Below are 144,179 nucleotides of genomic sequence, written 5' to 3' on the forward strand. Positions count from 1 at the left end.
GCTGACACTTCGTGTGTACTCCCCACAGCGGGGAGACTCAGAACTAACACCAAAAACGTGAAAAAGATGATTTTGATTCTCTATCCCCTTTAAAGATCTCATTGTAAGATATTTTCCTAACAGAGCACTTTGTTCCCAAACTGCAGGTTTACTTGAGGTTCCCAGAGTTTCTAAAAGTAGAATGAGAGGCAGAGCCTTCAGTTATCAGGCCCCTCTCTGTGGAACCAGCTGCCAGTTTGGGTTCAGGAAGCAGACACCCTTTCCACTTCTAAGACTAGGTTTAAAACTTTCCTTTTTGATAAAGCTTATAGTTAGGGATGGCTTAGGTGATCCTGAAACATCCCATAGTTAAGCTGCTATAGGCCCAGACTGCTGGGGGGCCTCATCTGTCACACCTTTCCTCACTTTACTCTCTTTTTCCGCTGTTTGATTTTTCAAATGACATTATGTACATGTGACATTATTGTGGTCATTAACTCGTGTTTTCCTGTTCCAACAGGCATCCTTTCAATGGTGTTTGTTGTCCCCTCTTTTCTGTCTTCTCAAACCCCAGCTGGTCGAGGCGGATGGCCACCCTTCCTGAGTCTGGTTCTGTCAGAGGTTTCTTCCTGTTCAAAGGGAGTCGTTTCTCTCCACAGTCACCTCAGGCACGCTCAGGACGGGAGATTGGACTGAAGACAAGTTTCTGTGCAATCTGTTGGTTTCCTTAGCTAGGAAATTGTTTTTGAATTGGTTCTATTTGAAGTAATTTGATTATTTTGAAATTAATTATGATTACAAAGAATTGAACTCTAATTGACAGGCAGCCTTACCAAGGTGTGCCCGCCTCTCGCCCGATGACTGCTGGGATAGGCTCCAGCCCCCCCGTGACCCGACTGATGGATTCAGTGGGTATAGAAAATGGATGGATGGATGAACTCCAATTGGCCTGAATTAGACTATATTATTTAAGTGCCTTGAGATGACATTTGTGGTCATTTGGCGCTATATAAATAAACTGAATTAAATTGAATTGATGGCCTTCACAGAGTCCTGACCTCAACCCGATAGAACACCTTTGGAATGAATCGGAGCGGAGACTGCGGGAGCCAGGCCTTCTTGTCCAACATCAGTGTCTGACCTCACAAATGTGCTTCTGGAAGAATGGTAAAAAATTCCCATAAACACACTCCTAAACCTTGTGGAAAGCTTGCCATAAGAGCTGAAGATGTTATAGCTGCAAAGGATAGGACAACGTCATATTAAACCATATGAATTAAGAATGGGATGTCACTTAAGTTCATAAAAGGCAGATTAGCCAATACTTTTGGCAATATAGTGTATGTTGTCCTACATGAAGTTCACAACCATCAGAGAACTTTTGGGTCCGAATGCCCTTAATAAAGCCAGACACCAAAATGTGATCAGATTAAATTCGCAGATGTGTAAAGTGTGAATTATCATTGATAATCTCATCACTTTTATGCTATAATGTTTTCATGTACCAGCCACCTAAACACTGTTGCACACCAACCACACCCCTCATGGCAACAGCACTACCCCCGTCCCATCAGGAAATGGTTCTCAAGCTTCGCTGTGTGCTGGAACAGCTTAAGTAAAAGGAAGCAAAGAGCTCAGAACTCAGAACTCTTAAAGATTAACTGGAACAAATATGATCCACTGAGAACCAGTACAATACCCACAGGATCCAGGGGTTCCAGTTTCCCAGTGCCCAAATACACAAGATATCAGGAGAGGTCTCATCTTTAAGCCCCGACGGATCAGAGCATGTTTTACAACATGGAGAAGGCTACACAATAAAGTTATATGTATTCAAGGAAGTTGGTTTTAATGGTGTAGCCAGGCATTATAATTATAAGCCATCACCTGTTTGGAAACTGAAGAAGGACATTGTTAGCTCTTAGTTTCATAAGATTACAATCTAAAAAGGCCACTTTCCCACATTGCAAGAATCTTTTTAAAAAGCTTTCTATGTCGTTTCTCTGGGGCACATTAAAAATTGCTTTCAGTGTTCAATTCAATTCAATTCATTTTTATTTATATAGCACCAAATACAACAAATGTCATCTCAAGGCACTTAGATTATAAAGTCCAATTCAAACCAATTGGAATTCAATTGGTGTTGTCACCTGTTAAAAAGAAAACCTTTAATGGCAGTCAAATTGGCCTTCAAGGACATAAAAGATCTATAGTCTATAACAAAAATTGACTTTTTTTTTTATCAATGTGTTAGGTTCCGCTTTATTCTTAAATGATTGGTTACACAGACTTTGAACTTAGTGTCTTCATGAAACAGAAGAAAGTGTCCATTAGCCCATAGAAAAACAATAAATCAAAATTATTACAACCCTATAAAAGCTCTTTTTTTATGGCCTTTCAAGCCATAAAGAGCTGTGTTTTTTGGTAAACCATTATTGCACGGAGTGGTGTTTTAACATAAATTCTATTAAAATGGAGACGAATAATGGCACCACTGGCTTTCCATACTCTGATGAGTCATAAGATTCATGATGAGCCACAAATTATGGCAACAATTCACATTCGCCTCCTCAAAACTTTATATATCCATTTATTATTTTCAATAGTTTCACTCTAATCTGAAGTGCTTTAGTATTCGTCTTGAGGACACTTTGACATCTCGTAATGATCAGTGAATCTTGTTTCTCTGCACTTGCTGCATTTAAGACATTTTCTCATCTTTTTATTGTTTTTCTAAAACTGCCGTGTGTCCCTGGGTCAGACTTTGTGAGAGAACTGGAAGAGAATGTGTAAATATCAAGGTGAAAATGGCCCTTTAAACGTGATCTTTTCCATGGTTTGTATGACTGGAAGTTGTCGTCTTGGCCTTGACTTGGTAAGCAAACAGATCATTTTGTATTGTGAGGCTTTGCACTCTATTTTACTATACATTTTTATTTTGTTTTTGACAGTTATTGTATTGTTTAAGTTGTGACTTAAAAGTACTTTGGTTAATTTTTTTGTTTAATATTTCCTCTATAAATAAATTTGACCTTGACCAAAGTGAATCCATTGGTTTATAAGTGTCTGTGTTCGAATTTATGATTGGGCCTTAGTTTTTAATCCCACATGTGAGGGTGGAGCCTGGCTGAGAGGGACTGAAAAGCTCTTTAACGGCAACCTTTCATCAGAAGGCAACAGCTTTCTTTCAGGTACTGTACCCTCTTTTCTTATTTATCTTACATAAAGCCTTCATCAGCTTCTTGTTGTGCAAGTTTAAAGATAAAGGCGGTATATGTCCTGACTTTTCAACAAGGTGTGCATTTTTTTGACAGGTACAGTCAGTGTAACAGGGTTATTCTGTAAGCGCATGTTTAAAGAATTTAAATGTTTTAGCAAAGGAAGTTGGATGGAAGCTAGAGCCAGGATGTGATGGTTATTTCGTTGTGATGCATGGCTGGACAAATACAAAGCCAAAAGAAAATTAAAAAAGGACTTGGTAAGGATTTAAAAAAAGTTGCTACTCTTAAAAAAACCCACCTTAAAATCTTTGATATTGTACTTTAAATACTGTCATGTGTCCACTGGAAAGCCTCCCCTCCCCTGAACAGAGGGGAGGGGAGGCTGATCCCAGGTCTGTAGTGCTTTTGGTGTAATCTCGACCTTAAGACTACATGATCAGCAGTGTCAGTTGACAAGGACTGATTTATTTGAGTATTTTTCTGCTGTGCCCTCTAATTTACCTGTTTCCATTGCTCTGTCATGTCGCCCTCGTGAAATTCTGATCTTGTCACCCTGTTCAGAATGACATTGCGTATGTGAGTCAGAAGTGTTTTTGGCACTGAATCTTGGCACCAACCTGCCCTCCACTGAACTATAAATAATACCATCACTGACCCAAAGAGTGCACACTCTAAAACCTGCGCAGCAAAAGGAAAGAAATAGCCATAGAGTGAGATAAATGCAGAAGAGGAAACTCATGTGACAGACTGTGTGACTCCTCAGGTATCAGTTCAGTGTAAAGCTAATCAGATATCATTCACCTCCGACCTGGATTAACAGGAGTAATGATGTCCTCACAGCTTTCCTCTATATTAAGACACAGTCTCAGGACAGTGAATGGGAGACTCTTTGACCTTCCATAACAGTTTAATTAAGCTAAATAACACACTTTTAATGGAAATCTGGGATATGTTACCAACAATGATTGTTATTTTAATTTCTTCCAGAGCAGGTCTCACTTTTTCCTTAAAGCTAAGGGCAGACTGTTTTGCTTAAATGGCCATTACCAACGCATTAGTGGTCATATAAAACTGGCCACTCTATGGGTGAAGAGTGCTAAGAGGCTAAGAGCATCTGCTGCTCTAAGCTTGTTACTGTACTGAACAGTATCCTACATGTGTAACAGGATCGTCACGCCAACTGGTTTGAGTTCAGTTAAGAAAAAATAAGAATAAAGAAATCATTCTTAACCAAAAACTTGGTTCTGATTGGGACCTAGAAATGACCTGGACCTGCCATTAGATGTTTCAGTGATCATGTTTGAAAGGGGAAAAAAATCTTTTTCCCTATGTCGACTTTAATTTAAAGACTTAAAGATTCTAAACACCAAAAAAAAATAATAAGCTGATTAATATCAAAACTTAAGTGCATGATTTAAAAAAAAAAAAATCACAGAATTTCTAAGACAGTAAAATGGTAGAAACACCTGTGATGCCAAGCTAGGCTAGTTAGCTTTCAGCAGGATTTCTTTATCAGTTATTACCATTTTCTACATTATAATTTGAGATTATTTGTATAGTTTAATGCTATAAAATTCTAAATTCCAACAACTAGGTTTACTGGGCAAAAGTTTAATAATTTTTTACCAAACTGTTTCCACCCAAATTTATTTTGAAAAATCCGTGCCATTGTATGTGGAAAATATATTTATAAATTGTTGAATACATGGAAAAGGGATAACAGTAACATATTATTCTGGAGTTATTGAAAATCTGAAATGTTCTTCTTTTTTACAGCATGTAAAAACAAACAAAAAAAAAACAGTCACTGCACTTTAGTTAGTTATAACCAGAGCCCGTCTAAGTTGGCTAGGGCAGAGCTATGGAAAGAAGTATCTATATATAGCTCTGAGCTAGGGTACATAGCGATAACCAGCCGACAGCTAGCCGATAGCTAGAAATCAACGTCACTATCGATACCATAGTTTATGGATAACATTGCTTTATCGCTGACGCGAGTGGAACAAAAAAGACCATCTGCCAGTAATATACATACATAAAATTTGAGTATTTAGGTTTTAACATAAGCTAACGCGAACTCTGATTAGCCGATAGTCTTACCTCTAAAAGCTACTGCCATGTGCCCGACCGTGCTGAATTGCCAGTGACTCAGAACTTGCCGTAAAGCAGAACGTACGCAATCTGTGACGTCATCAGCATTTTTGAACGGCTTTTTAGAACAGATAAGTGAACTTCAAAAATGCAATATTCAGCCGAGTGTATTTTTTTAGTCCCCCCTTTTGAATGCAACTTTCAAATTACTTGACAAAAAATTATATCCTGAGAAAAGTGGATTTTTAGGGTGCAACCCCCATAGACCCCCATTCATTCTGGACTCGCCCGCGAGCGCCCTCACATGGACAGAGACACCAGTTCAGAAACCGGAAGTTACCAAGAGTGACAGTTCTCTTCCATTAGACATTCTCTGTTATAACTTACTATAGAGCGATAGCATTAGCTAAAGCTAATATCAGCATATGTTCTTCTTTCTCAAACATTTAAAAAAAAAATCCATTTTGACTTTAATTTAGTCAAACAGATTATACAGTAGGCTACTTTAGTCTGAACACCGGAATAAAAGAGAAACATGACAAATTTATGGTACGAAAAGCTAACTCCTAGTTTAGCTACTGTTAACTAGCTAAATAATCTGTATTTTTAAATGTGTAAGGATTAAATTATTTATTCAGCTGTCTCATTAGTTGGAATAAGTATAATATCTTCAAAATTCGAAATTATGGCTAAATCACAATCACAGAAATTTGTACGTGTAAAAAAACAACAACTATTTTTTGTGTATGTAGAAGAGGGTAACATACACATAACCAGCCAGATGCACAAGTTATTGAAACTCAGTTAGCTTGTTCATTTTTTCAGTTTGCTTGTTCATTTTTTTTTCACATCATATTTTCAGATGGAAATTTAGTCTTTTTTTTTAAATCTTGTAAAAAAGAAATGTCATGGCACTTTAGTTACAGCTCATTATTGTGAGTAACTTTTTCTGTGGCTAATTTTAGCATATTTGGCTGTTTCTTTAAAAAAAAAACTAAACTATTTTTACTGTTGACTGTAACTTTAGAATGTAATAATTATACAATACAGAAAATGCAGCACCTGAAAATGAAAAAAGTAAAAGTGAAACATTATAAACTTGCGGTACAAGTAAGCTAATTCTCCCAGTTTTTCATAGGTAGAGCAGCTTTAGCTGAATAGCTTTCAAATGCATATGATTACATTTATTTAACTGTGTCATTTGTACAAATAAGTACAACGCCTGTAAAACTCTTTTCTTTTGTTTGCTTTCTCTGCTTAGGATTAAGTTTATTGGTATTCAGATTTGTTTGTAGCTCTTTGCAGGGGACAGCTTTCAGTCCCTCAGAGGTCGACACTGTCATGAGAGTTGGCTGTTGGTCAAGTTTCCTGTCAAAAATAGCCAACGCTGAACTTGTAAAGAAAATTTAGATGTTCCTCCCCCCTCAAAATGTGCACATGTGGCGTTGGTTTATAAAGCCACGTATGGCAAACAGTCCTGTTCAAATAATATGGGACTTCTAGTGGTCGTGATGAACTGGATGTGTAGTAAATGACGACTCTAGTAGTTTTAATTTCTAACCATAACCAAGTAATGTTCTCTTCTAAAGCTAACCAGAAAAGAATGTTTCATTGTAACAAGTTGTGTCTACATGTAATAAAAGCAACCAGCAAAATGGCGTCCATTAGCATGATGCTGGCGTTATGAAAAGATATTAATTTAGCCTCGACCGTGATCGTTTTCTAACCTGCCAAGCAATGTTATTTCCTAAATCTGACCAGGAAATGACAAAGGTGTTTAAGTAACGTGTTAGCCCTTAGCCCTTAGCCCTTAACATCAAGACTTTGTGGCTTCCTAAACAAAAGACTTGAAAATGCTCTGATGTGAAAATGCTCAAATCAGTCATATTTCTGCTCTAACGTTTTTCCAACATTTTTCCAGTTTTTCCAGAACATTTTGTTTAGAAGTATTAAAACGTTATACCGGCAATGTAACCAGCTTGGTTCATTAAGACTGATTAAGAACAGTTAGAATTAAACATGAATGAAACAGCTGCTCTGGTACGACTGTAGTATTTCTACTCCGTTATATGCAAAGTATGAATAAAACTTTTTCTTTTCTATTTTTTCATGTCCAGTTCTTTTTCTACTGAGATACACGAGTTACCCATCAAGAAGAAAGATGGCAAGCTCTTTCAGACGAATGATCTCTGGCCGCAACACGGCTGTGCTGCTGGCCAGCTTGGGAGCAGGAACAATGGCGACCGGCTTATTGATGAGTGAGAATGGCTCCCTGGCTGCTGAGACGAGGAAGAAGCTCTACCCTCCCAGGTAAGACAGGGCAACACCAACGCCACCATGTGGAGTGCAGTGGACGGATGACCTTGATGAGTCAGTGAATGCTCTGGAATGATCTGCTTTGACCATACAGAAAGTGACTACGTGCGACACATCAGTTGCACATTTCAGAGGAGTGACGCATGTGTTTCCACAACTGAAAGGTGACATCTGTGGACCCTTTCTGAACTCATTCACTAAGGGTGAAGTAGTAATACACTTTGAGGATTAGCCTGACTGTGTGGATTCCATCAGCTGACTGCAAGTGAATATCTGACAGTATGAATTAGTGCAGGGAGTCATGGTGGGTACACTGGCAACGTCCTGCATGATTGTGACACTCAAGTTTCATCTATGTCACCTTTGACTCACTTTCCCTGAGACGCTGATTTAGCCCTTGCCTTTTCTCCCTGCCTTTACTGCACTTTTTATACACAAATGGAGGGTAAAAATGAAAGGGAAAGCTAGAAACTGTTGGCACAATTCCGGTTCGGTTCCAAAGATGTAACTTTTATATCCTGCTGGAAGAAGTGTCTACCGGGATACCCTCATCCAAAGGGTATGAAGGGTCACTAGATGGTCTCATATGAGTATGAAAAAGTTAAAATCAGATGTTATGGCCTTTGCGGTCAACAGATTTCAACCCTTATTAAGAGCTAAGGAAGATTTTGGACCCACCTGTTGGTCTCAACTACCATCATCAAAACACCAAATGGGAATATCTTTTGAAGGAAAGTTGTTCTGCCATTTAAAGGCAGGGTAGGGGATCTTTTTCTGGAGCATTTTTTTACAAATTGCTTGAAATACTCTTCACACCCCCATTGCAACCAATTAATTAAAAGTTTTGACATTAATATGAAAAGTTTTAGTGGCCTCTAGAACGTACAATCTAGGAAAAACTGTATCCAATCATTGTGAACGGTCCGTTCACAATGATTGGATTCTGATGCCGTCTATCAAACTGCAATCTGCTCCTCCCTCCCCCTCCTTCCCCCTGTGCGCGTACCCTGCTCCGTGAACGAATTACGCGTCCAGAAGCTTGGCAGGAAGCTAAACTAGAGCCAGCTTGGCTAGCACCTAGCATTATTAAACGTATAGTTAGCATAAACTAAATACTAAATACTAAATACGGCAACGATCGATGCTTGCTGTCAGAACAGCGCTCGTACACCTTCGTGCTCGTGCACGTTCATGTACTCTCGAGGCGTGGCTTCGGGGGGAAAGTGAAGAAAAGGGTTGGGACTTTTGACCTGTGTATTTTCAAAATGCAGCTTCGCTGGACTCAAAATCCAGGATCTCCTACCCTACCTTTAAGAGGAATTCCAGACACTTGTACGATCAATGCCAAGGCACACTGGAGCTGTTCTGGCAGCACATGGAGACCCAACAACCTCGATAGGTTACCATAAATACTGTGAAGATTATTTGCTGAAATACATGTTTTGATGGAATTTGTTGGTTTCTTTATCTTTTTAACTTTTTAAAGAAACGGCATTGCATGAATTGGAGTTGGACTAATTTGGATTTTAATTAGTTTGATTTGACTTGATCAGGAGTTGGCTTGAATTGAACTGTATATTTGAAATGCCTTTTGATATGAATAGAGGATAGCATACCCCACAGCATGTTGGTATTTAAGCTTGTCCTCTTTTCTTGTGTGAAATCCTCTAAAAGTGAATTAAAATGTTATCTGTTTGAATTTAAAATAATATCATGAATAACTCACAGTAACTTATGTGACATCTTACATAAGCCTTCTTCCTCCTTCCCCAATCTTTGACTGACTTCCAGCATCCCTTATAGTGCACTGCCCCCGGGTGGCCAAATTAATCACTGCAGCTTTAAATCACTCACATCAGGACCTGATTGTTGCCAAACACTGAACTCCCGAAACTAAAGAGTGGACTGAAAATATTAAAGTGACAATTTCTGACTTGTTAAAATCAATCAATTGATGACAGGCTTTATGATCTGCATTATTTTCTGGTAGTTTTACGTATTATTGATATAAAATGACCAAATTAAAAATTAGAATATCACTGTAGTGCCTTTTATAGTTTAAAATAAATCTTCCTCTCTTGTAGTTCTGACTTTCCTGACCTGAGGAAACACAACAACTGCATGGCCAAAATCCTGACTCCAGCTATTTACGCCAAACTGAGGGACAAGCTGACCCCCAACAACTGGACCCTGGACCAGTGCATCCAAACCGGAGTCGACAACCCAGGCCATCCTTTTATTAAGACTGTGGGCTGCGTGGCCGGTGACGAGGAGAGCTATGAGGTATCACAATTCAAAGCCCATTTGTTAATAACAGGCCAATAAAGGTGACTTTGTAACATAAACATAGAACCAATTATCTGCATCTCTCAGATACTGTAAGTAGAAATAAGTCAAATAGAAATGGTGAGTTGATTGGAAAAACAATCCTAACTTTTTGTATATCAGTTTGTGCATCAATCATTAAAATATCTCCTGGTTCCATCCGCTCAAACATTTCAGCAAAAGGAAATTAATTAGTTGATGAAAGAATTACTAATAACACAAACTAATGAAATAATAAAAAGTCCCAATCAGCACAGAGTTAAAGTCACTAATGATGTCTTATCTGCCCTTCTCACCATCTTCATTCTCTTAGACCTCGGGTCTCCTTCAGTGTTACTGGAACATCTGGCGAATATTCGAGTCAACATTATCACATTCCTCTGGTTTTAATTTCACAAGGTGGACAGAAAAGTGTGTGTTTAAAGAAATTATCCACTTTATTTAGCAAAGGTGTTCCTCAGGGATCTGTGCTAAGACCACTTTTTAAAATATCTCCTGCCAACTCTTGAATACACTTTCACTGCTCAGCTGATGACCACCATATTCATCTCCTCTGGAGTCACAAACTTCAGATCATGAACGTTTTTCAAAATGTCCTTTCAATGGCTCAAAGAGCGACTCATTTATTTCCAAAAAAATACTCTTTACTTCACATTATTTCCACATTAAACATCTTGATTGTACGGTAATAAAGCTGAATATTTTCCATTCGTCTGTACATCAATACAAGAAAAATCTTGCCCACTCAAACTGAAACAGTTTTACTTGCCTGCACTGCATGTGTGGATGTTGATGGAGTTTTATTTGGTTGTATCATCAGATGTTGATTTTTCAACCCTCACCCTTGACTTCTTTTTATGTTTATGCATTTAGCAGATGCTTTTATCCAAAGCGACTTACAAATGAGGATATACATTTTTGTCTCCAGGTGTTTGCTGAGCTCTTTGACCCTGTCATTAAAGACAGGCACAACGGCTATGACCCCAGAACCATGAAACATCCCACTGACCTGGATGCCTCCAAGGTTGCACCACTGCTCTCATCACCTGTCTTACTACCTTCTGTTCTTACATCAGTCAGAAAATGGATAAACTCGTACCTCTCTCCTCTGTGTGCCTGTAGATAACTCATGGCATGTTTGATGAGAAATACGTTCTGTCATCCCGTGTCCGGACCGGCCGCAGTATCCGTGGGCTGAGCCTCCCCCCAGCCTGTACAAGGGCTGAGCGTCGTGAGGTGGAACGGGTCACAGTGACGGCCCTGGCCGGCCTCAAGGGGGACCTGGCTGGACGCTACTACAGCCTGGGAGATATGACGGAGAAGGAGCAGCAGCAGCTCATTGATGTGAGTTGCTTATGGCCTGGAGACACAACGAGGCCTCACTTTCTGTCTCTTATTCCCTACTATTTTTGGAAAAACTTTTGGTCTAAATGTCTAAATGTCTAAATGGTCTAAATTTTGGTCTACATTTGGTGAGCACATAGTCCTCTACCTTTTAAAAATCCTTACCTTTTACAAACTACTCTGCACAATATGTTTATATTTTAATGAATTGTGAAGATAAAGTTGACTTTAATGCCCCGATCAGAACTGAGAAACACCACATCTGTCTTTCTATAAAGCATTAAACTGTTCATAAACCTGAGGAATATTTTGATTTAACACCACAGAGAAGATTAAATCCAATCAAATTATTATTTTCTAAAATGACTATAACTAAAAAGCAGCAAGACCATAAAATGTGAACCACCATTATAACAAAGATATAAGTTTGAAACGTCTTTTTGTACCATCCTATATGTGTTACAGATAACTTAAGTTGTGTAAAATTAAATGCTCCTGTTTATTTGACTTAACGAGTAAGTTTGATATAAGGTTTAAGGTACTTAAATCAAACAGGATAGTGTGAATTTAATTATATGGGACACCAAAAACATTTGAGTTAACACATTTGGGGTCTCCTTGGAAACAAAACTAGCTGGTCCTCAGAAGGGTATCCCAGCCCAAATATTAGCCCTGATGCTACTCATCTCTACACTGTCACCACTGTCACCTCTGACAGAGTCTGACTAGTGGTTTCCTTCCATGTAGCTGATTGTTAGCTTTGATGTTATATCCTCATTTGTAAGTCGCTTTGGATAAAAGCGTCTGCTAAATGCATGAACATAAACATAAACATCTGGGCCCCACATATATGTATTAGCTGGGATCAGTCATCAGGCTGCAATTGCAAATTTAGCTAAGATAGGTTAACTAGCTTTTAGCTGCACTTCTTTATGAATATCTTCTCCTAAACAACTAGACCTATATGTATAATGAAAAACAGCTGTAAACATGTTAATTAAATTAAAATTTTATTTGTAAATTAAGTTCAATTCAATTCAATTCATTTTTATTTATATAGCGCCAAATACAACAAATGTCATCTCAAGGCACTTAGATAGTAAGTCCAATTCAAGCCAATTGGAATTCAATTAATTAATAATAATCATAATTCATAACATAATCCAATTCGTTCATATAGAGCCAATTCAAAAACAATTTCCTAGCTAAGAAAACCAACAGATTGCACTGAAAACTTTTTTTTTTTTTCGGTCCAATCTCCCGGCCTGAGCGTGCCTGAGGCGACTGTGGAGAGAAACGACTCCCTTTTAACAGGAAGAAACCTCTGGCAGAACCAGACTCAGGAAGGGTGGCCATCCGCCTCGACCAGCTGGGGTTTGAGAAGACAGAAAGGGGGGGAGGGGGGTAGGGCCGCAGCGGCGGCGGCACTGTAACACCATTCAAAGGATATCTGTTGGAACAGGGAAACACGAGTTAATGACCACAATAATATCACATATACATAAAGAGAGTAAAGTGAGGAAAGGTGTGACAGATGAGGCCCCCCAGCAGTCTAGGCCTATAGCAGCTTAACTATGGGATGTTTCAGGATTACCTGAGCCATCCCTATTCAAGGTAAACACAAGAAACTTGTGCTAACGAAAAAATAAATAATAAAATAAAGGACCAGACTCAGTGAGTAATTCCCTATACTCCCTATATAGATCTGCTCCTCACACCACAACAACCATCTTTTTACAGCCACAAGCTACCTCAGCCTCTCACCAACTGCACACCAGTCACAGCGGGGTGGGGATGCAAACCCTGGTTCGGGTAGGGGGAGAAATAAAAGAGGTAAGATAAGCGGGAATGGGATTCAAACCCTGGTTCGAGTAGGGGGTAATGAAAGTATAGAGGGTGCCAGAGGTGGAGGCAGAACAAGACACACTAGCAGATACACTATCAGATTCAACAGACCTAACTATAAGCTTTATAAAAAAGGAAAGTTTTAAGCCTGGTCTTAAAAGTGGAAAGGGTGTCTGCTTCCCGGACATTTACTGGCAGCTTATTCCACAAGAGAGGGGCCTGATAACTGAAGGCTCTGCCTCCCATTCTACTTTTAGAAACTCTGGGAACCTCAAGTAAACCTGCAGTTTGGGAACGAAGTGCTCTGTTAGGAAAATATCGTACAATGAGATCTTTAAGATATGATGGAGCTCGGTCATTAAGAGCTTTATATGTAAGGAGAAGAATCTTAAATTCTATTCTGAATTTAACAGGGAGCCAATGAAGAGAAGCTAAAACTGGAGAAATATGATCTCTCCTGTTAGTTCTCATCAAAACTCTGGCTGCAGCATTTTGGATCAACTGAAGGCTTTTCAGAGAATCTGTGGAACAGCCCAATAATAAAGAATTACAGTAGTCCAATCTTGAAGTAACAAATGCATGGAGCAGTTTTTCTGCATCACTCTGAGACAAGATGTTCCTGATTTTAACAATATTACGAAGATGAAAGAAGGCAGTCCTAGAAACCTGTTTTATATGCGAGTCAAATGATAAGTTCTGGTCAAAAATAACTCCAAGGTTCCTCACTGTAGAACTAGAAGCCAAGGAAATACCATCTAGAGTAACTATATAGCTAGACGATTTCTCCCTGAAACGCTCAGGTCCAAAGATAAGAGTACGGAGTACGTGCAGAAGCGTAAATAGCAAATAACAGCAAATAACAAATAACATCCATAATTTGGAACCACCTCCAAGCTTCTTCAGCTTAATGCCACACTGGCTCGCGGTCTAGTTGAAACCACTCTCAATCAGCTGGAAAACTTTTTCATTTCGCACAGCGCCATCGAGCCCCCACTGCACAGCCTCCTCACCAACAACGGAGAGCAGAGCCTGGAACCGGTCCTGTGTGCTAGGTACCCCAAGCAGAAGGGTTACAAAAATGGGAACGGGTTCCATGGGACCGGTACGCTTTCGTGGTAGTGAAAAACACTGAAATAAGCGAACCGTCCTGAACCGACCTGTACTGGACTGCATAGTGGAAACAAGGCTTATTTCATAGAGCTGACTATTCCTTGGGAGCAATTAATAGCAGAAGCATATGAAAGGAAAAAGTTTAGGTATGTGGAATTGGGGGCAGATCAGAGCAGCGAGGATGGAAAGTTAGGATATTTCCAGTGGAATTAGGATGTAGAGGATTTGTTGCAAAGTCTGCTGTCTCATTGTTGAGGGAGCTGGGTGTAAGTGGACAGAGTGTGAGGAAAATAGTGAAGGAAGTGTCAGATGAAGCAGTAAATTCCAGTCAGTGGATTTGGATTAGAAGAAGCAATAGTAGCTGGGGGCCCAGCAGGGGGAGCACTTAGGGTAAACAGACTCTTGGAAGAAGCAAGGAAGAAATCCAGGATATTTAAGTGAAACCAGGCGGCCATTTTAGGTTAGTTGGCCTGTATGGCCTTGTTTTTGCTGGCATTTTTAGTGATTGTAGGACTGTTTAGGTGAGTTTGTCTGCTGAATCTGCTAGTGTGTCTTGTCATGCCTCCACCTCTGGCACCCTCTATACTTTCATTACCCCCTACCCGAACCAGGGTTTAAATCCCATTCCTACTTATCTTTACCTCTTCTATTTCTACCCCCTACCCGAACCAGGGTTTGTATCCCCACCCCGCTGTTACTGGTGTGCAGTTGGTGAGAGGCTGGGGTGGCTTGTGGTTGTGAAAAAAAGAAAAAGATGGTTGTTGTGGTGTGAGGAGCAGTGATAGCTGGCATTAGGGGAGTGACTCTGGTGATCACTGTCTAGCCTCCTGGAGGTGTAGTGGGCCCAACTAGATGAAACGCTGATGAAAGGAAGTTCCCACCTGATGACCCCAATGACATGTTGGTCAGCACTGCTCACTGATTTATCTAGGGATTATAGGGAATTATTCACTGAGTCTGGTCCATTTTTTTTTTCTTTAGCACAAGTTTCTTGTCTTTATCTTAAGTGAACTGTAGTGTCATCAAACGCTTCAAGAGGCAGCAGTTAGCCGTTCTGCTAAGCCAGGCTTTTAATAGCACTAAACTTGCAGTTTAATGTCTCCATCATAATCACATTTAGCTGTGGGATTTATGTGATAAAAAAAGACGGTAACATATTAAGTTAATTTCTTTTAATCAAAAAATGAGAATAATTTTAAATTAACTAAAATAATTAGGCTAATTTCGCTGACTAGCAAGAGATAGTCACTGCAGTTTTTGTTTGAATGAAATCATAATTATTTTAAAACAATGAAATACACTTTTGTGGCACAATTACATATTTATGTGGAGGTATAATAAAAGTTAATCAACATTTATGTTGTGATTCAAATGTAAATTAAATCTAATAAAATCTAAGGTCATCAGAAGTTGCAGAGGCTGCAGGTAGTCCCATGAACCTCAGTCAGTTTTGACCGTTCTGCTCTGATTATTTCACGCTGCGTCACATTAAGGATCACTTCCTCTTCGACAAGCCAGTTTCTCCATTACTCACTTCCGCTTTCATGGCCCGAGACTGGCCTGATGCCAGGGGGATCTGGTAAGGCCAACACCATTTGGTTCAATCCCAACCCAGAGAAAGAAAATTGTTATATTTATCCCTTCATGTTCACACCATCCTATCAGTCTGTGAATTCCTCTTTCTCCAAACTATAGATAACTCCTTGTTCACCTTTGTTTTCTCCTTCAACCTTCCTTTACCCTCCCCACCTGTAGGACCACTTCCTGTTTGACAAGCCCGTCTCTCCACTATTGACATGTGCATTTATGGCCAGAGACTGGCCCGATGGCAGGGGCATCTGGTAAGGTGGATTCAGCTCTCTGGATGTCTGCCGCTTTGTTACAACCCTTAAGTTATTATTTTATATGTATGTAGTAGAAAAAACTGCTCTCTAGCAGCTAAAATAGCAAGAAATGTGATTTTCTGTTTCCGTATTAATGTTTGTCTGTTACAACCGCATGTTCAAATAAATTCTGCGCAGATTAGCAGCATGGATATCAAAGTGCTGAAGTCACCAGTGGTGATGAAAGCTGACTTTTATTAGGGGAGCTCGTTATTGAGTTTCTGCAGCTGTTTCTCCTCAGGCACAACAACGAGAAGACCTTCCTGATCTGGGTGAATGAGGAAGACCACACCAGAGTCATCTCCATGGAGAAGGGCGGCAACATGAAGCGGGTGTTTGAGAGATTCTGCAGAGGACTAAAACAGGTATGTTGGAGTCTGTGAAATGATTGTAATGCAGAAGTTTTCCATTTTTAAGGATGTATGGGGAAAATGTTGCTCAGTTGTTCTTTTTCGACACTCTCGGTACGAAACAGACAAAAAAAGAGAAAATATCACAAAACACAACAATAATTAATTTTTACAAAATTGTAGGGACATCAGCAGCTGCTTGTGATTGGACAGAACCCATGTTCATTGCAACTGGTGGATCTACTAATCTGTTTCTAGTGGTAAACACTAGAAACAGATTATCCCTTAAAGGGATAGTTCGCCTCTTTTGACATGAAGCTGTATGACATCCCATATTAGCAATATCATTTATGAACATTGACTTACCCCCCTCTGCGTCCTGTGAGCCGAGTTCCAGCCTCGTTTTGGCGTCTATGAAGGTAGTCCGGCTAGTTGGCTGGGCTAGAAAAATGAAGCGTTTTGCTTCTCAAAACAATATGCGTTCAAAAGAGTAATACATTTGCATCACAAAATCGTTGTGCACCAAAAAGTCAGACCTCACATCGCTTGGTGCTATTTTTGCCTCCCTTGATATCAATGCATCCAGCCACCTAGCGATAGCCACACCTGTTACGGTGTTTGCTGCTCGGAAGCAGGGGACTGCTCGGTCTACTCTTCGGTCTGCACAGTTTACATTGGACGCATTGATATCAAGGGAAGCAAAAATAGCGCCAAGCAATTGTGAGGTCTGACTTTTTCTGGACGAACGATTTTGTGATGCGAATGTATTACTCTTTTGAACGCATATTGTTTTGAGAAGCAAGACGCTTTATTTTCGGGACCCCAGCCAACTAGCCGGACTACCTTCGTCAGCGCCAAAACTCGCCTGGAACTCGGCTCACAGGACGCAGCGGGGGTAAGTCAATGTTCATAAATGATTTTGCTAATATGGGATGTCATACAGCTTCATGTCAAAAGAGGCGAACTATCCCTTTAAGCTGAGAACACCTGCTGCTTTTCTTGCTTTTTCTTTTCTTTCTTACACAGTTTATAGTTCCTTAAAGGTCATTAAGTTGAAATAAAGTGGTTTTTCAACTGGACCTGGTCCAAAATGCTCTATATACCCCAAAAAAGCAATGATTATGGCCCCCCCTTTTTTTTTTTTTTGCATTTTCACAAATAGTTGGATTGTTTCACGAATCACAAAGTGCATTTCGATGAGTTTTTAGTGTCTCTAGGATCATCTTGTGCAGATTAGACAAGTCTTGAGATTTTTTTTTTTTTAACTGGAGCTGGTCTAGATCCTCAAACTGTTCTCTCTGCCTTTTCCTTTATAATAAAACATAAAACAAATCAACAACTATTGCACAAAATAGTCAAACTCAGTCCCTGCTTCTTGCATAAAAAAGATTAGATGTCTCTTCCATATGTGTTAATTGTTTATTTTAATGCATAACTGTTTAATTCTTAGGTGGAGCATCTGATCCAGGAGAGAGGCTGGGAGTTCATGTGGAACGAACGTCTAGGCTACATCCTCACATGTCCCTCCAACCTGGGCACCGGTCTCAGGGCAGGCGTCCATGTACGCCTGCCAAATCTCAGCAAGGTGACGCCTGGGACACCTTCAGACACACACAGCTTTTAGCTTATTCAGAACAGATAGAATTTAGTTTTTCATAAAGCTTCAAGCATCATTTAATGGTGCTTTACATTTTTTAAATCCGTATCATTCCTCTGTGACAGTGAGCTTTGAGCTTCATTTTTTTTCTTTTGACTGAGTTCCACTCCACTTTCTTTAAAACATGTTTTTAATTGTCTTACATGGCAAAAATTGCAGGACGCACGTTTCTCCACAATACTTAACAACTTGCAGCTGCAGAAGCGAGGCACAGGCGGAGTCGACACTGCGGCTACCGGAGACACCTTTGACATTTCCAACAACGACCGTCTGGGAAAATCTGAGGTGAGGAACACGCAGCTGTCAGCGTTAGGCTCGGTCTGAGCCTGAACTCTGCTGCTGAAATGACCTTTGGTGTGTGTTCAGGTGGAGCTGGTTCAGCTGCTGATCGACGGGGTCAACTATCTGATCGAATGCGAGAAGAGGCTGGAGAAGGGCCAGGACTTCAAAGTCCCAGCTCCCATCGCTCAGATCAGGAAGTGAAATCTGGACTGATGCCGGTTAGCAGGAGGTCAGCGGTCGGTTTGGTGCTCCCTCCCACAGCGAGCCTGACGGAGAACCACAGAGTGCCGCCCGTCCACCACCACAGAGCAGGTTGATGCAACTCACATATTGTAAATCTTCAGGGTAAAGTGACTAGTCTACTGTTAGGGGGAAAGTTCTACCTCAACTTAACTGTTACCCTGACTTTAATAAATAACCAGAATTAAACATTTTGACTCTTTGGTTTTATTTTCTTTGTCGCTTTTAATGAATCTGAAATGAACAAGTGTAAGAAAGACATATTTATTTCTCATTTTAAACGCCTCCTCACTGCTTTTCTTACCTGGGATATTTTTATTTTCAATGAATTTAAATTCATTGGCTGTATTTACTTCCTTCTGCTGGTCAGGCTCATCTCAAACCATCTCAGGTGTGTAATTGTGCTCTCCACCAATCAGCCTTGCAGATCCTGGAAGTTCCATTCGTTGTTTTCTTGGTTGTGGTTTCAGTGGTGGTTTCTTTTTAGGCCTGATTCAAAAAGTCTGCTTCAACTCTGGAAAACACTGATTTAAAAAATATATATATATTCTCTACAGCACGAGGAACTCTTTGTCTTCCTTTACCCTGTTGTTTTTTGGAGAGGGGATTTCATCCATTTTTCCTTTTTGTGTCAATGTTACACCACAAGAACAGTTCAGGAATAGACCAGGCGGTATTAATGAAAAAATATAAATGAAAATTAAAGAATGAATAAATAAAGATTAAAACAAAACTATGAGTACACATTCCAAAATCAACATGAGACAAAAGAAGGGTGTTTTGGTGGTTTATACATGTTCCACCTCTCCTTAAATTTCTTTAATTTCTTAAAGCTGCAGTCTGCAGGATTTGTTGTTGTCATACGTAAAGACCTACTTTTTGGCATTTTAAGAGTTTACATGATCTATCAGAACGCTTGAAGTTGAAAACGGTGACCTCCGTAGTCGCAAAATGCAAGAAATGCTTATTTTTTAACCGAAAAACAAAAAGTTATTCAACTTCCTGTCCCGCCCCATCAAAACACATGAGAACTCGTGCACGTAGACGTGCACGCCAGATGCGCTTACACGACTCCTCATTCATCAACTCACCTGTCATTTGCGATCATGGAAGACACAGTAAGTAGACAAGCCCGTGATAAATAAGCGTGGGGACGAGCCTACCTTGTATCGCGCGTGCACAATCGGTGATTGACAGGCAGCAGAGCCCAGCTCGTAACCTGATTGGTTACCTTTTACCGGTCCGGTCTGCAATTTTGTAAACAAACCTGCTGGCTTTGTAGGGACCTAGCGGGACATATAGGGGACCTAGGGAACTCATTTTTTTTTGTATTGGGGTATTTAATGTACTACTTTCAGAATCCCCGGACAGTTCCAGGCATTATGCTTGAAAAAGAGTTGCAGACTGCAGCTTTAAAGCCTCAAAGAAAAGGTGACTCTTTCCATAATAAAAGCATCTGATTTGGGCCTTTACTATGAAATCGTTTTCCGAGCTGCAATGTTCAATATCCTAAATAAGTATTTTGTTTTATGGCAGGGATACCCACATCAGGTAATGGAGGGCCGCTGTCCTGCAGGTTTTAGATGTTTGGTCCACACCAGAGTTCAGATGAGCCCAATGAGGCGGACTATCCAATGAAACTAACTCTGGTCGGTTTAAAGTGGACCAGAGTTCGTATAATGATGGAACGTTCTTGTGATCGTCCTTTTAAAGCAACACTAGAAAAATTTGTGAACCTCGAAACTTTACTTGTTTGAAAAAATAGTAACATTGAAATAATGTTACTATTTTACACATGTAGACCGGTTGGTCTACATGTGTTTTGTGGACTTGGAGAAGGCGTTCGACCGTGTCCCTCGGGGACTCTTGTGGGGGGTGCTCCGGGAGTATGGAGTGCCGGACTCCTTGATATGGGCTGTTCGGTCTCTGTATGACCGGTGTCAGAGTTTGGTCCGCATTGCCGGCAGTAAGTCGGACATGTTTCCTGTGAGGGTTGGACTCCGTCAGGGCTGCCCTTTGTCACCGATTCTGTTCAGAATTTTTATGGACAGAATTTCTAGGCGCAGCCAGGGCGTTGAGGGGGTCCGTTTTGGCGACCTCAGAATCGGGTCTCTGCTTTTTGCGGATGATGTGGTTCTGTTGGCGTTGTCGGGCCGTGACCTTCAGCTCTCACTGGAGCGTTTCGCAGCCGAGTGTGAAGCGGCTGGGATGAGAATCAGCACCTCCAAATCTGAGACCATGGTCCTCAGGCGGAAAAGGGTGGAATGCCCTCTCCGGGTCGGGAATGAGATCCTTCCCCAAGTGGAGGAATTCAAGTATCTCGGGGTCTTGTTCACGAGTGAGGGACGAAGGGAACAGGAGATTGACAGGCGGATCGGTGCGGCGTCTGCAGTGATGCGGGCTCTGCACCGGCCCGTCGTGGTGAAGAAGGAGCTGAGCCAGAAGGCGAAGCTCTCGATTTACCGGTCAATCTATGTTCCTACCCTCACCTATGGTCACGAGCTGCGGGTAGTGACCGAAAGAACGAGATCGCGAATACAAGCGGCCGAAATGAGTTTCCTCCGCAGGGTGTCTGGGCTCTCCCTTAGAGATAGGGTGAGAACCTCGGTCATCCGGGAGGGGCTCGGAGTAGAACCGCTGCTCCTCCGCATCGAGAGGAGTCAGATGAGGTGGCTCGGGCATCTGGTGAGAATGCCTCCTGGACGCCTCCCCGGTGAGGTGTTCCGGGCCCGTCCCACTGGGAAGAGGCCCCGGGGAAGACCCAGGACACGTTGGAGGGACTATGTTTCTCGGCTGGCCTGGGAACGCCTCGGAGTCCCCCCAGAAGAGCTGGAGGAAGTGGCCGGGGACAGGGACGTCTGGGCTTCTCTGCTTAGGCTGCTGCCCCCGCGACCCGATCCCCGGAAAAGCGGCAGATAATGGATGGATGGATGGATGGATGGATGGATGGATGGAAATAATGCATTACATTCAATGTATATACGTACTTTGAAGGGCAAAATCTGCTTGTTTAATGCGTTGCTCATCTTAAATATAGTTGATAAAACACTTATTGTCCAACACTTTCTTTCTATAAATGTCCCAAATTTCAGCTTAAAATGTAAAAGTACAGCAACTTTACAGCAGACAATAAACTGCCAATAATTTTGATATCCACGTAGTTATAGATATAGAGGTATAGATATATAATGTACAGTACTGTAATTTGGGTCTTTTGGACATGTACACCTAAACTCTAAGCTCTCTGAAGGTCCCCACCACAGCATCTCAGTCAGGCTGAGGTCTGGACTCTGACTGGACCATTGCAACACCTTGATTATTTTCGTCTTCACACATTCTGTTGTAGATCTGCTGCTGTGTTTGGGATCTTTGTCCTGTTGATGAGCCAGTTTCAGTCGAGCTTTAGCTCACATCTGACTCTAGAACACTTTGGTATCCAGAGGAGTTCATGTGGGACTCAATGACTGCAAGGTGCCCAGGTCCTGTGGCTGCAGAACAAGCCCAGATCATCAGCCCTCCACCACCGTGCTTGACAGCTGGTGTGAGGTGTTTGTGCTGATATGCTGTGTTTGGTTTCCTCCAAACGTGCTGCTGTGCATTATGAGCAAACTTCTCCACTTTGGTCTGCTCTGTCCAAAGGACATTGTTCCAGAAGTCTTGTGGTTTGTTCAGATGCAGCTTTGCAAACCTAAGCTGTGCTGCCATGTTCTTTTTAGAGACAGGCATGCAAACTGGTCAGGGGTGAAAAAGGTGACAAGGGTACACGGACACACGGCACGCGCGGAAAAGCGGAAACAAGAGACGCATTAAGTTGTAAATTATACAAAATATATATTATAAAATATACAGTATGTCCCATTTGCATTAAGTAGAGAACAGCTGTGCAGCATAAAAGATGAATTTATAGGTACAGTAGGCCTATCAATTGCATTTACTGTACTATTATGTGTTTGATATATAACATCACAGGTCTTCAAAAGCATTTAACTGTAGTATCATACATTTAATTACATTAAATTTAACGAAAAAGTTAGTCCCATGGTCCTTAAAGGGATACTACAAGTATGTAGGATTAAACGTTTAATTAAAGCTGCAGTCTGCAAGATTTGTTGTTGTCATACGTAAAGTCCTACTTTTTGGCATTTTAAGAGTTTACATGATCTATCAGAACGCTTGAAGTTGAAAACGGTGACCTCCGTAGTCGCAAAATGCAAGAAATGCTTATTTTTTAACCGAAAAATAAAAAGTTATTCAACTTCCTGTCCCGCCCCTTCAAAACACATGAGAACTCGTGCACGTCTACGTGCACGCCAGATGCGCCTACACGACTCCTCATTCATCAACTCACCTGTCATTTGCGATCATGGAAGACACAGTAAGTAGACTAGCCCGAAATGAAGTTCAATAGTCTAGATAAATAAGCGTGGGGACGAGCCTACCTTGTATCGCGCGTGCACAATCGGTGATTGACAGGCAGCAGAGCCCAGCTCGTAACCTGATTGGTTACCTTTTACCGGTCCGGTCTGCAATTTTGTAAACAAACCTGCTGGCTTTGGAGGGACCTAGCGGGACATATAGGGGACCTAGAGAACTCTTTTTTTTTTGTATTGGGGTATTTAATGTACTACTTTCAGAATCCCCGGACAGTTCCAGGCATTATGCTTGAAAAAGAGTTGCAGACTGCAGCTTTAATTACTGCCCCAAGACAGCCTATGCTTAGCCTGAACGATGACTCTCCCGACCACTTTCACGGTCCGCTGTCATTAAACCACGAAAGTGAACTTTTGGCATGCTGAGCCAAACGAGCTCCACGGGAAAAACTTATATCAGCAATTCACTTGACGTACCGCCAGAGACAAATTTGTATCGACAGCTGGCACTCTAACATGAAAAACATTCTCGCGGCAAGCTTAGTTAAACGGCATTTTTTCATGACAGTGTAAGTTTTGAGACATGCATGCCACGAGCACTACGTAATCCTACATTGTGCCCCTTTTAACTTCGATTGATGGTGCATCATACTGGATGAACACGAGTGCACCTGTAGGCTGTCATCATCAACGGGGGTGTGGGCGAACAGCGAGGGGATGGGGGTCGCACTCTCAAATACGACCTGTGGCAGAGCTCTCCGGACTCTGCATTGATAAACTCACGACGAATGAAACGACCTCCTCAAATGGGCAAAATGTTCGCCCTCCTCACTTCTGATTGGTGATAGTGCTTCTCTCACACGCCACTCTTGTCAGTCATTTGTTGTCAAGAGAAGAGAGCGGTGATAGGTCTAGTGTAGTTTTGAGGTTCACAGTTGCACTCGCTAGTTGACATGCTCACCCCCCCCCCCCCCCCATTTTTTTTTTCTCCTCGGATCTACGCGATTCAGAAGAATGACCCATTTTGATTTCAAAACGGCGAATTTCGCCGAAAGGTGGCAAGTTTGCATGCCTGTAGAGAGAAGAGGCTTTCTCCTGCAGCCCTTCCAAACAAGCCACACTTGTTCAGTCTTTTTCTAATTCAATTCAATTTTCAATTTCAATTCATTTTTATTTATATAGCGCCAAATACAACAAATGTCATCTCAAGGCACTTAATAATAATAATAATAATAATTTTGCTGTCATGAACTTTAACCTTTAACATGCTAACTGAGGCCTGCAGAGTCTGAGATGTAGCTCTTGGGTTTCTGACCTTGGGGTGACCTTGCTGAGACGTCCACTCCTGGGAAGATTGACAGCTGTCCTGAATGTTTTCCACTTGTGAATAATCTTTCTCTCTGTAGAATGATGGACTCCAGATAGTTTGGAAAAGGCCTTATAACCCTTCCCAGATTGATGGGCAGCAACAACTGCTTCTCTAAGATCATTGCTGATGTCTTTCCTCCTTGGCATTGTGTTAACACACACCTGAATGCTGCAGAGCAGCAAACTGACAGAACTTCTGCTTTAATAGAGGTGCTCACACTTACTGATGATCAATTGATCAGAGCATTGATCAGCAGCAGCTGGCTGCTACAGACCCTCTTAGTTCCTGTGGAAGCAGTAAGGGTTCACTTAGTTTTTCAGTCAGTTTCTTCATTTAGCCTTTGTTTTAAGTAAATAATGACTCGGTGTAGTATGTCATGACTTGTTTATTTGAGTTTATAATCTTAAGACCTGTTCTGATATGTAAAACCTTGAAATAATAAGAGGAACTATATATATATAACCACTTAATGCTTTATGTATTTCGCTCTCACTATGGAAATATTTCACTTTAAAGACCAGTAGTTGATAAAAACCAAAAACACTTTTTAAAATAAAATTGCGAAGCATGTGGAAAAACTAGCTCAAACATACTGTTGCATCAGTGTAAAGGTTAAAGTTCACCGACAGTACGCACTGTTGGAGGAGGCCAAAAGAAGTTGCAGAATTTTAATTAAAAGGAATAGATTTATCTCAAAATACAAAAAAAAGTAGTCAAAATGATGCTTGAATGTTGCATTTTGATTAATTTGTGTTTACATGTGGGTTAATCAGCAACCAACTTTAATTGTACTGAACATGTGGTTTGACAGAGAACAGTGTGTCATAAGGGCAAAAGCAAAAGGGAGAACACAGAAACAGCATCACATGCTGCTAATGTTTCAAACAAAGCTTAAAAATCTGTAAACAGGTCTGCATAAGCTAATGATTAATCTGAGATAACATTCAACATTTAAGTAAGCAGAACAGCACTTTCTATAATCTGATTAGACTTTCCAGGATGCCACCTATGACAATTTTCTTATTTTTTTCTAAAAAGAAATCAGTAGAAAGAAGTCAAAAACAACCAAAAGGTGACACCTAGAGGCCAGAGCCTGCCTTTTCACCAAAAAGTCCTGCTTTTTTTTTGGCAAAGTGAAACAGAAAGCCTCTATTAAGGATTGTTTGGATAGTGCTAAATAACGCAGGTACATGAGAAAAGGGTATCTCTGTGAATAAGAACGGAGTCAGGCTGGATTCTCTGAACAGGAAACAGAAAAGAGGCCCAAACAGGCGTACAAGTGTCGAGCTGTCAGTCCACAGGTCGCTTTTCACTGTGTTTCTTTGTGAACTCCTCTGCGTTTTTCATGAATTTTGCGCGGTCTTTAGTGTATTCCTCCGCCAGGTCCGCCCTCAGCGGGTGCTCCGGCTGAGGGATGTTCACCAGAGCGATGAGACACTGAATCACTGCGGGACAGAACACACCGTCAGTTAAAAACGTAGTAAACATCCGCACTGAAACGCCGACTCATCACCTTCCCCTGCACTCACCTTGGCAGGTTCTTGTGGCGGGCTTCCAGTTTTCCACGCTGATGATGGGCAGGCACACCTGACCCTTCTCGTCGATGTTGGGATGGTAGATCTTCGTCTTGAAGGTGATCTTGGGGGGCTTGAAGGGGTACTCCGCAGGAAAGATGATCTCGATCCGAAAGGCTCCTTTGTCATACGGAGCGCAGTCCTTGAAGTGAACGACAGCCATTATGCACCAATTTTGATTAGATAATTAACTACATTTTCCTGGCGTTCTTTTCTCATCTTTAATCATTCATTTGGCTTTTCAGTCTGATAGAATTAGACTGTGATTGGTCAACAAACTACAACCTGGGTTGGCTGACCGAAATGATAACCAGCATCGTGGTGGTGCTTAGCTGTAAAGACTGATCACCTAAAGAAGTGTTTCCTAACCCTGGTCCTCAGGCACGCTGCCCGCATGTTTACCTGCTCCAACGCACCCGATTCAAATCAATGGGTGAGCTCTTGAAACTCTGCAGAAGGCTGATGAAGACCCATTCATTTGAATTCATATTAGGGAGTAAAACTAGCAGCAGCCTCAGAGGATATCAGAGCCCAGTGGATAAACTCTATCTGAGGCTAATGTTCCAGCAGAGTTAGCTAAAGACTGTGGATAAACTCTATCTGAGGCTAATGTTCCAGCAGAGTTAGCTAAAGACTGTGGATAAACTCTATCTGAGGCTAATGTTCCAGCAGAGTTAGCTAAAGACTGTGGATAAACTCTATCTGAGGCTAATGTTCCAGCAGAGTTAGCTAAAGACTGTGGATAAACTCTATCTGAGGCTAATGTTCCAGCAGAGTTAGCTAAAGACTGTGGATGTGCAGCAGCCACTTTTCATCCCACTGTTTTAACAACTTGGTCCAGTTCAACGCTGGACTGAAGAAACTGAGCCACAAAGAGGGATCAGTTCCAACTCTCAGAGCCTGAACTTCAGAGCAGGGAAATGGAAGTATCTGAGAGATAATTCCTCATGGTTTATTTATTGATTTATTTTCTCCTTTAGCAGTAGCTAACGCTAACAGCTTAGCTAATGAAGATGACGTACAGCAACTTCTAAGGAGTTATTGCTGTTCCTTTCTGAAAGATGAACATTATTGTTCCCACATTACTTTGTTAGCTGAAGCTTTCTAGCTGAACGGTTAGGTTCAGTAACTCATCAACCTGCAGCTGTGTGGATAAGGTGTGTTTTCAACACAACACCGGTCCTCTCCTCACTCTCGCTGCTACATTGAACGCCGTGTACCTCTCTGTGTGTTAACATTACATTATCTGCATGTTTCTATGTTAAAGCTGCAGTCTGCAGGATTTGTTGTTGTCATACATAAAGTCCTAATTTTTGGCATTTTAAGAGTTTACATGATCTATCAGAACGCTTGAAGTTGAAAACGGTGACCTCCGTAGTCGCAAAATGCAAGAAATGTTTATTTTTTAACCGAAAAATAAAAAGTTATTCAACTTCCTGTCCCGCCCCATCAAAACACATGAGAACTCGTGCACGTCTACGTGCACGCCAGATGCGCGTACACGACTCCTCATTCATCAACTCACCTGTCATTTGCGATCATGGAAGACGCAGTAAGTAGACTAGCCCGTAATGAAGTTCAATAGTCTAGATAAATAAGCGTGGGGACGAGCCTACCTTGTATCGCGCGTGCACAATCGGTGATTGACAGGCAGCAGAGCCCAGCTCGTAAACCTGATTGGTTACCTTTTACCGGTCCGGTCTGCAATTTTGTAAACAAACCTGCTGGCTTTGGAGGGACCTAGCGGGACATATAGGGGACCTAGAGAACTCATTTTTTTTTTGTATTGGGGTATTTAATGTACTACTTTCAGAATCCCCAGACAGTTCCAGGCATTATGCTTGAAAAAGAGTTGCAGACTGCAGTTTTAAAGATGTAGGTCTCCAAGTACAATTGTTTAATGAGGTTAATATATACTAAATGTTTAAATGCAGTAATTAACGCTACACATGCATTTACTACGAGTTACTCTGTGTACATCTCCGGCTTGGTCCAATACTGTTGATGAGAAAGCATTGTTTGCTAGCATCTGCTGCTAACAGGTAGATTTTAAATGTTGCTGAACAGGCCAGACGCCCTCTGGGAAAGTTCCCCCTTTGTGAAGGTGACTGAGAAAGATCCAAGTGTTTATGGTGTTTGTGGTTTGGATGTGTTTGTCAAATATTATGGCCGTGGTTCAAGGACAGTAACTTCACAGCTGTATGGAGGAACCAAAAATGCAATTTAACCTCTTGGTGTATCAGTCATAAACCTTCTCCCTGTTTACTGATCATCAATCGGTAAAGAATAAAGTGGCTTAAACCAATTTAAAGCTTTTTCAGGGTAAACAGAAGCAGAAACGTGGCCGTTAAGGGTTGAAGTTCAGTACTCACTGGAACAATGAGTCCTTGCCAGGTCAAAATATTTGTTTCATCCACTTGAATGTTGCGGAAATGCTTCATCCCAGATTTGCGAATGTCATCAAGTTCCTGAAACAAAATACAGAGGACATTTCAATTTAAACAAAAACATGTGTTGATTATTATGTTGATATCAGACGATTAACAGTTACATCTTCTTCTCCACAGGAAGTCAAATCCACTCTGGTCACTAGATGTGTTTCTTCTTCTGTGGAATACCGTGGGGATGTTTCAGTTAGCCGCTAATAAGATATATCAATGTTTTTATACCATGAGAGTCGGTTCTTTTCTGTGTTCTACGGTTAAATCAGCACCGGAAAAGACAGCTTAAAGATGTCCTATATATTTCTTAATCATCCAAATCTTTATTTACCCAGGAATAAAAACTCATGAGCTCAAAAATCTCTTTTCCAAGATTGTCCTGGCCAACGATATGCAAATTTTCTCCACCTAAAGTAGTAAGTAGAACCATAAAAGTAGTGGAAACAAGTTTCTTCTTGGTCTCAAAGGAGAGATGACATTTGATTCTAAAGAATAAGCCAGTTTTAACTTCAGGCTTTTCACCAGTTGTTGGGCATGAGGTGTGAAGGACAGAGATTCATCTATTTGGATTCTTAGGTGTCTCTGTTGGGATAATAACCCCATTCTCATTGTTCTGAGTGGTGACAAAAGGCAGAAGATTCAAGTTTTAACTCATACAAAGTAGAGCGGCTCATTAGATGAAGATAAAGAACGATACATCACTGTATCATCAGCATCAAACTGGAATTTGGCATCTTTTTTTCCTTTGTTGTGGTCAGAAGTTCACAGACAGTTATCAGGGGCATGAATGTTGTTAATATGGGCTTGTAATGATTCACTTGAGACATCCTTTTCCAGGGTGGAATTATCACAAATCAGACATCTTCAATTATTCCTTTTTGGGATTTTCTGCAATCCACACAGACTCAAATCTATACTTCTAAATCTGTGGTGCTGAATGTCGACGTTTCACAGTTAAACAGGTTGATAGAAGAGTTGGAGTTTTAGAGTGAGAAAAAGATAAATGCTCAAATTCCCCAGCAACGTCATAGTAAATCATTAGTTATGTGTTTTCTTGTTTAAAAGCTACAACTACCTTTGTTTTTTTGTCTGAAAATATGTCTGCTGTAGATTCCCCGATCAACAGAAAAAAATGAAATGCTGATTTCATCTGACACATTTACTGACTGTTAGAGACTGAAGTCTGATTAACAGATAAATCCTGCTAAAGTAAATAAAGTAAATCCTTTCCAGGAAGTTTCCTGGAATATTTTCTACTTCACTGTAAACTGGATATTTGGGGGAATTCAGATGCAAATTCTGAGAGCTAATGGTGGGGGAATTCCTGCCCCAACGTCAGATGCAGTAAATCGAAACCAAATGTATCCAGATGAAAGTGAAAGCAGCCTGTAAACTCACGAAACAGATTTTTATCTGTACTCCGATTTAAATGAGGAGCCTCTGGACTGAACGACATAAATGGGAAGTTAAAACTGGCTGAATCTCCTGCAGCTTCCATTCAACAACATATCATTTCTTTATAAAAACCTCTTGTAAAAACACTTGTAAGAGAGACTTGCTATTTTTTCATGATTCTAATCAACTCTAAAGGCCTCTTGACTTTATTTTCTACCAAACAGAAAGTATAAATGTCCCACTGAGCTCAGGTTCAGTGGCAAATGGCTGCTTTTATGTTTCCTAAATATTAACATAAAGCTGTAAAAACATGGCGCCTGCCGGCTTAAGGTCTGACCATTTGATTATTAGGCATAGCAGATTCTTTCTATTTTACATCAGTCTTCCCATACAGAGGTTATGAATAAATAATACAAAAAAAACATGTGACTGTTAAAAGAATGAATATAAAAAGCATCTCATCAACGTAATTAATCAACTAGAACAGGTAAGTATTTTTTATATTCTTTACTTTGTATTCAGGTTTAATTAATATGTAATAACATTTCTCAGAAATGTTTACACGATAAAACATTTTTTTCTTCTCTTTTCAGTCTTTTTCTTTTTAAATCAACACGCCTCATGTTTCAGTTTCATTTTATGTCACCAACATGCTTCAAAGTCACTAAAGACATTATTCGTCTTTATTTCTCTGGGTTTTTTTTGCATTTTTCCTGAATTTACTTTAGAAAAAACTTCACTCATAAGCTCTGACATAGCTGCTCTACATATTCTTCATTATTAACTGATTGGGTTTGTTTTGCACGTAGCCTGCACTTCCAGAATGTGTTTAAATTAATTTAAAAAGCTGATTTTTATCCCACCTATTCCAGTGACTTATAATTGACAAAATATGGAATTAACAGTGTAATCGGCTCCCTGATCAAAAACGTTTGTTTACACTGACGTCACTGAGGTATTAATGAGATGATTAGGTTTCACACGACTGAACCTGGATGTTCTGTCTCTGTGACTCGGCTGATCGGCTCATTAATGCGGATATTGATCATCAGTCCAACAGTTTGCGGCTCAGCTGAGGTGTGACGTCACGCCACAGCCCCGGTCTCCATGTTTGCTGCTCAGCTGAGCGTCTTCACTCGGAAACGGCGGCTAAACCGACTCTGCGGTTTGCCCCAACTCGGTCTAGAAGCACCGACACGCTGCTGACAGACGTCTCAAAGAGCTGAATCATGGCCTGCCGGCCTCCCAGCCTCCCTAACCGCCTCCCTGTCCGTCTCCGTCTGCCGGACGTCATTATCCTTTCATTTTGTCGTACACCTGAACAACAAACTCGGCGTTTATTCCCCCTGTTGAGTTTGTAGCTACGCACTTAAAACCGAATCAAGTTTTTTAAACTCTCTGGAGGTGTTAAAACTCAGTAAATCTATCATTTTCTTTTACCTTGCCCAATCTCCTGGTCGAAGTCATTGTGGTGCCGATTTAGCCGTCTTCTTCCTGTTTCTTTCCGCGACTCCCTTCTCGACTTCTTTTGGGTTTGGTTAAAAGCGGCTGGAAGGTGGAATCCTGACTCAGTACCGCCCCCTGTCGGAGGGAAGGCCCCTGTGTCCTAAGGGCGAAACTACAAGAGCAAACCGAGTAAAACAGCATCAAAAAGAAAAACATAATAAACATAAACACAGCATTTAAAAACGCAACTAAACATGAATAGAGAAGCAGAAAACATAAAGGAACAAAACATTTCAGAAAACATAACAAAACGCAGTTCAAGAACATAACAAAAAAGTAAAAAATATTCGAACAAAAAGGCAAATATATTTATATTTGCCTATATAGAGAGACATCTATCTCTATCTCTATAGCGATAGATACCTTTATATATCTATGTTTATGTAATTTGCAGCTCATTTCGGGTTTTTCTGTACCTTTTTTTGGTCATTTTAAGTCTCCAAAGGTGAATTTAATCCTATTTCTTTGTTATATTGATAATTTTCTGTTCTATTTTTGTCATTTTGCGCAGTAAATAAGTAATTTTGTGGTTGTTCTGTATTTGATATAGTTGTGGTAATTTTGAACCTCTTTGTGTCTATTTGTTGATGATCTATATGTTTGATTTCTTGTCAATTTTTTTTATTTTTTTAGGTCGTTTTCAACCTTTGTCTGGCAGTTTTTTTCATGTATTTGTCATTCATCTATGCCTCTTTTTTGCTTTCTGTATTTTTATTAAGCTTATTAAGTGTTTCTTGCAACTTTTGTGGTTATTTCTCAAATGATTTAGCGCTCTGTTATAACTTTTTTTGTATTTAATTTAAGTTTTCTTGTCTTTTAATGGTCAGTTTCAGCTTCACATAGGGGAACTTAATTCCATTTTCTTTCTTATATTGATTATTTTGTGATCGTTTGTTATAATTTTTCGTTTCTCTGTATATAGTGAAGTTTTTAATATTTCTTTTTATTTTTTTGTTGATAATTTGTTTGTTTGAAGTTAATTTGTTTGCTTTTTGTGTCACTTTGCTTATTGTTGAGGCCTTTTAAAACGTCTTCCTGGCAGTTTTTAAATGATTTTGTAGTTAATATGTGCGTCTTTTTAAATTTTGGGCTTATTCAGTTTTTTATGACTTTTATGGTAATTTTTCTTCAGGTTTTGGCCTTTGCTACACTTATTTTGTATTTGTTTTAGGTTTTTATATATTCCTTCTTTCTTATAATGGTTAATAAGTTATCTTTTGGCTGCTCTGCATCTGATGTAGTTTTGAATCTTCTCATTATCATTTTGAACCTCACTGTTTTTTTGTGTTGATGATTTGTATATTTGTTGTTATTTTGAGTCTATAATAAACTATTGTTATTATATCATTATTAGAAACGCTTAGAAAGTGCACTATATGTAACTTTAAAAAGTGTCCCACCGGTTAATAAAGGCAGTTTTATCCCCCCAGGACCGTCATGCGGAGCGGCTTTCAGGCTGAAGACTTACCGGATCCTGTGACCTCAGCCCAGACAGTTTGTCCAAGATGGCCGCCTGAGTGCAGAATTTACACCTCTCCGGTTAAACTAATCCAACAGCTTGCTGTTTGAACACCTACCCTTAAGTGATCAGAGAATGACATGACAACAAAGGCGACGTTTTCTCCTGTTTTAAGTTGGAACTGCTGAGGCCATGGAGTAAAACCGTCCGGGTAAGAAATACACAAACAATCCAGGTTGTTAGCAACATTAGCCGGCTAGCACGTCCACTTACCTTTAACAAGCTAACTTTAGCCTCACCTGGTTTAAGCGCGTTAAATCCGGCTCACAAACAACACACAATTAATTAATAACCGGCATTTAAGACGTTTGAATAGTAAGCTGTATACACTTGTATTAGTTTTACTCCAGATGATTGAGAACTGGATTTATTATGGTTTAATTTATGCTAATGTTACTTGGTGATGGTTCTGTTTCTGTCAGTTTGGTTAGCTTGTTTGCTAATCTTGTAAAAGGGGAACGCTAAGTTGCCTCCACAGTAACTGACAAAAGGTTTCCAAGCTGCTTTCTCAACATTTTTAATTGATTTGGAATAACCAGAAGCTGTAAAATGTGGTTGTCATGGATGTTAGAACGACTTATGTGACCTGTTAGATTCAGTGACAGAACTATAACAACCTCACATTTTTACGGTGGCCCAGAGGAGCGAAATCCACACCAAAATCACCACAACATTCATACAACCAACCAAACATTTTAGGAAATTTTTCAAAATCCAAAACAATACAAGGATAGACTGAAATATTACTTCAGAAAACAGAAAATGTGACGTATTTTTGGCCTTTGGGATGTTTTGTAGCTCTAACCTTTAACTGTAACCTTCTTAGTGGTTCTTAGGTTTCAGAACAAAGCGAAGACCCTTAATAACACATCCTCTGCTGATGATTAACCTTAAGACTTGCTTCCTCTTTCACATAAATATTGAGCCTCCATGGTAACTGGTTACTCAGTGACACATTGGTCACTGGTCATTGGTCATTGGTTTTCAGATAAAGCACACTGTGGAAAAAGGAGGAATTTCTGCTATCTTGGTGTTCTCAGAATAACTTCTTGTTTGTTGTTAGACCTGTTTTAGTCACTTTATCCTACATTGATGAAGACACAGGTTATAAATATAACCTGACATAAAAGGTGTTTTTAATCAGGTTTATGACATTGCACTGCCACGTCAGCTACGGCTACAGTCCTGTTGTGTTTTTAAGAAGAGTTGCAAGAAGATGTGTTTTCCTATAATACTAACCCCTTTGAATCTACGGCCCTTTTTTGTATTTTTGAGTGTCATTTTATGCTGCTTATTTTGAGGAAATTACATCCTGGCCTGTACTTTTGCCTTAAATCTAACCATTTCACAGTACATTGTGTCATTTTAATGGTATGTAGTGTGATAGGAGGACATCCTAACCTAAACATGTTATATGAACGACGTAAAATGATACGCTAAAAGCTTAAATGAGTATAAATGACACATGAAAAGTTTGTGTTATTCACATGACGTTTGCAGGCTGCTGTGATTGTCATTATTAATCTGAACGACTGTGAGTTTGTTTTGGAGCTGTGTGACTTTTTTTTTTTTTTTTTCTCAGAATTTGCTGTAAAGATATTTATGATTGCTTCATTATTTTTTTTAAAATGATGTTTCCGGGCTGTAAAAGTCAGCTCAGTCTTTGTTGAATCCTGCTGAAGAGTTTCAGGCTTTTTTTTTTAAGGTGTTATTGAGATGTGTTAGACTTAAGCCTGGTTTATAGTCGGTAACGCAAGACGCAACGCAAGCCCTTGCGCGGTTGCAAGCCCCCCCTTGCGTGCTTGTGTGTGTCACCTCAATTTTCTAAACTTCACGCAAGACGCAAGCGCAAGCCACTGGCTGTGGTCGAAACCGCCTACTACTTGATCGATCTGACAGTATGCAGAGCGTTTACACACAGTGCACTTCACTCCTGCCCGAGCCGAAATCAGCCGGCCTGAAAAGCTGATTTCCCTTAAGCTATAAACTCTGTAAATATATAACTTTAGCAACATTTGAAACATTTTCAGGCGAGAAAGTAGTCGTTTAGACCCCCAAGGTGTTGAAAATCTGACAAAATACCGGCTATTTACAAGAAGAAGAAGCATGAATCCACTCGAAGAGATCTATGGAAGAGAGACTTGCTGAAGAGGTCCTGGCGGTGAATTTCCTTTCATCGTAGTAGGCTTGTCATTGAAAAAACCCGCTACTCCACCTACTGTCCTGGCGGTGAATCGCCACGCAGCACACGCAAGCGCCGACAAAGCAAAATGAAGTATAAACGTCTCGAGCCATTAACATACGCGCAAGACGCAAGCGCAAGGGCAGTTAAAAGAAGTATAACTCAGCCTTTAAACGTATCCTCTGATTGTGAAGTCTGATCATGTTTCCTGTGTTGTTGCAACCTTTTAAAGGTTACAAGAGTAAACTTTGAGTATAAACGTCACAGCGGGTTCATGAGGAGATTCTTTTTCCCTGGCAACCCAAGAGCTGATAGAGATGAAACCACTTTAGAAATAATTGACCTTTATTCAGCCATCCATCAAAGCTTTTTGTCACTTTGCAGGTGTTGGAGGGACAAAGGGCCCTTTGTCTTTGCCCAGCATGGACAGCTTCTTCAAGGCAGCTGTTTGTGATCTGGACAAACTGCTCGATGACTTTGAGCTCAATTCTGGTGAGATCACATCACATGACACATTTTATTTGGAAAAGGCATTTTCCTACAAATACGTCAACTTCCCAGTGTTTATACACACAGGTGGACAAACGGGAGTCTGCTAGAGTTCCAGTTGTCCTCCGGGTGCTTCATGATCCTCCATATTCAGCTCCCTGTAAACATGAGTTTCCACACAGACACAACTAAACTCTCTTCTACCCACACACAAACAAGCTGCTTCAATGCAGTTTTCTACCTCATCTGTATCACATAATTAAAAAAACATTTTTTTTAAAAGAATTTAAATGAATTTAAAAACAAGCAACAGTCCAGATAAATTAAAATATACCGTGCAGATTTCATGCATAGACACATGAGAAAATATTTTAACCTGGATTTAAAAATGTCTCCATTTGGTGAAAGTTTAATCTCCACTGGCAGTTTGTTCCACTTGTTTGCAGCATAACAGCTAAATGCTGCTTCTCCATGTTTAGTCTGGACTCTGGACTGGACCAGCTGACCTGAGTCCTTGGATCTCAGAGCTCTGCTGGCTTTATATTCTCTGAACATATCACAGATGTAAACCATCAGCAGGCTTTTAAAATCTATTCTGTGACTTGAAAACTTGAATAAATCAATAGATAAATCATCAGAGACTGTTCAGATCTGCAAATACCTGGGGGTGATGCTGGATAATAAACTGGATTGGTCTGCCAACATAGAAGCAGAGTACAGGAGGGGCCAGAGCCATCTTTTCTTCCTGAGACTCGTACTCGGTACAGTTAAAATCCCAAAAATAAAAAATCCTCCAGGCCACAGCAATTCAATTTAGTATTTACTCTTTCTAGAAAGCTCCTCCTCTCTGTACTGTTGGTTGGAGCATAGATATTGATAAAAAAACCAAAGTGTGATGTTCAAACTGTGCTTTGGCTAAAAGACACCTCCCCTTTACTACATGCTCGACCTCCAGTGAAGATGGAGTGAACGTTCTGGAGAACAAGATGCCCACTCCACCACTGAGTGTGTTGCTGTGGCTTAAAGCCACCTGTCCTTCCCACTCTTTATTCCAGTCTACCTCATTACTTTCATCACTGTGCACTTCTTGTAAAAACAATACATCAATATGTCTCATCCATGCCGTGTCAAAGACCAGTGCCCTTTTCTTCGCCTCTCTGGCCTCATTTACATTCAACGTCATCTACGTACATCCTACTCTAAAAGATTCCGTTATGAGGGAGATGTTCAAGACAAGCACACTAAAGGATAAAAAATAAAACCAACAGCTTCATCATCATTAAAAATGAAGTTGTTTTCTCACTTTAACCCTCTGTTTAAAGAAAAACTAAGGAGAAGACAGTGTTGTCAGAGTAGTCCTTACTGCGGCTATAAGTAAAAGTTAGTTCATAATGTAAATCTTTTCTCTTTTTAAATAGTTATTATTTCAGTTGATTAGATCATCAATTGAAAACTCGATTACCTGAAGAACTGCAGCCTTAAATAGTTTTGTGTCCTGAGGATTCCTGCTCTGTGCCCCTAAATGTCCATTCACTTCTACTGAAGATGAAACGGCTCAGACAACAGTTCCTTTTGAGACATTTTACTTTGTTTTCTTTTAGCAAACTTGGAGAAAGTTGTGCCTTCAGAGGGATTAGTGTGGATTTATTGACCAAAAGATGTCAAATCTTCAATGAAAGGTGGTGAAATGCCTCCTTTCAGAGGAGCATGAACAGAGCATGTCGGCCAGTTTGAGTCCAATCCAACAGGAGAAGTTCCACTTCCAACCACATTATCCTTTTGTGTAAGCCTGAGTTTGAGGAGTCTGAGTGACAGTAGTTCAACTTCTGTTGTATTAACATGTTTATGTCTGTTTTAAAAGTCTGGTTAGGGCAGTCTAGCACAATATCCACCATCCTCTCCTGTAAATTTATGTTCTTTTTGCACATTTTCATGTTTTCAGTAAATATTAAAGATTCCCTGGAAAGCTGCAGCTGATCTGTTTGTATCAGATTCTCTGTGGTTAAACATTTAATATATTAAATTTACTTTAGTGATCAGGAAATAATTCAAGTTTTTGTTGTTTTTCGTTGCAGAGGAGCTAGAGTGCAAACCAGTTTTCCTCAAGTCCTCGGCGTACCCCTTCTCCTCTCAGTGTTTACCCTCAGAGGCCCCCTCACCGAGTCTCCCGGACCTTAATTCTCTCCATTATGGTTCCGCCACCAGCTGTCCCGACGGCTCTGGCGGTCAAGGGCGCGGCGCCGATGACAGAGAGGTCGGAGGTCAGCCTCTCACCGGAGTGGACCTGCTCTCCTCTGTGGACCGCAGGCTGGCGAAAAGCTCGGCCCCTCCCTGCCCGGACAGAGCGCTGAAGCCGGTGTGCGACCTGGTGAACGACACCAGCTCCGCCATCCTGGTCCGGACCAACAGCCACGATGCCTTCAGTGAGCTGGACGTGGTGGAGAAGCAGATGGAGGAGGAGGAGGCGCTGCTTGTGGACTTTAACAGTCCGGTGGAGGAGAGGGCAGCAGGGGAGGAGCAAAGCTCTGCTGGGACGGACCCTCTGCCGGGCCTGGACTCCCACCAGCAGAGCGGAGGATACTCCGCCTCTCTGAGTCTGCTGGACATCATCCTTCCTGCGGCGGCGGAGCGAGACGGCGAGCCCACAGACGGTGGAGATGACCCGGTCTGCTCGGACCAGGTGGAGAACTCTTTGGAACTGGAGCCTGTGAATGACATAAAAGAAAAGGAGGAGGAGGCTGTGGGTGAAGATGAAGCGGAGTCTCCCACAGGTGTAACATGTGAGGCGCTCAGCCTGTCGTGTCTGCCCATAGCCGTGTCCATGTGTGGCGCTCTGGTGAAGGCGAAGGCCGCGGGGGAGGAGTCGGGGGAGGCTTCAGAGCAGCGGGACGAGGTCGCTGAAGCACATTCCCCGCCATCTTTGGACGTGGCCACAGAGGAACATCTACAGGAAACTGGCGGCTGTAACCTGGACGCGGAGGCCCGGTTGTCTCAAGAGGGGCAGCAGGATCCCCCAGAACCAGCTGCTGCTGCTGCTGATCGCCCAGAGCCCAGCCCAGTAGATCCTCCAGAGTTCGGTTTTGAGTATCTTCCAGAGAGCGACCAGGCTGAGCTGCTGGTCACCGACGAGGAGCTGGATGCATTCCTGCAGACGCACGCCGAAGCAGAGCGGGTCACGGCTGTTTCCTACTGCAGCGGTCCTGGAGAATGTGCTCGGTCTGAATCTCTGTCAGAGTACGATAACGTTCAGGAGGAGCAGGAAGTGAGGCGCTGTGGCCAAGGGAGGCGGGAGGACTTGGATCTGGCGTCTCCAGAAAGCGACAGAGCGCTTTGTGGAAGTTTGGGCCTCTGTGCTCCGTCTGCGTCGCAGGACTCCAGCCGACCGGGCCAAGAAGACTCCTCTGGGTCGAGCGATTCTTTAACCAGCAACACTTTCCAGTCCCAGCACATCAGTAGCTCAGATTTACAGACCTCCTATGGAGGTGCAAGACCTAAACAGCTGCACTGCCAAACTGCAAGACCTCCACCAGCAGGAGGAGGAGAAGAAGAAGAAGAAGAAGAAGAAGAGCCGGCTCAGGCGCTCTGTGATTCCCCGACAGCAGAGGATGACGAGAGTTCCACCATCAGCCCGAGTCCAACGGAGGAGCCCTCCAACTTCAGGGATTCCACCTCTCAGGAGCATCCGGATTATTCCCCGGGGTGCGACGAGTTCTCAGAGCCGCCGCCGTACCCCGGGGAGCCCCCCTCAGACGTCGCCAGGCCTGCGAGCTGGAAGAGGGACGGGGCGGAGGAGCTGGGGTGCAGACAGCCTGCGTGGGTGCCTGACGCTGACGCCCCCAACTGTATGAACTGCTACCAGAAGTTCACTTTCACTAAGAGGCGGCATCACTGTCGAGCCTGCGGGAAGGTACGCCAGTTCTTCTTCACTAATACGGCTTCGTCTCATCACATTCCGCTGATATTCTTAAATTATTCGATAAACACACACGGCTGCTTGTTTATTAGTTAATACAAGCAGGCGTATCAGTTTGAACTTAAAAAACTGCATCAACTGAGTTCACGTTTCTGCCTTAAATGTGAGTGAAAATATTTATCCTTTTTTCAACAAAAACATCTGTTTTAGGAAAGTAAAAAAACGGGCTTTCTGTGCAGGACTTTAAACCACGGCTTTAAAAGGACGCAGGTTAAAGGTCACGTATGAATGAAAACTTAAGGCCAGTTTGGCTGTTGGTGAATAATGTGAATCGTTTTGGTTATTCGTCGTGGGTGCGGTGCTTATTTTGGCGTGCATTGTGGTGTTTACATGCTGAGATCTGCAGTCGAGGAGCAAAATTCAAACGCAGTGACGTGTAGAGCGAAAAACAAAAGTGCGGCAAAGAGCGAGGCTGGTTACAGGAAAAGAAGGCAGGCAGGGAAGTTTGTTGGCGCCGGTGTAGCTGCGTCTTCGCCGTTGCCACCGGGACTCTTTGTTGCGTGAACCGACTCCTGTTTAGCTCCGCCTCCTGGTTCTACGTTACGCCGTAACTGGGGGAAAGGGGTCAGAGAAGTGGTCGAGCTGTAGGAGTTAAAAGTTTGTGGGAAATGCACGTGCACGTGAATCGACTGCAGTCACAGCTGCTTCTGTAAAGTGAAGTTGGAGCTTAAAGGTCTTCAACATCTGGTGAAACTGAGGTTCTGTAAAGTCGGGCTTACCTTCACAATCTGATGCCATTTTTTTATTTTTTTTTTAAATCGCCAACATACAAAAAGTGAATCCGACACTTCCATTGACGTGTTTGAAGCGAATTAACTGGACTACACATAACCACCAGACAGGGGCAGTGCAGGCTACATTTATGATGGTTTTAATTCGGTGAAAGAAGTCGTTGTCTTACCAGAAACAAACCTTGGGTCCGGTTGAGGTTTGGGGGCTTTCTAATGGAATAGAAAGAATTCCACAGCTCTACTGTGAAATTTATTTATTATTAATTATTTATTTATTTATTTCCTGTTTGAATAATTAACCAAGTGTTTTACTAACTGCAGCTTTCTTTGAAATGTTTGGTTGTATTATTGCTAATTAAGTTTTATTCAAGAGTACAAACAGACAGAGCAGTAGAAATGTCTGAATATGATAAATGTGATAAATATTCAGTTTGATGAGTTCTGTTACCTCTGACTGTGTAATTGTATTGATGAATGAATAAAACATGATATGCATGTGTTGCAGAAATGGTGAAAAAGCAGGACTAAAAATATCCCAGAGTATTCATGGGAGCAGAAAGCATGAGTCAGCAGTTCTTTTTCCAGCTCTTGTTTAGCTCTCCTCTGAGCCGTGCGTCCTAAAGCTGCAGCTAAGTCCTTTAAGGACTGCCGATTAACGCAGAATTAGAGTCGACTGATCGGGATGTTTTTGAGGCACCACACAGACCAACATGTCAGGACAGACTCTTCTGATATTTTGTGGGTTTTTTCTGGTGTTTATGGATCGGTGCCATCATCCTCTGTCCTCTGTGGCAGGTGTACTGCGCTGTGTGCTGCAGTAAGAAGTGTAAGCTGAAGTACATGGACCGAGAGGCTCGTGTGTGCGTCCTCTGCTTTGATGCCATACAAAAAGGTAAGACCTTTGATTCTCTCTGTGGGCTCAGATTAAAGTCAAAGAGGTTTGATGTAAACTCAGTGAGAAATAGGAAAAGAATTCAAGTCTGTGCATGTGTCGAAGATCCTTTGAAACAAATAAATAAAAAGAGACACAAAGTAATAGTGCAGGTGTAAAACTTAGTGCTTAAAATTCCCACACGTGTGTGATTGTGAAGCAGCAAGTGTGACTTTTGATCCTGTTTTCGTACCCCAACCTTTTAGCATTTAGCAGCGCCGCTTAAACTGGTTTAAATGCAGCAGTTGATGAGATGGTTCTGGTACCTACTCGGTTTAGATTTTCCCGAAAGTCCCGTGATGTCATTTGTATGCAACATAGGTCATTCCGTCTCGCTCCAACTGTTGTTTTTTTTTTTTTTATCAGCCACCAAACACGGAAACATCTGCACCTCGTCATTGGACGAGGTGTAGACCTTTAACTCGCTGACGATCACAGAAATGATACAACTGCAGGGTCGTTGTTGCCGGATTTTTAAAAATTGAGTTGGTTTTGTGAAGGACTCATCCAGTGACATCACTCCCTGACCAATCAGTGGCCTTCGGTCTGCAGACGTCACATTTTTGGCCCGACTCGGCTCGATTAGGTGCTAAAAACGTACCTGATACCAGGTGCTACGACCTGTTGGAAAAGCCTAAAAAGTAAGTCGAGTCAAGCTGAGTCGGTACGAGTGGAAAAGGGCTGTATGGTAATAGTAAACTACCTTTTAACTCCTCTGAGTTTTATTGATTTTTCATCAATTGAATCACTCACGTATATTGATGTAAAAAATTATTTCTATCATTTTTGTGTGTAAAAAAACCAATCCAAACAAACAAAAAACAAACAAAACCCCCCTGTCGTGTATACGGTGGAGATTTACCAAGCTTATTATCAGTCCACAAAGGCCGACTGGATCGCTGGTTAGTGCTTTCCCTGTGAATTCACCCATTGGTGGGTTCAACTGTCTATCGTTCTTTGAACTAATGGGTATCCACGATATTCACCACTCTATCAAGATCGAATTTTAGAAATTGATTCTGCATTTATTTGGCTATTTTTCATATTTTACGCTGCTTCTATACCAATCTGTAATCTTTTTTTCAAAACTGAATTTCTATATTTTCAGGGATTCTTCATTCAACTGATATCTGAGATTATTCTGCACAATAAGTGTTATAATCAGATGTCGCATCTATGTTACACGCTCCTAAGGGTTAAATTGAACTTGGCAGATGTGTTTGCTCTTTGGCTCCCCCTACAGGTGTTGGATGTAACTGCCATACACATGATTTTGTTGTTATGTTAAAGAGGCCACAAGATGTCATGTGACCATCAAGTAAAACGTTGTGGTGCAGGGTGGGAAACCAAAGTCGTGAATTGCTGTATCTCAGGTGTTCCAGGGCAGTTCCAGGTCATTGTACTCAAAAACAAAGCAGAAGCAGGTAGTTTTAAGGTTCACAAACTTCTCTATTGCTGCTTTAATCCTCACTTTTTACAGAATGATGCTGCCAACACACACATAATAGTTGTTTCTTTATCATTTGTTTGGTACTTTTTATTGTCAAATTGAATTTTTCTTAAAGGTACCCTTTAAATTGGTCATAATTGTAATCATGTTCCTCATTAATCTGTTTTACTGGTTGCTTTTTTTGTCTCTTTAACTATAAACGTGAGATCTTTAAGATATGATGGAGGCGTTTGATCTCTGCTGTTAGTTCTCATCAGAACTCTGGCTGCAGAAAAAGGAAATAAACCTGAAAACTGACCAGCCGCGTGAATAAATAGCAGCATTAACACTTAAATGAGTAATTTCCCATTCTTCATAGTTAATATTTTAATCAATTAATAAAAACTTAATTTAGTAGCATTTACCATCATTTAAACCCTCATTCCTTGGGTCACTTTAGAATCACCAATCAGTCTAGCATGTATGATTTTTGCCTGGAAAACCTGGATCAAACCCCCCCATGATTCACACCAGGACCCTTTCTGCTGTGAGGCATCAAATAAAATAAAATCTAACTTGATATGTTGGTGCTTGACCTTCAACATATCAACGTTTTGTGTTTCTAGTTTGTTCAGTTTCCCCAATAAACCAAAACAAATCTCTATCAGCTGGTTGGTTTTGAGTTTTTTTGTCATTTCTATCCCTGAATAGACTGAATTCTCAGTTTAATGTTGCAGCTGATGAATATTTAAGACATGAAAGATTAAAAAAAAAGATATCCCTAAAGTGGCTTAGGGGCTTCCATCTGAGCATCTGTTAAAGATTCAAGCTTTTCGTAGGATAATGAACTGTCTCTGAGTGTAAAATGATACAAAACCAGGTGTTTCTGTGGCGTCTTTGATGTTCAGAGGTGCGTTTTTATATTTAAGGACTGCAGCACAGATGGGAGGAAGTGATGGATTGGGAGGACGTGGAAGAGGGAGGAGAGTTATAGCAGGACACTGGCTTTTGTCCTTGATTTTATGTGTGTGTGTGTGTGTGTGTGTGTGTGTGTGTGTGTGTGTGTGTGTGTGTGTGTGTGGCCTTACGCAGTGAGCATGTGATGCTCGGACGCTGTATAAATTAAAAACAAAGCAGTGATCCACTTTTGTGGCTTGCTGGAGCGCAGTGTGTTGTGACCTCCTCTCTGCAGCTAACAGCCTTTTCCTGCTAACTCCTCAAAAAAGCTGCGGGATAAACTTGTGATCATGTGGACCGATTGAGTTTTAGCAGAGAGGATGACGACGATAATGATGATGAGGTAAGACGAGGCTGTTTGTAACTTTGTGCAGATGAATTTTGTTGGGTCTTTTTCCTCATTATTGGAGCAATCAGCCTCAAACAGCTGATTACTATTTATTGCAGTGTCATTGTTTGCTGCACAGCAAGGTGAACCAACTCTGCTTCGGAGTTTATCACTTCTGTTAAAAGGAGGCTGAATTATTGCTGTTGTTGTTGTCAGAACACACCTGATCGATAAAGCTCTATGATGCTCGATCAATATAATGTAGACGAGTGCTGCTTCAGCGTTTCCTGTAGGTGCAATCAGGAGGCACTGAGAAAACTTCTTAGTCATAAAGAGATTTCCTGTAAAACCGCTCATGTTTGTCCTTCTTTTAACTGTGCAGGAGAAATGAAATGATGGAGGGCAGCAGTGTCTGTCCTAAAAAGCTGCTTCTGTAGCAGATGCCGCTGTGTGGATGTGTAGTAACATTTCAATACATGAGCAAAGCCAACATAAACAAATCGATTGATCCTTCCGAAGGGTAATGACACCTTTATATTCCTGATATCTCACTATTTCTGCTGATCAATGGAAAGTGGGATTAACTGGATGCCAGTAAAGTGTAACATCAGGGCTGAATTAGCATTCAGAGCTGCAAGTTGGGTAAAAATACTTGTTCTCTCCCAACCAAAGAGCACAAGTTTGACTTCACAACAACCTCACGTCGTCCAGCTCTGATATAAACTATCCAAGTTTCAAGTTGTCACAGTTAAATGTTGGTCTGATATTACTCATATACACCCAGGAATGTGTAGTAGTTTACAAACTGGTTGTAAAGGATAACCTGAACCTTTCTCATACAGTGATGGGATCAGGTGGCTCTACTAGCCTGATTTCAGCCCCTTCATCCAGTTTGAAGGCGGCATAACTCCTGAACTTTCTGTCCTGATGGTGGTGGTGGATCACTTGATACTGATAAATGTGAACAAAACTCACTTTTAGGGACATTTCCTCTCACTTGTATGCAGATGACATTCAGTTTTATATGTATTTTAAGCCCAGAGATGTTTCTAAGCTACAGATCTTTCATAGGTGCTCAGACTTGTTCTTATTTGTGCCCCAACAGATTTGTGTCTAAGGTCATGGAAACTGGTCCTCTTTCTTCTTTAGTTAAATCTTCTATCAGGAACTTTGGAGTAACTTCCCCCTCAGCTTTCACTTTGGATGCTCATGTCAAACCTCTGGTTTGTGTGTCTCGCTCGACTTTTATCAAAAACAGGTGGTAGAAACAAAAGAGAGAATTTAATAGGAATTCTCAGGAAAGAGGGTTAAAAACCGTATGACGTGTCTCATGTTTAATCAGAGACCTCAGATTCAGAGGTCCAGGTTGTGATTAATAGATTTATATCATCAGTATCCAGAGTTCGTGCAGAGTTTGGAGCAGAAAGGTGGTCAAACAAATCCGTGGTCCTCGTTCCTTTTGTGGCGATGGATTGAAGGTTTATTTTTCAGAGAAATCGCCTCGTGTTTGACGTCTTTGCTGTGAAATGTTACTTCAGAACCGAGTCGTCCCTCCTGTCTTCGGTTACCGTCCTCCCTCCCAGAGTTTTTCTGTCTGACACATGGAGACACATCGAGTATATTTGACACACCTCGAATTTAAATGCGCACATTTTTAAGGACCTCTCTCTTGTAGCTCAGGCCCTGGAGCGGATGATGAGTCCTACGGGTCCCAGCCCAAACCCCAACGTCCCATCTGAGTATTGCAGCACCATCCCCCCTCTGCAGCAGGCCCGAGCCGCTGGCACCCTGAACTCGCCGCCGCCCACCGTCATGGTGCCTGTGTCTGTTCTCAAACACCCAAACAGCGACGGTACGGTTCACCTGATGTTCTGGCTTGTTTTCCTGAGCTGCTCGCATGCTTGACGTCCTTTTTCCGTGTGTTTTCAGGTTGTCCTCGTGAACAGAAGCGAGTTTGGTTCGCTGATGGCATCTTGCCCAACGGCGAGGTGGCAGACACAACCAGGCTGTCGGTGACGAGCCGCAGGAGCTCGCAGGACTCCGGTTCAGACCCAACAACGGTAAGATAAACACTGGAAAATAACGGGGAGTTTGTCTGAGTAGACTGGGACCACAAAAAGTGACCGTGTCATTTCAGCCTGGATCAGCCGGGTCGGAGGCTGAAGTCGGTGGCTCGTCCATCCCTGAAGCCCCGGGAGCCGTGGAGATGGAGCGACCTCCGGCGTCCGGACCCTGGGATTACACGCTGCTCTCTGGAATCGGCTCTGCGGTCACAAGAATTCCAAGTCTGCTGCCGGACGGAGATGTCGAGCTGCCGCCTCTGCTCATCGCCACCGGGGAGGACGACGGAGGAGGTGGGAGGGTCACATTCACCTTCTAACTCAGTTTTCGATTACGAGGAGATAAATCGAGTTTTCTCCTCTTGATCTTCTCTGCTCTCCGGTGGATTGTTGTGAATCAACATTTCAGCCAATAGAGAGCCAGATTTGATGCTGATGTCACTTCCGCGAGCCGAGTCCTTCTCAGGAGGAGGCTTCTCCCTAAAGAAAGCTCCTTCATTCTGAGCTGAAAAGTGTATAAAGCAAAGCTAATATGAACGTACCCGAGATTCTGAATAAATTAATCATTAATCATGTTGCCTTTAAAATCCTTTTGGTGGAAACTTTCAGACTTTGGTTTTGTGACCACTGGTTCAACTTCAGAACCTTCCACCAACCATAAAGCCATCCCAGAACCACATCAGAACCACTCTGTAAACGTCTGTTCCAGGACCAGTTGTACATCGTTTTTCCCCCACGGATCATTTATAAACACGCCTTTTAATCACGCCGTTTATAAGCAAAGACCCGAGCAAACATGGTTTAGCAAGTTTATAAACGCTGCTAATGATTTGGATGGATTAGATGCTACACGTGCTGTTTTCCAACATGGCCGACACCATGTTTAGCCTCTGTGACTTCTGGCTTCAGACTGGTTGAAAAGTGAGACTCAAACCATATTTCATTAAACAAACTGATGATCTTGACTCTTTTGTGTTTAGATGTTTTGGTGGAGGAAAGTCCGGCCCCCTGTCAGATTCTGCACCTCCTGGAGGAGGGAGGACCCCGTCCTCTGACATTCGTTCTTAACGCCAACCTACTAGTCAACGTCAAGCTGGTGACATGTGAGTAGAACTGACCTTCAGCTGTTTTTGACGCCTTTGAAGCGCACGTTGTTTTGACTCTGGTCGTGCCTCCTTTGGGGGCGGAGTTTCTTAATCTTGTGTTTGTGTTGAACCCGGCAGACTCCAGCAGGCAGTGCTGGTGCTTCGGCTCCAATGGGCTTCAGGCTTTGGGACAGAGGGAATTGGTGTTCCTGTTGGAGTGTTTGCTGGAAGAAAAAACCCTTCCAAGAGACCTCTTCACACTCTATCTCAGCGTTTACGAAGACGCTCTAAAAGGTAGAAACTTCACGCACGTTTCTGCATCTTTAAGTCAAGGAAAACGCGAACGACAGCATCGCCGTCTGTTGCAGGGAAGTTCGTAGAGGAGCTGGATAACGTGACGTTCACGAGCAGTTTCCTTGGCAGTAAGGATCACGCTGGGATGGTATTCTTCCCTCCAACCTGTCAGCCTCTGGACGGCCTCACGCTCCCCTCGCAGCCTTTCCTGTTCGGCATCCTCATCCAGAAACTGGAGGTTCCCTGGGCCAAAGTGTTCCCACTCAGACTGCTTCTGCGGCTCGGAGCCGAATACGACGGTGCGTAGCCTCCTCTTCACATCCTCAGTAATGAATCAAAACCACCAAAGATTACGCTCAATTAGCTGCATTTTAAAACTAAATTTCTTCACTTCAGTGACTTCAGCCCTTTTTAACAGACTTGAAACTCAATTTCAGGATAGAAAAACTATTTACACTCCATTAAAAAATAGAACCTGCCTTTCAAAGCTGCAAATGGTTTTAAATGATCTGAAGGTTAATTTCCTTTTTGCGTCATATATGATCATGAATATTTTGGGGGTTTTGACTGTTGATCAAACAAAGAAATGAATATAATCAAAAGAAATATCTGTCTTTACCTTATTCTCTGTAAATGATTAAAAAGATGTGTGTAATTCAGCCAAATAGGATTATTAATTTGTACAATAAAACCCTTTTCTGTTCTCCAGTGTATCCTACTACGCTGATAAGTGTCCGTTTTCGGGACTCTGTGTATCGAGAGACGGGACACACCATTATGAATTTACTGGCTGTAAGTACCACAACAGTTTCTACTCATCCTCCAGATCTTTGTGATATATTCTCAGAAATAAAGCCACATAACTGTTCTCCTAAACCAACTGAAGCCACATTTGAGTATTCCTTTTGATAAGGTGGAATTGGAGACTGTTGAGGTTAATTTGAGGAAAATAAAACACTACTATGTAACCATATAGCTCTGATAAAGCTGTTTTTAGCTATTTTTTTTCTGAGATGTATGAGACAGGATTTGATCAAAATACCTGTTGGTTTAAGCACAGTGACCCACCAGTACTTTACCTGCCATCAAAACCCGGACATCTGCTGTGTAATTTAATGCAGTAACACAGACATAATGAAGCTATTCTTCCAGTGAGACCAAAAACCCTCCAGCTCTATATATAGATACAGATAGTTACTCTATTGATCCCAGAGGGAAATATTTTAGCAGTGTAGCTGTAAGTTAGCAGCAGATGCTAGCAAACAATGCTTTTTCATCAACAGTTATGGACCAAGCCGGAGATGTACACAGCGTAACTCGTAGTAATGCATGTGTACCGTTAATTACTGCGTTTATACATTTTGTATATATTAACCTACATCTTTATCAGAAACATGCCGATAATGTAATGTTAACACACCGAGAGGTAGTGCTGTAGCGATATACGAATCTCACGATCCACAATATTCAGCCAACGATTCGATACGATTCGATACACTTACATCATTAGCTGAAAAAAAAGGGACAGTGTGATTTGACATGAATCGTTGCTGATTGGACTGGTGGTCCGTCCTTTATAGCGGAAGGACAACACCGCCAGACGAACAGAAACAAATGTGAGAGCTGTGCACTTTATGTAACATTTTTATGAACTAATTCATCACCGTTTTGTAGAATGTGACCCCCTGGCATTGTATTATATTATATTAATGTTCTGTGTTTTCACCAATTGGAATGTCTGACTTTTCAATAAAGTTTGCTTTAAAATAAATAAAACTATATATAAAAAAATCGATACTTGTCGATATATATCGCAGTATCGATAAAATTGCTCAGCCCTACCGAGAGCAGTACACAGCGTTCAATGTAGCAACGAGAGTGAGGAGCTGAAACTGAGCTGGAACTGATCCCTCTTTGTGGCTCAGTCTCTTCAGCCCAGCGTTGAACTGGACCAAGTTGTTAAAACAGTGGGATGAAAAGTGGCTGCTGCACATCCACAGTCTTTAGCTAACTCTGCTGGAACATTAGCCTCAGATAGAGTTTATCCACTGGACTCTTATGTCCTCTGCTGGTAGATGGAAGATGCATGCTCCTCAGTTCAGCTGACAGCAGAACATTTCCACCAGAAGCTGGCTTCATCCATCAAGCAGGGTGGGTGTGAGTGGGGAGGGCTTAGCAGAGGAGGTGGAGTCAACTTAAGGCGTGATGTATTTTTGTAATGAAAATCTGAACGGCTCGTTAAATGAGGAACTTTCAAACAAAGGGGAACTAAAAAAAAATTAAATACCAGGGTTGTGTTTTGGGGGAGTTTTTTTTATACCCTAATATCTGCTCCCTGGAACAGGAAAGGGATTTTTACACAATATGTCTCCTTTAATATGTTTTTTAAGATGTTTCAGCACTGAAGAATTAAGTTTTTAAATCCACAACATCTTTGATTTCTGATAAGAACTGAAAGCATCTGAGCTGTATAAACTTATAAAGCAGCTGATCACAGGACTTCCGGTGTGCATGTAGACAAGATGGCAGGCTGACCTTACGCCCTCCCCAAACCACAGATTATTTTCCCAGATTCAAGGTAATATAGCTGTTATACTAAGGAAAGGGACAAACCCAGTACAGCTAAAAGAAAAATTCTTACAAGATCTGTAAAATGGACGGTGCTAACGCGAGAACACCTAGGCCGGTTGGACTTTGCTCGGCTGAAGCTAGCCTGCTAGCTAGTATTCACACTGAGGCCCCATCCACACGTAACCGGGTATCTGCTAAAACGAATATATTTTTCAACGTTTGGACCTGTCATCCACATGAAAACGCATCGTAAACGAATATTTTTAAAAACTCCGGGCAAAGTGAAGATTTTTGAAAACTCCGTTTATGCAGCTGCGTGTAGACAGAGATAACCAAAGTTTTGCGTTTTCGAACGTCACAATATGCGCTAAAACAACAAATCTGCTTTAAAGTCTAAAGTGCGACCTTTGTTTACTGAAGAAGCATGGATGCCCTGAGAACTGTGGTGCTTATTATTGTGCAGGCGCTGTTTACTGCCTTGATTTTACACGCCCAAGTCGTACTCCCAGAGGAATGGCGTGACAATTTCGCATGTCCCGGTCCTCACTCCTGTCGCTGTCGGAATTATTACGTCCTCATATCGAGGGGCAGTCCACTGTCATGCGATCACCTGTCAGTGTGCTCAAAAAAGTTGCGTGCACACTTTATTATTTAGCTGACGAGGGCAGATTGCGCAAAACAGCAAATGCATTTGGGTTGTCAAGACAGGTGAAAACGCAGATGTTCAGTTATGTGTGGAAGGTGTTTTTTTTTTTCAAAAACGAGGTAATGTGGATACAAATTATTTTATAAACGGAGGGGGGGAAACATCCGTTTTTAAAAATACCCGGCTACGTGTGTACATAGCCTGAGATCAAGGCGATGCGCTCCGATGTAAAGAACGAGCTGCACTCATTCCGATCAATGTTGAGAAAGGACGTGAAGGAGGAGCGGACTGAACTTTGAGACGAGATTAATCAGGCCCTCGGAGATGTAAGGGGGGACCTGAAAAAGTCAAGGAAGCTGAACGGTGTGTGATCGAGCTGGAGGAGCGCCTCGTCCTCGGGGATTTGCTACGACAGATGCAGCGGATACAAGAATCTATGCAAACAAAAATGACAGACTTGGAGGCTCGGTCACGGCGAAACAATATCCGTATCTATGGAATACCTGAAGGTGAGGAAGAAAATAATATGATGGACTTTGTGGTCAAATTACCGAAGTCGGAGATGGCCACCCCTGGCGAGCTCGACTTGAAAATACAGCGCTGCCACAGAGCAGTGGGTCCGCGACCACCACGGGAAGCACCGCCGTGCTCCATAATAATCAACTTTCAGGAGAATAAAACTGAAGAACTGATTCTGTCGTCTGCTTGGAGGAAAAAGGAGGTCTTTTACAAAGACACGAGTGTATTATGACCACGACTACCCGACGGAGACGGTTAAGAAAAGAAGAGAGTATGCAGGAATAAGGAGAGTGCTTAAGGAGAAGGGTGTGTGGTTCCAGACCCCCCTCCGCCTGCCAAGCTCAAGGTGTTTTTGGACGGTGGACCCAGAATCTCCAGTGACGCAAGAGAAGCCGCTGACGACCGGCGGAAAAGGGCGTTCCCCATCGACCATAACGACCCCGGTCCAGCCCCAGTACCTCACACTACAGCGAGGGAGAAGGTCGGGGAGAAGAGCCGCCGCCGAACATCTCAACCGGAGCAGATACGAGAGAAGCTGCGCGCTGTCCGCCACACCCCCAGGAGACCGGATCCCAACACCAGAATCTGAACGTGTCTGAGCCCCCACCCCCCTGCTCCGTCAGGTGAATTGATAAGTAGCATTCCTGTATAGTACTGCGGTAATACGACTACCATGAGTGCTCATCATGTGCGCCACCACCCAGAAATGAAAACGGAGCAAGCCAAACGACCGGCAGCAGCAAGCCAGCAGACACTGGATGGATCACTGAACAAACTCCCAAGCACCTCAGATAAAGCTAAACGAATAGCAACGTCAATGGCCCATTTTATGTGCAAAGACCTCCGCCCATATGGTCAACAATTTGGAGCCGCGCTACATTATACCGTCAAGGAAGTTTTTTCCAGAGACTGCGTTTCCTAAACTCTACCATGAGGTGAAGTCGGGTGTCAAAGAAAAGCTGAGCAGAGCTGAACGAGTTGCTCTTAGCTGCGACGCCTGGAGCTCACGAGCAACAGAGTCGTACGTCACCTTGGTCATTGGTCAAGATTGGTCATTGTCCTCCAAACAAGGGCCATGTCAGAGTGTCCCACAGGGGCAAACGTTGCTGAGCTTCTTCGTAACGCAGCAGCCGAGTGGGAGATCTCAGAGAAAGATGCTGCCTTAGTCACAACGCAGCTAATATGGCTGCTGCTGCACAGTTAGCTGGCTTTCTCCACATCAAGTGCTACGCGCACACCCTCAACCCTCAACACCCCAGCGTGCACTGAAGCTGCCGACTGTAAGGCTCACATTGTGCTGTTTTTTTAAATTTTATTTTAGAGGCTCTATTTTGGCCAAGTGTTTTATTTTATTACCTTATAGCACTACTTCAGAGAGCACTGAGTAGTCAGAGCACTTAACTTATTATTTAAAAACATATAGGTTAATCTATCGAACAATTCATTACATTAAGTTGTGTTAAAACCTGCCCACATTTTTGCTGTGTGGACATTTCAATTCATTTTGTAACTTTAAAAAGTGCTGTACATGTTAAGTACCTCTTTTTGTCTCATTTGAAATAAATGTCAGCTGCTGGACTGACACAGACTGATGTGCATTGTTAATGGGAACGACATTCATGGTTTATCGTCTCTAGAAGTGTATGATTTAACTTGTTTGTTTTTTAAGGAGGAAAAGAAAATTGCAATTACTGATTTATATTGAGTCGCAATTATGAAGAATTGTGATACAAATCGAATCGGCACCTTAGAATCGTGATGCAATGGAATCGTGACCAAAGCATATCGTCACACCCCTACTGTGTTCTGTATTGTTTAAATTTCAATAATTTTTTTTTACCCAAGTTCAAGGGTAAGGTGTTGCAGGTTGCATCAGGCCACTACTGACATAAAGAACCAAACTAAATGGACTATCAGGAATATAAGATAATAACACTTGATGTGAATGGGTTGCATAATCCGATTAAAAAAGGAGCAAAGTTATTGCAAAAATTAAAAGGGAAAATATTCAAGTTGCTTTTTGGAAAGAGAACACATCTCTCTAATTCAGAACATGAAAAAAACACGTTTTATTCCTCCCACAAATCTGGGCGTGAGAGGGGAGTATAATCTTGTGTATCAAATAAGATACACTTCCAACTAACTGCCCAAATTAAAGACAAGGAGGGTCTTAGTATCTTAGTCAAAGGCAAGATTGATCACAAAGAAGTCACTCTGTTAAACGTATATATGCCTCCAGGGCATGACGGATCATTTATTTAAAAAATGTTTGAATTATTAACCCTAGAGACATCTGGAATTTTAATCTGTGGGGTTAATTTGGTATGGTGGACATATGGAGGGACCTACAACCCACAGAAAAACAATTTACCTGCTACTCCCCTCGCCACGCAGAATATTCTAGATTGGATTACTTTTTTTTATCTCTATACAGATGGACATAGAATAGATTGATATAGGATATGTGTTAGAGATGTCTCAGATCACTCAGGAGTATACCTCTATCTGCACCTAAATAACAAAAGGAAGAATACCCTATGGAGGCTCAATACTAGCTTGTTGAATGATAGTGTTTGTAAGGAATACAGTGAACCCTCGTTTTTCGCGGGGATTACGTTCCAAAAAGAACCCGTGATAGGCGAAATCCGTGAAGTAGTAACCTTTATTTTTTTTTACAATGAAATACTCCATAATACATTGAAACCAAAGAACAAAACCTTTTTACAGGCCCAAGCATTTGTTTAACAAATAAAAGTACTGTATAAACGTTTTTTTTTTTTTTTACAAATAACTACTGTAGCCTACTGTAAAATAATCATTTTAATTATCAATACGAACTGAAGGCTTCAAATTGCGGAGATCAGCACCGCCTCACCGCGACCCGAGTCATTGGATTAGAACGGGAGAAAATGAAAAATGATCATGAAAAAAATACAAAGTACAGTGGGACAAATAGTGAAATATTACTGGGCATCCATCCATTTAGTTGTGTAGCCAGGTTAACGTTTGCGGCGTTGTCAGTGGTGATGCAGACCAATTTGCCTTCGTTTAATCCCCACTGCGCCAGAGATTCCCTCAGTATGTCGGCGATGTTTTGCCCGGTATGATCTTCCGGCATGAAAGCCGTCTGGAGACACTTCACTTTCAGGTTTAGCTCGTTGTCGATGAAGTGCACGGTGAGGCTGATGTATGGTTCGCTTGTACGGCTTGACCAAAGATCCGATGTTGCTGCGAAGTGATCCGCTGCTAGCACTTCTTTTGACACTTCCTCTCGGCAATTTTCATAAAGCCCTGGCAGGATATTTCGGGTAAAATAATGTCGGGAGGGCAGAGCATAGCGTTTATCAAACTCCCTGATCATCTTCTTAAACCCCTCACCCTCTACCGTATTGATAGCCTGCATATCTTTGGCTAAAAAATAGCCGATGGATTTGGTGAGCGCCTTATGCCTCTCCGAAGTTGTGGCATACTGAGTGGCGTTGAACAGAGTGCCTTGAATTGATGTCTGGGCGATCTTGCTGGTTGAGGCGACGTTGGCTTGGTCCATTTTTTGTTTTTTCTTCATCGTTTGGTCGTGGATTACCTTCAGGGTTCCCGCGGGGTCTTAAAAAGTCTTAAAAGCATTGAATTTATGAATTTGGAAATAATACCTTAAAAAGACTTGAAAAAGTCTTGAATTTTGATATCTGGGTATTAAAATTTGTGCAGTAACTTCTCCGTATCGCATTCTCTTCGAACGTTTCATTTGTCATCTAGGCTACTATTATTTTGAAAAGCCTAAATAACGTAGCCTAAATGAAGAGTGGCGGAACCAATCATTGAGCACGCAACGCTGCCGCTGCCGCTACCGCTCCGCCCCGGGTCCGATCACATTGCTATAGCACTGACACAGACCACAGCAACAAGCCAAGCAGAAGCGTGAAAAATCAAGGCAAATCTCAGCAGAAAACAAGAAAGTTTAACTTACACCGTTATGTTGTTTTTCAACATTTGTTTGCGTTTCCTTGCTTCCCATTTCTTGCTGGGATTATGGGGAAATGTCGTAGAGTCTCACGCCAAGTCCTTCAAGCACATGAAAAATATCAAAGCGAAGGATCAAACTCCTTCCATCGCCGGGGTGTTTCAACCGGCCAACGCTAGCCAGTTAGCTATTAATGTATCTGAGCTAGCAGACACGTTAACTGTGAGTAGATCTGCAAACAGCTTTTGGGTCCACACCAACCATGAAAGCAGAGGTGTTGTGGACTCCTAACACAATCGCCAAACACCATTCATATAATGGAAACAAAGGTATTTCAGAGTTGTTTAAATGCATGTTCCCCGATTCCGACATCGCTGCCACAATTACTTGTGGTCCCGACAAAACGGCGTACATAGCCAAGTTTGGTTTAGCTGTGTATATTAAAGAGGAACTGGTGTCCAAGGTAAACAAATCACCGTTCGTTCTTATGTTCGATGAGAGCCTCAACGAAACGACACATTTTTTAGTTGATTTTCATTATTTATAGTTCTCTCTACTCCCCATATTCCCAGCATGGAATAAGTAGCTAGCTAACATGACCAATGTTAAAAAACAACTTAAAGCTATGGTAGGTAATCCTAGAGAGCTAGCAAGAGAGCTAGCAAGATTCGAAAGTGTCCACTCCTCTAAGCTCCACCCCCCCCTCCCCATTCCGTCAGTGCTTCATCCAAAGCCGGTGGAACCGCATGCGCACATGGAGCAGGGAGCCGGCAGAGGGGGGCGTAGGCAGAAAGCAGAGGCATCTGATTGGTTTTTTGTAGGCGACCAATCCGAGATCAGCGTCCCGCTGATCTCGGATTGGTCAGCTTTTTCTCAGTCCTGCAGCTGCCACAGAGGTCTGATTATTTTCGTCCCTTTTTCTAAATACATCTTGTATAGATTTCTCTCAGGATAGACGGACCATTTCACCCAGTATTACAAAATGTGTTTCTGAACAGGATTACCTACCATGTCTTTAACTGTGTCAGTTAAACTTTTTTGTGGTCTGCTGAAATTTTCTTTGATTTTTCACACCTCTGTTTGGCTTGTTGTCTGTGTCTGTGCTGTGGTGTTGTAGCGTTTACTACTACTATGCTGCAATGTTTCATCAATGCTTTACACAGTCCACACTTTCATTTGTTTGAAAAATAAATGAACAAATTTAAAAAAAAAAAAAAAAGTTTTTCTTTGCCGGTAGGTCTGTGAAATAGGCCGTGAAATAGGTATTATTTTTTTATAAATGGTCTTAAAAAGGTCTTAAAAAGACTTAAATTTGACTTGAAGAAACCTGTAGGAACCCTGACCTTGTGGTTGACTTTGAGGTGTGTAAACAGGTTGGATGTGTTGGCAAGAGGCGCAGACACCATTTTTCGGCAAATCCTGCAGATGGGTCTCTTCTGTTCTTCGTCTTTTTCTTCAAAACTAAAGTGGTCCCAGATCACTGAACTTTTTCTCCCTTTTTTCTCAATTAACTGTTCCATATCTTCCAAAATTCCAATGTTGTTGCTAATCTCTTTTCAGCGGTATCCAGTGTCGATGGCGGCATCAAGTGGTGAGGCTGAGAAGAGCGCGAAACTCCAGAGCAGTTCTGACGTCATGACGTACCACGCGCCGCAATTTGCTTAACCCTTTCGCTGCCAAGCCAATATCGTTTATATTCGATATTATTAATTTTGCTATCGTTTGACACCAATATCGTTATCGCGATATAAATTCGATATATTGCACAGCCCTAGCATGTATTGTTGTAATGTTTTAAATACTTGAACGCAGTTTTTCTAGAGAAGATAATTGCTTTGTATATGTGATTATCGTCCATTGACTCTTTTGGGCTTTCACATGCGCGAGCGTACAACCAGCCGGTGAGTTACATGCTGTTTATAAAGTTGTTTTGTAACGTCCCCATGCCAGTAATGTGAGAACCATGCATATGGTTTTGATGGTAAGGCTTGTGACTTTATTGTCGGATGGTTTATAAAGTGGTGTGACGTTTCTGCAGTGTGCAAGTTGTTGTTTTACGTGGAAGGGTTAGCGCTTGCCCCTAGCCACCACGTATTAGCCTCGCATGACAAGCTGCGCGAACAGCGCGATCTCCACACAGGGAGCGCAGATTTGCACCTGTCTGTGTCCTAGTATCAGTATTTGACAACCTCTAGCAATGGAAATGCGCTTCAAATGCCCCGGAGTTCCCCTTTACTAAAAAGGAAGTTTAAAATTTTTTTTTTTTTTTTAAAAAAGCAGCTGATCAGATGAAGAATTTCCCAGCACAGTACGAGGAAACGTGAAAATAGTTTCGGATGTTCAGACTCGGCTCCTGTGAACTTTCCTCTTCCAGGACCTGAGGAACTACCAGTACAGCCTGTCGGTGGTGGAGGGCCTGAGGATCCACATGGAGATGGGCCACAGCTACATCGACATCCCCAAAAGCAGCTTCAGTGAGGTGAGGAAGCTTTAAAGTTCCCACAAAACAGCAAATGAATACAAAAATGGCTCCAAAAATACATAACAGTAAATGCTGCAAAAAATGTGCTGAATATGACAATTTTTACTGTATTCTTTTATGTTTGTATTCATTTCCCTATTTATTTTCCTTTCCTGCCATTTTCTTTTTCATGAATAATTTTTTTTTATTTCTTATTTTTATTTGTTTATATTTTTATTCTTTTATCCCTGTATTTTTTGTCTTGTGCTTTTCTTTGCATTTTCCTTCCATTTATTTCCCTGGACGTATTTACTTCTGTATTTCACTGTTTTGGTAATAAAATTCTTCCCACACTTTAGCTCTTTTTCTAAATTCCTCTGTACGATATTGATCAGTAAATGAGGGAAAACACATCAAGTCTGGTTCACCTGAGCTTCCAATGTCTTTTTAAAATGTTGCCAAATAATCGATAAACTTTGACCTTTAACCTCAAGAGAAGACGAGCATGGAGGGAAAAGGTTTTCAATTTTTTTTAACATCAAACTTGAATGAAACGGAAGTGTCGACCTGCTTCAGAGTTTGTTGTTGAAGCTCAATGAGCTTCACTGGTTTTATCACTTGATTCTGTATTTTAAAGCGCTTTCAGGCTCAATTACAGGACTTAGAAACTGCTCAACCTGAAAGACAGAGGACCAAATTCTTGGAACATTTAACCAGAATTGATCAGATTTCGTGGTCTCAATGACCAATCGATGACCAATCAGTCAGAAAATAGATTGTAAAATCAATCAGTCGATCAGTCTGGGGATAAACTTTAATATCAGCTGTGTGTTTTCCTGTAACAGGAAGCTCTTCTTCACTGTTGAAGCCAGAAAATGTAGCAGAACAGATGTAAAGAAGGCATTTTTCTGTCTTACAGATGCAGAAGGTGGTGAACGCATCCAACGAGCACGTCATCAGCGTCGGGGCGAGTTTCAGCTCGGCAGCCGACTCGCACCTGGTGTGTTTCCAGAACGAGGACGGAAACTACCAGACGCAGGCCAACAGCATGCCGGGGAAGACTCGCACAGGTGAGCTAGAAGCATTTCAATTCCACTCGGTTTTATTTATAGAATTACAACAAATGTCAAAGATATACAGTCCAATTCAAGCCAATTAGAATCCAGTTCATTAAATTCTAAATGAGTCCAATTCATACAGAGCCAATAAAAAAAGTTGCGTAGCTAAGGAAACCAATAGATTTCACTGAAACTTCTCATTGATCCAATCCCCCGTCCTGAGCTGAACGAGGTGACTGTAGAAGAAAATAACTCCCCTTTCACAGGGAGAAACCTCCATCAGAACCAGGAAGGACAGCCATCTGCCTTGACCAGCAGTGTAGACCTATAGCAGCTTAATTATGGGATGTTTCAGGGTCATCTGAGCCATCCCTCACTGTAAGCTTTATCGAAAAGGAAAGTTTTAAGCCTGATCTTAAAGGTAGAGAGGGTGTCTGCTTCCTGAAGCCAAACTGGCTGCTGGTTCCACAGAGAGGGGCCTGATAACTGAAGGCTCTGCCTCCCAAACTGGCAGCTGGTTCCACAGAGAGGGGCCTGATAACTGAAGGCGCTGCCTCCCATTCTACTTTTAGAAACTCTGGGAACCTCAAGTAAACCTGCAGTTTGAGAGCAAAGTGCTCTGTTAGGAAAATATCTTACAATGAGATCTTTAAGACATGATGGAGCTTGGTTATGAAGCTCGGGACTGGATAGTGTAGTGGTAAGATTGCCACCTTTCGTTTAGGTGACCTGTGTTCATATCCCCTGCATGAAAGGTACTACCTCCAGTAGGGATCATTAGGCAAGATCCCCTTACCCTACCTGTAAGTCACTTTGGATAAAAGCGTCTTCTCCTCGTAAACATGAGGAGAAGAATCTTAAATTCTATTGTGAATCTAACAGGGAGTCAATGAAGAAAAGCTAAAACTGGAGAAATATGATCTCTCCTGTTAGTTCTCATCAAAACTCTGGCTGCAGCATTTTGGATCAGCTGAAGGCTTTTCAGAGAATATGTGGGACAGCCCAATAATAAAGAATTACAGTAGTCCAATCTTGAAGTAACAAATGCATGGAGCAGTTTTTCTGCATCACTCTGAGACAAGATGTTCCTGATTTTAACAATATTACGAAGATGAAAGAAGGAAGTCCTAGAAACCTGTTTTATGTGAGTCAAATGATCAATTCTGGTCAAAAATAACTCCAAGGTTCCTCACTGTAGTATGAGAAGCCAAGGAAATACCATCTAGAGTAACTATATAGCTAGACAATTTCTCCCTGAAGCGCTCAGGTCCAAAGATAACAACTTTGCTGAGTATCATCAGCATAGCAATGGAAATTTATGCCATGCTGTCTAATAATGTTACCTAATGGAAGCATGTATAAAGTGAAAAGAATCGGTCCAAGCACAGAACCCTGAGGAACTCCATGACTTACTCTGGTTTGTGAGAAAGATTCTTCATTTACAAGGACAAACTGAAGTCTTTCAGATAAATATGACTTAAACCAGCCTAATGCAGTTCCTTAAATCCCAATAACATGTTCAAGTCTCTGTAACAGAACGCTGTGATCGATCGTATCAAATGCAGCACTGAGATCCAACAGGACATCCTCATCATCCGTTTCCTGCACCGTGCACCAGGCGGCGAGCTAAAAAAATAACGCCACAAATATTCAGATGGAGCGGTGCTGATTGTTCTGTCTGGTTCTGTTTATTTCTTTAATTTTTATTCATTTATTTTTTGTCCAGTGACCGGAGCCAGTTTTGTGGTGTTTAACGGAGCGCTGAAAGCCTCGTCGGGCTTCATAGCGAAGTCCAGCATCGTTGAAGGTAAAATCCCAGATGGTTTGGTTTTGTTTCGTTACGTCCCAGCTTCGATTAAAGGAGAAACGTGGTGACTTGAACGTGTCGTTTGTCAGATGGGTTGATGGTTCAGATTCCTCCAGAGACCATGGACTCTCTGCGCTCCGCTCTGAGGGAGCAGACCGACTTCCACATACCCTGCGGCAAGAACGATGGCGGCGAGGTCCGAGAGAACGTCACAGTCCGCTGGGTTGATTTGGCGTCACCTGTTAACTCTGGGTAACAGCACACAACTATTCAAACACTCGTGTGGGAAGTTTGTTTGAATCGATATGAAGACGGTGATTCCTTGAGCCTTTTTTGACCAAAGCGGTTCCCATACTGGTACTTATCCGGTTCTTTTATCCCTATTATCTCATAAAAACAGCAGATAAAGAAAAGTTTTATTCAAATTAGGGCTGAAACAATTCCTCGAATAATTCACACTTGTTTTCTGCTCAGCGGTCGCCCTGTTTCACACGGACACTTATTACTGTCGCACAACACGGGGTTTAATGGAGGAAAAACAGAGAAAAAGAGGAAACATTTCAAAGAAAATGAAAGAGCTTTTTAAAGGAAGTCAGTAGGCTTGTTAGCTTAGAAGGACACCAGCAAAGAACAGAAGGAAGCCGAGGCTTGGGCTGGGCGGGAGAGCCACTTTTTCATTTCTGTTCTGTGTTTTTCCCAAAAAGCAACTTGTTTTTAATCTAATTCCTTTTTATTTTAGTTTGTCTTCCTCTCAGGTGATTAAAAACTGATCTGATGCACATTTTTATGGAGGAACATTTAACACATTAGCTTCAGATCTGTTTGATGTAAAATGAGTTGTAAATTAGATCTTAGGTTGGCTGGTGACTTTGTGGCTCTGATGCAGTAAAACCAGCGGGGTCGATGGACGACCTCTGGATGGCGTCCGCAGCGTCAGGATGCAGCAGGACGCCGAGTTTGAGTCAGACGGGCGCCTCATCAGGTGCACGGAGGTGAGTTTTCCGTTTGAATGAACAGACTGTGCTCGCAGCCTCAAACCCAGTCCAGGGGGCCTGAGCTGAGAATCTGTGCAGGTCTTCCACCAGTTGAGGTCTCCTGACTGCAGCCCGGGATCCGTGCTGGGGTCCTGCAGCGTGTTTCAGAAGGAGATTGCTTTGGCGACCTGCAGCGCTCTGACTCCGCACCTCGCTGTCCTCGCCTCCAGCGGCATCAACTCGCTCTGGCTTCGCATCTCCACACAGACTGATATGGTAAGAAAAACCAGTGCGGTGCCTTTTTAATAAAAGTGTGGTCAGAAGAAGTTCACTCCATCTTTACATCCAGCCTCATTAGATCCACAGAGTCTTTCTGTGTTAAACTCTAAATCAACAGGTCAGACTTTCATTTAAAGTCATTTTCACCCATTTCAGCTCCACCTTGTAGAAATTACAACCCTTTTTATTTTTTAATTTTTAATTTTTTGGGGCTTTTATGCCTTTAATGGACAAGATAGTTGAAGAGAGACAGGAAGCAGGGGCAGAGAGAGGGGGAATGACATGCAGCAAAGGGGTGTCCGATGCGGGACTCAAACTGCAGCGAGGACTGTAGCCTCTGTACATGGGGCGCCTGCTTAACCCACTACGCCCCCGACCACACGGTTTACAACCCTTTTTATCCACAGTCCCCCTCATTTCAGGGCTCCATAATGTTCGGGGCAGGGGGCTTCCAGGTGTTTGTGGTTACTCAGGTGTGTTTCACTGCTTCATCAGTGCAGGGATAAGATCCCTCACCTTGTTTCTACAGTTTTTAAATTGAATTTAAAACACCCAAACACCACCTCTTAGATTCAGAAGGTTCAGGTCCAACCAGTTCAATTCACAGCTGAAGCTCATTGAGAAGCAATCAAGCAGATTTCAACTAAACCGCAGTTCACCAACGTAACGTAACACAGAGAAGCAAAGAAAGCCACAACATGGGAGCAGAAAGTGATTTAAAAAAAAAAAACACACAAAAGCAAAAAGGAAACCCAGTTTTCAATGAGGAGGTGTCCCCAAACTTCTGACTTCTGCTGTATATCTGTGGTTCAGCAACAAGCTGTAAAAAAGACCAAAGTCTGATGTGGGATGTCAAAAGTAGAAAATTGAAAATACTTTTTTGCATCTATACAACAACATTTATTAGAGCTTAAATAAATGAGTAAAACCCATAAAAAACAGACCTAAACTCCTTCAGTCTCACATCAATGTGTTGCACGGCTCCTGTGGATCTTTGTGGGCTGTAATAGTCCTGTTTTAATGCTCCTCTGACTACTGGAAGGAGATTTTTCCATCCTGTCCATCTGGAGGAGTTTTGATGAGTAAATGCATGTTTTTCTCGTTCAGGTGGAGTACCAGGCCGGTTCTGGGGGGAAGCTCCTCCCTCAACGCTACATGAACGAGATGGACAGTGCTCTGATCCCCGTCATCCACGGAGGTAGTGCTAGCGTACCGCAGACTGCCATGGACATGGAGTTCGTCTTCTACGTCACACACGCCATCTAACCCAGGCAGCGAAAGATGCTCACACGCGTTGAAGTAAGCAAACGGGAGGCTGCTGGTTGTTCTGCTCCCCCTGGAAGATCGGGGGATGTTCCAAGAGGGATTAAACCGGATTATTTTCTGCTAACGAACAGTTAGCCATGTGTTTGTCGTTCCTCACCAAAGCTGCTTTAATAAAAGAAGCCAAACACTAAACACAGAAAAGGACGAGACAAAATCAAGCTTTTTCTCCTCTGCTCGGACTTCCAGGCTCCCTGCTGGCCTCCGGCAGCTCGGAGCTCCTCAGTGAATGTTTCTCACAGACACTCGTACTGAACTCTCTCTCATCTGGATGTATTTATTATATTTTGATACGAGCTTATTGAATGAAATGACCACAGAGACGAGGAACACCTCACAAATGTAGCTGACCCGTCCTGAAGAAGACTCATTTTACTCTCATGAGCCTCATGCAGGAAGGCGTTTGTTTCTTCATCATCACGGTCTATCATCTCTGAGGCATCCTCACGCCGGTTTAAATACCATTCCTTTCCAACGTGTCCGGAGATTTAGTTGCTGCTGACGCCTCCTTAACTCCTCATTTCTGTTTGCCCTCGAGTTGATGAAATGGTAAAATATTGCAGCACTGTGGCAAGTTTGCTGTCAGAAATCAGCCAAAGAAGAAGGAACGTATTTAACAGCCTGAAGAGCAGAAGTTTGTTAAAGATTTAGATGTGAGTTTTATTGATGGGCAGTCGAGAACAATGGTAGCTGTTGCTCAAAAATACGTCAATAAAAGGACCGTAAAATATCAGCCGCCACGATAATTACATCTGGCTGCAGGTTAAAAGTTTATATCTGAACTGAAATCTGTCTTGAATTTAAATTTGGACAGATTAGATAGCAGCAGCTTCTAAGTTAACAGGCCCGGACCACTCATAACGTCTGTTTTAGTCACAGAGAAAGTGATAAATAATTTAAAAAGTCATCTCCAGTTGAGACGGCTTCATCTTTATCGACCTTTGTTTTTTCATGCCGGAAGTCAAAAGCAGTTTCTAAAGTCTTATATATCAACAACCTCCCGGATTTTCACGTCTTGAACAGATCCGGATCACGTTAACATGTAACCTCTTCATTTTCTCCTGCGTGGGGCTCGATGTGTACCGAAAATGGTTTCCCATCCGTTTTCACCAACTTTCTGGCACTTCCGTGTCCTCAGCGGTGGTTTGACCCAAAGATGAACATGCGAGGGTTGCGTGACATTCGACATTTCCTGTTTGAACATCAGAAACAACGGAGGCGGACCCTTCTGTACAGGACTGGATGCTGAAGGGGTCCAGATATTCCCGGTGGTGCTTGTTAAAGGGATTTGAAACAAGCAGCTGATGTTAGAACAGCACATTGATGAGCTCACAGGTGCAGCTCACCCGACGGCTTTAATTTCCTTTTCTACTGTCGTATCCATTCTAACGCAGACCGGTTCCGTATGTTGCTCTCTATGTGTTTAATTTGTCTTTGAACTTTAACACTGAGCCAATGCTATGCAGCAGTGATGGAAAACAAACGAGAAAAAAAAGTGATGACAAAATCACTCCTCCTCCTCTTGGCATCATAGCTGACCAGTATTTACCAGCTATAACTCTAATATCCATGATTTCTTTTGTCCATTTTCAGTGTTTTACTCTCAGATTTTGTACAGTCGATGAAATCTTTTGCAAATCATCGCTTAGTTTTCCAATTGCTTTCAAATCTGACATTGGAGCTTTCATTAAGCCAACGTAGCTCAGCAAACGACTGGAAGTGAGCGGAAAACAGTAGCCCTGCTTTGTTCAAAGCTTACAAGGTCAACATGTCAGCACATGTAAAGCTCAGAAGTACCCGTGGTTTGAAGTAAATGGAGCAGATTGTTCGATTTATTAAGAGCAGGAACTGTCCACTCAAGTGTTTTAATGGACAGGGAAAAGCTTAGATTATTTTTGTATCTTTACAGCCACTTTAAGGCTCTTCAGCAGCATGAACGGGACTGCGGTTCTTCAGTTTGTTGGTTTGCCTTTTTTCCACAAAATTTAAGCATTTTTTAAGCCCCAATTTAATCGAATTTTATGTAAAAATGTAAATTAAGTAACCTGTGAACCAGACTCTGGAAATGGTCAAAAGATGTCGAAAACTCATCCTTCTCTCAGGGGTGTTTGCTAACTTTTCATCCAATGAAATTCTGTCTTGAAATTTAAGTTTCAGTTAATCTATTATGGAATGCTGGGTGGGGCCTGATCGGGCCACTGGAGCTGACCAATCAGAGCAGAGTGGGCTCTTTTTTGGGGGGCAGGAGGGCCTCTGGCGTTGTACAGCTTATTTTTTATCCTATTCCAGGTGGTTAGAGGAACATCCTACATTTACTCCTTTAAGTCGGAATATGAGAGCAGAGATGAGTTTTCACGTTTTGAAGTTTGTGCAATCCTCATTATTCAAAATCCGGGCTCCAGTTTCTCCATTTTTAGGGCAAAGTGCAGTTTTTCACATCTTGTCTGACTTTTTAGTCGCGTTTGTCTAAATGTACAAAAAAAATATGCACAGAGATTGTCGAAAATCGTGTTTTCTGTTTGTTTGTTTTTAATATCGAAGAGTTATTTTTGAAGTCATTGATATAAAAAAGTGGGGGGAAAAAAACAATAAGAGTTCATATTTTTGATAGTAAGTACAGAGCTTCATTAGAAAGGGAAAAAAAACAGATTTAATTCCAGAAATAAATTACCTGTTTTGTCGAAGTGCTATAGTTTAACATGAATGTTAAAATCTGCCTCTACACATCTTGTTTTAACTTGATTAGCAAACACACGTAACAAGTTTTGCGCTTTGTGTTAACAAACAGGGCGTTTGCTATTTAGTGGTTACAGCTCAGAAATAACCCAACAGGTTAAATAAAAACACATTTTGATAATGATATAAAAGAGGAATCAGTGGTCACTCAGTTTTTCTGACTCCATTTGTCTTCAGTCATGTTTTAACTGTTTGAACCAGCAGGTATTTCCGATAATGATAATGTAGATATGCTGATTTAAATCAGCTGAATTTCCACGTGAATTGATGTGTTTAGCCAACAGGTCGACCAGCATAACTGATTGTTTTGTACTGAAGCCGTGCTTAATGTCAACCTGTCAGGTGGAAACATCAACAACTGCTTCGTGGACTGACGTAACATTTAATCTATGTAACAATCTTAACATCCGTCTACTAGAAATGACCTTTATGTAGAACTGGTGTGCAACAACAGCTGTTTTCTGGGGAAAATGTATTTTTTATGTACGTCCCAAAATCTAGATCTTATTCTGTTTGAGCTTTGGAACAGAAAGCATGCGTCACTGTCATAAAAAGAGACTCGAGTGAAGCTAAATTCACCCTGGATTTCTAAAACCGGAGCCAAACTGCATCTGAAGACCGAAAGAATGACGACAAGCAGGTGGTGAAGGTGGGAAGAAATGTAAAATGTAGCTGCAGCTAAATGAAGATGCCCAACCTGGTGAGAGGAATTTGGACCTGGACCAGCTTGGGTACTGGTTTGGTGGCTTTAAATGATTAAAGTAATTAAAGAGAAATCACACATTTGTTGAATTTATGGCTGCATTGTCCTCTTTTTCTACCAAAATGTATGAATGACTGAAACTGAAATAATTCGAGATAAATACACAAATATAAATAAATAAGTTTAAAGCAGCACTATGCAACTTTTTCATGGTCATAAAATTGCTTGGCAATCATCAGATAGCTTGGCTGACCTGTTCTGATGAAAACGGTGACATTTCCATCTCCATCTGGTGGCCCTAGCCCGAAACAGCGCTTGCAACTTTGCCTGTGGCGCCGCGTGCTTTGTTTACCTCTGGAAGTCTTGTGACACACGAGAGCCGAGAACTACTGCTTCACGGCAGGTCTAAAGGGCTCTGAGCCGAGCCAGGGAGCCTGATAAGACACACCTCTCTCCATTAGCTGTCGACGGCTAAATTGAATGTGGTTAGCTTCTAGAGTAGTAATATATAATATGGCTAGACTGTCGCCTTATTTTCTACGGAGCTCCCCCTACAGCTTTGGGGTGTGTATTGCATGGTAAACAAACCCCGTATTACTGAAAGTTGCATAGTGCCGCTTTAAATGATGCTAAATGTTGTTAAAATCGAATTAAAAAAATAATTTGTGTAAATAAATAATGTGAAAGGAACAACAAATTTCGCCTTATTTCAAACTCCCTTAATTTACGTGTTAATGTTTCTATTTATTTTTCACTGTTTCAATTTAATTTCTTATTTTAATTGGATTGTATTTCATTTCTCTCACAATCCGTACGAATATTTTTGCATAAATTGTTTTATTTTATTTTCGTTGCATTTATGATCATATAAATGTATTTATTTAACTATTTATATATTTTTGTATATTGTTTTTCGTATTACGGCAGTTTCAGTCTTCCATATAGAGTCATTGAACGCCTCGTGGTTGTTGATTAATGTCGGGGAAGAATTCTAGTTCTTTGTGTTCGTACGGGAAAAAGTTGATCTTTTTTATAAATTAATTTGTTAATTCATTCCAAACTAAACGTTTTGTGTGTACGGTCGTATCGAACATTCGTTTTTAAAAAGATTGAGTCAAACTTTTCATTTTCCACACGACTCTTCTGATTCTACAGTTTATTTCGACATGATTTTCTCTAAATGAGAAGATGAGCTTTACGTTTGACGGACAAAGCTGCTGACGATGTTTGTTCAGTATTGATTCCAACACGTCATCACTGCTGGACTTTGGATCAGGCATGACTCGGACTTCCATGTTCTCCATCAGGGCCGTTACTTTTTGGAAGGTAAATTGTTCTGATTATTTTTTTGCCAATTAAAACAACTTCCCACTCCATATGTGTCAGAAGGAGAACTACTTGTATGCTCTGATTGTATTTGAAGTGCTATTTCTTGTAAAAAATCACTTATTTATTCATAACACCAGCTTTTTTTCTTTCTTTTTTTGGTGACCTGGAGGTCACCAAGGCTTGTGTATTTAAAGAATAAAATTACTTTTATGAAAAATGTCTTTGATCTACTCTCTTTTTACTTGGAGAAAAACACAAACTTTACATTTTGTTTAAGCTACTGCTCTGCATCCCACTGGAGTATTTAGGGTCATTCTTAGTTCACTTTCAGATCATTTTCTGCATTAATTCTTTGCTTCATTCCACAATAGTAGAGATAATTCCAACTTTTGTAACTTCTTTAATTCTTAAGTTATTAGTTCACTACTAAAAACTTAAAAACATACCCAAGTTCGGTCGCTAATCTCCACATTTAGAAGCTGATATTTCCTCCAATAATTGAATATTTGCTTTTGTTTCTTAATATTAGAAATAAATCCAATTTATTGGAACCTCTTTACAGCTTTAGTTATAAGTTTGATGGCTCAAAATCTAAAAACATGCTCAAATTAGATCTCAAATCAAATTTTATAGCTTTAATTGCACACATTTGGTCTTAAATCTCCACATTTAGAGGCTGAAACAAGTGAATATTTTTTCCCTATAAAATGACTAATTATTAGTCTATTATGTAACTAGTTGCAGAGTACAAGTACTTGTTACTCCACTGTGTTTGTTTAGTAACTTTTTAGGTCACATTAAAGAGAGAGAACATAATCAGATATCTAACCAGCTGGATTTAAACCAGCTGAAACATTGTTGAATGACGCTCGCATCCATGTGTTTCATTTAAGACTAATTTTGAATGGGTAACTTGTTTTTCCCCTTTTCAGGTTTGACCAGGTGGCAGGTTTCAGCAAGGTGAAAGTCCATCTTTCTTTGAGTGTGTGTGTGTTTGCATTTTTGTGTGTGTGTGTGTGTTTGTGAGAGAGAGACAGGGGGCGTGGTCTTTTTGTTCATCTACATGGATTTCCCTGCTGCTCTGCTCATTCAGTGACGCTGCCTCTGTCAGAGCGACACCACACCTGAGACATGAGCGGACGAGTCGGAGACTTGAGCCCGAAGCAGGCTGAAAGCTTAACCGAGGTTAGAAATCAATCAGCAATCAATCACATTCCAACAGATTGACTTTTTTCTCTCAATGAAGTGGGATTTTAGAGGTTTGTTGTATTAGAGGCTTCTTCTTTTGTGTCATTTACATGATCCTCTGGCAAGTTTACTGCTCTGGTATCAGTTCACCTGGAGTTTTTTTTTTTTTACTTTACTGTAGTTTATAGATACTCATCGGATAAGGATTCAAAAACTTCTGTAAATACAATTAACATGATTAGTTAACACAATCCAAATATTTTACACACCATTTTCCTGGTAGCCTCCAATGAACATTTTCATTTATGGCTAATTTAGTTTAGAACAGTATTTAGAATAATTTAAATAGCTCAATCTTGACCAACACCAAGAAGTTGGGAATGACCAAATCTTACTTTTTATGATTGAAATAGACCTGCTTTTGTTATTTTAGCCCATACCTTTGAGGAGAGTATTATCCTTAAAATAATCTATTAAAAACACCCTGTTTATATCTGTCTTTAACTGATTCTAGCACCTCTTTCATTTTATTTTCTATGTTATATTCATTAACTTTGTATAATTCTATAACTTTAAATAATCCAGAAAAGTGTTATGTAAATAAAGTAGTTATAACAGATAAGAATATTAGAACCATTTCTTCACAGCAGTACAGTTGATAAAAAGCTGAATATTGACTAGTAAGCTTAGCTTAGCATAAAAAAATGGAAATAGAGGGACTAGCCTATCTACGAAAACTCATTTATAAATGTGTTTAAATTATTATATCTTGCTTTATGTGTGTTTAAAATAGCTATATTAGGACATAAACTACCTTGAAATAGGATTTTTCTTTGAAGAATAGTTCTTTTAAACAGTTTTCAAAGACAGAGCTAGGCTAGGCTAGGCTAAGCTAAGCTAGGTGACGCGAAGCTAACCATCTCCTGGCTTTAATTTCATGCTTGTTGCACAGACATTTGAGTACTATCAAGCTTTTTCTCAAACTCTTTGCAATTATACAATTAAGGTTCTTTCCTCAGACATTAAACTACTATTAAACACCAACTGACCTTAAGGTTTTATCCTCCTCCAGTTTCGGGAGAGAATTCAGGACATTCTCCCCAGCCTGCCTGCACAGCATGACCACTACCTCCTCCGATGGCTCAGAGGTGAGACCTCATTCACCCATTTACCCAATCCCAAAAGAGTTCACATTTCTCTTAAACTACACAAAGGCAGTGGTTTTCATAAAAAGCCTGAAGCCATGTTAAAGGGGAACTCCGGGGCATTTGAAGCGCATTTCCATTGCTAGAGGTTGTCAAATACTGACGGTAGGACACAGACCGGTGCAAATCGGCGCTCCCTGTGAAGCGATTGCGCTGTTTGCGCAGCCTGTCATGCTAACCAAATACGTGGTGGCTAAGGGGCAAGTGCTAAACCTTCCACGTAAAACAACAACTTGCACACTGCAGAAACGTCACACCACTTTATAAACCATCCGACAATAAAGTCACAAGCCTTACCATCAAAACCATATGCATGGTTCTCACATTGCTGGCATGGGGACGTTACAAAACAACTTTATAAACAGCATGTAACTCACCGGTTAGTTGTACGCTCGCGCATGTGAAAGCCCAAAAGAGTCAATGGACGATAATCACATATACAAAACAATTATCTTCTCTAGAAAAACTGCGTTCAAGTATTTAAAACATTACAACAATACATGCCCAGTAATATTGTTGTAATGTTTTAAATACTTGAACGCAGTTTTTCTAGAGAAGATAATTGTTTTGTATATGGGAGTATCGTCCATTGACTGTTTTGGGCTTTAACATGCGCGCGCCTACCGACAAGAGGTAAGTGACATGCTGTTTATAAAGTTGTTTTGTAACGTCCCCATGCCAGTAATGTGAGAACCATGCATATGGTTTTGATGGTAAGGCTTGTGACTTTATTGTCGGATGGTTTATAAAGTGGTGTGACGTTTCTGCAGTGTGCAAGTTGTTGTTTTACGTGGAAGGGTTAGCACTTGCCCCTTAGCCACCACGTATTAGCCTCGCATGACAGGCTGCGCAAACAGCGCAATCGCCGCACAGGGAGCGCAGATTTGCACCTGTCTGTGTCCTACTGTCAGTATTTGACAACCTCTAGCAATGGAAACACGCTTCAAATGCCCCGGAGTTCCCCTTTAACTCTCCCACACTGTGTGTTTGAGACAACCGCATGTTGACAACTAAAACCTGTTTTCAACATGACACTGTATCCAGTTTCAGTGTGTGTGTGTGTGTGGGGGGGGGTGGTACCTGAGCTACCTGAGCTATAGGCTTTGGTATCGACACATCAGCTGAGGTTTTCATAATAATCTGATAATTCTTCTTCTGAAAGTCCTTCAAAAAAAGCCTGAGGGTTATTTAGTATTCACATTTGTGTCCATAAAAAAATAAATAACTCAACAATACATCAACTTGTTATGTAGATGTTGGATTTAGGGACTGAAAACGGACAAAAAGACACATTAAAGCAAGATAAGAATCCTTTTACAAGCTTTTGAAAACAAAAAAACAATATTATTTATATTAAATTATAGCTATTTTCTTAATCTTAAAGGGATAGTTCGCCTCTTTTGACATGAAGCTGTATGACATCCCATATTAGCAATATCATTTATGAACGTCTTCTTACCCCCTGCTGCGTCCTGTGAGCCGAGTTCCAGCTGAGTTTTGGCATCCACGAAGGTAGTCCGGCTAGTTGGCTGGGGCTAAAAAAATAAAGCGTCTTGCTTCTCCAAATAATATGCTTTCAAAAGAGTAATACATTTGCATCACAAAATCGTCCCTCCAGGAAAAAGTCAGACCTCACATCGCTTGCCGCTATTTTTGCCTCCCTTCATATCAATGCGTACAGCCACCTAGCGATAGCTGCACCTGTTACGGTGTTTGCTGCTCGGTCTGCTCTTCGGTCTGCACAGTTTACATTGGACGCATCTGAGACGCACCATGGTCTTCGGCCGGAAAAGGGTGGAATGCCCTCTCCGGGTCGGGAATGAGATCCTTCCCCAAGTGGAGGAGTTCAAGTATCTCGGGGTCTTGTTCACGAGTGAGGGACGAATGGAGCAGGAGATTGACAGACGGATCGGTGCGGCGTCTGCAGTGATGCGGGCTCTGCACCGGCCCGTCGTGGTGAAGAAGGAGCTGAGCCAGAAGGCGAAGCTCTCGATTTACCGGTCAATCTATGTTCCTATCCTCACCTATGGTCACGAGCTGTGGGTAGTGACCGAAAGAACGAGATTGCGAAAACAAGCGGCCGAAATGAGTTTCCTCCGCAGGGTGTTTGGGCTCTCCCTTAGAGATAGGGTGAGAAGCTCGGTCATCTGGGAGGGGCTCGGAGTAGAACCACTGCTCCTCCGCATCGAGAGGAGTCAGATGAGGTGGCTCGGGCATCTGGTTAGGATGCCTCCTGGACGCCTCCCCGGTGAGGTGTTCCGGACCCGTCCCACTGGGAGGAGACCCCGGGGAAGACCCAGGACACGTTGGAGAGACTGTGTTTCTCGGCTGGCCTGGGAACGCCTCGGGGTCCCCCCAGAAGAGGAGGAAGTGGCCGGGGACAGGGACGTCTGGGCTTCTCTGCTTAGGCTGCTGCCCCCGCGACCCGATCCCCTGACAAGCGGAAGATGATGGATGGATGGCTGGATATTGCTAATATGCGATGTCACACAGCTTCATGTCAAAAGAGGCGAACTATCCCTTTAATGAAAAGAATGTGATCATGATTCTTTCTCCTGCTCTGTGTCGGCTGTAAAGCAAAAGGCTGTAGTTGATTCCTGTAATAAAACTAATTATTGAAAGAGATTGAAACATAAGTTATAACCTTATCGTTATCATCTCTTAGTCACAGATGAAGCCTCTGTTAGGACCTCAGTTCTGTCTTAGACTAACGCAGAAATAAGTTCTTCTTATGTAAAAATGTTTGATCAGTTTTAGTAACATTCAACTTCAGGTCATGACACTGTAATATATACAGAGCAGATTATATTGCACATGTAGTGATTTAACATAAATGCCACATTCAGATCCTTCAAAAGTGTTAAGAAAAAAAAACTATCACAGATAAACTATAACATTTTGTTGTTTTGTTTTTGAGTGTGTTTGTTCATCAAATTATCAGAGTATATAAAAATATACGGTCCTGTTCTATTTAGCTCCTGTAACATTAGCCTCGTCTTGTCTCGACATTTTTGGTTTCTTCTGGAGGTGTCTTTTGTCAGCCTCGGAAGCATGACAATAAATTCAGGTGTATAGCTGTGCATATACAGGGTTCAGGTGGCCCAATTCTCGAGAGTTACTTTAAAGACAAAGCAACAAGACGTAAAGTAGTTTTCTGGTGCTAAATTGGTTCTTTACGAATGAATTCTCCATTTTTGATACTTCAGTATTTTTAAAGGTGTTGCGTAAATGTTTTTTCGTCTCATCTATATTCGTGTTTGTCAGATACATAAAACAGTTAAACAATAGTTAACAATGCTTGTAAACTTTGAGAAAATAACACTCCTTAAATGTCTAAACCATGAAGTGGTTGCTCTGTTCTTCCATTTTGCAGCCTCTAAAGTATGACATTTAATTTGTGTGTATAGCTGTGCATGTACAGGGTTCAGACGGAGGTTTGTTTTTATGAAGGTTGTGTTACATCCCAAAACTGTAGTGGGAACTAAAGAGCAAAAAATGGTCCAATTCTCTAATACTACTTTAACATTAGCCTCTAAAAAGTTAGGGTAAAGGAGCGACAGTGTAGTCTAGAATTTACGATGCAAGGTTTGATTTGCGTATAAAATTTTTTGCTGGTCATTAAGCTGGACCAGTTTAACACATGACTCACAACCAGACTGTGCCGACAAAGAGGGATTAGTATCAACTGTTCGTTGTCAAACTTCAAGCAAAGGAAAAGTTAGAATTTGAGAAAAAACAAAAACAACTGCCTGTCAAGTATTTTTCTATCAGTCTGGTGTTTAATCTGAGCTCTTAGGCTGTTAACTGTATGCTCTCATTCTGTAATAACAGGCTCCAAAGGTTATTCAGTACTACAGATCTAAACAGAAACTGATCATGAAGAAGAGTAGGGCGGCGTAGAGTACAGTGGGTCACTTCATACCTTAGAAATTATGAAAAAGGAACTGTTGTACTGTCTCTCTTGTATTTTGACTAAAGCATGTCACGGATATTTAATTAAGACCTCAGGAAAGTGTCAAATTGGGAAAAGTTGGCCAAATGTATCTCCTTTAAAGGAGAACTTTATCTAATTTATCTAAAAGAAAGCAGTCTGCATGTTAATGTTGAGGAAAAAGTCAGCTCCATGCGATCAAAGGTATTTTACCGTCCTGAGCTGCTCCTGACTGTCTCAAAGCTGTCAAACAAAAATCTTAAATGTAAATGTAATGTAACCATAAATGTTTATGGTTCCCATATTTTTTTTTATCTTCAGGCCAGGACACACCTTCTGTCACAGATGCCATCAACACTCTTATGTAACACTTTGAACAATGTCAGGAAGCTTACCTGATGAAAAAGTGGGACTGTTTCAAATGTTTGTGATCTTTAAAGGGAAATTTCAAGGTAATGCCAAATGCTCAATGCCAGTGTAGCAGCCGCACCAGCAGACAAAGATATAAAAGTCTGTAAATTGACTTTTAAATCTCATCAGTAATTTGTACATTATATTAAATGATTGAATCAATTCTCAGCTCTCTCCTAATTAATCAGTGACTTCTTTCTCCCCGTCTGACCCCACGTCCATGACATTAACAATGTTTGAACTGCCTCCACTCAGTGCTCCTTTCCGACAGTAAATGTTTATCATCTGCTGTGCAAAGTGTCAAATCTTAAAGGTAATTGTTAGAATAGAACACGTGGAGGCTGATACTAGCAGGAAAGAATTGGATATGATCCATCGAGACCAAAACTACAATTTCTTTTCGAATTATTAATATGACATTAAAAAATTGAGCTTTTACAACTTCTAACTTCCAGTACATATAGACAAGATAGGCTTTAATGTTGTGGCACATTTTTCATTTAATCTCTGATTTAATGAAAGTTTTATTTATGTCTGTAATTTATAATCTGTAATCTGTGGTTTGGTCTCATGCAGGCAGAAATCTCATATAATTATGTTTGAAGAATATGTGACCTAGTGGTCAAGAGCGCAACTGCATGGGAAGTTTAAAAAAATGTATCTGTGACGGTTGCATTGTAAGAAGAATGTATTTTATCCTTAATTATGATCGTTGAGTTTTTCTTAGTTTATGAGTAGAAGGTGACTTCAAACACCCACATAAATGCTCTGAAAGGATTTTTTCATACATCCCAATTTAAAGGAAAGGCTTGTGCTCTGGTTTGCATACACTTATCTGAGTAGTTTGTCCTCATGCTGCTTGGAGATTGGTAATTCACATTTAAGGGAATGAAAAGATGACTAATATGATCATTTCAATTGGAGGAATTTTGGTGCCAAAGACTTGTTTTTGGGAGAAAAACGATAAACTGTAAAAGTCAGAATCCACACAGCACTGCAGGGGATTTGTTAAATAAACTAGTTCAAATGATTGTAAAGAAGTGAGACAAAAATCTGACTGAGATGCAGAAATAGATGGGTCTTAAATATTTATTTGAAAAGAAAAACTAATTTCTCACTATTTTCACCATTTTCCAGGTCAGTTCTGATGGTTTCAAGTCTTGCAGGAGAAAGTTCTAAAACTCTTACCAACAGTCCGTTCTGGATGGCATGTCCTTGCATATCGTTATCGATCAGTTTTTCAGATAATCCAGGTCCACAGCTGATTGAAGCTGCAGGAAAGCCTAGAGTCTGTTTGATGGTTCACAGTTCAGGGAGGCTGAGATCGATCTACGACTCTGTTGCTGGAGCTCAGTGTTTACACCGACTGTAAACTCTGACCAGTTTCTCTGCTCAGTTAAAAACAGGCAGAACATTTCAAATTGTGTCAAAGTTGCTGCTGTAATATCAGGAGGCATTGTTGGTCTGGAAGTGATGCAGCAGTTACTGTACTTTTGATTAATAACAGGTAAAAAAAACTGCTCAAAAGTACACTGAGTGCCCTTAAGTTCTCCTAGTTTTCTCCTTGTTGCCCTCATGAGTAAAGCACGGAAGTTTTATTATAAACCCACACAAGCCTGTGTCTCACTTCCTGAAAGCCTTCCTTTGTTTTTAATATCTGACTACTTAAAGGAGAAGTTCGTTTTTTTTAACCTGGACCTTATTTCTGACATAAAATACCTTCATCTACAGTCTAAAGTCGGCGTCCTTCGAAAGATATTTAGATTACTCAAGATCCGCATAGATCCATATAATGGGAGAGAACAGGGCAGAGACAATACAGCCGCTAAATAAGGCATTATCTGTCTTTATTTTACCAATACTTTAAGAAGAAGAAGAATGAATGAATGAATGAATGAATGAATGAATGAATGCATACAGCGGCGAAGTCATCCCACTAGACGCATGTGTACAAAGCGTCCTATAAGCCCCCGATAGCCCCGGATAACAACAACACAGCAGCTCTGAGCTAACAGTGCAATAGTACGCGTTCATTCATTCATTGGTCTTAAAGTATTGGTGACATAAAGACAGATAATGCCTTATTAGGCTGTATTGTCTCTGCCCTGTTCTCTCCCGTTATATGGATATACGTGGATCTTGAGTAATCTAAATATCTTCCGATGGACGCCGACTTTCACCAAATGAACGTATTTTATGCCAGAAATAAGGTCCAGGTTTCAAAAAAAACAAACTAACTTCTACTTTAAAATGAGGGGGGAAACCATGGGAAGTTAGATTTTCTGGTCTGAAATTTGATAAGTTTCCCAAAAAGTATCAAACATGGTTTACAAAATACCTTTTTGTTTCGTTAATCTCTAGGTCAGAAATGGTTTGATCCAAACTTCTGACATCCCACTTCTTACGTACTTCGTACTTGGAAAAATTGGCACCGTAGCATGTGGACACAGTATATTGAGTGCTGTGGCACTTTCAGCCTGGTCTCATGAAAAGGCAGAGTTGTTGCACGCCGAGTTGCTTGGTGTGTTATAACAACACTATTTTGTACTTTTACGTGTCACAATGAACCCAAAATCTTTGGCCGAAAATGGCCAAAAAAATGCATTTTCAGTTTCCGCCAAAAAATTAAAATAAGTTTATTTTTCCCCCACCTCTGTTGAACATGTTCGATTCCGTCATATCCCCAAGATGGGAGAGAGGCTGCCTTAAAGCTGCCTGGATTGGGTGTTATTACCTCCTTACATCCAGCAACTCAGGAGATCAGGGGACAACACCACAACTCTTCCCAAGATTTTTCCCAATTTAATTCGGACACTGAAAACTGTCACCTACTTTGTTCATTAGCTCTGTTTGACCGTCACAGACTCAGTGGTGTGATTAATTTTTTTTTACAAATTAGGTTCCCAAAACCAGCTGATGTGGAAGAACCTGTGGCTTTAGGGGTCCCTTGGGATCTGTGGCCCTGGGTTTGCCCAGTTTAGATTGATCAGTAACTGTCCAAGTATTTTTGCCTCTTGTTGGATTTGGGGAGAAGTAATTTTGCATCTTGATGAAAGCAGACTTAATTTTCTCTGGAAAAATGTTGCTTTTTAACGTTTTAAACATTTTCTCGAGTTAATGCTGAAGGTGTGATGTCCTGTCTGTTTAATGTTCATTAAAACATCTGCTGTCTGTCGGAAGAGAACAAGATGAGGTCTAATGTGGACTTTTTCTGTTTCCAGCTCGTAGCTTCAATGTTCAAAAATCGGAGTTCATGATCAGAAAGGTAAGCTGTTTTGTTTTTCAGGTGCCTGCTCCATCCAGCATTTAAGTTTCAGGGTTCAACTTGAGTTTTTACATTCAATGCTACTTTACATTTCCTTAAATGTCATATTTTAAGCTTACTGTGTTAATTCACCATCTATAGTTGCTTTTTACTTTGATTTTCCTTAAAAAGCACACAAAGAGGTTATATAATATGGACAACGTTAAAGATTAAGCAGAGGTTTCTCAACCTATTTGACTTTTGGCTCCTCATAGAGAATCTGCAAATAGTCAAAGCTGCTTTTAGTGTTCAAATAATCCAGTAATCCAAGTTTTTCCCCCGAAAAACGTAAAGATTAAAGTCCAAAAAATGAAACCTGTGCCTGTAATTGTCACAGAGGATTTTCCAGGTGAATCTTTGGAAGGATCTGAGCCTAACATTTAGTAACCACTGATCTAAACCATCACCAGTTCATAAAGAAGTTTGAAATATGAGTAATATCTAACAATAATACTAAGTATTTTTAATAGTTTATTTTTCTAGCAGTGATTATACAAACAGGTCCAAAAGACAGATGAAATTTGATCAAATGTATGTAAATATAGAGTCACTGTTACTGCTGCTGTTATTAGTTTCCTGATTCATATTTTTATTCATAAAAAGAAATTCAGATGTTTTGTTTCATCCAACCAGACAAAGAAAAACACCAAAGGCTGACGATGCTTGTTGGAAACTGTTTTAATGAAAGTGTTTGCTGATTAATGTGTTGTCAGTGGAAAGTAAATCTAATATTTGTTAATATGTTTGAACCTTTATTCAACTGAAATGAAAAGCTCAGCGTCTTCACTGACAACAGGATGGCATCTCTTTACCACTGTGTTCAATCGGTTTCCTTTAAATGACACTTTTGAACGGTTTGGGAACTTTGGACACCAATTGTTGCCGTTTTTCAGCAGAATTTGCTTCAGTTCTTTCTGAAAACAAGATTTCAGCTGCTCAGCGGTGGTTTCTGTCCTTGGTTTTACACACTGAGATTTCCCCAGACTCCCAAAGTTCTTTACAATCTTACACCGATTGATGATTCTCTGATGGAGTTTGGCACAAAGTGGTGAGCCACCACCCATCCTTATTGGAAAGACTAAACCTTTAGTGGATGATCCTTTTATACTCACTCCTGACACCCTTACTCAGACAATGTTTTGTCCCTTTAGCCATAATTTATTTTAGTGTTTTTCATCAAGTGAAGACCCTGAAAATGGTTTCCTTTGATCTTTTTCCAGCTAAATGTTAAAAAAAAAGAACAAACTACAAGTTTAATTTTTTGTTTGAATTTAGAAACCTCCCAAACTTTTCTGGAAATAAGTTTTTAATTGATTGTGTCCACTTAATACAGCTTTTTCAATTCAATTCAATTCAAAAATACTTTATTTATCCCAGAGGGAAATTAAATGTTGATGTAGCTCAATTAAATCAAAGAGTTATTATAGATGCTGATGGCTGTGGGCAGGAAAGATTTCCTGTAGCGGTCCGTTTTGCATCCAAACTGAAGAAGCCTTTGACTGAAGAGACTCTGTTTTCTGATAACAGTCTCATGGAGAGGATGTTCAGGGTTGTCCATAATTCTCTTGATTTTATGCAAAATCCTTCTTTGCATTATTGTCTCCAGAGGTTCCACAGTCGTCCCCAGAACAGAACCAGCCTTCCTTATCAGGTTGTTGAGTCTTTTTAGGTCCCTGGTTCTGATGCTGCTGCCCCAACAGATGACGCAAGAGGAAATGACGCTCTCAACAACAGACTTGTAGAAGATCTGCAACATCTTGTTGCAAACCTTGAAGGACCTTAGCTTCCTCAAGAAGTACAGTCTGCTCTGTCCTTTCTTGTAGATGGCTTCACTGTTGTGTCTCCAGTCCAGTCTGTTGTCCACATGAACACCAAGGTATTTATATTCCTCAACCACCTCCACTTCTTCTCCCATGATGGAAACAGGGTTTGATCTGACCCTGTTTCTCCTGAAATCTACAATCATCTCCTTTGTTTTGTTAACATTCAAGATGAGATGATTGTTCCCACACCATGCCACAAAGCGGTCCACCAGCTCTCTGTACTCAGCTTCTTGTCCATCTCTGATACACCCGACAACTGCAGTCATCTGAATATTTCTGTAGATGACAGGAGTCTGACTTGTACTGGAAGTCTGAAGTGTACAGAGTGAAAAGGAATGGTGAGAGTACAGTCCCCTGTGGTGCTCCTGTGCTGCTGATCACCTGGTTAGACACACAATTGTTCAGTCTGACAAACTGTGGTCTGTTTGTCAGGTAGTCATTAATCCAGGTGATTGTTGAGGCCTCCACCTGAGTCTTCTGGAGTTTCAGACGAAGCAGATCAGGCTGGATTGTGTTAAATGCACTGGAGAAATCAAAGAACATGATCCTCACAGTGCTGCCTGCTTTGTCCAGATGACAGTGGGTTTGTTGAAGCAGGTGTATGATAGCGTCTTCAACTCCAACTCCATGGCGATAGGCAAACTGCAGGGGGTCCTGATATGTGCTGGTTTGCTTACACAGGTGGGTCAACAGGAGTCTCTCCAGGACCTTCATGATGTGGGATGTCAGGGCAACAGGTCTGTAATCATTGATGTCTGAGGGGTGAGTTTTCTTTGGTACCGGAACCAGACAGGATGTCTTCCACAACAGTGGTACCTTCTCTTGGGTCAAGCTAAGGTTGAAAAGGTGTTGCAGAATCCCACAGAGCTGCTCTGCACAGGCCTTCAGGACTCGGGGGCTGACACCATCTGGACCTGCAGCCTTGTTCCGGTTCAGTCTTTCCAACTGCCTCTTCACCTGACTTCTAGAAACAGAAAAGTGGGAGAGGGAGGCAAAGGGGACAGCAGCATCTCCTGATTGGGTTGAAGACAAACTAGTGGAAGCAGAAGAATCCATGACTGAGGTGGAGGTGGAGATGTTACAGGAAAGCTGTGGGTCAGAGGAGGGTGGGATGTCTCTTTGGCTGGGAACAGGAGGGGAGGATGGTGAGCTTGTTCCTGAACTGAACCTGTTGAAGAATGTGTTCAGCTCATTTGCTCTGTCCAGACTTCCATCCATCCGATCCTCCCTCTGCTTGAGGCCTGTGATCTTCTTCATTCCTGACCACACATCTCTGATATTGTTCCTCTGCAGTTTACTCTCAAGTTTCTTTCTATACACCTCCTTGCTCTCTCTGATCTTGACTTTGAGCTGCTTCTGTATACTCCTCAGTAACTCCCTGTCTCGCTCCCTAAAGGCTCTTTTTTCCTGTTCAATAGTTCCTTTAGCTCACTGGTGATCCAGGGTTTGTTATTAGGGAAGCATCTCACTGTTCTGGTGGGGATGGTGTTGTCCACACAGAAGTTTATATAGTCAGTCACACACTCAGTCATGGCATTAATGTCCTCTCCATGTGGCTTACAAAGAGAAATCCAATCGGTTGCATCAAAACAACCCTGTAAGGCTTCTTCAGCTTCCTCTGACCACTTTCTAACAGTCCTTTTTGTGACAGGTAGTCTCTGGACAAGGGGTTTATATGCTGAACAGAGAAAAACAAGGTTGTGATCTGATTTTCCCAGGGGAGGTCTTGATTTGGAAATGTATGAATCCTTGACATTTGTGTAAAACAAATCCAATGTCTTGTTTTCTCTGGTAGAGCAGCTGACAAACTGTTGAAAAGTTGGCAGTGTAGCAGAGAGTGAGGCATGATTAAAATCACCAGATATTGCCACAAAAGAATTGGGGTGTTGAGTCTGTATCTTAGCAACAACGGAACTGATGACATCACATGCAGTGTCGGCAACAGCTAAGGGTGGAATGTAAACAGCCACCAAAACAACACTGGTGAACTCTCTTGGCAAATAATATGGACGAAAACTTAGTGCCAATAGTTCAATGTCAGGACTGCAGATACGACTCTTCACAGTAACATGTCCTGGGTGACACCATCTGTTGTTGACAAGCACTGCCAATCCACCCCCTTTCCTTTTCCTGCTACTCTTTATATCTCGATCTGCTCGTACAGTCAGGAAGCCCGGCAGAGAGACGCTGGAGTCGGGGATATGATCCTGTAGCCATGTCTCAGTAAAACACATAATGCTACATTCCCGATATTCTTGCTGAGTCCTTATCAAGGCTAAAAGTTCATCCAACTTGTTAGCTAACGATCTTACATTTCCCATGATGCAGGATGGCAGAGATGGTTTGAACTTCTTCTTTCTTTCTCTCCTCTTTGCTCCTGCTCTGCATCCACGACGCCTCCTTTTCAATTCCAGTGGGATTTCTGGCTTCAGTTGTCGAATTATTTCTGCTTTTCCAATGTTATTCAGCTGCTCCCTGTTGTAAACCACCTTGTTGCTATGGTGATGCATCATGACAAAAGAGTAAAATATACAAAAGTATTGGGAAAAATTAATCCAGCTGCACAGCATCCAAGGCAGGAAGGAACAGTTGTCCAAAAAATGCAATTTCTTCCAAGAAATAACAGGAATGAAATTTAGAGAAAAAGAAAAATCTCAATGTGAGGTACAGAGCTACTCCAACGTGCTGCCACCCTCAGCAGCGCATTCTAGAACCTTTTTTTTTACTGCATTAATAAGCATTTTTCTAACAGGATAGCTTTCCTCCTCTCTCTGTCTCGGCAGCATGTGGAGTTCAGGAAACAGATGAAGGCGGATTCCATCATTTCTGACTGGAAACCTCCTGAGGTAACTTTTCTTGTGTTTTAACTTCTTTTCTTGTCTTTTCAGAGGAAATTCTGAGCCGTCGAATCTTTGATTCTATATGAACACAAACTTGTTGCCACAGAAAACACTCCTATGGGCTTTCCTTTTTCTTCACGTGTCCGTTAGGTGATTGAGAAGTACTTTTCTGGAGGGATGTGCGGCTACGACCGCGAGGGGAGTCCCATCTGGTACGACGTGATCGGGCCTCTGGATCCTAAAGGTTTGCTGATGTCAGCGACCAAACAGGACTTCATGAAGACGAAGATCCGACACACGGAGATGGTGCGGCAGGAATGTCGGAGGCAGTCAGAGAAGGTCAACAAGGAGGAATCCTTTGTGTCCTCCTTTCTCTTATTTTCTCTCCTTCAGTTCTCTCCTTAATTTGCTGCTTTTTTCTTTCCTTCTCTCTTTTTTTCTCCTCTCTTCCCCCCTTTTCTTTCCTTTTCTCTTCTCCCCCTCTTCGTTCCCCCTCTCTATTCTTTCTCTCTTCTCCTCCCCCTTCTTTCCTTCTCTCATCTCCCCCCTCTTCTTTCCTCCTCTCATCTCCCCCCTCTTCTTTCCTTCTCTCATCTCCCCCCTCTTCTTTCCTTCTCTCATCTCCCCCCTCTTCTTTCCTCCTCTCATCTCCCCCTTCTTTCCTTCTCTCTTCTCCCCCCTTCTTTCCTTCTCTCTTCTCCCCCCTCTTCTTTCCTTCTCTCTTCTCCCCCCTCTTCTTTCCTCCTCTCATCTCCCCCCTCTTCTTTCCTCCTCTCATCTCCCCCCTCTTCTTTCCTCCTCTCATCTCCCCCCTTCTTTCCTCCTCTCATCTCCCCCCTTCTTTCCTCCTCTCTTCTCCCCCCTCTTCTTTCCTTCTCTCTTCTCCCCCCTCTTCTTTCCTCCTCTCATCTGCCCCCTTCTTTTCTTCTCTCTTCTCCCCCTCTTCTTTCCTTCTCTCTTCTCCCCCCTTCTTTTCTTCTCTCATCTCCCCCTCTTCTTTCCTTCTCTCTTCTCCCCCTCTTCTTTCCTTCTCTCTTCTCCCCCCTCTTCTTTTCTTCTCTCATCTCCCCCTTCTTTCCTTCTCTCATCTCCCCCCTCTTCTTTCCTCCTCTCATCTCCCCCCTCTTCTTTCCTCCTCTCATCTGCGCCCTTCTTTCCTTCTCTCTTCTCCCCCCTCTTCTTTCCTCCTCTCATCTCCCCCCTCTTCTTTCCTCCTCTCATCTCCCCCCTTCTTTCCTCCTCTCATCTCCCCCCTCTTCTTTCCTCCTCTCATCTCCCCCCTCTTCTTTCCTCCTCTCATCTCCCCCCTCTTCTTTCCTTCTCTCATCTCCCCCCTCTTCTTTCCTCCTCTCATCTCCCCCCTCTTCTTTCCTCCTCTCATCTCCCCCCTCTTCTTTCCTCCTCTCATCTGCCCCCTTCTTTTCTTCTCTCTTCTCCCCCTCTTCTTTCCTCCTCTCATCTCCCCCCTCTTCTTTCCTCCTCTCATCTCCCCCTTCTTTCCTCCTCTCATCTCCCCCCTCTTCTTTCCTTCTCTCTTCTCCCCCCTCTTCTTTCCTCCTCTCATCTGCCCCCTTCTTTCCTTCTCTCTTCTCCCCCCTCTTCTTTTCTTCTCTCATCTCCCCCCTCTTCTTTTCTTCTCTCATCTCCCCCCTTCTTTCCTTCTCTCTTCTCCCCCCTCTTCTTTCCTCCTCTCATCTCCCCCCTCTTCTTTCCTCCTCTCATCTCCCCCTTCTTTCCTTCTCTCTTCTCCCCCCTCTTCTTTCCTTCTCTCATCTCCCCCTTCTTTCCTTCTCTCTTCTCCCCCCTCTTCTTTCCTTCTCTCATCTCCCCCTTCTTTCCTTCTCTCTTCTCCCCCCTCTTCTTTCCTTCTCTCTTCTCCCCCCTCTTCTTTCCTTCTCTCATCTCCCCCTTCTTTCCTTCTCTCATCTCCCCCCTTCTTTCCTTCTCTCTTCTCCCCCCTCTTCTTTCCTTCTCTCTTCTCCCCCCTCTTCTTTCCTTCTCTCTTCTCCCCCCTCTTCTTTCCTTCTCTCATCTCCCCCTTCTTTCCTTCTCTCTTCTCCCCCCTCTTCTTTCCTTCTCTCATCTCCCCCTTCTTTCCTTCTCTCTTCTCCCCCCTCTTCTTTCCTTCTCTCATCTCCCCCTTCTTTCCTTCTCTCTTCTCCCCCCTCTTCTTTCCTTCTCTCATCTCCCCCCTTCTTTCTTTCTCTCTTCTCCCCCCTCTTCTTTCCTTCTCTCTTCTCCCCCCTCTTCTTTCCTTCTCTCATCTCCCCCTTCTTTCCTTCTCTCTTCTCCCCCCTTCTTTCCTTCTCTCTTCTCCCCCTCTTCTTTCCTTCTCTCTTCTCCCCCCTTCTTTCCTTCTCTCTTCTCCCCCCTCTTCTTTCCTTCTCTCTTCTCCCCCCTCTTCTTTCCTCCTCTCATCTCCCCCTTCTTTCCTTCTCTCTTCTCCCCCCTTCTTTCCTTCTCTCTTCTCCCCCTCTTCTTTCCTTCTCTCTTCTCCCCCCTTCTTTCCTTCTCTCTTCTCCCCCCTCTTTATTCCTTCTCTCTTCTCCCCCTCTTCTTTCCTTCTCTCTTCTCCCCCCTTCTTTCCTTCTCTCTTCTCCCCCCTCTTCTTTCCTTCTCTCTTCTCCCCCCTCTTCTTTCCTTCTCTCATCTCCCCCTTCTTTCCTTCTCTCTTCTCCCCCCTTCTTTCCTTCTCTCTTCTCCCCCTCTTCTTTCCTTCTCTCTTCTCCCCCCTTCTTTCCTTCTCTCTTCTCCCCCCTCTTTATTCCTTCTCTCTTCTCCCCCTCTTCTTTCCTCCTCTCTTCTTTCTTGCCTCTACTTTAATTTATTTTTCTTTTGTTTCCTTAGCTCCTCTTGTTTCCTCATCTATTTTCCTCTCATTTCTATTTTTTTATTAATCTCGAATGATTTCTTCTTCTCATGTCCTCCTCCCCATCCCTTCTTTTTTTTTTTTTGCTGTTTTAATACTATGAATTCATTCACACTCATTCTCTTTATAGCCATATATCCAGAGCCCTCCATAATCTTTGGGACATCTTTTTCTGACATTGACAGACATTCTGACAGACATTAAACAACAGTATTCAACAGTCGTTGCCAGAGCCTGAGTATGTAAAGTGTGAATGCAGAACAAGATAAATACATAATATATCTGTTGGCAGTTAGTGCATGTTTATGTTCAGCAGGGCAATGGCTTTGGGATAAAAGCTGTTTTTTAGTCTGTTTGTCCTGGTGTTGACGCACCTGTAGCGCCTCCCAGAGGGCAGGAGGTTGAACAGGTGATGGCCTGGGTGCAAACTGTCCTGAGCTATGTTTCCAGCTCTGTTTGAGCAGTGGGAGTTGTAGATGGAGTCCATGGAGGGAAGTGGGCAGCCGATGGTCCTCTGTGCAGCTAGCATACCACACTGAGATGCAGAATGTCAGGAGGCCTTCGATGCAGGATCTGTAGAAGGTTTCACCGCTTCATAAGTGCAGGGATAAGATACCTCGGCTTGTTTCTACAGTTTGGAGTCTGTTGTTGTTGAACATGAGGAGAGAATCAAGAAGCTGTTATGAGACTGAATAACAAGAATAGAACCATTCGAGACATGGATCAACCCTTAGGATTACCAACATCAGCTGTCTGGAAGATCATTAAGGAGAAAGAATGCTCTGGTGAGCTCTGTAATCACAAAGGGACTGGTAGGCCAAGGAGGACAGAAGAATCCTCACTGTGGTGAAGAAAAATCCTCAAAGGCCCGTCCAACAGATCAGAACTAGTCTTCAGGAGGCAGGTGTGTCTTTGTCAGAGACTACTATCCACAGAAGACATCATGAACAGAAACAAAGAGGCTACACTGCAACATGCTAATCACTAGTTAGCCACAAAAACAGGATGGACGGATTACATTTTGACAAAAAGTCCTTAAAGGAGCTGCAGAGTTCTGGACCGATGAATTTTTAACATTTTGCTGACTCACTATGTAGAAAATGAGTGTAGAAATCAAACACAATTTTTTTTTCCCCCAGATTCTTTTCTCAAGATTCATCTCCTCTTGTCTTGTTTCCTAACCTCTTGTTTTTTTTCCTATCCTTGTTTCCTTTCCTCTTGTATTGTTTCCTATCCTTGCCCCCTCTCCTCTTGTCTTGTTTCCTATCCTTGCCCCCTCTCCTCTTGTCTTGTTTCCTATCCTTGTTCCCTCTCCTCTTTTCTTGTTTCCTATCCTTGCCCCCTCTCCTCTTGTCTTGTTTCCTATCCTTGCCCCCTCTCCTCTTGTCTTGTTTCCTATCCTTGTTCCCTCTCCTCTTTTCTTGTTTCCTATTCTTGCCCCCTCTCCTCTTGTCTTGTTTCCTATCCTTGCCCCCTCTCCTCTTGTCTTGTTTCCTATCCTTGTTCCCTCTCCTCTTTTCTTGTTTCCTATCCTTGCCCCCTCCCCTCTTGTCTTGTTTCCTATCCTTGTTCCCTCTCCTGTTGTCTTGTCCCCTATCCTCTTGTTTAGTTTTCTATCCTTGTTCCCTGTCCTGTCTTCTTGTTTCCTTTCCTTGTTTCATCTCCTCTTGTTTTGTTTCCTATCCTTGTTACCTGTCCTGTCTTCTTGTTTCCTTTCCTTGTTTCATCTCCTTTTGTTTTGTTTCCTGTCCTCTTGTTTTGTTTCCTATCCTTGTTCCCTCTCCTCTTGTCTTGTTTCCTATCCTTGCCCCCTCTCCTGTCTTCTTCTCCCCCTTCTTCTTTCCTTCTCTCTTCTTTTCTCCTCTCTTCTCCCCTCTTCTTTCCTACTCTACCCCTCTTCTTTACTCCCCTTTTCGTTCCCCTTATCCTTGTTTCCTATCCTTGTTCCCTCTCCTCTTGTTTTGTTTCCAATCCTTGTTCCCTCTCCTGTTGTCTTGTTTCCTTACCTTGTTTCCTATCCTCTTCACTTTATTTCTATCCTTGTTCTCTCTCCTGTCCTTTCCTCGTTCGTCTTCTCTACTCGTTTCCTTTAGTTTCCTCTCATACTCTTGTCTTCTCTCCGATCATTTCTTCTTCTCTCGTTCCCTCTCGTCGTCTCCTATAATGTTTCCTCCTCTCTTTGTCTCAGTTGGGGAAGAACATTGAGTCCATCACTCTGATCTATGACTGTGAAGGACTTGGACTGAAGCACATTTGGAAACCTGCCATTGAGGCTTATGGAGAGGTTTGTCACGCACTCACACATCCATCCCATCAGCCGATGATGCCAACAAACATTTAAATGTCGTCTCGTAGATCCTAACCATGTTTGAAGACAACTATCCTGAGGGGCTGAAGAGGGTGTTCCTCATCAAAGGTACCTCAGCAGAACTGCAAATTACGTGTCTGTTTGTTGTCAAAGTAATGCTAATTATATATCAGGATGGTGATTTTCTGCATTTTGCTGCAGCTCCCAAAATGTTTCCAATGGCCTATAACCTCATCAAACACTTTCTGTGTGAGGAAACGCGACGCAAGATCATCATTTTAGGAGGTGAGACGACTTTTCTTTTCATTCTATATCAGCTTACAGACATAAACTGTTTTAATATATTCAGCATCTCTGTTGCAAATCAGTTTTAAAGATTAAATGATGACGGGAACATCTTGGCGGGTATTTTGAGATCGTGTTACAACAAACGTGGCTCAAAGAATTCTTTTTTTTTTTTTAGTTAAAAAAGTGTAGATTCAAGAAAATGTACTTCAGTTGTAAAAAGATTTCTGTTTAATGTCATGAAATGATCAGCACGGCTAACTTTGATATAATTTTACATTAAATAGATTACTTCTGTATACTGTTGGAGCTCCACACTTTTACTTAAAAATGAATCAGAGACATAACGTATATTATGTCATAAATTTTTTTTAATTTATGTTTTTTATTTATTTTATGTGGAAAGACATCACTATAACCATGATGTATTTGGAACTTTTATTACACAAAAATGAATTAACATAAAATGTAGAAATTATTATTTAAGTACAAACTAATTCTAATGTTATAAGATTTCAATCAATAGTCCAATAAATGACTTTTAGATATATACAATAATAAATGAATAATATTGATAAGAAATATATCATGAAATGTTCACGAATAAATGCAATAAAACAAGAAAACATACATAAAATGAATGACAAAAGGTTACAGAATAAAGAATCATAGTTAAAGATTTTTATTAATTCTATAGATCCAGAAAATGCAGCAAAAGTATACAGAGAACAGTAATAAAAACCTGTCAAATTTCCAAAGCTGGAAATTATTTTAATTGTTTTATATCGATTTAAGTTCACTCGTTCAGTTCAGTGTTAAAGTCTTCTTCCACTATCAGGTATGATTACGTTATTTACCACCTTAGTGGTGGAAATACACAGAAATTGTCCAAGAAAAGCTTCTGATGCTTCAGATCAAAGAGAAACAGTGGAGTCTTTTTACGCTTTTGTTGAATAAACAGCGCAAACTCAAGAATCTGTAGAAGACTTTCCCTTGAATTTAAATAATTAGATAAATTAATAAAAACTAATTATAATAGAATATTTATATATAGTATGTCCAACATTTTTGGAAAATGACAAATCACTTTTGAATTCAATTAATTTTTATTTATAAAGTGCCCAATCACAACAACTGTCATCTCAAGGCACTTCAAAGATACAGCCCAATTCATAATTCAATTGGCATTTAATTTTCTGTTTAATCAGTTTTGAGATGAAATACAAATATTACTTTTGTATTTTATCATTTTAGTTGAGATACCAATTGTTGCAGTTTTTCAGCAGAATTTGCTTCAGTTCTTTCTGAAAACAAGATTTCAGCTGCTCAACGGTGGTTTCTGTCCTTGGTGTAACACACTGAGATTTCCCCAGACTCCCTGAATCTTTTCTCAATATTCTGCTCAGTATGCTGAAATTTTAGTTTTTATAATCCATTTCCAGGTGAATGTCCACCTGCAATCTAAATAAAGTTACTCATTAAATGACGATGATTAAATTTCCTTTACATTATAAATGACGTTGTTATGGTTGCAGGTAACTGGCAGGACGTGCTTCGTAAACACATCGATCCGGACCAGCTTCCCGTGGTGTACGGAGGAACGCTGACCGATCCAGACGGAGACCCTCGCTGCAGAACCAAGGTTAGAACAGAGAGCCCGAGCGATGCGCCGCTCATCTTAAAGGGGACCACTGAAACCATGGCTTATGTGTGTGGTGTTTGCAGATAAACTACGGCGGTCCGGTTCCAAAGTCGTACTACGTACAGGACTCTGGGAAGGCTCAGTACGACAACAGCGTGACCATCAGTCGTGGCTCCAGCTTCCAGCTGGAGTACAACGTCACTGCAGCCAGCAGCCTCCTGAGGTACAGCAGCGTCTGAAACCCAAACTGTCATGTTCTGTCAGCGTTTTAGCAGAACTTCGTCTCAGAGGTGTTACTTCATTCTGCCTCCAAACATATCATGATTACTATTAATGAAATGATAAAAAAAAATGAAATAATAAATCAAAATCCAGACTTGTTTAATGTATTTACATATACATAATATATAAGAAATAAATAAATAAAATAGATCAAAATAGAGAAATTGTGAGAGAGTGGAACATTTAAAAAAAACATCCCTCTGCTTCCTAACATGATAAAAATCTGTCAGACACTACGATACGTTTATTATTGCAAAAGAAAAATGAATAAATATTACATGGAAATACTTTTTTTGGGGGGGGGGGCTTTTATATTTTTTGGATAGGACAGTTTAGAGAGACAGGAAGCAGGGGGCAGAGAGAGGGGGGGCCGTCCGATGCAGGACTCAAACCGGGGCCAGCTGCAGCGAGGACTGTAGCCTCTGTACATGGGCGGCTGCTCAACCCACTACGCCACGGACCACCCCATAGAAATACATTTTAATTCAAATTGATTCAAATTATTTGTTGTTTCCTTTGAGCTGTATGTTTGTCACATGTTCTCACCCGTACAGTGATTTTATTCTAAAATTTCTTAAATTTAATCAGAACAAATAATCACGGTTGAAAAACGCGTCCCGTTTTGTATAAACTGTTCTCCTGAATATTACAAACTGACTGTAACTCTGTATTAGTTACATTTCAGTCATTTGAACCTGATCAAGTAAAATGGACCTGATAAATAAATTGATCGAACGACCCTCTCAGGTGGCAGTTTGCCAGCGACGGAGGAGATATCGGGTTTGGAGTCTACCAGTGCACCAAGGAGGGCAGCGCCCAGAAGGTGGCTGAGATGCTGCAGATTCTTCCCAGCGAACGCTACAACGCTCACCTGGTCCCCGAAGACAGCTGCCTCACCTGCTCCGAGCCCGGAGTCTGTGAGTGTGCGATGATTCCTTATCCCACCAATCCTGTAACCGGTCATCAGCTGCTTATGTTTGATCACTTTGCTTTTGTTATACTATTAGAAAGATTTGAATCCACTTTGAAATGATTCACACTTCTTAGATCAGGTATATACCTGACTTTTTTTTACAAGCTTGCCTTTGAAATTTCTCAGCATTATTCTCGGTGCCGACCCGATGACCCCAGATCGGGTCAAATTTGGCTCTGCACCGCTCACCTGTATATTGCAGCTAGCTCACACAATATTATATTTAATAGCTGAACATTCTGGCTTTGTCAAACATAGCTTATATGTTCTAGCATCTGTGTTAAGCCGAGCAACGTTTGACTAAATGGCTGCTATCTGCACAGGCCTGTAAAAAAACTGCAACCACTGATTTATTTTTTTTTATTATACCATACCATATAAATATTATGTGGTAAAGAAATATGTCAATTTCTTTAAAAGTGGTGTAAAATTGTTTTTGTATTGTATTTGTTTTAAAAAAGCAGTTACTACACTCTGGCTAGTTATAGCTAACTGCTGAGGTAACGTTAGCTATAGCTTTTATTTGCTAAAAACAAATAAACAGAATTTAATTCTCCAGTTATGTTATTAATTCATTTAAATATTTTTTTATCATGGTGATCATGAAGCATGCAGGTTGAGTCATAATGAAAGCATAAGAGAAGCATAGATGCAGCTAAAGCTAACTAGCGTAGCGTTGCAGTATCAGTGACTGATGCCTCTGCTGCCTTTCACTGCACTACACGATTATTTTCTATTACACTATATTTAAATCCTATGCAATTCAATGGAACTAAATCATACTAGTTAAAAAGTGTCAAAGTTATAAACACACAGTGATAAAACAGATATTAAATCTTGAAACCTTTTTCCTTAAATTAAGGCTAAATAATTGATTTTTACATTTTTCCTGGCAAACATTACCCTAATTAACAGATTAAAGTTTAACATACACACAACCTCAATCAGCATTATCAGTATTATGACTAAACCATCAGCATGAAAGCAAACTGAGTGCAAATGCTGATCGAGTTGATACTATTCTGTAATGTAGCCACGGTGTGCTGTCGTTAATTGCGTCCTTTTTTGTTTTGTGCAGACGTGTTGTGTTTCGACAACAGCTACAGTATCCTTCAGTCAAAGAAGGTGAGCTACACAGTCGAGGTCGTTCCCGCTCCAGATGGACAGGTGTCGGGTCCACGCAGCCGAGGAGACGGCAGGCTGCAGTGAGGCTGTCCACACCGGAAGCCGCTCATCAGCGCCACCTTGCGTTCACAGAGAAATCCACATTGTTGCCATGCCTTATAAACGGAAGAAACAAAAGCAGAAAATGACACATACGTCTTGTTGTTAAGGGTAAAAATATCTGAAGCACAGGTTGAAGTTGTGCTTATAAATTTCACTTGATCTGTTTTCACGAAGTTTTTGTTCCAGGTTTTGAAGCAGTGCCTCTTCGCTAAGAATCAGTCGTGCGTATTTGCAAAGTTGACTGACAGGTTTGATGATTCATGATGATCTTTGAATCATCCCGTTCTCTGAGCAGTGAGGAACACGAGGGCCGATCCGTACGATCCGTACGTAAAATGTGTGACAGAACCGGTCAGTCGTGTCCAGCTTCATGACTTTAAGTCATAATTTATCAAGGAGGACAAGGTATTCAGAGCCTTCACTGAAACAAAAGTACTAAAACAAGCCTGTGAAAATACTCCTTCACAAGTTCAGCTATAAAATTGTGTCCAATATTACATTTTCATCCCTACATTATGCATGTAATGAAGTAGCAACTCCAGATTATCATCAATGATGTACTGATTATTTTCTCAGTTTGATTCAGAATCTCGAGTTTAAAGAGACTCCATCACTGTTTTCTTTGTTAGAAAATGATGAATAAATAAAGAGTTGGCGCTTAGTTTGAAAAACGTTGACCTAAGAAATGTTCTTAACCTAAAAAACATTACAGCTCATTTCAATTTTAATCCGGTTTGAGGTTTCATCTGGAGATCTGAACTGAAGCTGTCAAATAAATAAATAAAGATAAAAGTGCAACATTTTCCTCTAGAAGATTGGAAGCATAATAAAGCACAGACACCTCAGTTTTTGTTTTGAATGATTTCCATTTTCCCCAAAATTCCCCAGAAATCTCACTTTTTTGTAAATGTATTCATTTATTCTGAGTAAATAATTGAAACTTCGAAGTTGATCAACACCAGGAGGGAAAAAGATGCTGTGAGAGTGAAGCTTAACAGGAAGCTTAAATCTGATACGCTAAACGGAGGCTCACTGTAAAACAGTACTGAGCTCCATGTTGCTGAGTAAAAGTGGGAAACTGTAGGATAAAGATAAGATTTCCTTCTGAGACATGAAGTTTATGAAATAAGTTATGTTTCTGAGTTAAAACGGAAGGCAGGAACCTGTTTCCTACAGGTTTTCTTTAACACAGATTTACGTGGTAATACGCATAAACTCGAGCTTCTGCAATGCTTCATAAATGACTGATTTTTTTCATCCTTTTGGCTTCTTCGGCTTCTTCGATTAAGTCGGAGATCCTTTGCCGGATGTTTTAAGCGTTTTGTTGAATTATACAAACAGTATTATCAAACTACCATACATATGACGGTCATGTTTTATACAAACTCAGGACAACAATGACATAAAACTGATTAGAAAGGATTTAGTTTCCAACCGGATCTGTTTAACTTTGATTCAGAGTTGCACAATGACTTTCTTGCCATGTTCTGTTAGTTCATCGGTACTCTGAATGTCACCTCTGTCGTCACATTGAATCTCTATACTTTTGTGTCTTATGGGGAAATTTTTTAGCCACCCGACTGAAGTTTTCATAATAAATTTGTGTTTTAAGGTTTCCAAACAACCAGAAGCGTCGTAGTTTTCCCACATTTAAGGTCACTTTAATGGATAAATGTAAGCGTATAGCTTAAATATATCTTTCTTGCATTTAATGCAGTTTAAGATTTTTCCTCTCCAGCCCATTCCTGTTTAACAGAAAACTGCGACATATTTTAAGCTGCTACGAAATAAATGTTGGATCTGAACAGATCTGTGACGAAGTCCATTTTCATAAAGAAAAATCTTACAGACACGAATGTCTCTTAAAGTGACCTTAAACATGGAATAACTACAGAAGGAACAGCAGGGACACATCAGAAGTGCTAAAAGTTAGTTTTTCATGTCACCTTTTATTTGGAGTCCATTTGAACTTTGTACTGAAATGAAAAGCATTCATGAGAGAATTTTTTTTTGTTAATTTTGTAAACAAAGTCATGATTTATTCTTAAATTATGAAAACTTTTCAGTTATATGTAGTTTGTTTAGTAGTTGTTGGAATAAAAGCAGAAATGCTGTGTCTGTTTGTGCAAAACTACCATTTGGTGAGATTTATTTTGTGATATTTCGGTTACAAATACTGTAATCGGGTTGTTTCTGATGGCCGATCGAACACAAGTTTAAAACTCAGAGATACTCTGTGCAGGAAACTGGACAGCTCTAAATTTTGAGGCTGTAATTAGTGAATAATGTTATGGATTAAAGGTCACTTCAGTGCCTCATAAAGGAACTGAGTTGAACACAAAATGAATTAAATGAGGATAAAATCACCATGAAATAACCATAGATGATGACAGAAAGGCACAAAGTGAAGGACCTCAGAGAAACAAATAACCACCAGAATGGTTTTACCATAAATGGTAAAACTGTTGTGGCCACCAGGTGGCGCTTTAATACAATTTTATGTAATAGTTGCTCAGTGAATATTAGCAGCTAATAATAAATACAAGGTGGCTAATGAGCATTAAATGGTTCTGTGCTCACATGAAGGGGAAAATAAAGATTTTATGGCAGAAAAGTTTTGCAAAAACTTTTTATAATTCAAATTTAAACTCAATATCAAGAAAGTAAAATACGTGAATATGTGCAGAATGTTCACACATGGTTCCTCTGTTCGATGTGCAGGTTGTTTGTTCTAATAAATCCTCTCATCTGAGATATTTGAAAGTATTTAGCATTTTTCACTGTTTTTGATTTAAAAGTTTTAAAGTCATCAAAACTGTGATCTCTGTTTCTACTAAGATCAGAATAAGGGCCGCAGCTTGATTCATTATTAATTTATCTGCAGGTTATATTTGTTTCTAATTCATTAAGTTAAAAAACAAACAAACGTAATTGTTGAGTTTACATCAAATTTGACAAAGAAAATCACAAAATTTTCCCATCAGTGAGCCTGAAATCTGTAGAAAAACAGTTTTCTTCTCATTATAGTTGTTTGAAAAATGACTAAGATCCCAAATCAATTAATATATTGGCTGCTGATTTTTGTTAAAGCATAGTTTATCAGCTAAAGAATTAAAAAAGCTCCAAAAAAAATCATGAACTTTAGGCTTTTGTTTGGCCAAAAGTCTTCAAAAAAATAAAAAAATAATTTCAAGGTCAAATATGTCAAAGAAAAGCAGGAAACTGAGATCAGTGAGGCTGAAATCTGGAAATGTTTGATTTTTTTTAAACTGTGACTAAACTGCTTAATATCTTATTATAATGGCTTCTGATTTGAGTACAAACCTGTAGTTTATTCGTCAAAAATAAGAATTGGGGCCAAAAATCTTCAAGTTTAGACTTTTGTTTAACCGAAACCGAAAAAAAACGAGAAAAAAAACCCACGGATTATTGTCAAATATGTCAAAGAAAAGCAGTAAACTCGCATCAATGAGGCTGAAATCTGGAAAAAAAATACTAAAATGGTCAGTTATTACAATCACTGCTGATTTTTGTCGAGCTATTCGATTTTTAAGGCAGAAAAGATACGATGAATCGTGTCTAAATTTGGTTTTATGTTCTAGGTTCTGTGAGCAGATGAATCCCTGCTGCAGGGTGTCTGTCTCTGGGTAAAATGTGCCAGCATCCCGGACCGGGCTCGGTGCCAGCGGGATGCGCAGATGCCATGTGCCGTTACATAACAGCAGCTGGCTGCAGATGAAACCGCTGGCCGCCGCAGCAGCGGCGTCCGTCCTGTGCCGCAGAGAGGGGGGAGGAGGGGGAGGAAGGGTGTGAGCGCACGTGTCGGGGGTGTTTATGTGCGCAAATATCCCGTCAAAGCGAAGTACCACACGCCGCGTCTGACCGGGCGCGCGGGCACAGCGTGTGCGTTTATTAGCTCTACCTGCCGCTGTCCGGTAGGCGGTGTTAACGGGGGTGTGTGTGATGGAGGGCCAAGGGGGCGGAGCCGATAGGACATGAGTAAATGACGTCAGCCCCCAGGTCGCCGAGCAGAGAAACAAACATGGCGACAGAATGGAGCGGGCAGCAGGGTTACGTTCTCACAGTCATTATCTGCCTGTGGAGCGCGGTCGGCGGCCGGACGGAGACGGCGGCTGCCGCTGCAGCGGCGGCGGGCTCCGGCGTGAGCGGCGCCCGGGGCGGCGGCGCCAGCCAGGTGCTCGGCATGCGGCTCGAGAGGAGCGACAAGCCGTCCAGCACCAATGACGACGGTGTCATCCAGGTGACTGAGGAGAGCACGGTGCAACTACGGTTTTACGGGGTGCAGCTCCACTCGGGCGCCTGGACGCAGGTCCGATTCACGGAGGTCGCGGACAGCGGCGGGGACGAGGAGCAGGAGGAGGAGGAGGCGGTAGCGGCGGCCAGGGGCGGCAGCGGCATGATGGACACGCCGGACAGGACTTGTGTTGATTTCACGAAGGACATACTTGTCGGGAGCTTCATGAACGTGAGCAGCCGGGGCTCGTCGGGGGTGCTCAGCGTGCACATCAAGCCGCTGCGCAAGAGCGAGCCGAAGAAGGAGTATGCGCTGTGCACGCTGAGCGGGGGCGGCTCCAGGTGGGTGCAGCTCGGGGACAGTGACGGCAGGCTGCTGGTGGTGGAGGAGAAGAAGTCCATGCTGCCTCTGTGGCTGCAGATCATCCTGATCTCCTGCCTGCTGGTGCTGTCCGGCATGTTCAGCGGCCTGAACCTCGGCCTCATGGCGCTGGACCCCATGGAGCTGCGCATCGTGCAGAGCTGCGGCACCGACAAGGAGAAGAAGTACGCCCGGAAGATCGAGCCCATCCGCAGCAAAGGCAACTACCTGCTGTGCTCCCTGCTGCTGGGGAACGTGCTGGTGAACACCACCCTCACCATCCTCCTGGACGACCTGATCGGCTCCGGGCTGGGCGCAGTGGTGGCCTCCACCGTCGGCATCGTCATCTTCGGGGAGATCGTCCCCCAGGCGCTGTGCTCCCGCCACGGACTGGCCGTGGGGGCCAACACCATCATGGTCACCAAGTTCTTCATGCTCCTCACCTTCCCGGTGTCCTTCCCGGTCAGCAAGCTGCTGGACGTCCTGCTGGGCCAGGAGATCGGAACCGTGTACAACCGGGAGAAGCTGGTGGGGATGCTCAGGGTGACGGAGCCCTACAACGACCTGGACAAGGAGGAGATGAACATGATCCAGGGCGCGCTGGAGCTCCGCACCAAGACCGTGGAGGACGTCATGACCCCGCTGGGCAACTGCTTCATGATCCAGGCGGACGCAGTGCTGGACTTCAACACCATGTCGGAGATCATGGAGAGCGGTTACACGCGCATCCCCGTGTACGATGACGAGAGGTCCAACATTGTGGACATCCTGTACGTGAAGGACCTGGCGTTCGTGGACCCGGACGACTGCACCACCCTGAAGACCATCACCAAGTTCTACAACCACCCGGTGCACTTCGTGTTCCACGACACCAAGCTGGACGCCATGCTGGAGGAGTTCAAAAAAGGTGCGTGTGCGTGTGTGCAGCTGTCACATCAGAGCATCCATCAAACGCGCATCCCCGTGCGCGTATTGATCAGTATTGATGAGTGGAACATGGCGGCCTACATTCAGCAGCACATTTTTATCAAACAGAGCCATAAAATATGGAATTGAATTAAAAAGCAGGCCATGCTGCACATCTCTGATATTAGCTGCTGATTTAGGTCTAAACATGTAGTTTATTGGTCAAAAGTAACGAAGACTTAGGCCAAAAGTCTTTAAAAAAAAAATTCAAATATTGAGTTTATCATCAAACATGACAAAGAAAGGAAGAAATGTCACATCAGTGAGGCTGAAATCTGGAAATGTCTGGTATTTTTTTTACTATTTTGTTTGAGAAATGGCTAAAACGCTGAACTTCTTGTTACATTGGTTGCTGATTTTATTCAAAACATGTAGTTTATTGGATAAAGATAGAAAATAGGGCCAACAATCTTGACATTTAAACTTTTAATTGTTCAAATGTCTTAAAATAAAACAACACATTTTCAATTCAATGTCAAATATGAAAACAAAAAGCAGGAAATTCTTACACCAGGGAGGCTGAAATCTGTCAAAGCAAGAGCTCTAAATCTAAAATCATTTATCTTAGAAGAAGTCAGAAAAACCTGAACATTTTACGACTTAATGATCTTGAAATTGTTTCATGATCAATAAAATGGTGCCTCGATAAGTGGGAGTAATAATCTGGCAGCAAGAACTAATCACTGAAATCAGCTGATGTTTGATGGGATGAAAATCTGCACATTCAGGCGCAGGATTAGCGCAGGAAATCCCAGTGCTGATATCCACACCTCACTAATATTTCCGCCATCGCAGCAGTGGGAACGTGTTCGTCTCCTCCTGAAGTCGCTCAGCTGTCGGCTGAACAACCGTCACCCGCAGTTGAGTGTTTTTATAGCATCAAAGCTCACAAATCTGAACCTCACAGGTTCAATCGGCTGATATTTGAGTCTGAAAACACATTTCTGTTTAAAGGTGAGATATTCAGTAAAAATCCCTTCTTCCTGTTCCTGGGAGCAGATATCAGGGTGTAAAACTCCCTAAAAACACAACCCTGGTATTTCTTTAGCTCCCCTTTGTTTGAAAGTTCCTCATTTACAGAGCCGTTCTGATTTACAATTCAAAAGTAAATCACTCCTAAAGTTGACTCTGCCTCCTCTGCTAAGCCCCACCCACTCACATCCACCCTGCTGGATGGATGAAGCCAGCTCCTGGTGGAAATGTTCTGCTGTCGGCTGTACTGAGGAGCATGCATCTTCCATCTACCAGCAGCAAACTCTATCTGAGGCTAATGTTCCAGCAGAGTTAGCTAAAGACTGTGGATAAACTCTATCTGAGGCTAATGTTCCAGCAGAGTTAGCTAAAGACTGTGGATGAACTCTATCTGAGGCTAATGTTCCAGTAGAGTTAGCTAAAGACTGTGGATAAACTCTATCTGAGGCTAATGTTCCAGCAGAGTTAGCTAAAGACTGTGGATAAACTCTATCTGAGGCTAATGTTCCAGCAGAGTTAGCTAAAGACTGTGGATAAACTCTATCTGAGGCTAATGTTCCAGCAGAGTTGGCTAAAGACTGTGGATAAACTCTATCTGAGGCTAATGTTCCAGCAGAGTTAGCTAAAGACTGTGGATAAACTCTATCTGAGGCTAATGTTCCAGCAGAGTTAGCTAAAGACTGTGCATAAACTCTATCTGAGGCTAATGTTCCAGCAGAGTTAGCTAAAGACTGTGGATGTGCATCAGCCACTTTTCATCCCACTGTTTTAACAACTTGGTCCAGTTCAACGCTGGACTGAAGAAACTGAGCCACAAAGAGGGATCAGTTCCAACTCTCAGAGCCTGAACTTCAGAGCAGGGAAATGGAAGTATCTGAGAAATAATTCCTCATGGTTTATTTATTGGTTTATTTTCTCCTTTAGCAGTAGCTAACGCTAACAGCTTAGCTAATGAAGATGACGTACAGCAACTTCTAAGGAGTTATTGCTGTTCCTTTCTGAAAGATGAACATTATTGTTCCCACATTACTTTGTTAGCTGAAGCTTTCTAGTTGAACGGTTAGGTTCAGTAACTCATCAACCTGCAGCTGTGTGGATAAGGTGTGTTTCCAACACAACACCGGTCCTCTCCTCACTCTCGCTGCTACATTGAACGCCGTGTACCTCTCTGTGTGTTAACATTACATTATCTGCATGTTTCTGATAAAGATGTAGGTCTCCAAGTACAATTGTTTAATGAGGTTAATATATACTAAATGTTTAAACGCAGTAATTAACGGTACACATGAGAGCATGTGAACGGAGCGGACGGTGGAGCGGAGCGGTGAAATATGGTCAGAGCGCAGAGCGGTTTTCAGTTCAAAAGCCGGAGCGAGGATTTCGCTCCGCTTCAGTTCGCTCCGATGCGCTCACAACGTCAATTAAAAATGTCGGATTATAAAATTTGTAAAATAACATTTTTGATTTAATGTAGTCTAGTGTAGCCTAATAAATTAATAATTAAATAGGAAACGCGGGGCAACATGAATGGAGCTAGATGTTACGTTCACAGCTGGGGACAAGCAGCCACGCGGGCCTTGTCACCCATAGTAAATGTGGAAGTGAGCAATTCAAGTCGAGGGCGCAACGGTGTGTTCTATGTGTGGCGGAGCTAGCATATAGTTGCAGAGAGAGTGCGGATAATAAACAGGGAAACACCCGAACTGTAGGGCCTACAAACGCTATCGAGCGTGGATTGTGTATTTCGTCTGGAGTTTTGGGACACGGGAACGCTCGGAACAGGTCAGGTACCGTGAAGACATATTCCCCTTTCTGACTGTCTGAATTAAGCTGACTGCTCAGGTGCTAGTTCTAACCGTGACCCTCGTTTCCTCTGCTTTGCTTCCGTTTCTGCTGATGCTCTCGCGGCCACACATACACACACACACACACACACACACACACACACACGCACGCCTCTCCCCCCTCCTGCCTAACCCAGCCTGGGGTCTCTCTTTGCTGTGTCGTGTGATGCATATTTAAGCTGAGTAATCTGGTGGGCTTCGTCCTGACGTGGTAGTTTTCTATCTGGTGCCCAACATTTTCTAAACATTATTTTTTGTACGTCAGAGTGGCGATAATTTAACAGCCAGTTAAATAAGACAATACACCGGTCACATCATTAAATCAAACGCCGTGTGTCCCAGGGCCCTGTCATAATTACATGAAGTAAAAATGTCAGAAAATTCCTTCTCCTGAAAATTTGAGCGAGCGTGGAGCGATTTTGCCTGAGCAGCAGGAAAATTAAGGTGAGCGTGGAGCGAGGTTTGAGCGGAGCGTCCTGGCGCAACTTTGAGCGGGGAGCGAATGAGCGAACATCCTCCTGAGCAGGAATTGCGCTGCGCTCCTCTCCGTTCACATGTTCTGGTACACATGCATTACTACGAGTTATGCTGTGTACATCTCCGGCTTGGTTCATCACTGTTGATGAGAAAGCATTGTTTGTTAGCATCTGCTGCTAACTTACAGCTACACTGCTAAAATATTTCCCTCTGGGATCAACAGAGTAACCATCTGTATCTATATATAGAGCTGGAGGGTTTTTGGTCTGACTGGAGGAACAGCTTCATTATGTCTGTGTTACTGCATTAAATTACATTATAAATGAATGTTATTATAATAATAATTATTATTATAAATGATTAATGTACGTAAACACACCGTAATTTGCCACAGCCGACAAACAGGTATTTTGTCCAAAGTCTGTCTCGTACATCTGTATGAGACTTAAAAAAAAATGTATTAAATTGTTAAAAACAGGGCAGAATATGTCACCTTTAATTTTCCACAAGGTTGATAAATCTTTTTGTTGAGGGAGGTGTTGGAACCGGCTGCGGGTCGGTTTCTTCCAGCCTCCCTGCCAGAGTGACGGGGTCTGACGATGATGATGATGATGATGTTTGAGGCCTGAGTCATCACGTCAGAGCTGGCCTGAATCTGCTTGGTCGTGACCACCCAAAGGGTTGATTTTAGGGTTTAAAATGAAAACTACAAGGTCAGAAACGCCTTTGACAGAGAAGGCCGATGTGAAGATAAATGAGTTAAAACTCTAACTTGAGTCACTCATTGACAGTTGCAGGCCTCAGACTGCAGTTTCTTTTAGGTTTTTGCAGCCTTAGGTGACTTCTGAATCGTCTTCTTTTTTTTTTCTTGTACTTTTATTCATATTCAAACCTTAAACCCTCATAATCTACTGCTCCATCTAAAGCGCCATATTTCTCAAATTGTACAACGTTATCAAGAAAAGGGGAAAAGAGGTTCTACTGTCAGAGATAAACACTTAAAATGTTTCCACACTGCTTTTGTAAGAATGTTTGAGGGTTTACAGCTCTGATGACATATTTCTTTCATATTCTCAGCTGTTATTTTTCAGTCTTTCGCGGTTTCAGGTGAACAGCAGAGGAAAATAACCTAAAGCAAAGGTTTTTCAGTCTTTTCGTCCTTATTCGGAGCATTTTCAGTCATTTTTTTCAGCTCAAAGCTTCTAATTATCTGAGATGTTTGAGGTCCATTCAAATGGTCTGTTTTGTTGTGGCAGCCATGATCAGAGCCGTTTGAATTCTCCACATACAAAGAAAAGGAGCTGCAATGCTTCCTTTAAGATCTCCTTTAGCAAAGGATACACTGAACCATCGTTTGTGAGAGAAAAGAGATAATTCTGTCCCACAATTCTTTGCAATCCCAACTTTCAAAGAAACACTATTATTTTCATCCTCGCTATATTATCCCTAATTTACAACAAAATTTTCATGTAAAAATGTGATAAGATAGCAATAGACTAAGTATCAAAGCAATTTTTTTTTGACTATTCGATGAACCCTTGGGCGGTCCTGAATGCCCTGCTCTACTGAAATCTGTTAGGTTTTTGACGATGTTTTGTTTGGGGAAATGTGAGGGAACAACTTTTTTTATCTTGCAGCTCTTGATTTCCATAGCTGTGTGTTTACGATGGTTTATATTCTTGTAGAACAGGGCTAAGTATCATCATCAATCTTTAGAGACACAAAGGTCCAAAAAACTAAAAAAAATACACACAGAAAAGATTATATTCCATAAAAGTTCATTCAAGCTCCTGTTCTAGGGGATCCAGAAGAGAGACAACAACCTAGTGTCACATAATATGAGATTGAGTTAGGGTTAGTAATGTATTTGATAGAATCTTTACAAAGTTTTTATCTAAACGTTCTCCAGTTCAACCCAAAGTCCTCAACAAAAGAATGTACTTGTTCCTACAGAGGAAACTTTTTAGTCCAGGCTTTTCTTTCTTTTACTGACTTTATTTGTGACATCTTACAGTGTTTGTGAAGGCACGTCTGTCTTTCAGAGAAACAAAACCAAACCCTGGTTTACATGAGCAGCTCCATCAGGCCTAAAGAGGTGGAAGCGCAGTCCAGAGCAGTCGCGCCAGAAAACAATCTGATTAGAGCATCAGTGTTAAAGTTAAAAACTAAAACGCAGCTAAGATCTTCCATCTGTGGGGAGGCTTTAAAGCAAACAGGAAACGCCTCCCCCCACATCAACAGGCTGAAGATCTGAATGAGTTTAACTCCGGGTTTAACAGCCAACCATTCACACCCCTCACCCACTGTGACTCTGAGTTCAAAGGTCACCAGCCCTCCCCTCTTTCCCCTCTTGCTGCTACTTAAGATCTGTGAAAAGGAAATGAGACACAGGAGATCAGAAAAACGCCTCAGATGGTGCCCTCCTCCTGTCTGAAAGCCTGTGCTTGGATTAATTAGTTGCTGTTAACTATGCATGTTTATCATGGCTGACTCGCGTGTCCTGCGTTTGTTTGTTGCGTCCTCAGAAATTAACGTTATGCGTAAGCAGGCTCCATAATGTAGGTGACACCTAGGGGGAGTGTAAACTAATGGTCCTTTTCCACTAGTACCTACTCGGCTCAACTCGACTCGGTTTTAAGGGTTTTCCATTAAGTATTAGCACTTAGCACCAGGTACATTTTTAGCACCACTCGGCCGGGGTTCCATGCAAATGTGACGTGAACAGACTGCAGGCCACTGATTGGCCAGGGAGTGACGTGACTGAATGGCTGTGTTTGAAACCGCATGCTACATACTCCATACTTGCAAACTACATACTTCCATAATGCATACAGCATACTCATCGATGAGACAGAATGCAGAGCGTTTACCCACAATGCATTTTGCTCCTGCCCGAGCCGAAATCAGCCGGCCTGAAGCTGATTTCACTTAAGTTCTAAACTCTGTAAACTTTAGCAACATTTGAAACATTTTCAGGCGAGAAAGTAGTCGTTTAGATCCCCAAAGTGTTGGGCTATTTACAATTTTGTTCCCACGAATTCGGTGCTACTAAAGCTAGCCGTAGTGAGCAACGCACTTCCGGTTATTTTCACAAAAATAAAATACCCGTTGCCTTTTATCACAGGGAAAGCCATTACGATACAATTGGTGCTTTTGTTTTGAAAACAGGAAGTGAACCTACCCTCGTTGTAGCTAGCTTGAAACTGCCGTTTTGACAGGAAATGACGATCGATGACGTCACGTTACGTTGCATCTTGGGTAGTTTGAGTATGAGTAGTAACCTCATGATGCATACCCAACATTTCAGAGAATCTAGTATGCATCCGGGAACTTCTCGCTTACTCAAACTTGCATTCTAACTCAAAAACTTAGTAGGAGTAGTAGGAGTAGTATGCGGTTTCGAACACAGCCAATGAGTCATGAAAGCGACTCCTTCACAAGAACCCCTCCATGTTTAAAAACCCGGCAACAATGACCGTGCGATTTTGATCATTTCTATGATCGTCAACAAGGACCTTGAGTCGGGGAAAAAAGCCATAGACCATAGAGTAGCAGGTATACCATCGCCTCGACGTCCTCCATTGTTGTGTCATGTTTGTGTCTCATACAAATGATGTCACGGGACTTTGGGGCCGCCTTGCTAAAATGAACCCACCTACATTGAGATGATACTCTGTTGTAATGGAAAATGACCTAAACTGAGTAAAGTAGAGCAGAGTTGGTGCAAGTAGAAAAGGGCCATAACTTTTGATGTTTCAACATTTTGTATTGTCCATTTCTTGCGGCGTGCTTGATTTAGGGACCTCGCATACCATCTCTGGTACCGCCGCTGTCGCTTTTATTGGGATGATCCGAAGCTCAACAAAATGCTAACCTCTTCGATTCACCCCATATTTACGGTTACATCCTGTAAATCTGACAGCGGCCTCCGGTCTGAGTGATCAGGTGCGCCACCCTTGTGGAATCTTCATGTAACAGGAAGTATGTGAGCAGTTACGCTCAGAACAGACATGGTTTACAGGTTGACAAAGACACCTTCAGAAACCGCCAACATGTCAAGAGACAAAGTAAGATAATGTTCCAAAACCTTACAAGAACAATACTGCATATTTTAATGTACTCTAGGTTCTATCCAGGTAAAACATGCACGTTCTCTTAAATCGTGTCTCCTAATTGACCCGAGGAGTGAGTGTGAGTGTGCATGGTTGTGTTTCCTGTTTGGCCCTGTGATGGACTGGCGTCCTGTGCAGGGTGGAGCCTGCCTCTCACCCATTGACAGCGACCCTGAGTTGGATTAAGCGAGTATAGAAAATGGATACTGAAGAGCAAACTTCCAAGATTTTGGTTTGATATTTGCTAAAACTGACCAACCATTTTTATACGAGAATAACTTATTTCCATGTTAGTCTGAAACAGAACCGAGGCCATAACACCCCCACCACCATGTTAAACACAAGAGCTGCTATGCTTTGGGTCTTGAGCACTTTCCTTTGGTCTCCACACTTTCTTCTTGCCATCACTCTGATACAGGTTTATCTTGGTCCGGTCTGTCCGGAACACCTTTTTCCAGAACTCTGCAGCTCCTTTAAGGACTTTTTGGCAAACTATAATCTGTCCATCCTGTTTTTGTGGCTAACTAGTGGTTAGCATGTTGCAGTGTAGCCTCTTTGTTTCTGTTCATGATGTCTTCTGTGGAAAGACACACAGTCTCTGACAAAGACACACCTGCCTCCTGAAGACTAGTTCTGATCTATTGGTCAGACCTTTGAGGATTTTACTTCACCACAATGAGGATTCTTCTGTCTTCTTAGGCCTACCAGTCCCTTTGTGATTACAGAGCTCACCAGAGCATTCTTTCTCCTTAAAGGACAAGACCGTTTTTTTGAGCCCTTGATTTCACATTATAACATGATGTTCTACTCACCCCTGCTTGTTGTTGGTAATTTGGAGCTGTTCCGAAGATATTCGAAAGGCGTCTGGCTGCTCTCTTGAGATATTCGGCCATGAAACGGTTTCCTATGGGCAACGTTATACAGGCACAAACTATGCTGTTTATAATTTATTAATTACTGTACACTAGCACTGATAACATGGAGGTGCGTCGCTTACTTAAAAAAATCCGGGTTACTGTAATTTTGAATTTTTGTCGTAAAGTCTGTGTGTGTTTGTCTGTGGGCTGTCTGTGGTAGTAGCACGATGATGACGTCAGTAACACCCACTTTACGACAAAAATTCAAAATTACAGTAACCCGGATTTTTTTAAGTAAGCGACGCACCACGTTATCAGTGCTAGTGTACAGTAATTAATAAATTATAAACAGCATAGTTTGTGCCTGTATAACGTTGCCCATAGGAAACCGCTTCATGGCCGAATATCTCAAGAGAGCAGCCAGACGCCTCTCGAATATCTTCGGAACAGCTCCAAATTACCAACAACAAGCAGGGGTGAGTAGAACATCATGTTATAATGTGAAATCAAGGGCCCAATGTCAAAAAAACGGTCTTGTCCTTTAATGATCTTCCAGACAGCTGATGTTGGTAATCCTAAGGTTTGACCCATGTTTTTCAGCCTCATATAAGCTTATTTCTCCACTGTGGGACGAATAAAGGAATTCTTTTTCTTATTTGACTTTCTTTAGCACAGCTCTTCTCCTCATGTTGAACAACTACAGACTCCAAATCATGGAGGTAGCTGCGCTTCAAAATGAGCCAGAACCACACAGTTGGAAGGTTCACAAACTTCTCCAGTGTTGCTTTGATGGAGCCCTGACCTGATAGCGTTTCAGCCCTTGCTTATGACATCGCAGTGAAGAGGCCAAACGAAAACAGTGCTGCTGGTGTTTGATGTCCATGAGCTGTGACAGGTTTCCATCCTCTTGACCTGATTAGTCTCCTTTACTCACCTCGCCAAAGTGTCAGGTTTTACAGGCAGCAGCGCACAGGAGGACAGTTTGTAGAGCCGAGCCAAGAGTGGATTTATGTTTTTACCCCCCTCCTCCCAGCCCTTGGTCTCTCTGCTCTTTATCTCACTCTGGCAGCTCCTCCAACTCTTTTCTCTCCAAAGCTCTTAGGCTCGTCTGGGCTATATTAAGCCATCAGCCGGGATAAATCCACTGACAGATCGAACGGCAGCGTGACTGTTTGAAAGTAGAAAAATAAGAAGTTATATATTTATCTATCAGAAGCTGAATGAGTTTGAAGGTGCACTTCTTCCCCTCCCTTGTGTCTGATGCTGCCGTGTTTTTCTGGAGTCAGAAAGTGGCAGTGGCTTGTTGTAACCTTCAGGTGATTCTGTCCCCTTCAGGTAAATCCCACCTGGCCATCGTCCAGAAGGTGAACAACGAGGGGGAAGGAGATCCTTTCTACGAGGTGCTGGGATTGGTCACCTTGGAGGACGTCATCGAGGAGATCATCAAATCAGAGATCCTGGACGAGTCCGACCTCTACAGTGAGTCATTTTGATGAAAACGCACTCGCTCGGATCCTGTTTGACACATTAGATCCTCTCAGAAGTAGATTTCACTCCACTGTTAGCATCCTGTTTGATAAACAGCTCAATCTCTTTCATTTCTAAAGTTTTATGTATTAGGACACACAAACAATTCAACTAGTGTTAACCAGGTGTTAAAATGAGGTTAAAAAACAACCTCAGATGAACAACAACACATGACATATTACACTAGATTATAATTTATGGAACAAAAACTAAGTGAACCCCCTGATCCAGCCCATTAATTTGAGTCTGTATATAACAAGGTCAATGGGAAGCGTAACCAGCGGCTGACTTGCTACTTTTGGATGCCTTAGAGCGTCAGGCAGACAGACAAATGGCTGACATCACGATTTAGATTGCCAAGGACTGTGCTGCTGCAAATATGCAGCTTGTTGGAGCCACAACTCCAGAGAGAAACACGCCGATCAAACCCAGTTCCACCACACATCCAGGTCCTCACCACCCTTGGATTTTTGGCCACTGGAACCTTTCAGAGGGAGATTGGAGACAGCTCGGGGGTGTCCTAGTCCTCTGTGAGTCGTGCGCTCCCCTTGGTCATCAAAGCTCTCATCAGTTTATCACCTATGGTACATCAGATTCCCATACACCGCTGTCCAACAAGTACAAATTAAGAGGGACTTTCATGCCGTGGCTGGACTGCCAAACATAATCGGAGCAACAGACAGCAAACATATAAGCATCAAAGCACCACTGAGCTGAAGGCCAGGTGGGTGTGTCTCCATACAGCGGGGGGGCAAATGCTCTATAGCCCAGAGAAGGCATGCTGCGTTTTGCACAATATTGCCATGAACGAGGGTCTCCACCTGAACCAGCCCAGGCAGACCAGCAGGTGTGGTGCCAGAAGACCCCCCTCATGGACCGCCCCATCAAAGTGCCATCATGATGAGGCAACAACTGATTGCACAGCTTTAGTTGCAGTCATCGAGCGCCTGGCCATGGCGAGACGTTTTTTTTTTTTTTTTTTTTTTTTTTAAGCCGTTTTCATATCAAACCATTACTTTTTTATTTTGGTGACATTATGAATTACAGGTGACACAGAATTAACAGCACTCGTAATTGCTTCCCATTTCTTCGCTTTAGCAGGTCCTGTAATTCCACTGCTGACACTGCTAAAAATTACAGATTTTCCTTTCTGGATCTCTGAAAGCAGAACTTCAGTCTCAGAGTCCGTAAAGTTGTTCTTTTTTGCGCCTTGATGCCATTCTCATGACTCAACACTCAACACTTCCTGGTACAGGAGAGAGGAAGCACAGCCTTATATGGTATTATTTTGGGTGTGGAGTATGCAAATCTACTATCCTCGTGCACGTGTACTTCAATACGCACGGGTGGCATTCATCATTTACGCAGGTCGTTTACACACTTTTTCTGAAGTTAAGAGCGTTTGTTGAATCTGACGTGGCGTGTTCGTACGCGTCCTTCGTACAAAAAAATTACGAGAAATTTAGAATAAAAATACGAAAATGTTCTTGCATGAGGCTCAATGTCCTGTTGATGAGCCAGTTTCAGCCCAGCTTCAGCTGTCAGACAGACGGCCTCACATCTGACTCTAGAACACTTTGGTATCCAGAGGAGTTCATGGTGGACTCAATGACTGCAAGGTGCCCAGGTCCTGTGGCTGCAGAACCAGCCCAGATCATCAGCCCTCCACCACCGTGCTTGACAGCTGGTGTGAGGTGTTTGTGCTGATATGCTGTGTTTGGTTTCCTCCAAACGTGCTGCTGTGCATTATGAGCAAACATCTCCACTTTGGTCTGCTCTGTCCAAAGGACATTGTTCCAGAAGTCTTGTGGTTTGTTCAGATGCAGCTTTGCAAACCTAAGCTGTGCTGCCATGTTCTTTTTAGAGAGAAGAGGCTTTCTCCTGCAGCCCTTCCAAACAAGCCATACTTGTTCAGTCTTTTTCTAACTGTGCTGTCATGAACTTTAACCTTTAACATGCTAACTGAGGCCTGTAGAGTCTGAGATGTAGCTCTTGGGTTTCTGACCTTGGGGTGACCTTGCTGGGACGTCCACTCCTGGGAAGATTGACAGCTGTCCTGAATGTTTTCCACTTGTGAAGAATCTTTCTCTCTGTAGAATGATGGACTCCAGATAGTTTGGAAATGGCCTTATAACCCTTCCCAGGTTGATGGGCAGCAACAGCTGCTTCTCTAAGATGATTGCTGATGTCTTTCCTCCTTGGCATCGTGTTAACACACACCTGAATGCTGCAGAGCAGAAAACTTTGTCTTATTTTTTGTTCAGAAAATAATGACACAGTTTATGTATATCATGTGTTGTTGTTTTTACCTCATTTTAAGACCTTGTAAGAACCAGACGTCCTCACACGTAACACCTTAGAACTGAAAGAGGATCTGTTTTCTTTCACCCAAAGACATTTTGACAAATTGGCATCTCTTATTTGCCTGAATTAATAATGAGCTGCAAAACAACACTATTAATTTCCTTCATAACTTCAGTGGCTGTTTAAACTCTTATGTGTTGTGTCTTCCTCCACTCTTCACCCTCTTGTTGCCTTCCGTATGCAGCTGACAACAGGAACAAGAAGAGGGTGGACCCCAACAAGAACAAGCGAGACTTTTCTGCCTTCAAACACGATGCAGACAGTAAAGTGAAGATCTCTCCTCAGCTCATGCTGGCAGCGCATCGTTTCCTGGCCACAGGTGAGCTCTGAGGCAACGGGGTCACAGATTTGTTTCTTTCAGGGTTTCCACGGGTCATGGAATTTCATAAAATTTTTTCCAGTCATGGAAAGTCATGGAATTTTCTTAACAGTTGTGTAGAAGCAAAACTTGAGTGTATTTTGTTGCTTACTTTTTTGTTTGGTGTATAACATTGTTTCTTACTGGTTATAACTACAACGCTTCACCAGAGATGGTTTGGTTTCGCGCTGTAATGTGCAACATTCTAGAGTGCAATATCTTCGAGCCCACTGAAGTCTGGCAGTGGTGGTTCGGCGTCAGTTGGCAAACATGCCTGGCAAATGCTGGTTCCAAGAAAGTTGGCTCGAAAATGACGATTTCAGAGGCTGGCCATCGCGAATTGATGACCACAGAGCTAAATGTAGAGTTTGTAAAACAGTCATATTTCTGTCAAATATGGGAGAACACGCGTTGCGGAGCCATGCGACTACCAAAAAACATGCTTCATGGTTGCGGGCGGTGAGATCATCGACCTTGTCACAGCCTAGCATAACAGCGATGCTAGTTCAACCATCCACAAGAAGCGAGCCTGAGCCTGAAGCTGCTCCCATTTTTTTTCGTCAAATAAACGATCGTAAATATTTAAATTGTTTTATTTACCGTGTGTTTACAGGGCTTTCAGCTGAGAAGGGTGGTCATTTCTGACATTTACACTTAAGTTCTGCATATCTGTGGTTGTGTAAACCTTCATATAGACAAAGAACAGCTCTAGGGGTGAAGATATTCTTGTTTTCACACTTTTAAAATCTTTTGAACGACATTTCTTTTTACGAAGTGGTCCTGGAAATTTAGTTTTTTGGGTCTGGAAAGTCATGGAAAATCATGGAATTATATCTCTGACTTAGTGTGGGAACCCTGTTTTTTGTTCAGCAGATATTCTGTTTCATGTCGTTCATCCATCCAGGGGATGCCGTCTATCCCAACTGTCAGAGGTGTCACTGCAAAGCCTAATTTCTGCCCCAGAATATTGTTGTTTGAGACAAAGTGGAATTCGAGACCCTGACTTTTGTTAGGAGGAGAAGGAAACCAACATGTTTGAAACGGAAGAGGAAGATTTGTTGTTCCCATTCGCGATTGTGGAAAAGGGATTCCTACTTTTAACCCCGCCCACTTCAAATTTCTGACTAATCACACAATAGTTGTCGGACACCACACGAAAAAAAGTTCTGCCCGATGATGTGTTGAGAACAAGGCTCAGGATTCCCGAGGAGGAGCTGGAAAGTTCACTGGGGAGAGGGATATATGGGTTCTCCGCCTGGACCTGTTGCCTCTGATAAGCAGAAGATAAAAGATGGATGAATAAATAAATAAGCAAACACTAGATATTCTAACACGTATCAACAATCGGCACATATACGATTTAACTGAGGAACAACTACAAACTGAGCACAGAGCATGTCTGATTTACATTAGAACTTAGTAATAAGACCTGTTAACGGTGTGAAGTATTTCTGCCTGCGTCTGATCTGTGTTTTCCTCTGATTCTCCCGTCAGAGGTCAACCTGTTCAGCCCATTCCAGATCACAGAGAAAGTCCTGCTGAGGATCCTCAGACACCCGGACGTCATCCACGAACTCAAGTTCAACGATAACGACAAACGATCGCCGTTGCACTTCCTCTACCAGAGGGCCAAACCTGTCGACTATTTCGTGCTTATTCTGCAGGTAAGCACTCTCACACGGTGGAAACAATCCGATTTTTCTACAAACAGAATTACGGTATATAGAAGAAATCTTTATGAGACCGTTTCATTTGATTCAAATAGTTTTAAGATGGTCAAAGGGTCTAAAATTTGTTGTCGTGTGCAGTAATGAACAAATGGTCAGTTCTCTGAGGTGTTTAAAATCTGCATCTACTTATACCAAATTTGTGAGATTGGGCTCAGGTGGTAACTGACCAATCAGAGCAGACTTTTTTTCGAAGCAGCCTTCAAGAAAACGAAGATGGATCTACAAAAGAGTTTTAAAAAAGTTGTTTTTTTTTACATTTAAGTTTGATTACAGTTTAATTGGTGAAACCCCCTAATTTCGTTTCAAATATAAACATAACTACAGGCTTCTTAGGCTATAAAATGGTGTATTTGTAAAACTATAAAACCGTTATAATTCAAATTTATAGTTTTTGGCCGAAGAAGACTGCAACATTTTTTGTAATTCTACATTTGATAATGATGAAGTGAGTATTTCTGCAGACTGATGTATGTTTTAAACAATTGTGACACACTGTAATATTGCGTTGCACCGATGAAACGATTCCTAAACTGTTGAAGCTGAGCAGTGCTGGCTGTTGAAAGGTCGTGATGAGGTCAGACTGGGTAACACCAGCAGGTTTATCTCAGCTCTCAGGAGAAGGTGTTGACACACATGTCGGCGCTAAACGCTTTAAACTTTTAGACTACTGACTTCAGATAATTAGGTGAAAAAAAACTCTGTAGTCATGAATATGCGAGTTAGATTCCTCGTGTTGAAACAGTTCAGATCTAGATGTTTTTGTTTGTTTTGTTTTTGTTTGAGATCAACAAATGATTTTTTTCTAATGAACGAATCTTACATTTAAAAATTAATTAATTAATCTTGAGTTAGTGAAAGTATTATAGGGCTGTAAAATAACGAAAAGCAGTGAATCCTCTCAGATTATACCAGATTTTTCCATATCCATTCACTTACTAAAAACACTTTGCTGTTGAGTGTAGTGATGCATTATTTTGGACTCAAAAGTGGTATGATAATATAATCATAGTATAAAACATTTGTGGCACATAAATCACTACTTTAGCAGCCGTGGCTCAGTGGTTAGAGTCGGTCGTCCAATAACCGGAAGGTTGGCGGTTTGATTCCCACTCTCGCCACTCAAAAAAAGATTGGTGGAACTGATAGCTGGAGGGGTGTCAGTCCACTTCCTTGTCACGGCTGAGGTGCCCTTGAGCAAGGCACCGTACCCCCCATGCTCCCCGGGCGCTGAATGGCTGCCCACCGCTCCAGGTCGACATCTGTCTCTGAGTGTGTGACCCTGTGCATGTGCATGTGTGTGTCAACAGGTGCCAACCTGGATGGGTTAAAAGCGGAGGACAAATTTCGTGTGTATGCATGTATACATGACCAATAAATCGGATCTTAATCTTAATCTTTTCTTCTTTTTGGGGCTGATGCTTACAAATATTTTATTTACGAGTTGATCGACAAATTATTTGGCTAGTAGAATATCGGGTAATGGTTAAAAAAAACATTATTTATTCTGTTTTATAAAGCTACTACCAGGTCACGTTTGTCCGTTTCCCCTATAAATGCGTTAAAATGAAAAATCTATAATCGGTTTCAGATAATTTTTTAAACTTTAACACAATTCAGTTGAGAAACTGATTGTTTCCTCAGTAAATTAACTGTAAGTCCTAAAATCTTTGAGATAGTGTTCTGAATAAGTTTCTCTTTTATTCAGCATAACACACAGAAAATCATTTAAATAAGGCATACTGTATATTATAAAAATCAGTTGCAAAGTAAATGTACTCATCCTAGCATATAAAGAGTATGGATTATGGGTGAGTCTGTGCGGTGCCTTCCTCTGAATGACCTTCACCAACAGATTCTCTTACATAATAAGGAGACAAATGGCGGATCGTGAGGGGATTGAAGGGTTAAGGAGAATGAAAAAGAAGCAAAGCAGATAAGGAGAGACTCTGTGAAAAGCAGCAAAGCTTATGGAGTGTGAAATTAAGAGCAAAGAGGAGTTTAAGGATGACTTTAGATGAGGGGAAGCTCAGAATCCCTCCTCTGCACCAGGAGGAGGCAAACAGAGAGGAAAGCTGAGTAATGGAAATGAATCACTGGCATACAGAGCGTGTGTGCAGAGTTAAGATTCAATATTTAAATTATATATATTTAAAGACCCTGTCACAGAGATTCACAACCATGGGTATAGTTGAACCACAGTAGATCAATTTCAGTTTGTACATTAAAACAATAGCTCAAAAATAAATAATCATATTTGGTTAAAAAAGGAAGAATAAATGTATTAAAGCATTGTTATCTTTGGTAATCAAAACAAAAACTGGACGGAATATAAAAGGAAATAGATTTGACACAGTTATCAGGAAGCTTCAAACAGCAAACGAAAATAATGCATTCAGTTTTTAGCTAATAAACTGTAAGCTAAAATAATGGATTAACTGGTTAGCTAATAAACTGTAAGATAAAACAATGGATTAACTGGTTAGCTAATAAACTGTAAGATAAAATAATGGATTAAATGGTTAGCTAATAAACTGTAAGATAAAATAATGGACTAACTGGTAAGCTAATAAACTGTTAGCTAAAATGATGGATTAACTGGTTAGCTAATAAACTGTTAGCTAAAATAATGGATTAACTGGTTTTGCTTATAAACTGTAAATTAAAATAATGGATTAACTGGTTAGTTAATAAACTGTAAAATAAAATAATGGATTAAATAGTTAGCTAATAAACTGTAAAATAAAATAATGGATTAAATGATTGGCTAAAAGTTAGAAACTATTATTATTGATAATTGGTTGATATGGAAGATGACAAAAAAATGTATCAAATACAAGCTGAAATTCTGAATTAAATAATTTGCTAAAAGTATTAAATGCTTTGACAAAAGTAAGCAATTGTGAGCTAAAATAATGGATCAGTTTATTAGCTGTAGTAATAAACTTTGGAGAAATAGAATAATTGCCTTTTGAAATCCCAGACTTAAGTGTTGAATGCAGCATGCCCTTAAATTGCCAGCTATAGTAAAAAAAAACAAAAAACATCAAAATAATGGATGGAATTGTAGCCAAAATTAATGATTTAAATAGTTAATGCTTACCTTATGTATTATTCATTACATTGTTTTTTAAATGTAATGGTGAAATTGAACATTTATGACATTCAAGTAAGTGCTATAGTTCGACCAATCTGTCCATTTTCTTGACCCACTTCATGCTGTTCTGGGTCGCAGGGGGGTGGAGCCTATCCCACCTGTGTTGGGGCCAGAGGCGGAGATGACTTTAGTTATTTAGTTGTTGTAGAAGTCGGTTCATGATGGATGAATTATGGAAACATCTAAAAAATAGGCTCTACCTCCAAATGGTAGTAACATTAATCAACCACCTTAAACATAAAATATTTACTGTATAAATGGTGATACTGTTGACTTACAGCATAACTACCAGTGGTTATGATCAAAGTTGGCTAAAACACCTTGAAGAAGATGTTAAAGGGAAACTGGAACAACCAATCTGGTCTGATTTAGATAAATGTTTAGAATAAGTGAGTGGGGTTACATGGCACTGTAAAGAATCGGATTAATGGCTAAATTACAATAAGGCTGAGTTATTACGTTCATGTATACACCTTAGTTTGACTACAAATTGTACCGGATCGGGTTACTCGCAGTCGGATTAAGACTCCCAGATAACTCGGTTGAAAGTCACACTAAACCGGCTTGCAGACGGTGAAGCACGTGGTGGATTGGACTTTGCGTTCTGCGTATGCTCGAGATTTTTTCCCGGGGTCGTGACCCGGAAGTCAAAATAGATGATATTCCTGTTGTTGTCGCCGGCAGAAAGAAACAAACAACGCGATAGAGGATGCGCCGTTGTGCATCGCGTTTGTGCAACAAGCAGCTCATCACAGACCAAATGTAGAGCGACGTAGCTTCATCTTGCTCTTCATTCGCCATTTTCTCGAATGCCTGAGTTTGTAGTTGTTGTTGGTGGTGAAGAGGTCAACAGGAAGTGGCTCTATTAGCAATAGTTGAAATGGGTACAGCGCCACCTATCGTACCGGGGTATGACACGCTTTGTGCCTATGATTCGATTCATTCACCGCCATATATCCAAGGATAATTACCTTTGCTCAAATAAGGAGCATAATCCAACTATAGCTATAATCGAATTAATCTCATCATGTAGGCCCACTGATTGTCCTGAGGTAACACCAGTCTTAAGTTCACCCTTTTTTTAAGAGCCAACCTCCAACATTTGAGCAGACGTCTGTTTGAAAGTGTGTGTTAGTGTCTGGTGCATGGTACGAAGGCTCTGTTGTTAACACCTGAGGTGTGGATAAAGTGCCTGCAGACACCCAGGGTGTAACCTGAGAGCACCTGCTCCTGTTCCACCACTCGACTACATACAAAGGTGTGTGTGGGTGTATATGTGCCTCAGTATTTCTGAGGCCCAATTTAATCTTCAGGTCTTGGAAAGTGATGACATCTTGACAGGTATTCACTTTTCAGACCTTCAGAGGGCAGTTAGAAGGTTGGTATTTGGTTTTAGGGCTCAGGTTAAAATACCCGATGCGTTGCTTCACAACTTTGTGATGTTATAGGACTGAAGTTTGTAAATGAAGATTTAAGGCAGTGCACAAATGTAAGTGTTACAGGTAAAGAGACACTGAATCCCGCTCTGGAGCACCTGTGGCAGGATGTAATATTTATGGGACGTCAAAGTGTTTGTGTTACATGCCACAGGATACGGGGACTCTGGGATTTTAGACAGCAGAGCTTTCAAACTAACTCTGACACACAAGCAGAGAGCAACAATTGCAGGGTTCCCATGAGTCCTGGAAAGCCTGGACGTGTTTAGACGTTTAGTGTTTCAGTCCTGAAAAACAGATTGAAAATGAGAGTAAAAAAATTGTGAAAGATAAGAGAGATGTTCAGTAACAACATTAACTGGGTGCTCACACCAAAAGAGACTTGAGCAACCGTGGCTGCCAGCTGCCATTCATTTTCTATGTGCGCTGGCAACAATGAGCGACCGGCAGGGTGAGCGACCGGCAGGGTGAGCGACGCGATGTGAGCGACACGACGAAAGTTGAGAGAGGCTCACCGTTATGCAAATGAGTAGCAGCGCGACCGTGGCGACAGCCAATTGTGGGCCAATCTGAGAGGAAAACAATGGAGGAGAAATGAATTATTGCAGTCTCCGGTTTCCCAGAGCTGTATGATGATACAAGCCTGTTTGTCAACAGAGACAATAAAAAAAAAAAAAAAAATTATGCTTGGAGGAAGGTTGTAGACCTTGTTGGAGTATCTGGTGAGTTGGAGGCTACTATGGCTACATAAATAAATGCAAACCATAGGCTAATCTACTATTTTAGCATTAGGTGACATGCTGTGTCTATATGCAGAGGGAGAGATAGTGATTTTGTGTATGTTGTTTACAGTTGATGATGTTTATGTTTATGCATTTAGCAGACGCTTTTATCCAAAGTGACTTACAATTGAAAAAATATATAACATTACAGCTAACAATAAGCTACATAGAAGGAAACCACTAGTCAGACTCTGTCAGAGGTGACAATGTAGAGATTGAGTGCCGGCATAGAGGGAGGTACAGAAAGATAAAGTGGAGTAGAGGGGGTAGGGAAGTAGAGATTAAGATCAGATTTATTGGTCATGCATACACACGAAATTTGTCCTCCAGCCTCCGCTTTCAACCCATCCAGGTTGGCACCTGTTGACACAGGGTTACACACTCCTAGAGACAGATGCCAACCTGGAGCGGTGGGCAGCCATTCACAGCGTCCTTGGAGCATGGGGGTACGGTGCCAAACCTGCCAACCTTCTGATTATTGGACGACCGACTCTAACCACTGAGCCACGGCCGCCCAATAGTATAGGTTAAGTGCTAGGATAGGAGATGCTCTCTGAAGAGCTGGCCTTCAAGAGTTTCTTGAAGATATTCAGGGACGCCCCCTTTCTGGTAGCGCTCGGTAGGTCATTCCACCACCGTGGAACGCCACCACCACATTCTGGACCATCTGCAGCGGTTTCACAGCACAGGCTGGGAGACCAGTTAGGAGACCAGTTAGGAGACCAGTTTGGAGACCAGTTTGGAGACCAGTTTGGAGACCAGTTTGGAGACCAGTTTGGAGACCAGTTTGGAGACCAGTTTGGAGAGCGTTGCAGTAGTCAAGGTGGGAGATGACCATAGCATGCACCAGGAGCTGGGTGGCGTGTTGGGTTAAGGCCGGCGCACACCTTTACGATTCGTGTACGATTTTGTCGGCCCAATGACTTCGCATGGGAATCATAAAGGTGTGCGGTAGCAGCCGACAAACGATTTTGTCGTTTCATCGGATCAAATCAAACATGTTTGATATTCCCGTACGGATTTTCCTTGTGCCGAATACAATTGTATGTGTGTGCGGTCCCTGTTCCGATGCCATCGCGCAGGATTATTTAAACAGCCAATGGGAATAGCGCACTTAGTCACGTTGGACGACTACGACACAAACATGGCTGCCTCCAGTTTGAAAGTCACGTGATTTGTGGCTTCCTATTTCGGTCATGTGATAACATTCGGTCAAAAAAATTGTAGCTTCGCAAGTGTGTGCGGTGGACGTTCGAGCGTGTCAAATACGGTCCGAATTGTTATGCCGATCACCCGAGAAAACGATGCAACGATGACATCGTAAAGGTGTGCACCGGCCTTTAGGTATGGCCTGATCTTTCTTATGTTTAGCAATGTGAAGCGGCACGATCGAGCAACAAGGGTAACATGATCTTTAAAGGTTAGATGGTCATCAATCATGACACCCAAGCTACTTTCTAGGGATTCAGTTTGGATGCAGATTCTGTGGTGTATGGTTGGTTTGGCTGGGAAGACGAGCAGTTCAGTTTTAGAGCGGTTCAGTTGAAGCTGATGGGCTTTCATCCATTTTGATATGTCAGAGAGACAGTTTGAGACTCGTGCTGAGACCGTGTGGTTGTCAGGTGGGAATGACAGATGGAGCTGGGTGTAGTGTACTCAATTGTGGAATTAAAGCTGCAGTCTGCAACTCTTTTTCAAGCATAATGCCTGGAACTGTCCGGGGATTCTGAAAGTAGCACATTAAATACCCCAATACAAAAACAAAAGAGTTCTCTAGGTCCCCTATATGTCCCGCTAGGTCCCTCCAAAGCCAGCAGGTTTGTTTACAAAATTGCAGACCGGACCGGTAAAAGGTAACCAATCAGGTTTACGAGCTGGGCTCTGTTGCCTGTCAATCACCGATTGTGCACGCGCGATACAAGGTAGGCTCGTCCCCACGCTTATTTATCTGGACTATTGAACTTCATTTCGGGCTAGTCTACTTACTGTGTCTTCCATGATCGCAAATGACAGGTGAGTTGATGAATGAGGAGTCGTGTAGGCGCATCTGGCGTGCACGTCTACGTGCACGAGTTCTCATGTGTTTTGAAGGGGCGGGACAGGAAGTTGAATAACTTTATTTTTCGGTTAAAAAATAAGCATTTCTTACATTTTGCGACTACGGAGGTCACCGTTTTCAACTTCAAGCGTTCTGATAGATCATGTAAACTCTTAAAATGCCAAAAAGTAGGACTTTACATATGACAACAACAAATCTTGCAGACTGCAGCTTTAATACAAATCATCATCAGCATAGCATTGGTATGAGAAGCAATGTGATCGGATGATCTGTCCCAGTGAGGTGGTGTATATGGCAAAGAAAAGAGGTCCCGGTACTGAACCTTGGGGGACCCCTGTAACGAGGTGGTGCGCTGCAGAAGTGTGACCAAGCAAGGACACTTTGAATGACCGACCAGTGAGGTATGATTCCAACCAGGAGTGTGCTCTCCCTGTGATGCCCATGCTAGAGTGTATGGACAAAAGGATACAATGGTTGACAATGATTGTAGGAAGAGGTCGAAGAGTTTGAGGGACACACACAGGAGGGAGAGGTGCAGGAGTGGGGCTTTTGATGTGAGCGACCACAGGCGATTTTGTCGTTTTGGTGTGAGCGCCCAGTTAGGTGGAATGGCAAGATAAGAGTATCAGCTGAAATGGATGTAGTTGTTGAATGGAAATAACAAACATGGAGCAAATTTCCACTCAGTTATGTAGCTTCGTTTCAGCATTGAGTCATTCTGTCCTGCCCCAAACAAAAGTGGACCAAGTCTGCGTCAAAAACCTGGTTACAAATAAAGTAAAAGTTTGAAAGATATGCAACCGTTTTAAACCATTAATACAAAGGTTGCTAACTTTCAGCCCCCCCCCCCCCCCCCCCCCTCTGCTCATTCATGCCCAGGCCTTCACCAGATAGAAATGATAGCTGATATCGTCAAATTAAGAAGCATATTATGTTATTTTAAAATGATGTAGTCGGTGTATTCTTTTGTTAGAAAATATCTGTTTTTTATGATTTTGAAAAAGTTGTATCTTTTTTATACTTGTCTTCTTTAAACGAGGCTGCTATTGTCAGAGGCCTGATTCCCAAATAATCCCAAGTAATGCTGGATAATCACCTCCTGAACAACCTAATAAAAAAAGCATCCTGTGTGTGTATGTTTGTGTTTTCAGGGACGGGTGGAGGTGGAAGCCGGAAACGAGAACATGAAGTTTGAAACTGGTCCGTTTTCCTACTATGGAGTCATGGCTCTGAGCACGCCATCGCTGGGTGAGACGACACATAAGCACTGCGCAAACTAGTGCCGACACACTCGTATGTACTTTCTGTCTGTGTGGGGACATTTGTGGACCCCTCGTTAGGTGTCGCATCCATGGAATGCATAAGTTAAGCAGCAATCATTCTCACTGCATCAACAGCGCACGCCAGGTTACAAAAATCAATTCAGTTTTTTTTTTATAAAGCGTCAAATCATCTCAATTCAAGCCAATTAGAGTCCAATTCATTGTAAAACAAACATAGTCAAATCCAATTCATTACATTCCAAATTAGTCCGATTCATACATACAGGGCCAATTTAAAGAAAGTATTCTTGCTTTAAAAAAAACCCAACAGATTGCACTGAAACTTCTCTTTGATCGAATTCCCCATCCTGAGCGTGCACGAGGCGACTGTGGGAAGAAAAAACTTCCTTTTTACAGGAAGAAACCTCCATCAGAACCAGGAAGGGTGGCCATCTGCCTCGACCAGCTGGGGGCTGAGAGGAGAGAAAAGAGGGGACAACAAACACTGTAACACCAGGCCAGCGTACAGTTTGAACACAAACTGTCGGAAAACGGTTTGTGTTCGGAAAGATTTGTGTCGAGGGTTTCTGGGTAAATCTCATCTTAAAGTTTTTGAAACAAATGTTATTAAAAGAAAATTCGGTGAAGCCATCCGAGAGCATCTGAATCAGCTGATGAGCTGATGGTAAAGCCATTTGTTTGACGAGAGGAGTAGAAAAGCCAACGGGCTTAGTCCAAAAAGGGAAGCACTTAGTTTGTGTCCTTGTAAAGTCGACCCATCAGAAACAAAGCAAAGACTGGACTGATATTGACCCATTTCTGTCCTTGGAGATCAGAACGGATCTTTAACCGGACTGAGATTCTGCTGCTGCTGCTGCTGTTGTTGGGATAAAGAAGTCCGTATTTAGGTCTGTTTTAGATGTTTATCAGTAAGAGGGACTGGATACAAACAGGATTTCAGTTCAGGAGCACTTTGATTTCATTTATCAGGATTAAAACTTGGACTCACCATCACATCAGAAGTCCGGCTGTATATCCTGCGGCGGGTTTACAGATTAGCTAGCCCTTTCGCCTGTGATGACCTCTCAGGCTGCTGAGAGGATTTGTGTTGTTGGTGGTTAAAGGGGTAATCCAACTATTTAGTACCGTGCTTGGAAACTCGTCACAGTTTTAAAGAAATGGAACAAATCTGAATGTTGTTGTTGTTTATAACCTGTAGAAATGTTCGAATGGGAGTCGGTATGTCGTTACGTGGTAATATAATTCTGTTTCTACCAGTAAGGCCCCTTTTTGACCAACGTTTTAGCCAAACGATACAACCATGGTTGGAGGCACACGTAACGGAAGGCTAACCCCACAAGGTGGCGCTAACCCAGCACCCATCCATCCATGAGAGATGTTCAGAGACATTTTAGGTGTGCTTACGGTTAGATAAAAAATACACATCAGATAATCTGAATTTGGTGTTTCCAACCAGTTTTATCATTAAAAGTAGAGCTGATGGCCACAAAACTGAAGACTGACCTTATGTCAGAATGTTTAGATTTAAGCGTAACAGTTAATTATCTCTATGAATCCGACTGTTTGGATGTCACAGGTTGCATTTAGCCACCGACCAGGCAGACAGGACGCTATGATGGCTCGTTTGAGTTGGAAATAAAGTAGCTGTACACATTTATCACATGAACACAATGAAATGTGCTTCCACTACCACGGTGGGGGTTTAGTGTCTTGTGTTTTGGGTGATGCAGCTCGGAGAGTTGGCTGTTAACTGCGGCAGAACGGCGCCCTCTGGTGGTCAACCATCATACCTGCTGATAGAGGCTGACAAGAGGTTCATCTTTCTTCTTTTCTGCTCGTCATACATAACGTGTTTGGTTGAATAGTCTATTTTGCTCATGAACCTTCTTAAGGGAGTGAAATGACCCCAGAAGTATCTGCTTTGCAACCATGATAAGAACTGTTCAAAGGAGGTCCAGTGCTTCCTTTATGATCTCTTTCAGGATACACCGATCCATCCTTTATGAGAGGAAGGAGATATTTCTGTCCTGTAATTCATTGCTGCCGCAGCTTTTATAGTGACGCTTGATTACTTTTATCCATTCACACTAACTGTGTTTACGTGGATAAATATAAGGACAGGAGGGTGTGTATGAGCAGCTCTCTTTCCTTTTTAGTTTTGAACTTTTAAAATAGAGTAATATGCTATAATATCTCTAATTTTCTACATATTTTTCATGTAACAAAGGGATAAGATTGCAATAGATGAAGTATCTAAAGCACCTTTTAGTAGAATATTTAGTGAACAGCTACCATCTTTCCTTAACCTCGTGATGTTTTAGTAAAAGACGATAGGAGGTCATTATTTGGACTATTTGATTGAGCCCTCGGGCGGTCCTGAATGCCCTACTTTACCGAAATCTGTCAGAAGATTTTTGATGATGTTTTGTTTGGGAAAATATGAGGGGAAAACCTTTAGTTTGCAGCTCTTGATTTCAACAAATGTGTGTTTATGATGGTTTATGTTACTGTAGAACAGGGCATGGTATTATCATCAATCTTTATTTCACTGTCATATTCCATAAAATCTGTAGTGATGTAGTTCATACAAGCTCTTGTTCCAGTGCATCCGGAAGAGAGACAAAAACCTAGTGTCACTTAATGTTAGCTCAGTTAAGGACGCCATCCTTCCTTTTATAGAATCAAACAATCTACCCGGAAATTTGTTCTCAAAATAGCCTAAAAAGTAAAAATATTATTAATAACAAACATTAGCAGCCTTTGGTGACACTATATTTCAGTTTTTAAATTGTATTTAAAATTCTTCTTCAATTTTTCACTTACTAACTTTGATAAAAATCCTATTCTATAATATCTCTAATATATGAGATAACCTTTGTGTAACAATGTGATAAAACTGTAAAAGACGACATATCTAAAGCACTTTTTGTAGAATATTTATTGAACATTTGTAGTTTCAGAGCTGCAGACCCATCAGTTTAGTGTCTTTAAGGATTTTTCCATCTTTGTTGTTTTCTATCAAAGTCTTTGCAAAATGAATAGATTGTAATTTATTTTTACTGTCCAACTGAACCCAAGGACACAGCATGTGTGCTATAGGCTGAAAATACAGTTACTTTTTCACCTCCCGTTCACATAGGCAACCACCTCGGATCTCAGCTTCCGGTGCCGGAGGATTAACGGGATGTAAACGCAGATACACAGTAAATATGGGCTGAGTAGAAGTGGTTAGCATGTTGTCAATCTTAAGATCATGACAGAAAAAGCGATGGGGAAGGTATTGTAGATGGTGTGTGACGTTCCTAAACCAAGCACGGCGTAAAAAAATTACGATAAACCTCAAAACACCAAATAAAAGCTCACACACCCCCTACTGGTCACCTACATATTGCGGCTTGTGAACGAGTGACGTTCATTTCTAAACGAACGCAGGATACACAAGGCAGCCATGGCAAACGTGTCGTTAACAGCAACTGTATTTTAAGCTTTAGAGACGGCCCAGCTGTGTCTGTCGATAACGTGATGAAGAGGGGCCACAGTTATTGTCGTACAACTACTTTAACTGAATGTATTTTGAAGGAAGGCACACAATTTGTTAACATGTATGTTCTCATAGAAGAACTTTGACAGGGACATGATTTTTATTTGAGTTGCTAATGGAAATATATTGGCGTTACAGTTATAAATGCAGAATTAGTTCGATTTATGCAGCCTCTCTTTTTCAGGGACTCTCATGTAGTTGGATTAACGAATATTTCTGGCAATAAAATATTGATTACCTGGGATGTGGAACAGACCATAAAAAAGGTTTTCATCTTTTGGGATTGTTTGTGGGTCTTTCTGCTTTTCCTGGTGAAGAATAAATCTACTTTATTGATGTATGAGTGGAGAGGTTTCACAAAAAAACACCATAAGTTTTACTCTCAGCTTCTCATTGTACAAGGAAAATCGTGGGTTTGTCTGAAAACAAGCACGGTTAAATTCTGCCTTATCCTTTGCAAGAAACGTTACAAAACTGTGCTGAATGTAAATCGCTCTAACAACTTCATTTGAAATATTTTCACATTTTCAATTTATTGGCAATGTTCAAACAAAAAGGTGAACTATCTACAAATATGACAAAAATGCTTCTGTCACACTATTCACACACATTTTCTGTTAAATATATTTTAAATAATAAAATATGCCTTAATACCCTAAAGTTTTAGTACATTTGAGATTACTTTTGAGTGCACGTATTTCAAACCATCAACAAAATTCATTGGTAAGTTACTGTTAAATACTCATTTTTATTCATAGAAATGTGCTGAAAGTATAATTAAGCACCTTATTATTAAAACAACAACATATTTATGGCATTTTGTCTCAATATTAGTGTCACTTTTTCAGTAAATTTGTAGTTTTTCATAAAAACAAAGTCAAGTTTATTTTAATAATCAAACATATTAATTATTTACATACACTAAATATGTACTAAGTTGTTCCACTTTAGCACAAAAAAGTGCACTAAATACTCTTTAAAATCTGCACTTCTACAATTTAATAACTCAAATAAACTGAACACTAAACTAGTTGCTCCAAATAAGTAAACTTCAGGTTAATTAATGCTAAGCACACTTTAAGTTGCTGCAGGTACATTCAGTACATTAATTTTTGGACTCCAGCTTAAAGACGAGTTAACAGCTTAAACCTTTTAATTTTATTCTAAAATCTGGCCTTTGTGCCAGTACCAAAGACAATAATGACGCCGTAAAGGACACGTTGACATGACATCAGGGACTTGAATTAGTTTCAGAATGAGGATTGAAGCTTTTTATTTTAGAATAAAGAAGTTTAGGTCGATGTGGAAGCCGGCAGCTCCACCAAGAATCGTCACAAGCAGCGACTCCTTTCTGACGGTTGTTTTCTTCCGTTTCATTTCTGAAGATTAAAGCTCAGGCTTTTTCCGTTTTTACTGAGCTTCATTTACCAGTACCAAATGCAGCGGGTCAAAACCAGATGAAGTTATTCCAACCAGTCAACACCTTCGTTCTGCTTCTTTTGATGAAGACCACGCTCGGGACGTCAGCTGCTGAGGAAAGAAGAAAAAGCTCCAGAGTTTCTGATTTGAAAAAGAAAACACAAGTGATTTCTGATGTGTTTGAATAAAAGAATAAAGCAGCTCACCTTTGTCTCTGTGCCTCTTCCTCCCCCTCCTCTCTCTCAGCTGTCACCCCTCCTCTCTCCCCATCAGTGGCGTCTCCCCCTCCACGCCGCCTCTCTCTTAAGAGGTTTTCTCTGTTCTCTCGTTTCCCAGGTAAACACTCGCATGGGTCAGATGAAGGGGAGGGGGGTCCCTTTAAAGACGATTTCTCACCATTTTCTTTTTTTACCATCTTCAGAGTCCTGATCCAGCAAGAACAACTTTAAACAAGAGACTTTTGCCCTTTGACCTCAGTCAGAACGCCAGTGGGCGTTTATCTCTGTCATGAGGGTCATTTGGATTTGTATCTCCAAACTGATGCCTTTTAAATACTTTTAAAAAGCCAAATTTTTACGAAAACAAACAGCTGCACAGGAGCGTAGGTTCAAATTGACCCAAAACTGATCATTCAAATAAGAAAATATTGTTTAAAGAATCGCGACTACGATCAGGTTTGACTGAGGATCATATATTTTGATTTATTTTGGTCTAATTGTAAATTGCTACAAAAAAGTTGAAATTATCTAGTTATCTCTCTTTTTTTCTTTCTTTTTCTTTTACTTGTTCAACAAAACTAATTGAAACTGGTCCCGTTTTATTAAAGGCACAAAGATGCTGGAAAGTGAAGTCGTAAACTGCAGTATCTCAGCCCCCGGATGCTCTAAGGCAGTTTCAGGCTGTTTGGCAATGTGCATTACAAAAGTCAATGTACTTTAAACAAAGCGCATAGTTTTAAGGTTCACAAACTTCTCTTGTGCTGCTTTAATTGTTTCCAAATTAAAGTATTCAAATCTGCGATTAATGCAATGATGACCTACAGATTAAAGTCGTGGAAACCTTAAATCAGTTCAGCCAAAATGACTAATTTTAAGTGTTTTCAGCTGCTCAAATTGGGAATTAAAATATATTTTTAGGTTTTCCTCTTTTTCACTCAACAGCACCTGTAATTAGAACACTGCTTTAAAAAGCACTTGTGTATTTATTTACTTTTTGAATTAATTAGTGAGGTTATAAAAACGATAAAGAATCAAACTAATATTAAAGTTACAGTTAGTACCTGCTAAATCCAAATTTTTAATCCTAAACAGAAACATGACAAACTCCGATACTTCATTGGTTTTCCTGAAGCTGTTAGCCACAGCGGTGGTCTTCCTCATCATGATGAAGAGAAGTTTGTGCTGAAAGCTGTGGAGTCGGTGGACCTTCAGCTAGGTTTTGTTTTTTTATCTTTAGTGATCCCGCTCAGTTGCAGCTGAAGTGAGACCGGCTGCAGCGCCCTCTGCTGTCCGATCAAGTGTAACTTGCTGGATGGGACTCTTGACACCGCGTCCTCTATTTCCTGATCCTGATGAATCTTGCACTTTGTTTAACCACAGATCCTCGGTCAGATGGTTTTCATCGCTCCTTATCAGCTGAAGGAGGCGGTGAGCCTGACCGCAGACCTTTGGTTAACTGAATCGTTCCACACTTTTAGAAATATGCTCAGTTGCTTTCTGAGAAGTAAATTAGACACACAAGTATTAGCTTAGCATACAGCCTGGAGGCAGCAATCAGCTGATGAGTTTGATCATTTTTCATATCTTAAATCTCATACAAAAACAAACACCAGTTTGTTTCCTCCCATGAAGCCTCCCACAAAGAGTGAGATAAGACCAGAGTCCATGTTGTTTTGGTTTTCTCAAGCATGGTCGTGTGACATACTTATGAGCAGTAAGTTTGGAGAAGCATGGAGGAATTCTCATGTTTGAAGCTAACGGCCACTGGGGGCGGACTCAAACGGATGCATTTCAGGCCTCAACAGTCACGCCACTCATTTATTTGGAATGAGGTGAAGTCACGCATTGCCAAACTGAATTGTGGCTTCGTTGCTGTGACAAGGAGCCTCACGGATGTTGTTCGGTTGAGAAAATAGTGACTAAAAGCAAACAACAGTCTGATGCAATAGTGACACTTCATAAAAAGAAACCTACAAAGTGGCATTGGCTGAATCACTATGAGATTTCCTTAAGGTTTGACTTGTTTTAGCCAGCGAAAATTCAATTCAACTCCAATTTATTCATTCATTCTTTTGCTCTCAGTAGCTGTTAGCATGGCTCAAAAATGAGAGTTCATCCCTGCTTCTGCAAACAGAGACTACTGTCTGCTGAAGGTAAAGTACTAACTACTGATAAATACTTCACACAACCCCACTTCAAAAAACCAAAACTATCCCTTTAATGGAGACGTACCAAATACGTGAAAGACTCGCGTTTAAGAACGTAACATTAGGTCATCGTGATTGTGTTTATTAGAGCTTACACTTGTTGCTTCACGCTACATCGCCACCTAGTCTGCATTTGGCGCTTTAGGGCCAGTGTTGTCCGCCTCCACATGTATGCACGCGTAGTTTTTGTCACATGCTCAAGTACGTGAATGTCCCTGGACCCCTATACAAATGTCCACATATGGCTCAAAAAACAAAGTATTTACTGAACATAACCCCAGTTCTAGTTGTGATGACCAGGCCTTCGTTATCTTTATGCAAAGCCAGGCTAACAGTTTCCCTTTGTCTACAGTCTTTATGCTAAGCTAAGCTCATGGTTATTGTCAAACTCTTGGTAAGAAAGCACATCAGCATATTTCCTAAAAATGTTGAACTGTTCCTTGAAGCCCAAAAGTTTTCCTCAACCTCCCCACACGATCCCCTCACTTCCCAAACTCAACCCCTCCTGTCATCGCGGATGCTCTCTACCCCTCACGCCAGATTATCGCCCCCTCTGTGACATCACTTAAAAGCAGCCAATCGGAGAGGTCCACCCTCGGAGGACAGACTGTCCTGTCACAGCCATGAGATGCCTCATCACATGGCACGTTTGTTGCATTCTGTGCATTCAACAAACTCACTTGTCACCTCCACGCCATCAGTTGCTCGTGTGATGTTTCGTGTGTGTGTGTAATGCGTTCTGGCGTGTTCATCACTTTTCCCCCCACTTTCAGTTTGCTGCACTCTCCCTGGTTTTATGTGTTTTTTTGGTTTCTGTTGATGTGTCACCGTGACTTCCTTCCACTGCTCTTGTTTTGACTTTTGTCGCCCACTTGCTCCCCCACCTCTTTGTCGATCCCCAGAGTTTCGGTCTCCATCACACGGGGGCAACCTCAACCGCTCAGCATCTCTGAGCTGCACTGAGCGCGCTCAGGACAGCGGCTCCGTCAGCGGCAGCAACACGCAGATCTCGGGAACCTCCTTTCAGTACATACCAGACTTCAGCGTTCGAGCTCTCACTGACCTGCAGTTTGTCAAGGTAACACCAACTACTAATGAAATATTTCATTTTAATGACATCATTCTGCTCATTTGAACACGATATTTATAATGGCCGATAACAGAAGTGTGAAAATAAGCATGCAAAACAAAAGTTAGTATGCTATAAAATTGTTAAACAAAAATAATTCTGTCATATGCAAATCCCTAAAATCCCATATTTCCAAAGAAAACTGATCAAATATCGAGACTGAGAAATTTTACTGTGCTTTTTTTGTGGGGTAAAAAAGCTAAATTCTGACTCTTTGCCAGCTGCATGTTTCAACCATAGCTGGAAGTCAGTGGGGGACAAACTAGTACAGTCTGTTAGAGACCACGTGTGCATCCAAACGGAGAAGCGATTCCCAGCGCACCTCAAATGTTCTTCCAAAGACTAAAGCCCCCCCTTCAGCCGCAGGTGTGTCCCCTAAAACCAGACCCTCACCAAGACTTGCTGAGCCAAAGGTGACCCCCCCGGACTGGAAAACCTTGCAATGGAAAATCTAATGCTGTGAAACAGCCCGCATAGAGTGATATGAAAAACTTCAAGAGTGTGGACAGCAAACTGGCCACCTTGATTCTGAATGAAATTGTTGACAGGGGGGCAGCTGTATCCTTTGAGGACATTGCAGGTCAGGACCTGGCTAAACAAGCACTCCAAGAAATTGTCATCCTTCCTGCCTTAAGACCAGAGCTGTTTACTGGCCTGAGAGCGCCGGCATGTGGTTTGCTTTTATTTGGCCCGCCTGGGAATGGGAAAACCATGCTGGCCAAAGCAGTCGCTGCGGAATCTAATGCCACATTCTTCAACATTAGCGCTGCCAGTTTGACATCAAAATGGGTGGGAGAAGGCGAGAAGCTTATACGAGCACTGTTTGCAGTTGCCAGAGAGTTGCAGCCTTCTGTCATCTTTATCGACGAAGTGGACAGCTTGCTCTGTGAGAGGAGGTAAGGGGAACACGATGCCTCTCGTCGCTTAAAAACTGAGTTCCTCATTGAGTTTGATGCGGTGAATTCCGGAGGGGATGAAAGAGTGCTGGTGATGGGAGCCACTAACAGGCCTCAGGAGCTTGGTGAAGCAGTTTTAAGGCGCTTCGCAAAAAGGCTTTATGTGGCATTGCCAGATGAGAAGTCAAGATTCACGCTGCTGAACAACCTTTTGGGAAAGCATGGAAACCCATTGAGCACAAACGAGCTGTCCTATCTTGCAAAAGTGACTGAAGGGTATTCAGGAAGCGATCTGACGTCTTTAGCCAAAGATGCTGCACTTGGGCCAATCAGAGAGTTGGGAGCAGATCAAGTCCGAAATATGTCTGCTAATGAGATGCGCAGTTGGTGAAGCTAACATGTGAATATTTGGAAGCTTTTATGTGAAAGCTTCGCAAATGCAGCTCTTAAAAGTTTCTTTTATTACACAATGCACTGTCTCGCTGTGTGATGTTCGGACTTATTCTGAAGAATGTCTCACAAAATTACACGTCATCTCTGTCTTTCCTCAAGAGGGAAACAAGTTTCTGTACATTTTTACGAAACATTGGTCATCTACATTATTGCATATGCCCCCTTAGTGATCTATACAGTATATTGAAATTTTGATGGGATTAATCACCAAGTGCTCTTTGTACTCAGGCATACCTACAAGAGTGCTAATAAGTGGGAGTTTTTTTTTTCTTTCTTTTTTTCTTTTGTTTTATTATTTGATTGTAGAGAACTCTGCCATTTGCATTATTTGTTTGTAGATACCAGCACTTTGATTTGCTAGGAGAAGACCTAATTTAAATATTTATAACATGTAGCTCAAAGTAATCCCTTTGAAAGAACTGTAATGGCTTCCCGTCTCCTCATCCATCAATAAATCCATTCATTAAAGGTGCCATCTGCAACTTTTTTTAGTCATATTAGCTTGAACTGTCATGGGATTCTGGAAGTAGAATATTAAATAGGCTGTTTAGGAAAAATCCCGAATTCTGTAGCTCCCTCTAAAGCCTGTAATCGTGCTTGCAAAAATCGAGCGCTCCCGGCTGTTTTTAACCAATCACGTTAGGGGGAGGAATCGCTACCTGTCAGCTTGTGCACACGCTGCTATCGAGCCCGCCCCCCTCCCCCCATTCACGCGCACGGAAATTCTCCCAGTCAGAGACCAGATTGATATCGGCTTCTTAGCGAAAATGGCGCAGCAGCCGAAAAACCCAAATCTTCCCATTCCACCTTTGCCAACTACTGCCTACACATCCAAAATTTTGAAGAAGAGGAAAAAAGAAGCGGAAAAGGACGTTCGAAGAAAAGAAATTGACCGAGCGCGGAATAAAACTCGGGTCAACATTGGAGTAGCATTTGAGAGGTGGAGAGAACTACGGGACCTCAAAGGCTTCAAGTTAGATGCAGACTTGGCCATATTTCTTCTCGACAGGTAATTACAGCTGTTATATGAATCTCTTTCTTGTTTTATGGTAGACAACGGTTACACTCGGTCTAGTTATGTTGAGTCTTTCCCCAGCACTCACATGCACAACCTCGTCCAAAGAGGGGGAGGGGTTTGGGGGGCGGTTTGGAGCTTGGTAGAGGTTGGGGGAGGGACCTGAAAGTTGTATCAGTTCGAATTTTCAGACTTTAGACTCGCAATTTTGAAAACCTGCCGACGCCAGCTTTAAAGTTTAAAAAAAAAAAAAAATTGCCTTTTACATGATAGACGAAATAAATCACTGTCGCCTTGACAACACAAACAATGGAGTCCTGGTTAAAGCGCGGCAGCGGTGCTGCTGAGAACACAGAGGGACAGGCTCCCCCAAAATTCTGACAGTATTCGGAAGAGAATACGCACTAATGGAATTCACGTCCACCAGCTCCAATCCTCCCATGGCATTGTGTTTATTTCTGTGGGGATAAGTTGGCTAACAGTGGAATGAAGCCAGCGCACCTCCAGCGTCATCTCAAGACAAAACATGCATCTCACGTTGGTAGCGAACCTGAGTTTTTTTAAGAGAAAACTTTCAGAATTCTGGTTATCTCAAGACACAATGCGGAAAGCCTCCACAACATCAGCCAAAGCCCTGGAGGCCTCTTATGCGATGTCTTTGCTCATAGCTAAAGCGAAGAAACCGTTCACTATAGGTGAAGGCCTGCTTCTTCCAGCTGCTGTTGTGCTGGCTGAGACGATGCTGGACAAAAACGCAGCGGAGAAATTCAAGACTGTGCCTCTGTCAAATGACGTTTGCCGCAGAGTAGAAAAGATGGGAACACATATTGTCGATCAAGTCGTAGCAAAACTTAGCAACTCTTTTCCCCTCCAGCTGGATGAGTCCACAGATGTCGGTGGAAATACACAACTTGTTGCTTTCGTCAGATACGTCGACACTGACGACATTTATGAGCACATACTTTTCTGCAAAACTCTCGAGGGGAAAACAACAGGAGAGGATGTTTTTTATGTTGTCAACAACTTTTTCTGTGCAAACGGCCTCAGCTGGAAATCCTGCAGCAGCATCTGCACGGACGCAGCAGCATCAATGACGGGCCGCACGAGAGGAATCATCGCGCGCATTAAAAAGGAAAACCCCGACGTGAAGTAGACTCACTGTGCGATACACAGGGAGGCATTGGCGTCCAAGAAAATGAACCCTGAGTTACATGACGTCCATCAAAGTGGTCAACTTCATCAAGTGGAGGCCACTCAATGCACGCCTTTTTCGCCGCATCTGTGAAAATATGGGTGCTGAACACACACAGCTGCTGCTCCATACAGAAGTGCGCTGGCTCTCTCCAGGAAAAATACTCAACCGGTTGTTGGAATTACGAGCCGAAGTAACCACCTTTCTGACTGAGCACAAATCCCCCCATGCCACCTTATTCCGGGACACAGACTGACTGGCAAAGCTGTGCCACCTAGCAGATGTATTCAGCCAAATGAACGAACTGAATACATCTCTGCAGGGCAAGGACACCAGCATTTTAAAGCTGTATGACAAGGTGGGAAGCTTCCTGAAGAAAGCAGAGCTATGGAGAAGGGCCTGTGCACAGGGAAATTTCACCTGCTTTCCTCAGGTGAATGATTTTCTCTCTCGTGAGGATGTGAAAAGAGCTCCAGTCAAGTCCATCATCGTGGGACATTTGACCAAACTGATTCAAGATTTTCATTCTTACTTTCCTGACATAGAGGAGAAATCTGCACAGCTGGATTGGGTCAGAGACCCATTTCTCTTGTCTGAGGCAAACAGAAGTAAGCTTCCTGTCACTGATCAGGAAGAGCTCTTGGAAGTGTCATCTGACCGTGGCCGCCGGATGAAGTTTGCCACATCCACACTCACACAGTTTTGGGTGTGTGTGAAGCAGGAGCACCCTGACCTGGGGCAGAAAGCTTTGGAGCAGCTACTACCCTTTGCCTCAACATATTTATGTGAGGCCTCCTTCTCTGCAATGACTGTGATAAAAACAAAGCAGAGAAACAGATTGAGCCTGGAGAAGAGCCTGATCACAGCAGTTGCCTCCCTGCCACCAAGACTGACCAAGATGCACAAGCACAAGTTTCTCACTAAAACAATGCACTCATCAGTGCTGACAGTCTGTAAGTTTGACATGCCAGTCTTATTTTGATCCTTAAAGAACATTAGATACATAAATTCATTTTTGTGAACATTTTCTGTGCACAAATATAATGATTTTATGTGTTTATTTGTAAACAATCGAGTTTATAAATTCAGTTTTAAACACAGACCTAAAAGAGGACACTTTAAGTTGATTATATTTTGTGCACAGATCTTTATTTATAACTAAGTTATTATTATTATTATTCTTATTTTTAAAGATCTTAAGCTATTTTTTATATATTTTCATTTGCAAACAGTTTGCAAACTGCAAACAGAATGCAGTTTATTTGCAGTTGCAAAGTTTAATAAAACAGACAGTGTTGACACAGTGTTCTACGTCTTTTTTTTCAACAAAAAATGCTTTGCGCTGGTTAGGGGGTACTTGGCTGAAAAAATATTTTACAAGTGGTACATCACTGAAAAAAGGTTGAGAATCCCTGTCATAAGTAAACAAAGTGCTTGAACAAAGATACTATAATTAAAGGTAGATCATTGCTCAAGTCTTAAAAGTTGCTCTTAATTAATAAGTATTTTTTTCCAGAGATGCTAATTGGAACTATAACTTTTTCATTTTTTTTTTTTTTTTACTTTTCACATTTGGAGATTACTTGAAAAAATTAAGTTTTCATATAATATTGAATTAGTTATTTTGTGCTAGATGAACAAAAGGTTTTCTACTTGTTAGCATGTTTGCCCTTTAAGCAAAAAGACTCGTCTGGTTAATTCTAGATCATGCAAAAGAAGCCTATAGATATAAATGTCTCTTATATCTAATGTAAAAATTGATCAAATAAAGACTAAAGTCTTATGGAGGACTGAAACTACTATAATGAGAAATAAATACAAAAAAATATGAATGGTTAGTTAAATAAGTTTATTTGATGATAAATTCATCTAAATCTAAATGTGAAATTATAATTTATGCAAAAATATTTTAATTCACTGTGATATGAATACATTTTTCTGCTTTCATTTTGAGCTGCATCCATTTCAGCTTGTGTTTATGTTGCCGTTTATTTACTGTCACTTTCTAATTTTATTTGGTTTAATTGAAATATATTTAATTTATTTCTGTATTACTTCCCTTTACATTGTATTGATATTTTTAGTCCCCAGAAATGATCAATTTCTTTATCTTGATTTGACCATGTTTTAATTGATATTTTGGTAGTTAAAGAAAAAAAAAGCATTTTTGCCTCATTATGCAAATGAGGGAGGCAGACTTTCTTATTGGGCTCAGTTATGAAATAAAAAAATAAATCATTTGTGAGGAATAAAATGATTAATATGATCGAAATGAAAGGAATACAGAAATAAATACAGGAATAACAAGTAAACATAGAAAGAAACTAAATATATTCCAATTAAAATAACAAGTAATTTGGAAAACTGAGTGAATAAATAAATAAATAGCAACATTAACACGAGTTCAAATTAATGCACATACAAATTAAAGCAGAAAAAATGTATTTATTTCACATTCTATACAGTTATTTTTGCATAAATTAGCTTTTCATTTAATTTTATTAGCATTTATCATCGTATAATCGTACCTATTACTTGTTTAGCTATTTATATTTGTATTTATTTTGTCTTTTGTCTTTTATAATTGTGGCTGTTTCAGACTGATAAACAAACAAACCGTACCAACCACATGACCTCCTCAGAAAAGGTCGATGTTGGGACTTACTGGTGTGGGAACAATTACAGAGTGTCCTACAGAAGTTCTGGACTGTGTGGAACCTCTATGTTTACCGTTCTTCCTCAGATCACTCGTGCTCAGTACCAGAACGGCCTCCTGGCGTCCAGGCTGGACAGCACGCCGCAGTCTCCGGAGGGTAGCCACACTCGCCTGGACATATCGATCTCTTTGCCTCCTGTGAGTCCGCCGGGGACGCGCGTCCCGCTGCCGCTGGCCACGCCTCCTGTGAAGCCCCCGTTGTCCAGCACTCAGCCGACGCCACCGGCCGGCCGTACCACCTCCACCTCCAGCCGTAGGCCGAGCCAGTCTTTGCCCCCTTCCAGCAACCACACCCCGCTGTCCCAAACCCCTCCCTCTGCCATTAACACTGTGCCCTGCACCCTGAACCCAACCCAGACCACCTCGCTTACCTCCAAGTCCCAGCAGTCCTCGCCCTCTGACGGCCCGGAGAACGGGCCGGGAGAGACCACCACCCTGCTCCGAGAGCACCAGAACTGCGTGGGCCCCCGCCGGCCCACCCACACCCAGCAACACCCACACGTTCATACCATCAGTCATGCACACACTGAAAGCACCATCTAACTGCAACAATGTAAAAGCTACTTGTTCATGCACTGGCACGACTTCCTGAAACTGAGGATCAGCACAACGGAGATCCTGCGCCCCCCCTTCCTGCATGAACCCCCCCCCCCACACACACACACCTCTCCAACACTGACAAAAGACCAAAAACAAGGAACAAAGAGGGAACAAAAGTGAGTACATGCAAACATGATGGTTGTGGATGTGTCTTCTTAAAGGGCCAGTTCTCCAAAAATGTATCTTCTCCTGCTGTTAGTGAGGAGACTTTCGTGGAGGTGAATGGAGTTCATATTTTTCTGCTCAAAGTTTTAGAGAAAAGAGTTACTGTAATTTTGACCATGAAATGATCTAAAACTTTTACATCAACCAAAAAATCTGTAACTTAGTTTCTTAAGAGAAGAATGTTGCATTGATAGATTGATAGATTATTTTTCATGAAAATTATAGATCTTAATAGTAGCATTTATAAACATGCGATTTGGTCCAAATATATATTTTAAATTGAATCGGAAGCACCCTCTGCATTTGACCTCTCACTTGTATTCAACAGAAACCATAGCAACTTAATTGTTGATGTGTTACACTGCCCCCTTTTGTCAAAGGTTGAACTGCATCTTGGAAACGTTGAATTAGTTTCTGAGGATGTGATTAACGGTTTTCACGAGTTTACAGCTCATACTGTTGTGATATACATTTGAATCCTGAATGCACATTAGGCTTTAAAAGATGTGGATGTCAGTGATGAGTTGGTATTTATTTGTTTTCACGGACTTAAAGGCCTCGGTATGCTTCTCCGTCGCTATCCGTCAATCTCACGCAGAGGCTGTTAAAGCGTAGCCTTTCCCGGACGAGCATAAATCAGCCTTTAGCTGGATAATTTTCACAACTTTATTTACTAAACCTAAAATCTTACAGGTGTGGAGGACTGAAGCTGCAATAATAAGCAAAAAATACATCAATGGCTAAATATATAAGTTTATATGATGATAAATGCTACTAAATTGAAAGATTAAAAAATTAATTGAAAATTGAATAAAAAAAAGTAATAGTTATGCAAAATTAACAGTATATAATATGAATGAAATACATTTTTTCTGCTTTAATTTTAAACTGTTTTAATTTAAGCTGGTGTTCATATTGCTGTTTATTTATAAGACCGCCCCCCTAATTTGCATAATGAGGCAGGAATGCATACAGGAATGTAAAAACGGTGATGAGGAAACGCAAAAAGAAAACATGGAAATAAATGGGCTTGAGGAAGTAAATGGGGGGAGAAATGCAAAGGTTAAATACCAAGAACTAAATTCATCTAGAAAGAAAACAAATTACAAAGTTGTATAAAGCTTCTTTTTAAAAAAAAAAATGTATGGTAAAATCAAAATCAAATAAAGAAATAATTTGGAGGGAATAAATAGATTAGTAACAAATTAACAAAGAAAACATATATATATATTCCAATTTAGAAAATGAATTAAACTGAAAACAGTAAATAAATATCAACACAACACACATTTATCCTCAAAAAAACATATTTAGATCATTTTGAATAAATTTTTAGTCTGTTTTTAGGTTTAGTTAAACAAAGGTGTGAAATTTATCTGGTTTAAACATAAATACAAACTCTACACTGACGTCCACATATTTTAAAACTTAATGTGCACTCAGTATATCCACTAGAGGGCAGACTGTGGCTTCATGTTCCCTTTTATTTAACTTTATTTAACTCCTAAACAAACCACTTCATACACCTGTGGATAAAACTAAAAGCATCAACTTTTACTTGTTTTTCTGATGTTTTGAGCAACGCACAAAATTCCATTTACCTTCATTTTTATTTTTGAGGTTTATAAATCAAACCCCTGCAGATAAAACTTTTTGTTGTTGTTGTTTGTTTTCTGTTTGGATAATTAATGAGCTGACCCTTTGAAGTCCCCACTGGAAAAACAGTCTGTTGCACAGCTGACTGTTGGGAGAAGTTTTTTTCTTTTTTATTAGTTTGCCTCATTTTTTCTTATTTCCAAAGAGTGAAACTTCCAAAGTTCTAAAATCAACCATGATGGTTTTATTTACAATAAGTGTGGTTATGGTAGGTCTCTTGTTTGAGATTTTCTGTTTTACTGAGTGTGTTGTGAATAAATTTCTGTGTCAATTCAACTACCAGCAAAGTGACCAGATTCACTGTCTTTAACGGCTTCTGCAGCTGTAGGTGAAACATAAACCAACACCCCACTAATGCTGCATGTTTTAACCCCTTTAAATCAAACCACTGCGTCACTCCTGACCGTGTAAACTGTGCTGAATGTGGTTTTCCAGATTTCAGGAAGTGATTGAGGAAAGTCGGTTCTCTTGAATCTTGCTCGAGCCTATCAGGGTTTTTACGGATGAAATGATGATAAAACGTGATTACACTGTACTACTATATGATTATGTTGGCACACAAAGAAATTAAGACAGATCTGGTGCAAAATATTTTACATTCCAACAACTGTAATATGACATATATGTTCAGTTTCATCCTAAAACCAAAAAATATTAGTTTGAATTCTGGATGGCAAAAAATCCTGCAGCATAACATGTGGCTTCATTTGTCTGCTTTGATTTAGTTTGTTAGTGGAAAATGTTTAAATAATATAAAACAATTAATGAAACAAACATAATGAAAAAATAATTATCTTGGAGTAAAACATACTCACTAATTTTCACTTTTTTAAATGTAATTGTTTAAAGACTGCAGTAGATTAACCAACTTACCTCTTTTTGATTTATTCATAAATTAATGAACAAAAATACTGTTCATGTTTTGTTTTTCATTTTTAAAGCTGTCATTTAAAGTTGATTAACAGAATTCTTTATTTCACATCCCTTTCTTTTATTGTTCTTCGATATATTCATAAAAATACTGCACATAATAAACAATTAACTGGAAAATTTACTTTTCACTATTCACTATTTTTCTGACATTTAAAAACTGAATTGGACGATTTAAATCGAACATTTGCATTTTGCCTGTATTTGATACACAGTACTAATCCATTTTTTATCTTAAGAATACATGTTGGCCTGCCTACTAGTATAATTCTGCAAGTCTACAATTATTCTTTTATAACCATATCTTTTAGAAATTCATTCATTTTCATGCCTCATACGTGACTTGGTGACAACCATCGACTGCCTGAAATCTGCAGCATCCAATGGAAAAAAACAATTAAAGACATTAAACAGATTTTATTAAAGGGGTTAAAACATGTGAAAGCAGTGGTGTGGTTTTAAAATGCAGTTGGAGTAGAAATGTGATGGGGATTGTCTTGGCCTACCTCCTGAAGGCAATATGTTTCACTTCGAAGTGTGACGAACATATTTATTTTGTGTTACGTTTCTTAATATGTATTTGACATCAAGTATGTTTTTATATTTGTTTATTTTTTGTCTTTTGCTTCCTTAAAACGGACGAGCCGCACAGATGCTGTTTTGTTGAACGTCTTCCACTTCTCCACTGTGAATAGTTTGGTGCAGCTTTAGTTCGTTCGTACAGCTTCACGGTGTCCGGACACAGAGAGCTGGTCAGTCTGGACCTCGGCTTGTTGCAACACCGTGTGTTAACTGACGTGTCAAAACTCGTGGTTAGAAATTACACTGGGCTTGGTTTGATGATCAACAGGTGACTAGAAGACCAAATGAAAGCTAAAATGAGCGTGTCAGTAGAATAAATGTCCACAGCAGAGTTGGAGGGTCTTTAATTAGGTTTAAGGTGGTTGTCCTACCCCAGAGCTACATTAATACAAAACCTCAAACTCTATCTGAAAGCTTCGAAAAGTTCCCCAAACATCACAAAAGAGTATCTAATATTTGTAGTAGTTACCCATATTTGAGGCTTCTTACCTTCTTGGTGGGATAGATAAAACTGAGCTGCAATGTGCTTTACAATTATTACTTTTGAACATCTATCAAAACACGAATCTTTTAACTTTTGTGTTGATGGAAAATTTCTTAGAACTGTTTTCAAAAATTTTATTTTTTAAATATGATTTTGTTATGAAGAAAAGGTCCACAAGCATTTTTTCTAATGGATTTTTAGAATGAAGGGTGCTTCCACATTTGCTTTTACATACGCTCATTTTACGTGTTGACTTCCCATCGTTGTTGTTCACACGTGCGTTGGATGGTGGGGTTAGATGAGTCGTTTTTAACTTAAGTTGTCCTCAAAATTGGAAAAAAATTAGGCAGAAGTCAAATTAAAGCCTCTAACCAAACTTCAGTATGTGTCTTATCAAGTTGACCAATCAGAATTAATCTGTGACAGAGTTTTAAAAATATGTCTTCTTATTTAAAAAATAAATTTGGGGGAATTTGATCCAGTTCAGAGTTAAGTTGCACCATTCGGGTGTGAACTGAGCATCTGATAACTTGCCTGTTTTAAAAACTACTTTAAGGGCCAAATTTATTTTCTTGAAAATAACAAAATCGACCCAAAAAAATAAAGATTGTGGAATAAAAGTGAAGTAAAATGAAAAAATAAATGTCACTGAAACAATAGAAACATTTTAGTTAAATAACAAGTCAAAGCTAAATGGAAAACTATTGTCCAAATTATCATTGGCATGATAAAGATCTATGTCTGATCTGCTTTTTGTCATTTTATTAAACGATGACCGTATATCTCTTGAACCTCGTACCTTTGCCCCACCAGGATAAACCATCAGATCATGGCAGATGGATCCCCACATTGCTCCGTACTGAACTAGAGCACGATTCAGAAAAATCCAGTGAAATTATTTTGTTCTGTACTTGGGATAAAAGCCATGTTCGTATCCAGGTGGAGCCATGAGGTCCAGATCCCTTCTTTAAAAAGATTCAAATTGAATAACTTGTTCCGTAAAGATGGACACAGGAATGCAGGGACGATGGTTTATATTTAAATTTTTAAGTTAATGGTACAGTGTAGAGGCCAATGGGGAAGTTGGGATGAAGAGGCTGTTGGATCAGTTGTGATGTGGAAGCACCCTAACGCTTCATTTCCACACAGCTTTGTGTCCATATTCGAACCAACAGATTGTCTATTAACTCCCATGGGCGTCTTTATGGTCTCAGTTATGTGCAAAAACTTGTCTGAAGTATCTTGAAATATTCTGGAGTGGATCTCAGAGAGATCGAGGTGTCCAAAGGAGTTGGAGAGAAAAACTTGAGTAAAGACCAATCAATACCAGATGAGTATATTTTCAAGGCATTGAAAGTTCATTGGCATGTTCAGCCAACACAGACCTGACAGGTTAACCTCCTAATTCATTTATCGTGTTGGATTAAAGGACACAAGTCAAAGCTGCGTGGAAACGAGGCGTGACTTTGAATGGATAAAAAGCAACCAAGCCCAGAGTTAAGAATCATTAACAGATGAGAATCAGGTCATGATGTTGAGAGTCCTCACAGCATAATAACTGGATTTCTTTCACTGTGTTGCACGTTTTCACGCTGATTCAATCCTGTGATTTGAATCCTCCCCCTCGAATGACATCCTTGAAACAGGGTTTAATTCACGCTCTTGACACAATGTGAAGTACATTTTAACATGTGTATGTAAATGATACTGTACCTGTTCAACCTTTGTTTAGAGAATAAGCATGTGGACAATTTTTAGTTGTGTTTAAAAGGACTGAGGAGATGAAGAGATTACCACAAAGACAAGCAAAGCATCTCGCTCCTCAGCACTAAAGCTGCTGGCATGTAATCTACCTACTTTTTCTTACGTATGAAAAAATGATCTAACTGTAAAGAGTAATTATTTTGTTGAGGATAGTAACAGATATGTATGTGAGGAAACAGCTGCATAAGCTACCACTGATCTGCAAACACTTTAAACTGAAGAGATTCTGAACATCAATCTGAAAAAGTGAAAATTCCAAAGCATTTCTACATTTCTGAGTGCTGGTTTTCCAACCGGATAAATTGGGCTCCTGTTCACTGTGGTTATTGCTGTCTAAACTGTTAAAGAGTTTATTTTCTTATGTTAAGAATTTGTGTTGGATTCTAGTTTAAAGTTCCCTTGAAATGACTCGGGGAAGGCTGTTCCTCCACCCCCCTCCCAAAAAGCCCAGTCCGCTCTGATTGGTCAGCTCGACTGGCCTGATCTGGCAAACTCTATTTTTTTATTGGCTGCTAATGCAGTACACACTCCTTAGTTCAGGATGAGTCGTCAACATTTTTATTACTTTCCACAAAATGTCGAACTCTACGATATGACGAATACCTACAAAATCGTTTTTTCCCCAATATTAGGCCAGATACTGGCTTTTTGTACATATGAGAACACTTGAATTTATTTTGATTTCATGGGGACTTTAAAGTCTTTTGTTTAGGAGTGTAACGGTACACAGCCAACTTGCTAATTGAGGCACTCAGATGCTGCTTACTGTAACTATGGAAAGATTTTGAGCTGTTTGTTTTTTTTAAAGTAAAAAATAAAGGAAATGATGTCAGTTTGGGCAGCTGGAAAAATGTTCATAATGAACATTTAACCCAGTAGTTAAGGTTCAGCTGGTGAACTGCAGCAGAGACAAAAAGTTTGTCGAAGCGTGACACAAATCTTTCTCGTTTACATATTCGGAGTCTTTTTGCTTCTCTGCTGGTTTTCACAAATATGAAAGTTTAAAACTCAATTTGTTGGCTGTTTTCTTGTCAACAGTTTTACTAATTTAACATGCTGACTTCAATGTTCTCCCTCATTCATTTTCGATTGTGTCACTGATAAACCGACATTTAATCCAGTCATCCACGTATTTTTATTTCTCTTTATGTAACAAATCATCTTTCCCAACAGGTTAACAAAAATCTCCTTAAGTTACCTACATGCTGAAAACCAAGCAAGTTTTTACAAAGATTTAGCCTGTGTAATGAAGCTTTCCTTAGCTAGAGATTATGTTTACAACATGTGTGAAGATTTAAAGGGTGTTTACCAAATTTTTTTATTTGTTTAGTTGTCATGCCAGTAGTTGGACAAGTTGGCATGTTGATTTCGATCAACTTTGAAGGTACCAAACTGAAGGGGTCCATCCCAAACTGAACATTGTGTACTGTTACACCCCTTCATTCATTATTTCTGTTTTGTGCTTGAATGATTCAAATTGTAAAACTAACCACAGAACCAACTGGTAGCCGGTCATTATTCTAAAAGAGGAATACCAGACACAATGGAGACACAAGAGGACCTCCAGGAGCCTCCTAAATGGTAAATCCAGCCATGGAGAAGGTCTGCACTCATAGATTTTTATTCAGCAGGAACTTTCTGACCTGAGGGCAGAAACATTTAGTAGCCTTACCCTCTATTTAAAAAGAATTTAGACCTGCCTGCTGGTTCATAGGTCTCATGTAGCAGTTGGTCATACTGGTTTCTAATGAAGCCACTGGTTGGCTGTGTAACTACCAGAAATGTGAAAATGTAGTAGAGATGTATTTATTGTAAACATTGTATTTATTTTGGTGCACTTGGATCTGTGAAACGGGCTTCCAGCTGTACCTCGCAGCGGTTTTTATTGGGTTACTTTGCCCAGAAACACTGTGCTCAGTTCCCTGATTGCAGTCTGTGTTATATTACTGTAAATAATCTGTATATGATGAAATAATGAGAGAAATGTAGGGAAAGTTGATCTATTTATGAGAAATGAAGTGATGTGTTTTATTTCCTTTGCTGGAGGGTATTACACAGCAATAAACGGGGCACAGAGTTGACCTCAATTAATAATTTACTCACATGTTCCATAGCTTTCTTTTAGTTTTCATTTTGATGAAATATGATAACCAAAGTATATTCTTCTGTCTTAAAAGCCGCCCTTTTCTTTCCTGTCCCCCCGCGCTTCATCTACTTTTCACTCTGCCATCTTCACGACTGCTCTCCCGCCGACTTGAAGTATTGAAATTCCTCCGCCGCTCTGATCTGCTGAGACATTTTATTGGTCAGAGCCGAGCTTATCAGCAACTCCTGCGGTGTTGTTTTTACCCGGCAGCCGTGTGATGATTAGACCCGTACGTTGGTAGCTTAAATATTTTCTGGAGCAGAGTGAGTTTTCCACACTGTATCATTCACAGATGGGTCGTTTCATGCATGAGGAGCAGTGCAGAAACAAGCCGGCTGTGCAGATATGAGCTACATCAGGGATCTGAAATGAAAATAAAACTCTTTAAACGCAGGCCTTGAATCCGTCAGCTTTCTTTTCTTTTCTTTTCTCCTGGGTGTAGATGCAGAATACCTTCTTTTGTGAGGTTTTAATATTGAGACACTCCTGAACATGTTTTTATTTTCTTGAAATTGTAGCAGTTGAGCAGACATGAAGGAGCGCTTCCTAATGTGGATGATGTACCTTAATAAAGTCTGTATCAAATGTTTTATTACTAC

General features: G+C 41.3%; 6 protein-coding genes across 7 annotated transcripts in view; 5 read left to right on the forward strand and 1 right to left on the reverse strand.

Moving 5' to 3' along the window:
- Positions 1-3,079: 3,079 nt before the first annotated feature.
- On the forward strand, positions 3,080-18,832 carry LOC142372296 (creatine kinase S-type, mitochondrial-like). The gene is made up of 10 exons (XM_075455132.1): positions 3,080-3,170; positions 7,409-7,601; positions 9,692-9,890; positions 10,861-10,956; positions 11,055-11,276; positions 15,987-16,072; positions 16,356-16,479; positions 17,915-18,049; positions 18,281-18,406; positions 18,488-18,832. The coding sequence occupies exons 2-10, from the start codon at positions 7,453-7,455 to the stop codon at positions 18,602-18,604; spliced, it is 1,254 nt and encodes a 417-aa protein (XP_075311247.1). The 5' UTR covers positions 3,080-3,170; positions 7,409-7,452; the 3' UTR covers positions 18,605-18,832.
- Positions 18,833-24,752: 5,920 nt separating this feature from the next.
- On the reverse strand, positions 24,753-31,329 carry LOC142372725 (ubiquitin-conjugating enzyme E2 L3-like). The gene is made up of 4 exons (XM_075455680.1): positions 31,233-31,329; positions 28,329-28,424; positions 25,912-26,098; positions 24,753-25,827 (listed from the first exon to the last, which is right to left on the reverse strand). Exons 1-4 carry the CDS (start codon positions 31,257-31,259, stop codon positions 25,673-25,675), a joined length of 465 nt encoding a protein of 154 aa, XP_075311795.1. The 5' UTR covers positions 31,260-31,329; the 3' UTR covers positions 24,753-25,672.
- Positions 31,330-32,792: 1,463 nt separating this feature from the next.
- zfyve16 (zinc finger, FYVE domain containing 16) lies at positions 32,793-67,860 on the forward strand. Its single transcript, XM_075456672.1, has 18 exons — positions 32,793-32,968; positions 35,384-35,491; positions 37,564-39,395; positions 40,988-41,084; positions 45,513-45,689; positions 45,767-45,897; positions 45,975-46,191; positions 46,878-47,000; positions 47,121-47,276; positions 47,351-47,575; positions 47,986-48,068; positions 57,348-57,452; positions 58,354-58,504; positions 60,219-60,299; positions 60,389-60,551; positions 61,186-61,291; positions 61,373-61,549; positions 62,660-67,860. The coding sequence occupies exons 2-18, from the start codon at positions 35,422-35,424 to the stop codon at positions 62,816-62,818; spliced, it is 4,053 nt and encodes a 1,350-aa protein (XP_075312787.1). The 5' UTR covers positions 32,793-32,968; positions 35,384-35,421; the 3' UTR covers positions 62,819-67,860.
- An 881-nt stretch (positions 67,861-68,741) lies between these two features.
- sec14l7 (SEC14-like lipid binding 7) lies at positions 68,742-93,752 on the forward strand. Its single transcript, XM_075456087.1, has 12 exons — positions 68,742-68,828; positions 69,904-69,979; positions 77,600-77,643; positions 82,289-82,351; positions 82,496-82,684; positions 87,403-87,498; positions 87,570-87,630; positions 87,724-87,807; positions 89,343-89,449; positions 89,533-89,672; positions 90,479-90,648; positions 91,783-93,752. The coding sequence occupies exons 1-12, from the start codon at positions 68,775-68,777 to the stop codon at positions 91,911-91,913; spliced, it is 1,215 nt and encodes a 404-aa protein (XP_075312202.1). The 5' UTR covers positions 68,742-68,774; the 3' UTR covers positions 91,914-93,752.
- Positions 93,753-95,973: 2,221 nt separating this feature from the next.
- The window catches only part of LOC142372372 (metal transporter CNNM4), a 48,227-nt gene continuing 21 nt past the window's right edge, over positions 95,974-144,179 (forward strand). The window contains exons 1-8 of one of the 2 annotated variants that reach the window (XM_075455246.1): positions 95,974-97,453; positions 107,110-107,253; positions 109,850-109,984; positions 111,518-111,687; positions 120,336-120,432; positions 125,674-125,763; positions 128,755-128,930; positions 135,281-144,179. The exon at positions 135,281-144,179 is cut by the window's right edge and continues 21 nt beyond it. In XM_075455246.1, the coding sequence (XP_075311361.1) occupies positions 95,974-97,453; positions 107,110-107,253; positions 109,850-109,984; positions 111,518-111,687; positions 120,336-120,432; positions 125,674-125,763; positions 128,755-128,930; positions 135,281-135,796 (2,808 nt within the window). In that variant the 3' untranslated portion in view covers positions 135,797-144,179. The remainder of the gene's footprint in view (positions 97,454-107,109; positions 107,254-109,849; positions 109,985-111,517; positions 111,688-120,335; positions 120,433-125,673; positions 125,764-128,754; positions 128,931-135,280) is intronic. The other variant, XM_075455245.1, reaches the window with a different exon arrangement.
- On the forward strand, positions 129,252-130,268 carry LOC142373288 (spastin-like). Its single transcript, XM_075456492.1, is given in 1 exon segment — positions 129,252-130,268. A coding segment is annotated over 1 exon segment (804 nt). The 5' UTR covers positions 129,252-129,464.

This window comes from Odontesthes bonariensis, chromosome 22, assembly GCF_027942865.1.
Source record: "Odontesthes bonariensis isolate fOdoBon6 chromosome 22, fOdoBon6.hap1, whole genome shotgun sequence".
Taxonomy (NCBI): Eukaryota; Metazoa; Chordata; class Actinopteri; order Atheriniformes; family Atherinopsidae; genus Odontesthes; species Odontesthes bonariensis.

Coding starts and splice junctions, on each gene's coding strand:
- zfyve16 (XM_075456672.1), top strand. CDS start 35,422: ATGGACAGCTTCTTCAAGGCAGCTGTTTGTGATCTGGACAAACTGCTC. Junction 48,069..57,347: donor CCATTATGAATTTACTGGCT/GTAAGTACCACA, acceptor TTCCTCTTCCAG/GACCTGAGGAACTACCAGTA. Junction 58,505..60,218: donor GCCGGGGAAGACTCGCACAG/GTGAGCTAGAAG, acceptor TTTTTTGTCCAG/TGACCGGAGCCAGTTTTGTG.
- LOC142372725 (XM_075455680.1), bottom strand. CDS start 31,259: ATGACTTCGACCAGGAGATTGGGCAAG. Junction 28,425..31,232: donor CGACCAGGAGATTGGGCAAG/GTAAAAGAAAAT, acceptor ATTTTGTTTCAG/GAACTTGATGACATTCGCAA. Junction 26,099..28,328: donor GGCAAGGACTCATTGTTCCA/GTGAGTACTGAA, acceptor GTTCACTTCAAG/GACTGCGCTCCGTATGACAA.
- sec14l7 (XM_075456087.1), top strand. CDS start 68,775: ATGAGCGGACGAGTCGGAGACTTGAGCCCGAAGCAGGCTGAAAGCTTA. Junction 68,829..69,903: donor AGGCTGAAAGCTTAACCGAG/GTTAGAAATCAA, acceptor ATCCTCCTCCAG/TTTCGGGAGAGAATTCAGGA. Junction 87,499..87,569: donor CCATTGAGGCTTATGGAGAG/GTTTGTCACGCA, acceptor GTCGTCTCGTAG/ATCCTAACCATGTTTGAAGA.
- LOC142372296 (XM_075455132.1), top strand. CDS start 7,453: ATGGCAAGCTCTTTCAGACGAATGATCTCTGGCCGCAACACGGCTGTG. Junction 10,957..11,054: donor CTGACCTGGATGCCTCCAAG/GTTGCACCACTG, acceptor GTGTGCCTGTAG/ATAACTCATGGCATGTTTGA. Junction 16,073..16,355: donor CCCGATGGCAGGGGCATCTG/GTAAGGTGGATT, acceptor GTTTCTCCTCAG/GCACAACAACGAGAAGACCT.